At 52.4% G+C, this 140235-nt stretch overlaps 1 protein-coding gene and 1 pseudogene across 1 annotated transcript in view; one reads left to right on the forward strand and one right to left on the reverse strand.

Annotated features, from left to right (window-relative positions):
- Nucleotides 1-4204: 4204 nt before the first annotated feature.
- Nucleotides 4205-113282, forward strand: LOC130159639 (hydrocephalus-inducing protein homolog; annotated as a pseudogene).
- Nucleotides 113283-120941: 7659 nt separating this feature from the next.
- LOC130159860 (ankyrin repeat domain-containing protein 26-like) overlaps nucleotides 120942-140235 on the reverse strand; it is a 24722-nt gene continuing 5428 nt past the window's right edge. Inside the window, exons 4-5 of the mRNA XM_056361892.1 lie at nucleotides 139174-139263; nucleotides 120942-120986 (exon numbers count right to left, since the gene is read on the reverse strand). Of these exons, the coding sequence (XP_056217867.1) occupies nucleotides 120942-120986; nucleotides 139174-139263 (135 nt within the window). The remainder of the gene's footprint in view (nucleotides 120987-139173; nucleotides 139264-140235) is intronic.

A 140235-nucleotide genomic window follows, 5' to 3' on the forward strand; every position in this document is an offset into this window, starting at 1 on the left:
TCAGGAATTCCGTCCCATGGCATTCTGTGGGACGTGGCTAACAGATAGAGACGTCCAGCAGCTTCTCTGTGGAGAGCGCTAGATGCACAGACTGTACGTAGGTATTTTTCCCGTGCTCTGTGTGTGTGATACATCTTTCTTTTCTCTTTTGAAAGTGTGAGAGTGAATGAAAGGAAGTGAAGAAGCTGGTAGAGTTGAAACGCCCAGCTGAACTATGTCTGAACCAAGAAAAGAAAATAAACCTCCGCTGCAGAAAGACTGTAAGAGGTACGGCTTTTTAGCGTGGTGAAGAGGTATCCCTGCGTAGAAGTCATGTTTTATTAAACTTTAGTGTAAAAATAGGTGTACCTAACTGTGAGCAGATGCCAGCCTCGTGTTAGTTCTTGCAAGGTACTTCTGTACACCAGCCCCTAGTTTTCAATAGCTGCCAAAACAACTGCAGAGGCAGGTTGCCCTGCAGTTCTCCTGGGAAGAAGGGAGTCTTTCATTCCTCTTTTCAGGTGAAATCTGGACTCTCCAAGTGTATGTGGCACAGGAATACTGTTTTTTCCTGGTGATTCCTGGTGTGTCAAGTACATTAAAGATAAAGCAAGCGGTGTCTGTGCTGTTTACATGAGAGTATGTGAAAAAGTCCAGTTTTGTTCCTTTGCTTCATTGTTTTCATGACTAGTTTGCAGTGCAGGTTGAAGAGGCTGCTGAGCAGAGCTACGAAGGAACTAAGGGTGTATGAGGAGAGAGGGGGACTGTCCCAGCTTAATTTGCAGGGAGAAGTGAAGAACAGGTATTCTGAAATGGTCAATGAAATCGGCAGATTAAGAACAAAGGTGAGCTTTATTTTGTTTAGGTTATTGTGGTGGTTTTTCTTTTGTAACCTTTGTTCTTTCTTTATACTTCTTTTCATGTTGTTGATTTTGACTACTTTTTTCTTGGCTGTATTTCTGAAATTATTTGGCTGGTTTTTGATGTTCCTTCTATGGTCACAGTAGTAGGCGACTGTAATACTGATGTAGCTCTTAGGGGTAAAGATGGAAGTGTTACGTACACAGCAGTATCTGCGAGGGCACATCAGGGGTAGGCTGTCCTGCAGAGGAAGGGCAAAGCAAGAGCCACAGCAAGGCTGGCAGGGTCTGTGACCACACAGGCCAGGGATCAGCCCCACAGGCCCTCACCAAGAAGAGCAGAAGAGTTCTGGGGACAGTTCTGGGGACAGTAAGCAGAGTGCGCCAAGAGTGCAGATCACCAGGCCGGTCCATAGGGATGGGCAGGTCTGCAGTTCTACTGGGCCGTCACGTCCATGGGTGAGGGTCAGGGCTGAGAGCAGTGAAGGCCCAGCACAGGCCTGGCTGCAGCTTGAGGCCGTGGCAGCATCGTCGGGCTCCGACGGATGCATTCCCTCTCGGAAGAGAGGGGAGTAACGCCACCATCACTCGGAACAGCTCTGTGCAGTTGGCCTTGCCCAAGGTCACCCCCTGAAGCCTGTCTCAGGCACGAGTTGAGCAGGAGGCAGGTGGGGGTTTGCTTTTCGGAATGGTGTCTTTGCTTCCCAGGGCACAATGCAGTGTGAGGTGGTGCGGAAAAAACCCTGTAACTTGTTGCTTACTAGTAGCTGACTCAGTCGGTCTTTCCTGGTCTTAGAGACCCACAAATGGTTTTGAGGTTGCTCTGCGGCGAATGAAGAGACGGGACACAGCTTGATGCAAGCAAATGTCAATTTATTGTACAGAAGCACGCGTTTTTATACACTTTCAGAAGCTGCGCGTTTGAAACTAATTGGTTCTTGAAGCTAAGCATTGCATACTAGGCAATCCCTGATTGGTGGTTAACTACCAGCAATTAACCACAAGGTGTTACCTTTCCTTGGCGCCTTCCGTCTCCCACTCCCCTGTGCTCTGCAAACATGCCTCATCATGTTAATTGTTGTCTAGACAAGCCCCAGCACATTCCCCTCAGCTAACTGATTGCCACGCGTGGTCCTAGTTTCCAGCCCGCTCCTGCAGATCTGCAGGGGCTGCTTTTGCTGCTGGCTCTTCGGTTCATGAGAGCTCTTGGGACGTGTGAAGGGTGGGAAGAGGTTCAAAGGAAGAACCCGGGGAGCTCATTTCAGCAGTTCAGCTTCAACAGTCTCTATATGGAAAATGAAAACCTGCCCTTGTGCTGCCACTGCCAAAACGTGATGTGCTGGGAGTCAGCACGGAGACCTTGATCCCCTAAAAGCTGTAGAGTCTGACAGCGCCTCCGTGGCAGAGACCAGAGGCTCTTTTAAGGGATGCACTAGGTGCCCTGTTTAAAAATCAGAAAGCCCTGGCCCGGGTTCCAGCGCAGGGCAGCCTCTGCGTGGCTGCTCGTTAACAAAACTGTGTCTTTTTGGCAAAAGACTTTCCGCTACAAATGCAGTCAAATATTTGTCTAAGCAAAAGGTAACCCAGCAGTCCCTCCCTGAGCAAACCGGCAATTGCTTTGGGATTTTGCTTGAGTTCAAAGTGTGCCTTTGTGGTTGTGTTGGGCCTGTGAAGGCAACTGCCCAGAGCAGGTGAGGCCACATTCAGCTTTGCTTTTATTTCCTTGGTGCCTGCTTCAGGTTAACTTCCTTGCACAGCAGCGGTGGCGCCTGCCGAGTGCCCCAGCACCTCTTAGCGCAGCCCTGTGTGCTGCAGGGAGCTGCGCCAGCTGGCCCGGCAGCAGCCAGGAGATGAGCTTGTCCCTTCAGCGCTTCACAAGTGACAAATAAAAGAAGCTACTCCTTTCACAGCACCGCTTCTGAACACCCGATGGTGCTTTGTAGCTGCTGTGATGGTGCCAGGTGCTCCTGTGGGCTCAGGCTGAAACATGTGTCATGGGCTGGGATTGTCCCTTCCCTGTGTCCCACTGTGTTGTCTGATTTTTCCCTCTCGCTTGCTTCAGATCACAGAAGCAGATGCTGGTGTTTGAAAGTGCCTTGCAGGAGAGGTTAGGATCGGCTGGGGCTGTGGATGACCAGCTTGCTGTGAAGCCGAGGAGAGCAGTCCTACTGCAAATGGAACTGCCAAGTGGTGCCAGAAGCTGCAAATGCCAACCCAGCTGTTGTGGACTGGGTTAAGGCCGTGTGGGTTTTTTCTTGGCCTGGAGAAGTTGGAGGAAGGACCGTCTGTGGCGTTTAACGTGGTCTCTGGAGCCGACCGTGGGAGGATCTTGCTGGGCCGTGGGTGCTTGGGTATTGCCATGGTTTTAAATGCACGTGATGCCAAGCAGTAGAGAGCTGCCATGTGCTTAGGCTCTGAGGGAGGTCGGGTATGTCGGGTGGAGGAGAGGAGGGGCTGGTAGTCCCCAGCCTGTGGTGCCCCGCAGTATGGGGCGGGATGGGAGATGCCCTGGCAGGACCCTGCTAGCTGAGGAGAATTGCTGGGTGTGAGGGAGGAGGGACTGCTCCTGCTCTGCATCTGTGACAGACCACTAAGCCCCGCTCCTACAGCGTGGTGGTACTGCAGCATGGTTCTGTCCTCGGTGTCGTGGGGGCTTAGATGGCTCTTAGCTGCCAGAGGAAACAGGAGGCCAAGAGGGCTGGGGTTAAGGCAGCGTCAGCCCCAGAAACAACTACTTGACCGATCCTGTAACTGCATAGATATGGGTGTCCTTGACAGCTGTACCCTTTCTTGTCTAGGTTGAGATGTTGTGCCGATACCTTGCAGAGTCAGGTCTGAACCTCTATCCGGAATCTATCCATCCTTCTGTGGCACTGTCTTCTGGCAGTCGCAGCCTTGGATACTGCCTTGTTGACTTCCATGTCAGAGATTCCCCTTGAACTGTGATTAACTTCTTGAGGCTTGTAAATTTTCTTCTGCATGTACACAGAGACAGCTGTCTGCATTAAAGGGTATCATAGTATTAAGGAAAAAGAAAAGCTAGGAGGCATCACACTTGTTAGGGCCAAAGATTTTGCTTTGTTTTAAAAAAGCAATGGGAGGAGAACAACTTACTCTGCAAGTAACTGCACAGTTAATGTCTCAAAAATGCAGGCATTTGAAATGCTGTCTTGCTTCAGAGAAGAAGTAGAGAAGCAGTTCAGAGTTTGGAAGTGAGATGTAAACTAAACAAAGTGAGAAAACGAAATGGGTTCCCAGCATGGGTATAAAAAGGGGGACAGCAAAGCCAGGGTTGTGCGTTCAGGTCTGTGCTACCAAAACCAAAATGAAATCGTTGTTCTCCCCTACAGTGTGGGGCTGCATTGCTCAGAACGCGGCAGGGGAAACACGGACAAAAGGAGCCACCTTGATTTTCCTTCTTTCTCATCAGGAAACAAATACGAAGCCTGTTCTGGCTCAAGAAGACTGAGCTGCCTATTTGGGACTTCATCAGGTGTCAGTGGGTAAGTGATCTGACTGCAGTTATTTGTTAGAGGATGTTTTGGTAGCATCTAAAATGATTGAGTGTTGCAGTCAGTCCTTTCTTGAACCGAGCGCTGGAGTTCTTCCTCCATGGGTTAAAATGGGGGTAGTGAAGGCTCCTTCTGCACCCCCTCGTATAAGCTGCCTGTGGCAGCACTTCCCCCCCCTCCCTGGATCCTCACTGCAGCTCTTTGCCTTTGCTGCAGCTCTGTGTCCTCTGCAAGACAGCAGCCGTGTCCAGTTATTCTGTGGGTTTGATGGTGTGGGTGCAGCAATGATGACAGGAAAGGTGCTTCTGATGTGCCTGTTTCAGACCCTGTGCAGGGGTTTTGGTGTTCAGAAGCTGGAGAGTGCCTGTGCTGTCAGGGTTGACCTCGGAGCCCGCAGCAGGGCTTCTGGGGGGTGCTGGCTGACGGTGCTCTGTGTCCTTCTAACGCTGCAGCAAAGGAGAGGTTAATAATGCAAGGTGCCTGCTCTTGCCCGCGGCTGTAGGCTCCTTTGTTTCTGCAGGAGGAGAAGAGCTGTGTAAACAGTGTTTCCCCGGGGCTGGGGGGAAGGATTTTCAGCCTGGGTGGAGCAGCTCCCTGCATGAACCAAGTTCTCTGTGCCTCTAAAAGAGAGCAGGGCCACCAGCCTGGTTTGGTCAGACCCCGCTAGGATGGAGCAGGGTGGCTCGCTTGTGCGCTGCGCTGTGCACGAGTGTGATCCCCTGTCTGCTTCCTTGGGACTAGCTGCAGCCTGTGCTGCTGGGCATGTGTCTGTCAGGAGCGCAGGCAGCCAGCTGGGAGCCAAGTGTGAACCGGGAGGGATGGCTCCCAGCTGAACTGGATGGTGGCAGCTGGATGCTGTGAAGGAGAGCAGAGGTGAGCTGCTGGGGCGGGGGGGGGTGTTGGCAGGGGAGGAGGGGCTTGGTCCCTGCGGGAGCAGAGCTGGCTGTGTAGGACCCCAGGAACAGAACGGAGAGGGGGCAGTGATATAAACCCTGTACCCCCAAGTCCATGGTCGTGAGCTTGGATGGTGCTGTGATTTTCAGCCTCTGGGCTCTTCCTGAAAGTGTGCGTCTCCCCCAGGGGAGGTGGCTAAGCCCTGTCCCGGGGAAGAAGCCTGGAAGAGACTTGGTTGTCCTTCCCCTTCCCTGTCTCAGCTCCGCCTGTGTGTCTGGGTGTCCAGCTCTGTGACAGGGGTGGTCTGCCTTACATTTCCATCTCCAAGCATGGCGAAGCCCAGAACTGGGTCAGAAAGCGGTGGCTGCAGTCTTCTACATCCTGCAGGGCATCCTGAACCATGTGTGTAGGCTTGCCAAGTGTGGGCACCCATACCGACTGTAACTTCAGGTCCGTGGCTGCTCGAAAATGGCAGCTTGGCAGGGCTGTCTGGTGTCTGTAGCCATCAGGAGCCGTGGCTCTGGTGAAAAAGCTGCAAGACCAGCTGGCTGTGGCCTCCCTCTTGTCGTCTGCCAGCAGGCTGGCTGACAGCACACACCAGCCGTGCCATCTCCCCAGCCTGCTCTCTGGGAATGCAGTGTATTCCTATCCCTCAAAGTCCCCGTGAGCTAGAAAAAAAGAATAGTCTGCACTGTTCACCTTCCCTGCCCTCAGAAATGAAGCAGCTTTGGCAGAACGTGCGTGTTTTGCAAAATGCTGGAGCACCCCAAGGGCTTTGCGTGCAAAACATGAGCGAATCAAATCAAGCTGCCTTTAGCAGAGAGCGTGGGTCCCCTTCTGCTGGATCACCAGGGTCTCTGCAGCTCCCCTTGCACGGGGCTGCATCATCTCTTCCCTGCTGCCTGCCAGGGTTTTTGTCTGGGTGTTTAAAGGCCCTGGCAAAGGGAGTTTGCCTCCCGTGGGGCTGGGAGCGGGTTGTGCAAGGGGGACCCACGCTCTCCCTCCAGTGACAGGCACTGCAGGGAGGCTGAAGAGCCTGTCTGAGCTGGGGCCCTCTGGGTGCTGTGCTTCTCTAGCCTGGGTGGCTGGAAGTAGCTCCTGCAGACCATCTTGGCGTGCTCTTGCCGAGCGATGACCTCTTCAGTGCTGTAAGTTGGGATTTCCACAGCGACAAGCTGTGCTGCTGTGGGTGCGCTGGTGTAGTTGCCCTCCAGTTGATGGGCGTGGGTATGTCCAGCCCAGGGTCTGGCAACAGCAGATAGAGATTTGCCTCCATTACATGTGAGAGTTGGGATGTGGGAAGAGGAGCAAAGGAGAAAAAGGCTTTGAAGTCAAGGTGTATGCATTAAAAAAACAAACAAACAAAAAAAAAGCCCCCCAAAACTGAGCACGTTTCTCTCTGTCCAGCATGCTTGAACTCCCCTGTCCCAGGCTTCTCTTGTACTGTGAACTCTGCTTTACTTTAGGTTGAACCTGTCTAAGAAAAAAAAATAAACTGGCTAAACTTTGTGCAGAAAACTCTAAGATCCCGATGGGTCTTAACCTATACGAGAAAACAGAGTGAACTAACCCTATTGCAATGTCCACGTGGTAAAATGGGGGTGAGCAAGCTGACCTGTGATCGGAGGCTGACGAAGGAAGGCGCTGGCTGGGAAGAATGGTGGGTCCTGCCTTCCCTGCTTCCCTGCCCTGCGTTTGCCTCTGCCAAGTAATGACTGGCTCATCTCGGTGGCAGTGCAGGGAGCACAGGCTAAAAGTGAAGTGGCCCATGGGTAGCGTGTAACTCTGAGATCAAAGTCCGGAGGGAGGAGGGTGAGCCCTGGCTGTGCAAGGCACCGGAGGGTGATGTGCTGCACATCGGGGTGCCTTTTTATTGCATGCCTTCGTGTTTTGTTGCTCAGTCCTTGGAAAAGACTGTGCTGAGGATCAGACGTGGCCCCGTGTCCCTTTCCTGTGCCAGGCTGAGCCTTGCCTGAAGGGCTGCAGTTACCCAGGATTGCAATGCTCGTGTCCCCAGGTGCAGTGCGATAATGGCTGTGGGCCTTCTGAGGTCCAGTTACTTGGGCAGAAGCCTTTTTGAGAAGGAAGTATGGGGAAGACTAATATACAACACAAATTCTTTTTGGATGATTATTTCACACTCTGCGATCCCATGGCATATGCCCAAGGCTCAGGCTTTGAGGTGTCCTGCTTGGCTTCTTGATGAAATACCAGCGATGCTCACTCTGAAGTGGGAATAAGTCTCCAGCTGTCTGATTTGGAAGTGCTCTCGTTTGCCATCTTACGCAGCTCCATGTTTCCCCTGTGGTCTCACCAGCCAAAGAAGCAGTTCTGTCCTCCTAGCTGGAGGAGCCTCTGTGTCCTTGAAAGGAACGTGAGGGATTCAAACAACACTCAGCAAGCAGTGACCTCCCTCGAGCCCTGTGTCAGACCCTGCACAAGGGCAGGGCAGAGGCGCCCAGGTGAAGTGCATCTGTCTGAATGGACCACCGGTGTGCCTGGTGCCCGAGCTCCTCAGCGAGGGCGTAAGGGCACCTGTGGGCTCTGTCAAGAGTTGAGAGCTGTGTGTGATGCTGTGCTTAGCAGGGTTTGCTGGCTGCGGTGCTTCCCTGAGAAGGACAGGTCAGTTGTGCTGGTTTGTGCCCGGGTGTGAGCCTGCGCCGAGAGCCCTGCCGCAGGCAGGCTGCGAGGGGCGCGGTGGCAGCGCAGCAGGTGAGCTGCTTGAGCTGGGCTCCAAGTTATCCCAAAGTGAGCAGGCCAGAAGAGCAGCTGGTCCCTTCTGAGGGCAGTGCTGGCACCTCTGTGGGCTGTGTGGCTTGATTTTTAGGATCTGTTGTCATAGTGGGTGTTTCCAGATGGCGTGTGGCTCTTGGATGATGAGTCTGGAGTGCTGGCTTGCTTTCTTAGCCCCGGGGGAAACCCTGTGGGTCCTGCCATGAATTTCTCTAAGGGCTGCCGCCGTGTTTTGTGCTGAGACGGGCAGGGCTGTGGCTGTGCTGAAGCTGGGAGGCTGTGTTGGAGGCAGTGTGGCTGCATGCTTGCTGTGGGCGTTGCACGCGTTCCCTGAGCTGCTGTTGGTGCTTGGAGAGCAGGCTGTGCTAGCCAGGCACCTGCAGTGCCTGTGCCCAGCAAGTGCAGGGAAGCGCGGCTGGTTCCAGTTGCCCTGGGGCAGGGGTAAGTGGGAGCTCCCTGCTGAAGCCGTGAGCTGGTGTGGTAGCTGGGCACAGCTGGGCTCCTGTTTGTGGGTCCCCCTGGGCTGGCAGAGGCTGGGTGGGAGCCGGCTGGGTGCTGAGCATCCCTGCAGCCCTCTGCTGTGCCTCTCCGCGTCCCTGCCGTTGCCACGGTGGCATCGGCCACTGCCCCTGCCGTTGCCACGGTGGCATCGGCCACTGTCCCTGCCGTTGCCACGGTGGCATCGGCCACTGTCCCTGCCGTTGCCACGGTGGCATCGGCCACTGTCCCTGCCGTTGCCACGGTGGCATCGGCCACTGCCCCTGCATTAGCCACTGTCCCCGTTGAAGTGGCAGCCAGGACAAGGGGCTGGCTGTCAGCGCCGACCGGGAGTGCGCGGGTGTCCCTGCGGCCCCACCGGTGAGGTGGCGGGTGGCTTTCGGTGCCGGGGCCACCTGCGGGTGGGAGGGCTTGGGAGCGGGGCTGGGGGCAGCTCGGAGCGGGGACACAGAGGCAGGGCTGTGCCTGGGCCGGGGTGACACCGCTCCTGCCAAACGCCTCCCGGCAGGACGTTGTGCCCATCTTCCGGTGGGGTCTGTGTCCCTGCAAGGGGGGGAGGGTTTGGGGGATGTGGCTGCCTGTGGAGGGAGCGGGGGGGGTGCTCCTGAGGCACCTGGAGGCTGCAGACATCCCTTGTCAGGCACCGGCAGTTGGAGCCCCTTCTCCTCCCCTCCCGAGCCGGACAGGGAGCGAGCTTTGCTCCCCGAAAGAAAACTCGGTTCTTCCTTGCTTCCCATTCCCACGGGGTGTCGGTGTGCCTGCATCCGGACTGGGTTAACCGTGGAGGGGGTGGAAGCTGCCTGCTTAGCTGCTGCTGCTCTCGCCCTCCTCATCTTGCTTTCTCCCTGTGTTGCCCCGTCTGTAAATGAGGGGTGAGATGAGTTGTTCTTGCTCTGTCTACAAAATGCTGTGAAGGCTCGCGATGAAAAATCGGACAGATGGCCCAGGTAGAAGTGACTGCAAAGCTCACTGCTTTCCTTGCATTTTAAATCCATAGGTGACTTTCTGAGAAAAAGCAATTTGTGTATACATCTAGAGAAAATGCAGAGGCTAGAGCGCTCCAGGAGGGAGCAGATGATTCTTAACAGGCTGTCCAGCCTCACCCCTTCACTGAAGGATGAGCAGTAACTTGGTGGTGAAGCCAAAGCTTCCTCTGTAACACCTTGGGGTCGCAGCCAGTGCTGTAGTATTACAGCAGCAATCCAGAAAATGCAGAATATTTACTCTTCTGGCAGCCAGTAATGTGTGTGTGTGTGCTGGAGAAGCAGGCAGAAGGCTGGAGCCAGCCCAGGCCGGCTTGGGGGGTTGTGTTTCTGCTTTTGGTTGTTTCCCTGCCTCCACTCTGGTGTCTTCAAACTGAGTTAATGTTTATGCTCTGCCAGAGGTAGAAACTCCTGTGTGACAACTGGGCATGAATATACGTAACTTTTCACTGAGGAAGTTTTGAAGACTGAGGTTCTAACACTTTGGGTTGGATTAAGGCTCGTAGGAGCATTTTGGACAACTGGGCTGATGCCCGAGCTCTCAGGGTCCTGGCAGGTGAAGGCAGCTGGTGGGTATACGTGAACACCGTGCAGCCTGTGCTGTGCGCTGCGAGTTGATGGTGCAGAAACTAAGAGATGGTGCAGAAACAAGGGGAGTGAGTGGTGTTTAGGGCTGCTGGCAGTGTCCCTTGTTCCATCTTGGTGTGCACTTAAAGGGTGGATTAACAAATTCTTGCAGATCATCAGAATGGAGATTACTGGTCTTATGCTTTTTCATGCTGCCCAGGGAAGCGGTTGAGTCACTGTTCCTGGAAGTATTGAAAAGGCACATAGACGTGGTGCTTAGGGACATGGTTTAGTGGTGGACTTGGCAATGTTAGGTTTATAGTTGGGCTCAATCCGAAGGGTCTTTTCCAACCTAAATGATTCTATGAAATGCGATCCAGGTGCCAGGAAAAGAGTAAATAAAGAGGGAGTTGCAAATCTGCAAAGCTAGGGTAGCCGAGATCAAATGCTGGGTGAGGCAGCCTGGAAAGGGACAATAGTACTGTAAATACTTAGGCAGGAACCAGAGTTACTGTAAATGATGGTACGTGAGGCTAGGGAATCTCCAAGCAGACCCTTGGAAGTGAGCTTGGTTGCTGTCACTGTCAGCTGGCAGCTGAAGTTTATTGAAAGAAATTAACAGGAAGGTATAACATGAGGCTCCTATTAATTATCTCGGCTATGGTAGAGCTTTTGTAATAAATTGCAGGATGGCAGAATCAAAGTGATAAATTAGAGGTGGACTGGAATATAAAGGTGACAGGTGAGGCTTCCTGCGTAGCAAGGCTTGATTTAGAAAGCACTCAACCACTTAGCAGCGGGCTGGAGGGGCAAAAGAGTAGTCTTGGAAAATCTGCTTCTCCTTTCCTGGCTTCCTTGAGATGCTGTTGATATGGTAATTATAGGTAAGCAGGTGATTTCTAAGCAAGAGATGTGATGATGCTACTGAAGCCTGAACAGGGCAAGACGGTCTAACTGAACAAAATTGTTCAATAGCATCCTGATTCTCACTTTTAACGGATCTCCTTGTCTTGCTCTTCCAGCAAAGTGTAATAGAAAAGCAAATTAAGCAGTTGCTCCAGAGAGAGATGGTTTATCTTTGCGGAAGCAAGAAGAGGATTTATTGTGTATGCCAAAGCAAGACTGAGCCACCAGTCTGTGCTCCTACCAGAAAAGCTGGGTGTAGTGTGTTGCAGCGCAGTGTGCGGGTCCATCCCCAGCCTCTGCCTGGAGAGCAATCGGCTGGTGTCAGACCGGCTCAGAGGCTGGTGCTGGTGCTGCAGCACGAGTGACGTGGGGTCCTTCGAAACAGGAGCACTGGCACATGGCATGGTGACAGCTGCAGGATCTGTATGGACAGAGCTGTGCCTTTCCGTCAAACTGCCCTTTTTCTCCTAGTGGGCATTAAGGATTTTGCTGTTTGTTCTTAATTTCCTGTCTTGTTTGAGCACAGTACCATCAGAGAGCGGTTCAGTTTCATTTATAGAGGGAAGCTGTTGGACATGCACACAAAGGGATTTGGATGCTTTAGGGCCATATCTAAGTGCTCTCGTCAAAGTGTTCCTCAGCACAGCTTTTGCCAAGCTCACGGGTGCTGAAGGGCCACTCTGTGCCTGCGTTGGTTGAGCTTTCTGACTTTTCAAGACGTGAAGCCCTGCCTTGTGCCTGCAGACACTTCGGCTGTACGGCCCTAGCCCGTATCGTGAGCCAGGCAGTGTTCAGAGGTTAATACTGCTGCCCTAAGGAGAAGAGGTGCTTTTATTTATCCTTAATGTAGCTCATGGCCAAAACACTCGCCTGGGAGCAGGATGATCCTGTGCAGACCCTTCTTTTCTGCCTAACCTGACTCAAGGAATCTCTGTAGTAGCTGTGAGCCCACATCATGAAACGGATCCTTTTCTGTCACCTTGAAGATTGTCCTGATCTTTTTGATTTTTTTCTCCAGAGGCTCCTTATGTGCTGCACATGAGTCATTAGCTAAAAGACTTTGTAACCCAGGGAGCAGAGCCCCCCCAGCCAAGGGTTTTCCTTAGCTCTCAAGCATCCTAGCTGCTAGCCTGCAGATCAAGCTTTTCCTCACTTGCTTTCTGGAGGCAGCATTGCTAGGAGATCTGGAAGTGATCTTGTTACCGAAATCTCGGAATGAAGAACTTATCGACACCAATGTGATGTAGATAAGCAGACACTTCTTTATTGACGGCCGGGTGCGTGAGCGAGTCCTCTCACGATCAACGCACGCCAGGTCCCAAAATCAGATTCCATATATAGAACTTATTCATACATATTCATTAAATATTCATGCATAATCATAACATTTCCCGTAAATCATTAACATACTCTCCTCCCATATCCGATTCTGTGCAGTAGAGCTTAGAAAGGTCTAGAAATGGGTCTGGGGTGCAATTTGGGTAGGTGGTGTATGAGTCGGTGGTCGCGATCTCCCCCTGCCGGAATTACCTTTTACTGAAGTTCACAGTTTCTTGGCAGGTAACCACAAGCTGTTCCAGTCGACTCTCCCCAGTTCCCATTCATCTCATATTCTGACATTTCAGTACACCTCTGCATACAGAAGACTGGTTAAATACAAAGAAACCTTTCAACCCTAAAGTTATTACCTAAGTTTTAACAATGGTTCCAGCCCCTTCTTCTAGCCTTGGTACAGGACGTACGGAAGATCTCATAGCAGCTTTTACTGTGCAGCTATAAGTTTCTTATAAGATTTTTTTTCTTATCCTTCTATATTTTAATTTTATTAAATGATTTTATAAAATCAATTAATCAATCAAATAAAATCAATCAATCTTAACTTATTAACAAATCGATAACAATCTTGTCTGGGCTGACGAGCAGGGCTGAGGAATGGATTTGGCCCTCTCCATCTCCCTGGGAGGGCGGAAAGGTTTGGGCTGGAAAACCAGAGGAGTTCAATGGCAGGGACGCAGCTGAGTGTGGGAGCAGGGTGCTTGGGTTTGAGAGCAGGCTGAGATGCCAGCGTTGGATGCTGCGGTGCTTGCAGGCTTTGCACAGGTTCCATGTGGCTTCTGCCATGCAGCTCCATGAAGGCACTTTGCAGCTAGTGGTTTCCCTTGCTAAGCACCTGTGGCTGCTTTGTCAAGTCCTCTGAGTGTGAAGCCTGGCTCCAGCTGTGCTGCTTGCCTGCAGCAGGCAGGAGTCACTTCTGTGCCGAGCCGGGGAGGCTCTGGCATTGCTTCTGAGGTGGGGGAGCGGTGGGCAGGAGCACGTGGTGGCAGCCCGGTGAGTGCATCTGGGGCCAAGCATGAGAGCCCTGATGGGTCTCACCTTGACGTCTGTCTTGGAGTTCTGCCTTCTGAGGCAGGAAGCATCACCCAGCGTCCGGTTCCCTTTCTTTAGAGCGCTTCTGTCTTGGAGCCTGGAGCGCACCGGGGTGTCATATCTGAGCTCTGCAGTTCCTGCTCAGATTTGTGGCTGGACACCATGTGGGAGACGTGTTGGAGTGAGTTGCCGCAAGCTAGCTGGCTGGAGAGCCAGCTTTTATCTTCCCTGACCGGACTGTAAAGCCCCAGATAATGTATGCTGGTTTTCCAGCGGAGGGTTCCTGGTTCCCTGCTGAGCAGATGTGCTCATTTGGTTTGCTTGTGGACGTGAGTCTCATGGGAAGCGTTTGTTTATGTCGTATGCTGCGCTGAAAATGCGTGAAGCTCCCTGGCAGCTGAGATGGCCTTGTAAGTTGGATGTCCTCAGCTGGCGTGTGTGTAGATGTGTGCACGGTTAATTGGAACAAGCTCATTAGGTGGCTACTCACCAGGTGCAACAACAGAGGACACCCCAAAGGCATTGTTGGAGCTGTGGCAACACGGTGATTTGCCTGTTCTCTTTTGCGTTGATGTGCTTGGGGTCCTCCCCAGGCAAGCAAAATAGGAATTAAGTTCTTGCTTTGTAAGTCAGCGTGGAGGTTTTTCTGTACTCCTTAAAGAAATGAGTAGCTTGTCTGCAGTGTCTGGATGAATTTACCTGAAGCTGGGATCTGTGAGTTTTTGCTTAATTTCGGGATGTCAAAAAGTGTTAGGGTAGAGCTGGGTCTTTCAAGTCCCATAAAATAAGAAGTGGGCAAATCCATCCGTCCCTTGGTCCAGTTAGCCAGAAAGGGAGGGGAAATGATTTCTAGTCCAAAGTAGTGCTTAGTAAGTGCTGTACATACCTCTCTTTGATTTTTGTCGATGCTTGAGACCTGCTTTCTGGGGGTGTTTTCTCCTCTTTCCCTTTCTTGCACCCGCACTTTTTGAGATGCAGATGGAGAGGTCGTCAGCAGGCTGGTGGTAGAAAAAGAATGGCCCATGGACCTGTTGACCCATGTGGCCTGCAGGATGAGGATGCTGGAGAAGAGCTGCCGTGAGGATAGCCTTAAGTGGCCCTGCTTTCACTAACGTTGCGTTTATATTTGAGCTAATTGCTCATGCAGCTTGAATGGTTTCATGCTTTTCTTTCTGCTGTTACACCTTCGAACGCCTGTAGGGAGCCTTGAGTTTGGGTGTTAATAAGTGAAAAAAGGGGCCCTCGTTCTCCATGGAGAAAGGCTCTTGGTCACTGTGGCAATTTCATGCCTGGAAGGAGTCCTGTTTGCTGGATCATTTTTGCAAGTTAACCAAATTAGCTTTGAGAAACCATAGTTGATAATCAGAGTACTGAGCTCTGTGCTCCATTAGTTAAAACCATCACCAACCTCCTTGCACAAAGGGTGGGCATTCGGTTTGCAAAGTAGGAGAGCGGTCTGATTTTGATGCTCGGGGCAGCAGCGATCCCCGGCTTTAAGGTTGTTCCTAATACTCTGAGCACTTAGTAGGGTCAGGCGCAGAGTCGCATCGGGTCAGCTGCTTTTGCAAAATGAAGCAGTGAAGTGGCATTTCTCTTTTGTTCCCACCGAAAAACTTTTGAAGAGTAATAAAGGACAGTTTGGGTATTAATCGAGATTTGGATAAAAATTCCAGTAAATAGTTCCAAAATAGATGGAAGTTGGAGGGAGAAGGTGAGAAATGCCAGCAGGCTCTGATGTGTGCATGTGGCTTGTGAAAGGCTGTTTTGGCTCAGGGAATGTTTGTTGTGGGGTTTTACTTCTATCAATCTTCACTCTTCTGCTTCAACATGGTCTAATTATGAGACAGGGTGGGGAGGCCGCAGTTATGAAGGATGCCACAACCCGGAGACACAGCTGTCTCCTTTGGGTCTGCCATGAAGGGCATTCTGGATTTTCAAAGTCCTGTTGTTGTTCCTTGCAGGTCAACTGAGGCATGGCCACTGGAAAGCCCTGCTGGTTCACGGGGTCCTCCAGGATGGCTGGTGGATTCCCGAGCCAAGTGGTAGTGCCTCGTAATCCGAAGCTAGTCAGAGAGACGGAGAAGCCTGCAGCTGTAAGTACCTGCTGCGGCCAGGTAGGAGCTGTGTAAGGCTGGAAACTGCCCCCACGTCCTTCCTCTACCTGCCCCTCCTGTTGTCTGGCCGCACTGTGAAGCTGGACACCACCTCCCCGTCTCTCTGCTGCCGTGCTTCTGTCGGAGGTGGCGATCATGGTGCAGTAGGGGATGGACTGTGTGCTGCTTCAGGGCAAGCCCAGAGTCTGTCTGGATGTGCCACCGGAGCCAATTTAAATGGACGTACCGGGCATTGCACCGGAATAGCTGAAGCATGAGCGTGTGCTTCGTTCTGTCCCCTTTGTGTGGGCAGCAATGTTTTGTCACGTCGGGATGCTTGCCAGCGCTGCTCTGACCATACCTGCCCTCCAGGCAGCTGGGCGCGTGGTGGGCTGCTCAAACTCTGCCTGAAGGTTTCGAGAGGTATGGCTGGTCCCAGATGGAACAGGTTCCAAAACAGTTGTTCTGTCCCGTATCCCCTGTGGAGCACAGACCCAGCGCTGCAGACAGCAGCGGAGTCAGGGCAGTTCCTCCTTCCCATCCTCAGACGTCCTTTGCTGACCAGAGCTCACCTGACTGAAGGCGACCTGGCGCTGAGGCTCTGTCGAGGAGATCTCTCTGCATACTTCTGTGGAGAGGTCTCGGAGGCCAGAACAGAGAAAACAAGTGCTAATTCAAAAGAGATAACTAAAACCTGGAGCCATTCCTCTCCACCTCAGTTTTGGCACAACACTGCTTCTCTGCTTTCCTCTGACTCACCCAGCAGTGACGTCTCCACATGTGTGGTGGTTGTAAGCGTTGTGCAAGGATGGAGTTAGGGGGTTGCTGGTAACTCCTCCCGACCTTCTTCAAAGGTCACTGGCTCAATCCAGCAAATCTGAAGAGGAAACAAATGCCTGAAGAGCCAAATCCCCCAACATGTCACATCAAATCACAAAGGAGAAGCTACTGGGACAGAGCCACTTGGTTGGAGCGTGTGCATTCCGCTCTCTGTCATTAATTTACTGATGTTAAATATTTCAGCGGGTAATTATGGGACTTCCAGGACTATCCTAGTGGCTGTGATCACAAATTATTCATCAGTGGCTCTTGCACAAGAAAAGCCTTTCTGAATGAAGGCATTTCTGTAGCTCTTGCTGGTGTTTTGCATTTCAGCTGACTCCCTCTGCCTTCCTGAAGGAGATGACTCTTAGCACCAAGCAGAGGCTGGCCAGCACTCGGGAGATGCGGCGGCCCCAGATTACCCAGCTTCTCGACGTGAGCGAAGCCTCCCGTCATAAGGTAGCCTTTTCTTGCCCTTTTCCTTGCTGTTTGACGTGACATTTGAAGTGGGCCTATGCTTGTGACAGGCTTGCCTCCAGCTTATCTAAATACTTTGGTGGCAGTTTGTCGTTTCAAACTGCTGCTGGTGGTGGTGGCGTTCCTTCTGCTGGGGGAAAGGTGAAATGTTTTCCCCCAGTGAGCTGTTGAAGTCCTGGCCTGCACTAAGCCCATATAAATCACCTCTGCTGAAGTTGGTGGCTTTTGCTGGAGACGAGCTACTGTGGCTAAAGCATGATCCTGGAGAAAGGCTGGGGGGGGACACAAGAATGCAAGCTTGCAATTTCCCACCCTCCTGCTGAAATAGGCAGCCCTTGGTCTGGTGTAGTCTCTGTCAAACGCTTGGGGTCATCGGATGGCCTCAATGGTGGCAGCGTTGGTCTTTGAGGGCTGAGGGCCTACGGTAACTCTTCAAGGTGTAGCTCAAGCAATTGCATGAATGCTTTGGGTTGGAACGACGAGTGGGACCCTTACAGGGTGTTAGATTTTGCAGGCTGCCAGGTACACAGGGGAATGGCGCTGGGCAGAGGGGAGCGGGTGTGCTTTATCTGGATCAGTGTTTGCTTACATGTACGTTGAAAGCTGCTCTTCTTACACATCTGCTTAGTAGAACGCACGTTCCAAGTGGGTAGATGACTGAGGTAGGCTGTTGAGTGGAAAAGTGCCAGCAAGAGACCTGTAAAAAATTGGTTGGAGATTGCCTTAGACAGCACGTGAGGTTGGGAACGCCTCGGACGAGCGCACACAGAACTGGCCGTGTGCTGTGGCTGCTGGCTTCAGCACGACCCTGACTCCTGTGCAGAAGCAGGAGACGTGCCTGTGTCTTGTGAGTGCGAAGAGTTCAGCTGGAAGGGGGGAGACAAAGCAGGGAGGGATTTTCTCCAAGTAATGCCTCTGCGCCGTAAGCGTTTGCTGTTTCTGTGTGTCGTCAGGCGCGCTTCTGTAGTGGTATTAACTGACGTGGCAATAATGGACTGTAATGAAGCATCCGTTGAAAGCTCATGGGAAAAGGAGATGCCAAGTCCAGCCCTATTCAAGTTGCGCAGTAGTGCTGGGGAAGGAGCTGAACCTTATCACCTCATCTGTTGCTTTCTTAACGGCGGTGTTCCTTTTTGGCCTGTCTTCTCTTCCTCATGGTTTCTAGGCTGTGTATCAAAAAAGAGATTTGAGGATGGGTTGGACTTGGTGACTGTCTCAGGGTAAAGATAATCCCCAAACTGTTTCCCGTGGAGTCTCCTGTAAATGCTTGGCTTTCACTTGCTGCACGAGTGCTTACGGCTCTCGCAGTAAGTGCTCTGGAGCGGTGTGACCGTGTTAGCCCAGGGCTCTGCCGGAGGTAAGCGCTGCCTTGCCTTTTGGAGCAGGAAACCTGGAGAAACGGCCAGCAAAAGAGCTGCTCGCTTGAGCCTGCTCAGTGTGGCCCAGAAACATTTGATCTGCTCAGAGCACAGGTGGGTGAGCTGCCGTTCCCCTGGCGTGAGCTGGGCAGGCGTACTCACCGGGAGACTGTACTTCACTGGGGACCGATGTAGTATTCTCTGATTGATGAATCTTTCTCCCAGCGGCTGAAACTCTGTTTTGCATCTGCAGTTCTCGGCACCTTCCCCGAGACAGCGCTCGTTCCAGCCTTTCCCGTCAGAGGTGGTATTCCAGAGCTACGTCCCCTACGAGGTCTATGAAGTGCCACTGACTCTGAGGAACGAGGACAAGGTAAGTGCTGGGATGTGGAAGTTTAACCCTGTGCTGGAACTGGAGAGCAGTGTCATCCGCGCGGTGCACAGCACAGCCAGTCACCTGCTGCAGCACAGCACATCCGGAGTAAAATGTCTCGCCACCTTTATTTTGCAAGATGGTGGAAATCTTGCCATGCTGAGGTTTCTCGCCCTGGTTTTGGCTGTGTGTTGGTAGTCCCTAACCGAAAGGAGCTTTTCTAGTCAGCATCCTTCCCCCTGAAAGCCCTGGATGGCTGGGAATGTTGAGGGCTGTACAGTTCTTCCCTGCCCTCGTGCTTTCCCTCGAGTGTGCACCGCGTCCTGGTGGCTCCGTGGTTAATCTTGGTTTCCACAGGGCAGCTCTGCCTCTGGGTGAGCTGCACAGAGAGCTGAACGGGCTGTCAGAGCGCAGGGGTTGAGTCTTCTCCGCTTTATGCTGGAGTAAGTTATAATTAGTGGTAACAGCGCTTCAGGAAAGGTGGTTTGAAACAGCAGTGGAAACAGACTGATGTAGCAGAAGCAGTGGGAGGCCTTTAGGTGCCGCTTCAGGCTCCTGCTAAGCTTAATTGGGTTCTGCTCAGGTTTTTCTGAGGCAATGTGATGCTCTGCTTCCCCTTTGGAGAGCCACAGCACGTTCAGAGTCAAGTGCCCTCGGAGGTCTCCACCTTTGCTTGAAAAACCTGATCATTTTGAGATTTCCGAAGAAAGCTGCAAATGGAAAAGTTGGAAAATGTCAGCAGTTTTGTTCCACTGTAAAGAGGGAAATTGAGACCTTTTGAATTTCAGTTGGGGAAACATTTGCTGGAATGAGGCATGTGCCAAGAGCAAGCTGGTGGGAAAAGGCAGAGGGAGGAAAGGAGCTGAGCTCGGTGTTCTCTCACTGCGCACTTTCCTACACGCAAGGGTTTCTTTTGATCTGTAGCAGTAAGTGCACTGGCAGCAGAGAAAGGTCAGGAAGAGAGGTGTAATTAAGGATACTCTTTTGTAATGAGGAATAAGAGGTATGTGTGAGGGGAGGGTGGGATGGGAAGATGGAAGTGTGCGCAAGAGCCGGTGAATTCCGCCCAGATTTCCAGATTTACCTGCTGGGGGGGACAAACAGGTGGACAACAAAAAAAAAGCTGCCAAGGCAGCGAGTGGAAGGACAGCGGGAGAAGTCCAAGTATTTCCTGAGAGAACAGGTTTTGACAGGGATGTGGGTGAAAAGGGAAGACCCTTTGGCTGGGAAGGATGCGTGTGTGGTCCCTCAGTTATTCCTGGAGAGTACTGCACCATTCCTGGTCTGGCATTTAACTTGGGAACGTGGATAAGGTGTGGCATGGGTGCCTGCACCCAGGGAATGCCACTGGTGTGGTCTACGCTGGGGTTTGGGCACCCCTTGCTGTAGGTATCTTCTTCCCAATTAAAATGTGCCTCAGTTTCTCTCTTCCTACTCTCTGCTTCGTTCCCACTGAGTCTTTTGGCTTCAGCTGCTCCATTATCCATGCAGCACCTCAAAATGGTTATCTTTGCCAAGTACCAGCCAACAGGCAAACAGTTGATTTGCTCTGTTCATGCTTCCTCAGGTGGAAAAGAACATCTGCATAACATTTCTGCCCTTCCCAGTAAGGAATAATAAACTTGTCCAGCTGCACCTTGGGGTTTACGTGCCCTGTAAAGGGGGAGGCAGTGTGTGAATGTGGGATTTTTCCAAACCGAACTAGTTTTGAAGCCGGTAAGACCTCAGCCATTGGAGAGCGTGGGTGTAAAAGTAAGATTAGCTCTAAGGAAAATCCTTGGTATGTTCTAAATACAGAAAGGTAGAGATGATAATCCTGAGAGGGTGTTCTATTCTAATTTTGTTGGCTTTTGGCAACGTCCTGGAGAAGAGCAGTGTTGTGCTCTGTCTCAGAGTTTTCGCGCTGGTTTCCCAGATTCTTCTGAATCTTATACTGCATGGCAGCCTGAAGTTGTTTGCCCCCTAAAAATCCAGCTGACAGCAAAATGTATTCCAAATAGAGGCTCTGTAATGGTGCAACTACAGAAGTGCTTCGCTATATACTTACTGCTCTCACCAGTGTTGTACAATTGCTTTTCTGTCTTCAGGCTGTTCCTCAGCACCCTCAGGTGTTCTGGGTGGCTTTTGCTGAAGGTCTTAGCCACACGTGCTCCTCTCCTAAGGGACTTGGTGACCAAACTGCTTGTGTGCGCTGTGAAACTGGCTCCTGGAACCCGCTGCCCCAGGACATTGCTGGGTTCCAAGGGCGTTTGGAGAGTTCAGGACTGCCTGGGCCATGGGTTACCAGGCTCGGGTGGGTGGTGCAGAACAAGCCTCCATTTTTTCCAAGCCTCCTGTGGGGTTGTTGTTTGTCAGTGAAGCTGCCCGTGAGTCCAAATCACCTGCTTTAGACTTTGAGATTTGGTGCTCAGGGGTCGAGAAATGCCTGCGTGCTGTCTGTGTGCTGGTGGTGTCCCAGAGGGCAGAACCGTGCAGCAGGGTGCCTGCAGGGACTGCTGGGGGTGGGCAGGGATCCCCAGGGATCTGGCTTGCCTGCGCTGGCAGCTGCCTGGCTACGGTCACAGGCAGCAGGAGCCTCCGGAGAGCAGAGGTTGGCTTTTAAAACTGAGACTCCAGCGGCAGTCAGTGCCGGTCATGTATCTCGAGGCAGAAGATGCCTTTGGAGCCCATAGTTGATAGCCACAGCCTGGGGGGTCGCCTGGCTTTCCATCACTTTGCCAAGTTGCTGGCTCTCATCCTCTGCATCAGCCTTTCCTTGTAGCGTATTGTGCTTCTCCCTTGCTTCTTTACAGCTCCCTGTGAATTTTCCTAGCCATCCTCTGTTTGTGGGGTTGTCGCTTTGTCTTCCCATGTTCCTCCTTTTGCTCTTCAGGCTTGCTTTTATTCCCAGTGAGGCCACAGTATGTGTGGTCTCCTCCTCTTGCTGGTCTGCATGCATGACTCTAGCCCTGCTCAAACCTAGCATGTTAAAGTGCATTTCTTCCTTCCCCCAGGATTAACACGTACTGTTTGGCTTTCAGATAACACAGTTCCCTTCTAGGGGCATGACTGCCTGGGTGTGTACAGGCAGAAGCCGGCAGGTTCTTTGGGCCTGTTGAATACACGGGTGGCTTGATTCAGATATTATATCTCGGTGCTGCTGGTGTCTTCCCTGCTTGGCCCTTCCTTCATTGCCCTGCTGCCTCTGGCCTTGAGCTATTTTGCCCAGGCAGAAGGGATTAATGTTGACTCTTGTGTATTATGTGCACGTACCTCCAGAGCTAAAAGTGCTTTGGAAAGGTGGTTAAGGAAGGCTATTGGCAGGTCTCTTCTGCTCCTGTTTCCACAAGCTGCAAAATCATACTTTCTTACCTTTTCTGCAGGTTCCTCAGCTGCTGAAGGTCACCTTGGAGAGGTCACCTTATTTCAAGTTGATCAGCCACCATGCCGTGTGCCGCAAAGTACCGCCTGGCATGCTTGTGACTTTCCACATCGTTTTCACCCCCAATGAGAACAAGGTGAGACTGGAGGTCCCAAGAGACAGGTGCCTTCAGCGGGAGGCGAACCTGCGGGGCTGGGTTCAGAACAGGGTGTCTGCTGTGGGGTTTGCGGCACTGCTAATATCTGTCCGTTGCTGTATGGTTATGGGTTTGCTCTGATAATTATAAATACAAAAGCCTATTTAAAATTGACCTGTTGTTTGGAGGACGCGAAGTTGAGCCTGATCAGAGTGAGGACCACCACTTTTGAAAACTGGAGTCACTGGGATGTGTATCACGTTGGACACAGCAGTGAGACAGTGGAACGTTCTGTCTGAAGCCGGCACTTTCCTTGCGCACCGGTTATAGCCCGTGCCGTGCTGCAAGGTTTGCTCTAGGCTGTGGTCAGGCAGCCTGCGGCTGGTCACATCCTGGCTGGCAGCACCATGCGATGCCACCGCAGCAGGGACTGACGGGCTGTGCATTCCCTCCCCGTGCTTTCCTGGGCGTTTGCAGGGGAAGGTGCACGTGGGACAGTAGGAAGATGGCCGGGAGGAGTGTTGATGTTTAGCCATCCCACCTCTCTACTCAGTGTTAGGGGCTTAATTATGATAGAAAATACTAGAGGAGTGAATAGATGCAGAGAGCTTTCCTCTTTCCCATCTGGCAACCAGTTCCCTGCCTCACCCTGGGCTGGAGCGAAGGTGATGCTTTTTCATACCCTCTGTGTTCCAGCCTTGCCGCTGTGCTGCCCCTGAGGATACTTGCCTGCCTGTGCTCCAGCTGTGATTCTAGGGGAGAAGATGTGCTCGTGGCGGGGAGCCAGCCTGGCACAGCCGCACTGAGCTCTAGATGTCTTTAATCAGCAGGGGGCCGGTGTGCTGCAGATGACAGAGACATCTGGAGCACACCCAGGCATTGAAGGGGCAGGTAGAATCTGCAGGCAGACACTTACCCCGGAGCCTTTGGGCAGTCACGCTGGTGTGGCTGTGGCTGTGTGCATGTGGCTGTGGCTGCTGTGTCAGCTGGCACCTATTCCCTGCCCCATGTGCCATGCAAAAGCTTGGAGGTTGGAACATCGGTGCTGTGGCTCTGGCAAGCCTGGCACGGTGCCGTGATGTGAAGGGGTGACAGTGTTGTCTGGAGGCTTCTTAATGCAGAAGGGTTTAGCACACGGCATGGAAGGGAGGAAGCATCGCAGGGGCATACAGCCAGGCTGACTCTTTCCAGCAGCACTCTGCTGCCTCTTGGCAGGGTTCTTTGTGTGGCTGTGTGGGCGAGGCGAGGTTAGGGGATAGCTCTGAGCCAGCTGATGCTTCTGCGCCAGGCCAGAGGCGCAGGATCCCTTTGGGCACAGCTGTTCTCTCATCTTCTGTTTGCTGCTTAGATTTAGTTTAATGCCCTGTCCTATCCTCAAACAGCGTGGCTGTAGCAAACTAAAGAGGAAATGCCCTGCGGTCCCTGGCTCCCTGAGCTTGTGAAATGATCTGTTGCTTTGGGGAGGGACTGAGAAATGGTTTTACATCATTCGTATGGAAGGTTAAAATGACCTTGGCCTAGGGCAGTTCTCCATACTGCCCAAGTGACATAAGAGCTTAACCTCACCGAGGTAGGCTTTGCAGGGGACACTGCTTCCTTTAAAATGTGATTTATTAGTATTCATGAGCATTCATTTTTGGGGTGGAAGTAAATCGGTTCCCATGAAGGGCAAATTGCTGCTCTTCAGCTAGAGAGAAGCAGCAGAGCAACAGATGAACATCACCCCAAATAGAAGTAGGGTGAGAGAACCCCCAGGAGCACTCATGTCCAGTACTTTGTCCCTTGTCTTGCCCTTGAACTGGTGAGTGTGTGGCATTAGGGAGCTGTGCCAGCGAGGTCCTCCGCACAGCTTCAGCGACACCCTGGCGGTTTCTGCTGACCTGGGTTTTGTGCTCCTTGCAGGGCATTGGGGGAGGGATGTGGGCTGCTTGGTGAGGAGCACAAGGGGATTGTACAGCAGAACCAGAATGTTGTACAAACGGAATGTTTTGGCTCATACTTGATGGAGCGTGAGTCAGCGGAGTGCCAGAGTGCTGTAGCTGAGCTAGAAATGCATCAGTAGCATGGTCAGGATGTGCAGAGCACCTTGCAAAGCCCTTAGCCAAGAGGCAGGCTTTGGGAAATGGTTCCGTAAAGCCTCCTGCGCTGGGCTTGCAGTTGCTTGCCTGCAGAGTATCTGTGTGTTAATTGTGGAAGGCTCAGGAGTGCTGCCTTTGAACAACCTCTACATCCCTGATGCTGCACGATCCACAGGGACTGTGGGTAACCCAGTGAACTGGGATGCGGGTCTTCCTGATGGGGAGTTGGTTTGTATAATTCTCTTGCTTTGAATCTGTTCTTCCCTGGGGTAAGTCTGACTTCAGTGAAGTCACTCCTGAATCAAAGGAGTACAGTTGTGGCCAAGCCTTAAGTACTAGGGCCATGTGAGCTGTTGGTGGCTGAAATGCTGTGTGCCACGTAGCCCTTCCTTGGAAAATGAGCAGTTCCCTGCTGTCTGGCAGTCATTTGGGAATGTGCCACGTGATTGGACTGTCAGAAAATAAATAAACAGCTGGTGTGCCTCTTGGTTTATTGGCACTTGTGTTATAAATGAACTGCTAATTTTTCTGCTGGGCAACATTTCCAATTTGTTACTCTTGCTGCTTCTGATTTGCACGTTTCTGTTTTATGGCTCCAGTTGTACAGCGTGGGTGTTCTCGTGCCAGCCCCTGTTCCCACATGTTCTTGCGTTATGGTCTGACGGCCTCTGCTGAATTGGAAACCATTGTGGCACTGACTGGCAGATAAACAACAGACAGAAATACTTCCATTTGTGCGTCCTACAGGCTTATTAATAGTTTATTGTGGAGGAAGAAGGAAGTAAGAAGCACATAAAAACATAGCACAGCTTATTCCGTGTTGTCGTCTTGCTCTTTTCACTGTAGCAGTGCACTGTTTTCAGGCAATGCAAGTTCAGTCTGTGAGGTTTGTGAAATTCATTACTGATGCTCGGTGGAGACTGAATTAATGCACATTGATTACTATGAAATACGACAGGACAGCGAGTTACTGCATTACTGAAATGAAGTCCTTTACAATTCAGCGCAGCCCTGTTAGATGCTTTGTAGCGCCCAGAAGCTATTCCAAGTATACTTTCAAGATGGCTCGTGTGGGGAGGAAAGGGACAGAAGACCAAGGCAAATGGCCCGGTGATAAATGAACCTGGAGCTAAGCGACTCATTTCAGAGTGCTGCGACCCGGCAGCTGAGGGGGGCAGGTGCAGGGGCACCCCCTTCTCCTGTGACTGTATCTTCATCCTCCGGTCCCTCCTCTCTGGTCATGGCCCTTATTTTCCAGCCTTTGATATCAGGGTTTCAGCGGGAGCTTTCCCTGCTTGGCTTGCCGTGTGACCTCATGCTACAAGGATCTTTTCTGTGCAAGTCGTCTGCTGCAAGGAATTCAGTGCAGGATTTAGGATGGGTTATGCAGGAAATCTGACATCCGAGTGTGGTGTTGTGGGCAGCTAAGGTTGATATCACTGTGGCAGTATTACCGTTAGCCCCTGAGTTTGCAGAGAGCCTGAAACAGCATCAGAGATGAGCAGCTGCTTCAGTTCCAGCGGGTGCCAGTTCAGATGCCAGTGGCGATACCTGGAAGGCCAGAGCTTGTAATTTACTGCTTGTCAAAGGGGTGTGAGAGAAGGGGAACCATCGTACAACTGTCTGCCATCCTTGCAATGGAGAGGGGAGTTGTATGAAGGATGTAGTCATGTTTTCATGAAAATCTGTAGCCTGAAGCTGTGTCTAAACACAACAAACTTTAGAGCATAGATGGGATGCAACCCCTCTGTCATCCAGGCACGTTTATTTAGAAACGTGGTCTTAAACAGTCTGCTAAGGGTTTGTAGTTGCGAAGCAGAACAAGATTTTGAACTGGTCTCAACAGTTGCCCAGGCTGTAAGCAAGTGTGTAGCAGAGTTAGTGTCCAGGTAGCACGAGGCAGTGCTGCAGTGGAGACTGCAACCCGTTCCCCACCCAGGGGGGCAATTCAGCTTTCAAAAGCTTAAGGGACCGTGGGTCCACAGCGACACAAACAGCCAGCTTCTGCCTAGCACCCCTCCTGCCTTGGGTTTCGCCCTGTTTGGGCTGACGCTGCATTCAGCCTGGTGCAAGGTCCCACTTTGGTGGGGTGGTAGAGCGTGGCTGAAGGGTCAGCCTGCTCTGAAGTGCTGAGTCAAGCCTTGCATGGGATGCCATGTTCCACGGTGTCCCTGGAGAAGGGGCTTGGGACATGATGTGCATCTGCATGAATGGTGAGAGGCAGCTTTCTCTCCCAAGGTCGTGGTTGTCTCTGTGAAACCAAATCCTTGCTTCTTTAGCCTTGCCCTCAGGTCCCTGGAGAAAGAATTCCCTTTCCTTGTGCGTTGCTGTGCAGGTTGTCCCGGTGCCCCTCACCAGCAAAGGAGCTGGGAAGGTTGCCTGTGCTTGCTTTTGGGGGAGGGGGGGATTTATTTCTTGGGCTCTTAATTACCTTGCTGTCATCCATTTGCTCCTTAGCAATGACAACGACTTGACAATTACTTCCTTTTACTTCCCTCAAATACCTCCAGTTGTTTTAAGTTCCTTTTTTTTTATCTCCCTGCTGATCTGAACTTGCATCCTCCTCTGTCTACCTGGCATCTGGAAGAGAGAGATAAGTAAATATGGCATGCCAAGACTAAGGCAGGTAGCTTTCAATTGGATTTGCCTTTGTTACAGTAATGTGGCCGAAATAACAACAACAGCAAAAGCAAATGGCACTCTCCATTTGCTAATGCAGTTTCTGAGCATCTGAACAGTCTGGGAGGTGAAGTACCCAGGAGGTAATGGGTGCTTTAAAGTCATATGGGCTGCCCGTAGCTTTTATTTTAGAGGGCTTGGGCTGCAAGATTGAGTACAAACTTGCTAATTCAGAAAGACTTGCTGAAGATGAAACCCTTGCCTGGAATATGATGTTAAATCCTGCAGGTTGCTTGCTGCAGTTCCCTTGCTAGTATTTTACCTTCCAAATAGGAAGAGCAAAAGCCCTTGTGCAGTTTGTAGGGTGACTGTTTGAGATGTCTAGAAGAAGAGATCCTTCTTTATTCTTTGTGCCTTGGATGGGGCAGCATCTGTTTTGTCAACCTTAGTGGTGGGTGAGGCGCTGGGTGGTGGGTGAGGCGCTGGGTGTCAGCTGTTGTGTTGGAGCACTGGGTACGTGTCTGTGCCACGGCTGGCTGCCTTAGGGCCCTTCCAGGAGGGGATGGGGATGGGAGCAGGAAATCCCAACCGCGGAGGAATCCGGATCAGTTCTGCTGAAGGGAGTTTGCTGCTGTGTGCGGTTCCTAAATCAAATTGCTTGCTGCTTCAACAATTACAAGAATATCAAATGAATTAAAAGCACCGGGGCAAAAATCAGGGCAGCGAGTGACTGATGAGAAGCAGAGCTTTGATCAGCTCATCAACAAGAGCGCTGCTGGGGGTAATGGCTCCTGGCCCTATGGCAGCAGCTTTACCACTGATTTCAGTGGGGGCAAGGTGATAGTACCAGCGCAGCGACGCCATGCCATACATCTGGAGACTGCTCTGCTCATCCCTACAGTAAAATGCTTTTGGTAATTTGATTTGCCTTCCTGCTGCTAAACGCCAGGCAGCCGGGGCGCGGGGGGGATTGCCTGGCTCTGTTCTGAACGAGCCAGTGGCTGGGAATGCACAGCCGGCTTTGCTCTGGTGGGGTGTCTGAGTGTCCCCCGTGTGCAGCTCCCGATGCCGCCTGCCTGGGGTGGGTGTGCTAACCAGGCACCCCGTCACTTACTCCTCTAGAACAGACCTTACAGAGGGGTTCGATTACGGCATCAGCCAGAGCTGTCTCTGTGTCCCCTGGGGCTGGGTGAGATGTAAAGGGAAACTGAGATGAGGCAGAGGAAGAACTCTCTTGAATTGCAGTGCAGAGCTGGCGTAGGCTGCTGAGGGCAGGGGTGGAACTGTTAGTGCTTTGAAGTACCTGTGAAACCTCTTGCAAAAACAGTTTGGGTCTGGAGCTGAGCCGGCTCTGGTGTGGGGAGATGGGTCAGATGGCTTTTGAAGGGTGCGTGTCCCCAGCCTTGGCCCTGTAAGGCTGTGGGAGCGGGTGAGAAATACAGCTGTACCCTACACTCAGCTGGCATCGCAGCAATTACCGTGTCCAGCTTGTGAAGCATTTCCCCAGCGACTGACCGTTGATCACGTATGTGCTGAAGTCCTTTTGAAAACGTACCTGAGCATCCCCTGCCAAGCTTCAACAAGGTCTCCACGTTGCTGGCTTTGAAGTTAGTGCTGTGGCACAGCTGGGTTCTCAGTGGTGCTTCCAACAGTCTGCGGTGGCGATTGAAGCAGGTTCCATTAGTGCTGTGATCCCTTGCGTGAAGCGACTCTGTTTTGGTGCCTCGGAGTCAAAGCATCAGATAATTGTGGTGCTGCCAGCTTGCTGCGAAAGCGGGTGGATCAGTGGGCTTGTTTCTTCTTTGCAAGTTAACAACTGTGTGCAAGTCATGCTGGAATGAAAGGTCATGAAGGTAAAAGGTACTATTATTCCGTTATTGAACGCTACTGCAACAGTCCTAGAAAACAGCAGTTTTTCTTCTGCCGTGGGAATGGTGCTAAATGCATTGTGCTGAGATTGTTTCTTTCCCTGCAGGATTATTTCCACGAGCTCATCTGCATCACAGAAAGGGAGAAGTTTGTTGTGCCAATCCGAGCTATAGGTGCCCGAGCTATCCTGGACTTCCCCGACCAGGTGAACTTCTCAGCCTGTCCAGTCAAGTACAGCACCCAGAAAACGCTGCTGGTTCGCAATGTTGGTAACCGGGAGGCCCGCTACTGCATCAGCACGCAGAGGTAGGGAGCTCATCTTTTTTTGTGCAAAACACTGTGGCGTGATAATATAGTTGGGAAACAGCGACAAAAAGGAACCGGAGCACCTGAGCTGCCGTGCTGCTGCCGTGGCTGGAGATGGGCAGGGCACGTGGGTTTTGCTGTTGATTATAGTGTTTGAAGCATGGCGCAACCTCTGCTAAAACCCTGCAAGCTGCAGAGTGGAGTTTTATAGTGCAACGGTGTCTTCAGAGCACAGTCGTGCAAGACTGATTCTGTTAGACTGAAGGAGCAATTGTAAGAAGGCAGCTGGACTGCCCTCGGGCTGTGGAAGATCCTGCGGGGCAGACGACAGCTCTAGGAGCTCAGTTCCTGCAGACCAAGGGCAGTGTTAAGAAATGGGCAAGCTCTGAGCTGGTGGAAGAGACATTTAAGAATTTATCAGCAGCTTTGTCTAGAGTAGCAAGTGCAATTGGAGATTGTAGATCAAAGCAATTGGTATCGAGACCCTGAGAAAAACAGGGTGTGGTCCAGGACCTGGTTTTCCAGTAGGTTTGATCTGGTCCCTGGGATCCAATATTCTTCATTAGAATGAGCTTGTAAGTGGAGATGAGCTGGCAGTGGCTTCAAAGCTGCACTACAGCCCCAAAGAGGAATGCCTTACAGCGGGGGCACAGGCCAAAGATGCAGCAAATACCTGGTGCATGGGTTGGGAGCCTCTTGTAGAGCTTTGTCTCTCTCAGATCTCCTGGAAAGTGCTCTAGCATGCTGTAGTAGCCACCACCAACCTCCTTGATCCTCAGTACCTTCTGAAATGGTTATGTGGCCCTGTTGGACAAATATACGCGTTCCTTGGGAGGCCACAAGCACGTGGTATTTGGGCAGTCTCCTGGTCAAGTGCCTGATGTGTGCTGTGTCGTGGACAGCCTGTACTGTTCCTGTTGGTCTGAGAAGACAGTCACTGTTTTTCCAGTTTGCTGAACTGCACCTGCAAGGAAACCAGTTCAGCTGGCTGGTAGTTAGCTCCGAGTTGCTTGGTCCCAGAGGTCTTGGTGCAGGAGCTGAGGTCCAGAACACAGCAAAGACGTGCCGTCTGCCTTAGTGCACCTGAGTTGCTTCAGTTTCTTCCCCAGGAAAACAGGGGTCAAGAGAAGGCTCTTTGCTCTTTCTCCTGGGAAACATGAGGGTCCAAGAGGCTCCTACCAAAGCCTGGCAAGGCTATGGAAGCTTCCAGGATGCTATTCAAGCAGGCTGCTGCTTTTCACTGTGGAAATACATAGGCAGGACCTTGTAAATCCCTGTACAGCTTCCCTCTGGGATTTCCAGATCTAGTCGTCACCACCAAAACAGATACCCAGTCGTGTCTGGTATCTCTTGGCAATGTCCTTGCCAACTATTCTGTTGAGTGATCCAGCGTGTGTTGAATCCTGCTTGATACGGATTTTATGCTGAACTTCAGCAATTAAATTTTTCAGTCCTGATTTGCAACAGAGAGATGGGAAGTGTTACAAAAGCTTTATTTCATACGACACACAAAAAAGTACAATTCTGAATAACTGGATTGTGTGTGTGCAGAGATCAAAAGCTGGTAAGATTTCCCATGTCAGCTGAAGGCATCAGTCATCTCTTCCATTTCATTACGAATTTTTGAAAGCCAGTTTGAAATTTCAAACTGATGATTTAAATCTTTGAGTATAAGCAGCGTTTTATTCTAATGAAGTCGCCTCCACTTTCATTCAGATTTCTTTTTAAATACTCTGAAGTTCCTGTGTTTCTGCTGTTTTTATTTTTTTTGCTTTAAGTGTTCAGCAAAATGTCATAATGGATTCTTCATTGGGAACTTTCTTAGAGGTTGAGTTCCTCCAATGCCTGTCTGTCTACCATCTGCTTGGATATATGCACAAATGTATAGGAAATATGAGAAATTTGGGGGCTATATGTGAAATGGAATTGGGCTGATGGAGAAGAGAAACTCAGAATAACTTTGGAAGGGACCTCTGGAGATCATCTGACCAAACACGGCGCTCAAAGCAAGACCAGTGTCAAAGTTCAGTTGGGTGTGCACACAACATGAGAAGTAAGATCGGGTAATACCAGCCTTGCTCTGTCCTCCTCCAGGCTGTGCAAAGCCCTTTATCCCAGCATCTCCCTGTATGTCCTGTGCTGCAGCCTCTAAGCTCCCTTTCCGTAGAAAGGCTTTTGTGCCCTCCAGCCTGTACTGCCAGGGATTCTTCCACCCCAAATACAGGTGGCTGCATTTCCCATCCCTCGGCTGCATGCAGTTCTGCTGTGTCCCAGTGAATGGCAGCCCAGCCCTCCAGTATCTGGACCGTAGTGCCCCAAGCTTGTATCCCCCACTCAGAATCCAAGTGTTCCCCCCTCTTGACCAGGTCAGCACATCCCCTTGCAGCCCGAGAGCAGAACCCCCACGTTCTTTCTCCCTGTGCGATGAGGCCATGGTGTGCCAGGAGCGGTTCTTCCAGCCAGTGCTGGGGACTGCACTGTGTGACAGTGGGTTCCCTGCTGCTTGTGCTGTGAGAAGTTGCTCAGGTACCTGCCCCGAGGTCCCAGGTGAGCTCAGTGGCTCCAGCAACCCCAGCAGAAAAGAAGTGGCCTCCCAGCTGGCGTGACAAGCAGGCTGGAGAGTCAGAGCAGTACTAGTGTAAATATAGAAAGTCTCTTCCTGTCATTCTCGTTGTTAAGGCTGGATAACGAGTTTCTTCTCCATGGCATTCAGGGAGATAAATGTCATTCCAGTACGTTTCAGTTGAAAATGGCATCTGGAAGCAGATCTCAGCGCAGCACTGCCTTTTCCTGACGTTACAGACCTTGTGCTACGCTGTGCTATGGCGCCAGAGAGGATCCGTCTGAGAAGATACATTAAGGAATGGCCCATCAGGCTCTGAAAGCTCAGGAAATGATGCTACAAGGTGCAGTGCTAGGAGCCCCCTGTAGTACCCATATACGACATCGAGGTGTGGGATTGGAGAGTTACCACAGGATGTACAAGGACAGGACAACAGATGCCAGAACATATCCGTATGAAATTGCTTACTAGTCTGGTGTTGCTCCCTTTCTGCAGGGCAGTAACGGGCAAGATCTCAGCAGGTTCTGGCGGGAAGGTCTCCCTCAGGCTGGTGTGGCTAGAGGAGTTTATACAAGCTGGGGATTGCAAGGCACCGCTGGGAGATCTGGACCTGTGACAGTTTAGATGTTGTACAACAAAGCAAACGTACAAATGGACATAGTTAAAAAGGATGTCAGAAAAGAAGCTGTTAAAAAACCTCCAAACCTTATGTTTCCTGTTTTTTCAGGAGCAGTAGTGATTCACTAACAGGGTAGATCTAACAGGACAAGAATTATCCTAAAGAACAGCTCACAATTAATGGAGAGAAGGCCAGAGTTTAGCCTGCCAGCTTCATCTCTTGGCAGTGGCTTTCATGTGGCTATTAGTGTGTCAGGGACGTTTCCTTAGCATCTCTTATCTGTAGGCTGCAGGGAACAGCTTAGTGATGTGGACTGAAATTCAGAGTTCAGGTTAAGCATGGACCTTGCATCCCTCTGGGTCTTGGAGAACCAGGTCTACGTGAGGGGTACCAAGCTCCCGCGACAGCAGTAACAAAGTTGTCCCGTGGGTACAGCGTGGGGTGGGAGGCAGGAGGTGCGGTGTCTGACTTGTGCTCTGTTTCTCAGTCCTGAGAATGAGTCCTGACCTTGGTGGGATCCTCTTCTTCTGATAATTTGAAGATGGGAAGATACCTTCTTTCTCGGGCATCCCCTGAAGTCATCCTCAGGAGTGTTATGCCCATCCCAGCTATCTGAGGGCAGGGGTATGCAGACAAGGGGATGGGATGGGAGGTGGTGCTGAAGTGTGGCCCTTAACCAGCAGCTTTTCTGTTCTGGCCATGTTTCGGGGGGGGGAGGAAAAAAAAAAAAAAAAGTTGGGGGAATTTTTCTGTGCCTTTCCTCCAGCAGGCAGTGATGCTAGCCAAGCACCAGCAGAGCCCTGCCCAGTATAACCAGGCACAACCCCCAGTGCAGGTGCAGGGCCATGTAGAACAATCCAGTTCTGAGGCTGGCAGGGCCTTGGCTTTCCTCCTCCCTCCCAGGTGTCTCAGGTCCAGCACGTGAACATTGCAGGCCCAGTGCTTCCCCATTAGTCACTGCCAATGTTCTTGCTGTTGTCAGGGGAGCAGGTCAGGCCCCTAATTGCAGCAATATCTCCTTAATGAGCAGGAACTCCAGCAATGTCATCAGCTGTCACTACTTCCATGAATGAAGCTCAGCTCGTGCATGGCTCCAGATTTTCTCATTATTTTTGTGTGCTGCATTCCCTAATCACTGGGAAACTCTCTGGAAGGTGTTTTTGAGGTGACAAATTGACCACCAGCAAAGCACTAAAGCCAGTAACTTTTGCTTTCTAAGTGGGGCTGTACAGGAGCCACAAAGCCCAGCTGCTGTTGTGCAGGAGCATGTTGCACCTGACTTTTCCCTGAGCGTTAAAGAACTGAATTATGTGTCTGTCAGCCGAGAGCTGTTTACCTGGCCACAAATCATAATTGCTCGTGTTAAATCTAAAGTACACCAACACGTTTTCATAATTATTTCCAACACATTGCACAGAATTCCTCCAGCGGGCCAAGCAAAGTTACCAAGCTTGGATTACAACCCGGAGCCCCAGATTGCATTGCTTGTGAATACACCGAAAAGCTCCTGTTAAACTTGCCTCGATACGCTCCTGCTGATGGTGCTTCATTTAGCCAGAGATCTAATTGTTCAGGTTGTAAATGGGTACTCCTTTTGTGTCTTGTTCCCTTGTTATTGTATCACTCTAATGTGCCTTTGCACTCGTAGAGATTTTTCTTTGCTTAGAGCAGCTTTCACTGAAACACTGTTAAAATGTGCCCTTTCTTAGGCAAAACCAGGATGCTTTCAAGGTAAAAAAAAAAAAAAAAAAGAGTTGAATTCTGCAAATTAAACTCCAGTTATTCTCTGGTCTTCAAGAAGAAATTCTCTTCTCCCTGTCTGATTTCCAGGCTGCAATCTCACTGCCTTGACATTTGTATCTCTTGAGGTGTATAGGTGGCAGGAAAAGACAGATTCCTGAGGAAGTCTGTGTCAAGCTGTGCATGCAAATAACCCTCACCATCTCCGTGCTCTTCAAAAACCCTCCTCCGATCGTATTGCTAGCAGTCAGACTCTTGAGCCTTGCTGCAGAGAACTGGATGCAGGGTATGGGGGAGACGAGGTCGTTTTATAGCATAGGATGTTCTGAGGGCTGGAGCTCTTCAGGAGTCGAGTTGGTGGCTCAGTTTCTGATACTGTCTGTTCTCTTTTTCTTCTGCTGACTGTGGTTTGTTTGCTTCTTGCTTGCGCAGGTGAGCTGGAGTGAACGAGACAGCCACATAGTCCCCAAATGTCCCACAGTAATCCTGATGTGCCTCTCTGTGTTGCAGCCCTTTCTCTGTCGATCCCTCTGCTGGGACTCTTGGGATTGGTGATGCCGTGCAAGTAACAGTGGACTTCCACCCACAGAAGACTGGTGATTATTCCGGGTCCCTGACAGTACACTACGACACAGGTAAGTGCGGGACACTGCATGGTGCCCACGCTCTGCGTCCTTCAAAGCAGAAGACTGTTAAACTTGCTTTGCAGACTCCTCTAAACCCTTTTCTTTCTAAACCCTTTTCTTTCAAAACCTCTGCATGTTTTGGTGCTTCAAGTGAGCAGGTAAGGGGCAAAGGCTGAGTGTGCCCTTGTTCTGTGTGGCTGCGTGCTGGTCTCTCCCTGGGGGACGCTGGTGTCAGCCGGGAGCGTAAGTGTGTCTGTGTCCCCGGCTCCTCTCCAGGAGAGCAGCAGTAGGGGATGCTCAGCAAAGCGTGTAGAAGCAGGCAGTGCATGTGCTTTCTGCCTCGTGGGCCCTGGAGTTAGCATTTTTCTGTGCTAGAGGCTTTATTCTCATCTTTGTTTAATCACTTCTGATGGTTTTACCTTCCAAGCCTTTGTCCAGTTGCTTTGTGGGTTTGTAGCTATGAGCGTCTGTAGGCTCCCATGGCAGTACGTTCCAAAGGAAGGAATATTCCTTGGGAAAGTGCTGGTACTACACTTCTGTAATTTCTGACTAATACTATTTCAGGCCCTTGGGTTCCTGTTTTACGACAAATGGTGACAAATTTTTCCTCCTTCGGATTTTCCCAGGCCGTTTGTGCTCTTACAAACCTACCTATCTCTTCTGTGATTTCTAGGTTAAGGAATCCTGTTCAGTCTTCATATAGAAGCTGCTCTGTACTTTGGAGAAGGGCAGAAAGAATGATTACATTTCAAAGGCTTCAGCTTGGCTTTGAAGATCAAAACTATACCCATTATTTCGAGACCCACGTGGCCATGGGTTTAGACAGTGAGACCATGATAGTTTTCGTGGAGTTTATTTTGCAGTAGTTAGTTGTCTCGTAGAGCATGAGGTCATGTTTCCATGAACCGGAGTTGTGCATGCTCGAAGCACTGTGCATGTCTCCCAGTTCTTGGGTCCTGCTTCCTCTGCTTGCCAACGTATGCCGAGGATTCAGCGGAGGGGGAAGGCAAGCTTATAAAGCACGCCTGCCTCTGTAACGCTTCTGAACCTCGGTTATTTTTGTACGCTGAGTTGTCTGTTACAGAAAGCAGGCTGTCCAGTCACTGGAGACGTTGCTGTTTCTCGCAACATAACTCGTGTCTGGCCACGAATCCCTCCCACTCCTCCTCGGCTCCCTTAAGAGCAGAGAAGTCGAGGTTATACAGGCACGAAGGCTGAACTCTCCATGTGTGGAGATGAATGAATGGCTGCAGAGATCTGTTTGAAGGGTGAGTCGTTCTCCAACCTCCCTCCAAGAGAGGGGGGGCTCTTTTTGCCGGCACGACTGTGATACTGCCGCATTGTGTCTGGCTTAGGGTTTAAGGAGTCCATCCAGTGGGCAGCCAGCTCTCCCCTTGTGCTTTTGTGTGGCAGCCTTGGAAAGGCAGGTCCATCCCCTGGCTGCCTTGCTGTAACCCGTGCAGCGAGGGGAAGGCTCTGCCTCGGCAGAGGGATGCTCTCCAGGGATGGCCGGGTCGCTGCCCTTCTCAGCTGGGGCTGGCTCTGAGGCTTTAAACACGCTCCACAGAAGTGCCATTTCGATGGAGAATGTCTCGTGTTTGGGGTTTGCTTCTCACCTGGGAGGCCCTCACCTGCAACAGGCAGAGTAGGCTCGGTGCTCAAGTTTGTGCTTAGTTGACTCCTGGGAGTTGCTTGGTAGGAAGAATGAAGGTTTGGAAGCTCTGGCAGTGAGGGACGCTTTGGTGGGGGTCTCTTCTGGAGGGTGAAGTGCTGGCAGGTGCTCCAGCAAGACTCCAGGCGTTAATCGGCTGCTGTGCACAGCCAGGGACTCTCTCCTCTTCAGCTCGGTCTGAGGCGGAAAGCAAAGGTGTGCTCGCTCTGGTTGTGGGACAGCTTGGGAATACTCGGTGTAGACTTGCACGCTCAGGCATAGGCACCAGCAGGCTCCAGGCAGAAGAAATGGGCTTGCAGGGCTGTGATGGGCAGGTTGGTGTGGGCCGTGCCCCACCGGTCTCATTCTGACATATCTTCACAGACCCACAGCAAGTGAGGGCACTGCTGCTCCAACACGGTGAAGTTCTCATCTGCGTCCCATCCTGCCGTGGGCTGTCACTTTGCCTGTTTCTCTTCACCTCCCTCTTCTGCCTGCATGCCCCAGGCATCTTGTCATGTTGGCAACAAGGGATCAGGAGAGACACAACCCTGGTGGCGTGCTTGCAGGAGACTCTGGGCGAGCCGTGACCGAGGTGGGGCCTCCTCAGAGTCACCTGAATGACTTTGGATGCAGAATTCCCTGTGACCCAGGTGGGATGGCAACCCAAAGGCCACCTGGGCACACTGAAAACGTCTCCCTGTAGATAGTGTTGCCTTGGGGATAAATGTCTACAAGCCCACCCAGAAATAAGGTGCTTAAGGTGGTGCCCAGGACATCCTCATGCTGTACACCTGCAGCTCTTGGGGTGCAATAAATATATTGATCTGTGGAACTGCTCACACAGCTAAAAGCTGTGACACTTCTGTTCCCTGTGGTTTCCTCCGTTCCTTGTACTCCCATCAGCAAGGGCGATGAGCAATGTCTGCCTTTTGCTTTGTTCTAGGTGAAGATACGCACACAAGCCTTCATGGAGCCGCTGAAGATGTCAACATCAGGCTGGACAGAAACTCCTTGGCAGTTGGGAAGACCTACATCACGCTGTCAAATCACAGATGTGTGGTCATCCACAACCGGAGTAAAATCATAGCCCACTTCCAGTGGAAGGCTTTTCTTACTCAAGAGGAGGAGGATCAGGAGAAGCTGAGGTTCGTTGGAAAGATTCCTTTCAGTAAGACACACTGCCCAGGAGTGAAACTACCATACGGCCTCAGAGGGATGTTGGTGCTTTTTTGGATGGTGTAGGAGAAATAAAGCATCCACCGCATCCGGGTCTGTGTCCATGGGCTTCAGGGTAATGGAGCTCGGTGCTTCCCATTCTGGTTCCATCCATGTTCCAGCTGATGTTTTGGGAAGGAAAGGTTGATTGCAATGACTGCATTTCCTCGGAGAGCAAATTCCCGTCTATGGGAGCCCTAAATCAGTGAGGCCAGGTCCCTGGGCTCGCATGGGGTCTGTGAGGCTGAGGAAAGTGTCGGCCCTCCTTACCTGGGGCGGCGTTGAGCGGTAGCACCTAACAGCTGCAGGCAGCGTACCTGCTGTGATATTCACTGCAGTTTCTTCCCCTCCAGCTCTGGTAGGATGGCAACCTTCTTCAGCCTGCTTTTGCAGTAGTGCGCAGGGCAGGGTGCTTTGCTGGCCCCGAACGTTGAGGCCATCCGGCTGTAGGATGCTGAATTGCCTCGCGCTGTCCCGGCTTCCAGCACAGCGAGGTATCCCTGCCCCTTCTCCGGGGCTGGGGAGAGTTCGGAGGTGGAGGGTTCTGCGGGGAAGGCAGGGACAGGACTTGGAAGTGCCTTTGGGCGTCAGCACCTGTGTCTTCGTGGTGCTGAGAGGTGGGGCAGGCTCTCCAAAGGGTGTCTCTGAAGCTTTGAAATTCCGTTTGGGGCAGGAAGGAAACGCTTCTAGCCCAGGGGGAGGCACTGGAAGTGACACTTCAAAGCTGGGGTGATGTAGGGGGGTCCTTGTGTGACTTTTCAGACTTGGACGGCTGTAGGTGTATAGGAGTTAGTCTGAACCCAGAGCTGATCAGGAAACTGCCTTCAACTGGAGCACTTTTTAAGGGCTTCTGAGCAAATAAAGTTCAATGTAATTAGGTCAGAAAAGCCTTGAAGGCCAAAACTAGTTTTCCAGTGTTCTCTGTTTTTAATTACACAGTGTGTGACTTTGGTGCAAGCGCAGTGTGCTAAAGGAAAAAATCTCATGACCTTCTCTTGCTACTTCCCTGCACCATTCTTTTCGCATCTCTCCCCAGCTGCCCGTCACAGATGGGACCCTGAGCGATCCTCTCTCCCCTCAGAAGCGACCAGCTTTCGCCACAGTTAACGTGTTTCCCCAATTTTTTTGCAGTGACGCTTGATCTCGTGCCAGCCTGTGTTCTTTACTGTGACCAGGGCGCTTTGTTCTTCCTTACTTGCAGTCTTAGGGGTGGTCATGGCTCCGAGGCCACTGTGCTGCTGTCGGAGCAGCTTTTGAGATCTTTTGAGAGCAGAGAGGACTTTGACAATGGGAGGAGGCAGTGCAGCAGCCTGTGCTTGGCTGTCACCCAGAAAGACCTGGCTCTCACAAGGTCTACCCAGGGGTTTGCTCTGTCTCCCTCCTGCAGGACTTTCTGGGATGTAGCGGTGGGATTCTTGTCCGTTGCTGAAGGCTGAGTTGAGGGTTGCTCATGTCGGTGGCTGGAAGCCCTCCTCATGCACAGCGCTGTAGGTCAGCCATGGAGAAACATTTCCCACGACACTCCACTGGGAGCGAGCCAAAGAAAGTATTTTTGGCACCGGTGACAGCATCTGCCCGAGGCTCTGTCTATGTGCCGCTAGGAACGTCCGTGACTGTGTTTCCTTGCTGATTGTATTGGAATTCAGCTGGGTGGTGACTGCTGTCCTGTTTATAGCGTGTTGCCTCGATTTTCTGTGTACGGAGCCTTCCCCTCATCCCCCTCGAGTAGTCACCTGCTGGTTCTTGGTGGCCGGGGGACTGGAGCGTGAAGGGGGCACAGCAACGTGCCAGCTGGGAAGCAAGTGCTCTGCAGCAGTGCTCCCTTCTCACCTCTCGGTTGTGAGCTTTCAATGCTGCAATGATCGCTGCTACAACTACCAAGTAAGGGAGAGGTGACCTGTGTCAAAGCTCTGTGGAGAAGGCCCAAAAGAGGAAAAAGGTGAAGTGGTTCAAGGCTGGATGTAAGGGTTTGGATTCAGAGGTGCTGGTGCTGACTTCTTTATTGGCTAATGCTGATGCCAAAACGGCACAGAGTAACAGCTCAGAGACTAATTTTGTCTTTAAGCAGCAAAGGTATTTATTTCGTGCAACACTGGGGAGCTACCGATTTGCACCGGACAAACTAGCTCCGAAGTTTTCGGTGAAAAGTCGGGTAATTTATACAGTTTTTGTGAGAGGTTACAACATCTTTACATACATATTCATTTGATTTTGACATCTAATCATTCTATTCATAATAGGTGGGATCTAGGTGGAGTAAACCTTTCAACTTTCTTTGTTCAATGATCTTCTGACTCATGGTTTTCCTTTAACATCCTCAGTGGAACCTTTCCTAATTATTCAGAGTACATGCCTTTACCTTTTCTAATCATTCAGAGCACATTCCTCTACTTTAACGTGGTCAGTGGGAGGGAATAGGCCCTGCCATCTCTCTCTTACCTCAACACAAAGAGAGCATCACCCAGAGCACAGTACCAAACACATCCTGACTAATCTTTTTAAGACCTTGCTCTGTTTCAATGCCAGGCAAAGCTCTCAGGGCCTCTGTCTTCATGCACCTAAACCCATTAATTTCACTGAAGTGATGCGATGCCCGAATGCATTAGCTTGCTTTGCAAGTGCTCTGGGATCCTCTGCTGGATGGCAGTGTAGGCAACGGAGCAGCCAGTTTGCTTATCCCTGCCGGTGCAAAAGGGAAGATAAACAAGTGATGCTGGTAACCTGCAGCTGAAGCCCGGCTGCTTCTCCGCTTCCCAGCGAAGCACTGCAGTGGGTGCTCCTTCATCTCCATCCGTCTCCCCCGAGCACCTCTACGGGCAACAAAGCCATCTGAGGGTGTTGGTGGGGTTGTCCATTAGTTGTGGCTGTAGCTTTGAGCCAGGAGGCTCCCCTGAGGGCTGCTAGCTTTCAAACCCCTCTTCTTAGCTTGTGAGTGTGGCGTAAAAGTACCTGCCGTGCCAGTGCAGGAGTGATAACCTGATCTGCTTGGGACCCCGTGGCTTGGGGTCAGCCCCTTGCTGAGCTGCTGCTGCTCTTCCTCCCCCAGTGCGTTGCTGCTCCTGCACTTACATGACAGTCTCTGCAAATATGTTGTTTGTTAAATGATCTGCTTGGTTTGTGTCTCCCCATGGCTGCAGGCGCTGTCGCAAGCTGCAGAAGCAGGAGGAGAATGAGAGGAATTCTTTTCTCAAGCAGCGCGCGGTGGACCCCACGCTCCAAGAACGCCTTGCCCTTCTCTCCCGTGCCTTCCAGAACCAGAGGGCAAAGGTGCAGGAAGACTCTATGCTTTTCTCTGATGATATTTTTGCCATTGAGCCAGTGGTAAGTGATAGCTGGGAACCTCCCTTCCTCCTCCTCCTCCTCCTCCTCCTCTTCCTCCTCCCTGAATGAGGTTGCTTGGCAGATCCCCACATCAGTGTCTTGATGTGCCGAGAGGGAAGACATGAGGTTTGTAGTGAGGCTGGGAGAGATTGTTGCAAAAAGCATTTCTAAACTGCGAGCTCCGGGCAGGCGCTGAGAGCCTGCCTAAAGCTGAGCTCTGCTGCAAGGGCTGTAAATTAAGGGCACTTCCTAAGTGTCCTGACAGTGTTCCGAGGTATCGATGATTATATATAAGGGCACTCCTTACACGTAGCGTATGGGGATTAACCATGAGTATTAGTTCACATACTGAAGAATGAAAAGATCCTCTATGGAAAGGAGGGCAAGTTCAGCCCAAGTTTAATTGCGGCAAGACCAATCCCTTCATATAATCTGGACTTAGACCGTGCCTGAATCTCCCTCCCAGCATCGTCTGTGACCTGCACGCAAGGCTGGCGGGTTTAAACAGACTTTTTTGAGTTCTATTGCACGCTTAGAGAAAACTTTTTGCTTTTGTATTTATGCAAACAAAACCTCATGTCCTTCAATTAACTAGAGCCCTGATTCTGAGTATTTGTGTGGTCTGAGATGACGAGTGCCTGCTGTCTGAGCAGTGTAAAATCCCTTCTCATCTTGGAGCAAACCCTAGAACAATCTTAGCCTCTTCTTTCTTGTAAAATAGGTGAAACTATTGTTTTATTATTTATTTTTAAGGAAGGGGATCGTGTTCTCTTCTTGGTTGCTCCTATAGCCCGTACAAGGCTGAGAGCCCCCCATGTCAGCACAGCTGCAGTTTCACACCGCCGCAGCTGAGAGCAGCGTGATGTGACCAAGAGCCTGTGTCGGAGCAGCAGGGCTGTAGCAGGGAGTGGGAGCTGATCAGCTGAACATGAAGAGCATCCTGCAGTGTGTCAGCTGGTTTTGGAGCGTGTCCCAGGGCTCCTGCTGCGGTACAGCCGACTATACCTCCATAACGAGCTTAACCTGCTCTTGGGCTCCTGAAGTGCATTAGGGTGAGGTCCAGCAGCCTGGCTGCCCACTGAGTCCTGGTGCTCCCTGTAGCGCTGTACGGACCCAGAGTGTAGCCTGGCCTCACGCCTTGAGTGGAAACCTTTCCTAAATGGCTGTGTTGATGTTATAGTTTGCTCTAGGACTGAGCGTAAGTGGGCTGCTGCAGGAGCCTCTCCCCTTCTGTCCTGTCCAGCATTATCAATCTTGTGATTCCCATTAATTCCATGATCTATGGAACAATGAGTTTCACATTCAGAGTTTTGCTCGTGTCTGTCTTCCCCCCCGGCATATGGGTGTCTTCACATCAAATGTTAGTATTTTTTCCTCTTTATCAAGTGTAAAATCTAAGAATGCACTGCCGCCGACTTCCACAACCTTCTCCCCGGTGACAGCCCCGTAACTTTTAGCTTGGGCAGGCCCCTTCTGGCAGCGCCGTGTAAATCTGCTGGAGGGGCCCCGCCAGAGCCTGGACCTTGCTGCCTCGGACCTTCTGGCCAAAAGCGGCTGCTGCTCTTCCCACCTATCACCCTGGGAGCACCCTATAGAAAGAATCAAACCCTTGGAAGAAGCGGCTGGAGGTTCCCAGAGGTTAGGAGGCCGCTGGAGGGACGATAGCCTTGGAAAGGCTCTCTGGGCAGGGTGGCTTTGCAGGGTTTGTGCAGCAGCTTTGCTGTGTAAGCGGGCCGGTAGCTGCCAGGTGTTGCTCTCTGTGGAAGCTGCAGCGGGTTATTTCAGCCTGTATGGGGTTAACTTGTGGATGAAAATAATAACAAAAAAGGAGGCAGTGATTTTGGAATTAGCATGTGACCATGAACATTCTGAGCAGCCATCCAAGCCTGTGGGAGACAAGCTGTTGTGTAAGTCTGGCTTTCTGAGCGTGTCTCCGATTTGATTTATCGGAGATGTCGGCTGTATTTCTGTCACAGATGTGCTGGCCTTGGAGTTCATCGAATCCCAAAGTCAGCTAAACTCACTCAGCTGGAAAAGCGCGCTGTTGTTAGCAGATACATATTCACCAGGCCAACGGTTCTTTTTAATTTTCTTCCTTTCCCGCTTAGCTTCGTTTTTGCTTATGAATTGTGTTACACTTGCTTCCATTAACGGGAGATGTATTGCCTCTGTCAGCCTCTGAGTAATAACCAAACTGCCCCGAAGCGTCCACAGGGCCAATATATCTGATGGCGGCACATAAAATAGACCAGTGAGTACCACTGGCTTGTGATCCAGCAGAGACGAGCAGCAAAAGAGTACTTTGTTAGATAGTTGACCTGAAAGACTGATACTGCTGCCTTAGGCTGCCAGAAGCTTGTTTTCTGGCCTCAGTGGAAGGAGAGATTTGGTTTGAAGGCTCAGGATGCGCTCTCCTTCCCCGCTTGGTGCCCCTCTAAGATGAAGACCTCAAGCATCGTCACTACTCTCAGCATTTCATTAACGTCCTTCCTCAGCACAGCAGCAGCGATGGTTTGTGTGGCGGGTGGTGCTGGTAAGCCTGGCAAGGCACAGTTTGTCGCGCAGGAGCCGAGCGAGGGCTGTCAGCAGCTCTCTGGGCAGAGGGCCCCAGCAGCTGGAGGATCTAAGGGCACCACTGGGCAGCTCAGCCCACGCAGCGCCCTTTAAGGAGGAGCGCAGAACGCCGGTGAGCCGGGGTGTGTGTTCAGCCGCAGCTGTCAGGCTGGAAGCAAATGCAAGCAGCTGCCTAATGCACGCCCCCCCCCCCCCGCCCCCCCAGGGACTGCCTGCCCAGGGTGAGACCACTGAATTCAGTCTGTTAAACATACAGCGAGCAGCTGGGTGAGGAGCGCTGGTGAGTTATTAGACTCTAATTAGCCAAGCCAGGGAAATCCGTCATCTGAGTGTTTCTTCTCAGTGGCTCGGCTTAGGCAAGCTCCAGGTGTCGTAGCAGGGCTTATGTTGTTCGGAGCAGCACCCCAAAGGCTTTTATTCCTGTAAATTCAAGATTACTCTCTGGACGCTTTTGAGTCTGTGCAGCATCCCAGCAGGACCCGAGGGATCTGCTATCTCGTACGCTGACTGTGGGTTGCAGGCTGGTGTCCCCAGTTTGCTTCCTCAAGCGAGTGTGTTATCATCTAGTAATGCTTCATCTTCCTCCAGTTGCTTGCTGGGTAGAAACACAAAGTCCGTTTGATCTGGCAAAGTGTTTTCTCTAGGTTTTGAGAAAAATCCAGGTGACTTTATTGTTTCTTCTGTGTTCTTACGCTTGGTTTGTTGGAGTTGGAAACGGTTCTCTCTACCTGTTCTTCCCTCTGAGCAGGCTGTGCATTAGGGAATCATTGTAGCTGCAGCCCAGTAACTCAGCATGTCATAGCTCTTTAATTTTTGTGGGGGCTGGCCTCTGAGCTCTATGTGCTAAGTTGATGGGAAGTATTATAGTTGTTTAATATTTATGCTGTGGCAGTGCTGGAGGCTCCACTCAGTTCAAGATTCCCCTGGACAAAGCACGGAGAATACCCAGCAGCAAGCAGAATCAAGCTTTGTGCATAGAAAAATAACTGTTCTTTTTGTGGTCTTCCCGATTTTTTTCATTGCTTTAAAATATTATTACGGTTGTCAGAGATGCATATATTTATGCCAACAAATGGATGAAGAAGCATTTGTAGTGCTGGGGACTGAGGGGAATATCAGTGGTGCCTTTGTTGAAACCGGTCGCAAGAAGCAAGAGCCTTTAGAAGCCAGGGGTGTCTCTGAAAACACATGACGAGGCTCCCTGGGACTGAGCACCAGTGCCAGGACTCTGAGAGAGGGGGAGAGAATGAAGACCCTGAGGAAGCAGCGGTTGCGCACACACTGGTACCATGGGCCGGAGTTAAATCCCGGAGCAAGAGCCTGGCAAGGAAAAGAGCTTGCTGGTTGCAGTAGGTGTGGAGCTGTAAGCAAATGCCATCTCTTCTTGTTTGAGCCTGTGTTCAGGGAAACAGGGATGTACGCACCTTGCAGAGAGAACCGGGCTGCATGTGACTCTCAGCTCCCTTCTCGGGTCATCCATCAGCTGGAAGAGCCTGCGAGCTGGCTCAGTGCTGGCGGCACAGGGCAGGAGGAGCCTGGTCTTCACTGCTCCCCAGGAGGGCTTGTTCTGCTTGGTGCCGAGTGCCCTGACTCACCAGAATCCATTAAAGAGTTACATGCACGTACAGGTTGAGGGTATAAGAGGCAGCACGTTTGTAACGAAGAATGGAAAAATCCCTTTGACTTGCTGACTCTCTTCTGATCTGGGTAAAACATTCCCATGGCCATAGGGAGACAGGGATGCAAGGGAAGGGTTGGAGGAAAAAGGTGCCTTGTGCTTAGATCAGCTGGTACTTCTGAAGAAATGCTTGATTTGCTGAAGCCAGCCAGTTGGGTTCCTTTATTAGAACCCTAATTAAGAAAAAAAAAAAAAGCCTTTACCAGGTGCTAGTAAAGGTAAGGGACTGACATTTTTTGCAGCTGCTTCCAAAGTCTTACAAACCTGGATAAGTGCTGTTTGCTTCTTGCTCTTCATTGGTGCTCTAAATAAAGGCTTACAGGGCTGTGGTTGAAAACAAGAAATGTAGTGTTTGAGGATAAATGGTTTGTTGTCTGCTTCTGTTTTAGGAGGGAGATGTCTGGCCAAATTCTTCAATTGAAATTAAGGTGATCTTCAAACCCCGAGAAGCCCGAGTCTATCAACAAACAGCCTACTGCGACATCTCAGGTACGGCTCCTTTCTCCTCCTCCTGCCACCCACCGCAAAGGCAGGGCACAAATACTCTTCCAGCCCCCTTGGTCCCCGTGGACTTGCTAGGAAGGGCCGGTGGTCAGCAGGGCAGCGCCGGCACCTTCCTGCTGTCCCTGTGGCTTCCAGCTGGTCTGTGCAGAGCCAGGGCTTAGGATGCCTGGCTCTGACCACTGATGGCTCTAGAGCAGCCAAAGCAGCGAGGGGATAAGCCTTCCTACCAGGCATTTGCTCTGCTGCAAGGTGTTTGTAAAGGCCAGAGAGCTACACCGCAGAAGAGCTTTGGTGGACGAGCACTGAGCCCCTGTAGACCTGCAAGATGAGCCTTGGATCCATGGATGCACTGTCAGGCTCCTGAGGCGGTAGGAGCTGAGTGAAACGTGCCCCCTGCCCCTGGGTCACCTCCCGCTCTCCAGGCGCTGCCAGACCGTAGGTGGCTGAGCCCCGCTGAGCGCAGGGTGTCTGTGAAAGTACCAGGCGTGTGCCGCTCTCCCTGCGTGGGCCCAGTCACCTCGTGGCTCGAAGTCCGTGCTGCATCTGCGTAGTGTTGTACAGGGCTCGCTGCCCTCAGCAGGGTGAGCTCCCTGCCCAGGAAGCACAGTGCGAGCAGTCTGCTAGACAAGCTTTATGCTCCTCCTGGCTGACAGAAGTGCTGTCACGGCTTTTGCTGGGAGCGGTTATCACTGACCCACCGCGTTACGCTGCCTTTGCCCTTACAGAGGTGTGACGGCTTTGCTGTGCTGGCACGGGGCAGGGAATGCTTGCAGCAAGCTCCGTGGTTCAGGTTACCTTGTCCTTCCTCTCCGTCTGTGTGGTGCTGCTTGAGGTGGTTTTCAAGAGCGGGAGGTCCCTGTCAGATTTCCATCCAGGGAAATGATTTTCCCCATCTAAGAGGAAGGAGGTGCGAGGCCAGTGGTCCCCAGCAGCCAGGCTCCCGTTCTGGAGGGTGCTGAGATCACTAACCCAGCTGCTTTGATCCCGTCCTTACTGCTCCAAGCTGACGGATGCAAAGGCCATGAAACAGCTTTTTATTGATACGGTAACTGCGCAGGGTTCAGCAGGCTGCTGGGGTGCGGCTGTCAGCCGGCTGCTGGGCCTTGCTTGGGCTCTTCCTTCTCAGCTCCTGTGCGGTCATCTCTGATGGCAGCGATACAGACAGCAGGTTTTTATCTTTGGTTCTGTTTTGTGAGCTTTGTGCCTTCACTGAACGGATTTCAAAGCTTGTCTAAGTGCATGGGAAGGAATTCCAAAATTGTCTTTTATGCGCAGCATATCTTCTTCAGGGTGCAAAGTGATTGCTAAGTTATAAAGCAGCCCGAGGGCTCAGTTAGAAATGAGAAGCCAGCCCCGAAGTATATCTCCTGAGGGAAGAGAGGGGTCCTGTATCTTCTCGCGGAGCACCTAGTGCTGGTGCCACCCAGCCCGGAGTCAGGGACTGCTCCGAGGCTGCCTGGAAAATCCAGGCGAACCGAAGGAATTCTGTACTGACATGGCAATCTCTCCCCAGGCCGTGAGACCAGGCTGCCCCTGCGCATCAAAGGGAGCGGCATAGGGCCCCAGCTGCGCTTCAGCTTTGACCAGCTGGACATCGGGAAGGTTTTTGTTGGATCAGCCCAGAGCTATGAGGTGAGCAGTGGGGTTTTCTGGGGTTGGGGTGGATCCTGATGGCTCCTGGGGCAGCGGTGAGCTTTGTGGGCCTGCGGGATTTCTGGCAACGCTGGCAGTTGTGAGCACGGAATATTTGACGTGAGTGAAATGTGGGAGGTTTTGCAGAATCTGGATAGTTTTGATGGGGTCTGAAGGGTGTGTCTGTTGTTCCCAAAGCCCCGATCCCTGCTTTTTGGCAACCTCCCTTTGAGACCAGCTGGGAGGCTTCATGCAGAAAAACCAGCCCTTGACACATGAAAGCACCACCGGGTCAAAACGGTCAGGATCCAGAGGCTTTTGTTTCAGCCCTAGAATCACTGCACCCTGGTACCCTGGCGGTTAAAAAGCAGCTGGAACAAACGTGTTGTGTTCCAACTCGAGTCCGTTGCAAACACCTTTCAGTGAAGCGCATCCTCCTGGCTCCTGGCGCCGGAGGGAAGCCGGCCAGCCTCCCCGCACAGAGCTGCCCGCGCAGGCACCGGGAGCGCTTTCCCTGCTGACCAGCCTCCTGCCACCCTTCAGACCTGGTGCACCTCTGGCTCTGTGAACAGAGCAGAGCAGTTCTGGAAATGAAGCAGAGGAGCTTTCTACATGTTTCCCTCCCCCCACCCATGATGGCAAGTTTTCTGTCAAAAAAAACAAACCACCAAAACCCACACAAAGAAAAAAAACAACCCAAAAAACCCAAAAACCCCCCAAAAAACAAACCCCCAAAACCCCAAAAATCTAACCCCCCCAAAAAAATACAGCAACTGAAAGAGGTAGAAAATGAGGCAATACGTCGTGCCAGACGCTTTCAAAAGCTTGACTGTGGCAGGGAAGGACATGTTAAGGGGTTTTCTTACCAAAATCTTGTGCGCTCTATGCATTTTTAATGCTGATACTTTATGGAGTCTATTTATATAAATTATTTTTTTTCATTACTTGAGAAAATGTGAATAAGTAGATGATACTGTAGGTGCTGTATTGAGCAGCCAGACTGGAGGTGAACCTCAGCGCAGGATCCCTAAGTGCAATTTGTAACTAAGGTGTAAAACACATGAGTAGTTTTCCAGTTACCAGTGCAGAGTTGGAATAGGTGAATGTTTTCAACAGCAGCTGCAAAACTGGAAAATAAGGGCTGTATGTCTGCTTCTGTCTCAGTTTTTCTGACAGGTTTTGCGGGGACAGAAATTAGGGAAAAAACCTCCAGAGCCGGTAGTTGGGAGCGCAGAAATGGCAGGATGTCACCTGCAGCCATCGGAAACTGTAGAGCTTTGCTTTTGGGTAGGTCTGGTGACCAACAGCGTGCTGGTACTCACAGGCAGGTGTGGGCGCTCCTTGCTGAACGTGAAGAGAGCTGAATCTCACCAAGCGCCGCAGGATTGCGTCGCTTGTTGGAACAGTAAATAATGGTAAATTGGCAGATGATGGCTGTGAATATTTGTGAAAGAGAAATTCTTTAGACTAGGAGGAGCTGCTATGCACCTCACTCTCGCCCTTTCTTGACGTGTCTGGTTGAGCAAAGACAGAGAGACTCTCGGATGAAAGAAAAGAATAAAATGAGCCTCACTGACGTACCCTAGCAGAGTCGGGGAGTGCTGCTGAAGCTGGTTATAGGGCTGTCCCGAGGTATTTTCCACATCAGATGAGCTTGTTGGCGGCAATGGGAGCTGAATGTGTTTGCCCTTGGCGGGACTGGGCTCGTCTGGAGCAGAAGCAGTTAGGTGGCGATGTGCCAGTAATGCTGTGACCGCCCTTTGCTGCTCTTTGGGGCAGGTCTGCATCGCCTTGGTGATGCAAGTCCAAGCGGACTGCTCTGTGTCAGTGGAATAAGCCCAGGGTGACTCAGTTTCTGTGAAGTTATCGCTGTTCTGCATGCAAAAGCCCAAAGGCAGAACCTGTCCCGTTGTGTGTTCTTTAGCTTCAGCCAAGCAGCAACACGTGGCATCTTCTGCCTTTTATAGATGTCTAATTAGAGAAGAAATCAGCCTTCTGTAAGGAAGGAAGATTCCTCATGTATTTCCATTTTGATTTCTTGCTGCTGCAGGCGATCCTGTTTAACAAAGGAGTCATCGATGCCCCCTTCAGCTTGGTCCCTCCAGGGACGGCTCTGGGCTCCTGCTTCTCCTTCCACCCCCAGGAGGGCATCATTTCACCAGATGGCCTCCAAGTCCTCCGGATCTCCTTCAGTTCCACCATCCTGGGGCCATTCACAGAAGAATTCCGGTTCAGTGTGGGTGGGTCCCCTGAGCCTGTGACCTTGACTGTCAGGTGAGGAGGGTTCTAGGAGCCTGGTGGGCACATCTGTAGCCATCTCTGGGTAATCATCTCCCACCTACCTCATTTGGTGATGGAGCAGAGAAAAAAGGGTGTCGTCTAATGTCTTAGTCGAGCACGAGGGTGACGGGTTGGTTTGAAACCCACTGTGGTGCTGAGACCAGCTTTTCCCTGTCCCGGTGGTAACAAAAGCTGAATGCTTTGCAGTTCTTTTTAACCAAGCCAGTTCCTCCTCTGCCTTTGTCCTTACAGGGGCTGTGTCATTGGACCAACTCTCCATTTCAATGTACCTTCCCTCCACTTCGGTGATGTCTCCTTTGGTGAGTGTGCCCTGGGCTTGGACCGCAGGTCGGGAGGTCTGTGCCTTACTGAAATGAAGCACTTGAAGAGCGTCTGTCGCTTGTGTTCCTCCACAGCAGCCTTCAGGGTGTTAAAAGCAGGGCTGCCGCTTGCTCAGGTGGTGTTTTACTGTCGTGAGAGCAAATAGGGCCAAAGGAATAGCAAGCCAGTATTTTTCTGGTGCCCTCAGAGCCTGCTCAGCCCCAGCCTCCCATACCTTGGCGACAGAATGATGGTGAAAGCCTTTGTCCCAGAAGGGCCCAGGGGTTGGGGCTGCAGGAGAAGGGCGTTGGAGCCACACGCTAGCCTGTGGCTGCTCAGGGCGAACGCTCCTGCTGCAAGGCGAGGACACCACTTACCCACTTGACCTTTAGTGTGAGATGTTGATTTGTGCCGTGAGGGCTCCTGGTTATCTAAGCCCAGGCAGTAGCTCTGTGTTGGGCACTGATGTCCCCAGAGATGTGGGCTCCTTCTCCTTCCCCAGCTGAAGCGCTGACGGAGCGGGTGGCTGAGCCCCAGTGTCTCCATTGAAATGCAGATTCTGATTCTCCATCTCGAGTCTCACAAAAGGCTTTTTACTGAGATGATCTAAAGTTTAAATGTGAAATCAATTGCGGATTGATTGAAGGGCCGTTATCATTCTGCACCCTGGATGCCTCTGTGTTTTCATGATGTTTGTGGGCTTTTTAAAGTAAACTCATTACCTTCCCCGAGCCGCTTCCCCCTCTCCCTGCATCACCGCTCTGCCACTGCTGTGTTTCCTTTTGAATAAATAAACCCACAAGAAACGCACCAGGCAGGAAAACGGTTGTGTAATAGGAGATTCATCCTACTTAATCTGATTTCGTTAACAAGGCCTTTTCAGCTGAAGGCAGCTATTGTATTTTTGCTTCTTGTAACTGTGCTGCTGACTGTTGTCTGCCTCTGGCGACTTCGGTCCCATTTGGGGCTGTGCAGTCTGTGTGTGTCCTTTCTGTGCCCCCCCCACCCCCCGGCCAGAGTAATTGCTGGCGGTGGGCAATGCTCACTGCTGATGGGCACGGAGAAACATCTGCTGTGCCTGCAGGTGGTTTTCCTCCCTGTCTGTATGCAAATAGCGCTTGGTAAGCAGGGCATGGGAGGTGTCTCCTTCTGGCAGAGCTGGTGTCCGCTCCAGAGCAAGCTGCGGGCTGGTGTCCTGCCTCTGCAGCACATCCCCTGCCACCCAGTGTGGTTGTATCACTGGTTTTCCATTAGGGAAAGCAAGTGTCAGAGCTAAAGTGATGTCAGGTGTTGCGGGCAGTAATCAAAGGCAGCGAGGATGTGATGTCCCCATTTGTTAGGTAAGGCGAGACACGTTCCTGCTCGTTTCTAAGGAAGCGTCAGGTTTCCTGCAGTGGGGTGGGCTGAGTTGTCCTGTGCTCAGTCATCCTGTGCTCAGTCTGGTTGCCCCGAAACGGGAGCTGCCTTAGGGATCCTGCCTAGGGAAGCTGCATCAGAGTGCTGTGCATCATGTTGTAGTGCCCAGTTTCGTCCTTCCTTGTTATTGAAGAGAAGCTACAGCAAGGAAAATCTGCTACTTTCATATATTGAAAACCAGGGGAATGTTCATGGAGTTAATGGGGAATTTTACAGGCTGAATTTTCAGGATAAATGGTCTGTCTGGATGCACGCTCGTCAGTGAGAAAGAGTTGGGGCTGGTTTGGGGGCAGGTGAGAGGGCTCCTCACAGTTAGAGGGAGACTTCTGCTCTTCAGCACCAACACCGCTGCCCATTGCCAAGGAAGCAAGCTCGGCCGTCGAGAGAAAAGGCAACTTCAGTCACAACTCGCTCCTCCCTGAGCTTCTCAGTTACCTGCCGTGCACATTGACAAGAGCTCAACTCCAAGCAGGGTTTTATCCTAACAGGAGAGTCGCAGCAGGAATCGCAGCGTAACTGGGGACTTAACTGGTATTTGTCTCACCTTTCCAGGCTTTCCTCACACCCTGTCGTGTCGCCTCACTAACACCTCCTTGGTGCCTGTGACTTTCAACCTTCGCATTCCTGGCGATGGCTCAGGACAGCGCAGCATCACCAGTTTTACTCAGATTTCAGACAACGCTTGCCTGTCCTGGAGGAAGGGAGCCCAACATCACGTCGAGCCAATGGAATTTACCATAATGCCTTGCAAAGGCACCATCCGCTCCCAAGGAGCCCTGGATATCCAGGTATGGGATGAGCCCGGCCATATGTGCTTCAACAGGTGGAGCTGCAGCGCTGCTGGCTTTGGGCATAACCGAGTAAGAGATGGGCTTTTGTTAGCTGGGGGACTCTGGGATGGAGCAGCGTTTTGTTTCCAGAGTCGTAAGCCAAGGATCACGTATCGTGTGGTCAAGCACAGAAGCCGTGCGTGTGTTTCTGAGCTGCTTAGAGCGATTTGTTTGATTTGAAGGGGGCCGAGGAAGGGTGAGGACGGAAGGTGGCTGTTGAAAAGAGAGATGCCATTGCCTAAAGCAGTTTGCTTTTCTTCCCGGTCTTATTTTTCCTCTCCTGTTGAGCAGGATGAGTTGCATTCACTGCAGCGGGGGCTGAGAAAGCTCCAGCAGCCATGAACAAACTGCACAGCTTTTGCTGGGCCACGTTTTGCCCTCAGCTTCCCAGTGTAAAGCTGAACTCGTTCTGGGAAAGTCAACAGATCTCCCCTGGGTTCCCGCTATTGTAGTTGAGATGAAAAATTGGTCCCTTAATACAGTGGTGAGTAGACCATGAGTTGTGCTTTGATTTAGCTTACACGTGCCCTGGTGTGCAAGGTGTATTTCACAGGTGGGGTTTGTCAGCAGAGTTTTGTTACTGGGAAAGGCAGTGGTCCACACGTGGAGCAGCAGCAGAAGCAAGGCAAAACACTCCCTTTCCTTAGCGTGGAAGGAGAAGGGCAGGACACCACACGTGCGTGGCTGATGGCTTCTGGGAGTGCTGAAGTATTTGACGCCGCTCTTCTCCTCTACCAGGTCACCCTGTGTTCCAACACGGTGAGGCAATACGAGCTGGCGCTGGTGCTGGACGTGGATGGTGTTGGCCAGGAGGTGTTGGCGCTGCCTCTCACAGCCAGGTACCGGCGCTTTCCTTGCAGCTGGCCACCTTTCCCCGCGTAGCCAGGCCCAGCACGCTGCCTGGCGTGTGGTGTGCTGGCTGCCGCCCCAAAGGAGAAATGGTGCTTCATGAGCTGGTTCTGCCCAGCTCGCTGTGAGCACAGCCGTGCTTTGCCAGCGGCCCTGTTGAGAAGCACCTGTGCTCCGTGCTCAGGGCCATGCCTTTCTTGTTCTGTTTTGAAGGCAACAGTGCTTATATTCCTTGTTGGCCTGTCGTCTGGGACTTGAGGAGTAACGAATCTGCAAAGGGCTGCCCCTGCTTCTCCCTGCAAGCGGTGGGCTTGTGTTGGGTTGGCCCAAAATGCAGCATTTGTTTGGAAGGCGGCGAGCAGCCTGCTGAAAGCTGGGGTCTGGCTCAGTTAATGAAGGCGTGTGCAAATGGGAAAGGGGCTTACGGCAGGACTGGTGGGGGGAAACTAAAGGGGAAACTCGTCCTTGGTGTGGCAGGTGAGCTCAGCTCTCTCTGGTTCTCTTGAGCATGAACGTTCCCAGACTTAAGCCAAAAGCTGCTCTTGCTGCAGCCACGCTCAATGGCGTTGCGCTGCAGCGGGTGCCAGTTTAATGACGAGAGGGACACAGTTCGCTGGTGCTGTTCCCTCTCCCAGGCAGTCAGCCAGGCGGTGCCTGGGCTGCAATTTTGTAAAACGAGTGGGAATGGGAAAAGTCAGTGTGTGGGCTGGTGTGTGGAGGACCCAGGCAGCTGCAGGAGCTGGGAGAGGCTGGTCACCCACTGCGAGAGGCAGGCGGTGCTGGTGCCCTCCATCGCGGGGGCAAGCGGCTGAGGTTTCAGGCAGGGCGAGAGCGGTACGGGAGAGGAGGGAGTTGCTTTTACTGAGATGCTGGAGTCTTGTTTTTCTTGAGCTTTGGGGAGCGCTGGTCCTCAGCGGGAAGGCTCCCGCAGAGCTCGTGCCTTGCTGGGACTGTGGGAGGGTCCTTGCCGGCCTCCTGGGGCAAAGGAGGGGCAAAGCTTGATGAGAGAGCACTGGGGCAGGGCACTGGGCAGCCTCTGCCACGGGAGTCTGGGGCTGCCCCTCCTTTACGAGAGTCTGTTGATAAAAAAGAAGTTAGAGGTGAGTGATTGCTGTAGAGGTAGGAAACGTCTATCTGGCAGAGACAAATGCCTTGTGTCTATTTCATGCTGTTTGGGGAGTGAACAACTTCTACATTCTCTGTGTCTCTAATTCCTTTTGGTCATCTCTTCACCCAGATGTGTGGTTCCTCCGCTGCACGTGCTCAGCCCTGTTCTGAGATTCGGACGGTGCTTTCTGAAATTCCCTTACGAGCGGACACTGACCCTTGTGAATGACAGTGATCTTCCAGGCTGCTATGGAGTCCTTCCTCAGGTTTGGCATTGCGTTCGCCTCCTGCCCTCCAACGTCGTTATCGAGGGGTTTATTAGGAAAAAAGGGGGTTTGGGGAAGACCTTGCTGTTTAGTGTTCAAACCTAAAGTTTTGCAGAGAACGGGAAGCTACCTGAATATGAACTTCAGGAGCGGTTTGAACTCTTTAGGAAGCAGTTTTGGTTCTAGTCTTTGGGGTGCTTTCATGCAGGAGAACTTTGAGGGTTGTGAAAAGCAGCTGCAAGGAGGCCGCCGGCACCGGAGTGGGTGTTTGTGGGTGCAGCAGCTTTTGGACCCTGTGAGGATGCTACTTAGCCCCATATAAATCTTGCACCTTGCGTTGCGCTTCTCTGCTTTCTCCTAGGGATTTTTAAAAATGCGGGTGAATTTCCATTGTAGTAGATGTTAAGGAGCTTGAAGTTTCCTCAGATTCTGAGGTTCTGTCAAATTCTGACAATTGTCTTCTTTGATTCTGTCCCTTATAGGAGCACAAGGAGGATGCTGCTGTGTGGTACTCCAGCCCTGTGCCGTGTGGGATTATCCAGCCTCACAGCTCGGTGGAGATCCCGTTTACGCTGGAAGCCCAGGCGATGGGAAGGCAGGACACTATTGCTAGTGTCTCAGTGTTTGGGAATGAAAGATCCCCGCTGGTGAGTGCTAGGCGAGATGCGTGCCTTTGTGTGACTCATCTTGGTGGGGCATAAAGTGTACTGGGGTTCTGCCAGGGAAAAGGAGAAGGTCATAATATGTGGCTGGTGTGGACAAGGAAAGAAGGGATTCGTGGCATAAGTAACAGCTAATGCCTAGAGAAGGGTGGTGTCCTCGTAGGCGTCTGAGATGGTGTTTAATTATGGGCGTGTGAAGCGGGATAACAAGCCCAGCCTGAAACCCAGAACAATTCCTGGGTCTCTCGCGCTCCTGCATCATTAGATGAGCAGCAACTGCTGCTTCATTAGAACTTTTGTTCAGGAGCACACAGGGACATTGCTGCATGCCGCTAAAGCAAGGGCGGTGTAGGAGGCCGTGCTGAAATGATGATTTCTGTAAAGCTGGATTTAAGCTTTCGTGAAAGTCAGGTCCATCCCGCCTGAGAAATACCCATCATATCTCTTTGCCAAAAGCCCCATCCAAAGATGCATGAGACTCCACGCTGCTTGCATCTGGAGCACAGACTGTTGTGTGTTTGGTTTTTTTTTTCCCTACCAAGCTTGGAAAGGGGTGAGGCAAAGCATTCCTTGACTAAAGCCTCCTACAAGACATTGGCATTCAGGCATGTACAGCAGCAACAACAAAGTGTAGGCAAGAGAATGTTGTATGTGGTGTCCTGGCTTCCACTGGCTGAAACAGAGAACAAATTTAGTTAATAATTTAATTTTAGAACCTTTTTAATTTAAAAGGAGATTAACTTTTGAAGCAGCTGTTTTAAAATGTCTTGTCCTCTCTCTGAGCACAGAAGGGGATATCAGAGGATTCCTGAGAACCTGAAGCTTTCTGTAACGGAAAGGAAGGCTGGCATTTTGAAAGCAAATGCAGGGCTATAAACTTTTTATAAAATGAATTGAAACGATGATGCCAAATCCCCTGGATGCCACTGATCATCTCAACCCCGGCTGCTGGGGATGTGCATGTAAACCAGTCAACAGCAAGGCCAGGCAATGCAGGCTTTGCAGGGAAGTCTCACGTTTGACAAAACAGTTGCTTGCAAACAGAAGGCATGCTTCCCTGGAAGAGGAGGGTTTCTCCCCACTGGAATAGCCAGTTGTTTAAATGTCACCTGGTTTTTGAGCTGCAGGTCCCTTGAAAAGCTTTTACCCTTGGGCTAACAATTTATAAATTGAAAGTTGACCTTACCTTAATCTTTTCTATTTGGCCGTGAACGTGTCGATGTTTTGCCCAAAGGGCGAGCATTTCAGCTGGAGAATCGTAGCTGTCCCTAAAGAAAGGACTAGATGCATTGCGTTTTCTATAGGTCTGTCTTCTGGTTGCAGTGCAGTTCCAGTAGTTCCCTGGTAGCTGACGCACCCAAAGCTTTCTGGGCTGGCAGAAGAGCTGGCTGTCTTGTTACATGTCCTGCGCTGGTGGCAGATCCTACCCGTACGGCTGCAAGTCTGACCTTGGGAATCGCTGCAGCGTGTTCCAATAGAACTTCAAAGCTCGTTCTTGCCTTCGGCTGGGGTGCCCAGTGTCGATGCCTGGTCTTTACCGCCATTTCAGGCGGAACGTGGTACAGATCTTTCATCCAGGTTGTGCAGAGTCCCTCCACAGCTCTGTTGTCGGGTATTTTGTTTGCAGGTGACCGCGTGCCAGCTTCAGTCTGGTGTGTGTCATCTGCATGAAGGAGCTGGTAAATCCCAGCCCTGGCGTTACTGGTGGCAAGGCAGCCTCGTGTGCCGCGGGCAGGGGGGTTGGCAGCTGACCGCTGTCAGAATAAGCGGGCACTCGAGCACAGCTGTCCGCCAGGGTCAGATGCTCTTCGTTCCTAAGTGATCAAATGTGACATGACCTACCTGTTGACAAAGCCAGAGGTGCTGGGGGGTGGGGTGGGGTGGGGCGGTGGCTGGTGGCTGTTTCTGTAGCTGTGGCAATATTGCTGATGGCAGAGCTGCCATCTCTTCTTGCTGCCTTTCCCTGTGCCATGTTGCCTGTAACGCTGTTGCATGGCATTTTTCTTGTCCCTTTTAAGAACCCTGTAGACGAAGGGGTTGGGGTTTTTGAAGCCCTCTCCTTGGTGGTGAGGATGCGTCGTGTTAGTACACAGGCTGACAGAAGCCAGCTTGCCTGGGCATCCTCCAGATGTTGTTCTGCTCATTCCCAAAGAGCTCTGCCCTGCCTTTGCTGCTGCTGTCCTGCTGTCACCAGGAAGCTGAGCTGGCTGGCGAGGCGCAGCTCTTCCCTGCAGCTCCTCCTTCCTGGGAGCTTTGGGCAGCATCGCCCAGACATGCATCATCATGTGTGGCTTCAGTTCCTTATTTTTGAGGCCCCAGCCTTGGTAGGTGATTTTTTTTGGTGCTTAGTTGCATGCATCAGTGGCCTGTCAAGGGATGAGCATTTCTGGATGCTGCTGCTTCTGGCTGAGTTGGGCTGGTGATTCTGACAGCTGTCAATGCCACTTCCTTGAGCCAGACATCATTTAAGGTTGTACACGGTGGAGGCTGGTTTCTTTTTCGGTTAAATCGTACTCTGTGCCCTCCAGTGAATCATACAGCATCTGGTCAGCATTGGGAGTTTTATGCATTCAGATCCTGTTGAAGTGTTGAGGTGTTTGGAACCAGTAAAATCCACAGCAAGACTGGACAAATTCTCCTTGTTTTTAATGATGTGGGAAGGTGGTTTAGCAAAGGGATCCATGTTCCTCCTCCAGTAGTCTGTGCCAGTTCTGCAAGGAGAAAGCTTTTTGGGTCTGACTGTCAAGAGGAAAAACACCGCTTGAACGATGTAATGAATAATTAATGCCTGTTATTCATGTCATACCGGCAATGCACCTAGGCACACATCAGATGTGTGCAGTAACTTGCACGATCTCTGCTCTGAAGAGCCTGCTTCGCTTCTGGCTTGTGCTGGTTTTCAGAGGTGCATTTTTGGGAATGTCAGAGAAGTAACTGTCCAAGTGTCACTGTGCAGCAGCAGCGGTCAGGGAGGTTTGGGGCTCGGCTGAGCAGCAGAAGGAGCGGGAGCAGGCACAAGGCAGAGAAAGGAGAGCTAACTGTGGAGGAGGTCTGGAAAGGAGAGCGTGGGACCCAGGGTTTCTCTGTCCCCTGAGAACGGGAGCTTGTGGCTTTCAGATGGGATCGCTCCCGAGCCTGCACTTGCCCCAGTCCTTCTGTTTCAGCCTTGCAACACTGAAAACTTCCAACAGCCGTACTTATCGCCCCGTCGAGGAGGAACCTTAGAGCTGTCTCATATTTTTTAACTTCCCCTGCTTTTCTTTTTTCTTTCCTACCTGCTTCCTGGAGCAGAATGTGTCTTTAGTGAGCATTGGAGAAGAACCGGTTGTCTATGTGCATCCGAGGGAGATAAATTTTGGCAGTATTCAAGTTCTACAAGATGCGTCCAAAAGTCTCCACCTCTCCAATCAGGCTGTCATCCCTGCATCCTTCTGTGTAGAGATGGTAAGTATCTGTGGGGCTGTTTCCCAATGAAAATTGACTGGTCTGTAGCAGCCTGTGGCTTGATTTTTACATGCACCGTTTCCATATTGCTGTCTCGGAGAGAAAGCAAGGCATTCCGTCCCAACGCAGCGAGAGAAGCCTGGCTCTGGGGGCAGTTTTAGCTGGGGCACCCCTCAGTAAAGTAGACAGCTTGCATAGACGCTTGTGCAGAAAGGAGTCTGGATCATCTTTACAAGTTTTCCCTTTGTTTTCTGGAGGGTATTTAACGGAGAGTCGTGTCTTTGGAACTCTGAGATCAAGAGGCCCCTGTGGCCCTTTGCTCCTGGAAGGGCATGGATTTCCCGACACTTTCCCCATTAGGTCTGCGTTTGCTTTGTGTCAGACTGCTGTTTGTGACAGTCTGGGGTGTGAAGTTTGTCCTCAGCCTGCTTGTGGTGAGGTGAGTTTCACACCTGCTGGGGGCCCAACCAGCTGTGGTGTTGCACAAACATGTAACGGTAAGGGTTGTGTAGCTACAGAGCGTGTGGGCTCCGTCGCGTTGCAGGGCATCTCCGGGGGCCAGCCGCAGGGAAAGGCCGTTGAACTGATGGAGGCCGCAGCTGACAAGCTGCGTGGCAGGTGGCAGGAGGCGGTTGGGTTGCTGCCCTGGCGGGGGGGGCAGGGCTGGTGCAGCCAGGGAGGGCTCCGTGCGGAGGCTGGGTGGGATGTGCCGCTCACTGGAGGTGGGATCTGTGAGGGGCTTAAAAACAGGGTTGGGGGGAGGTTTGTTCTGCTCCATGCTAGGTGGGCTGGATTTGTGGAGCTGGTTCACCCAGGCCTGGCTCTGTGGGCTTGGTTGGGTCTGCGGGTAAAGCATCAGGCAGCGTGCGAGAGGCCAGGCTCAGCCTCCTGGGCCAAGGAGGAGGGGGACGAATTTCCTCCTTGCTGCTTTTCCAGCTGTTTGGGGGACAAAGGTAACCTCCAAGTGGGGGAGGGATTCCCAGGGCAGCTTTCTCTGAATCCACCATGAAAACCCACTTTCCATCTGTGGCGAGAGCAAGCCACCAGGGATGGCTGGTACTGGTGTTGAAATGATGGGTTTGCATGCCTGTCGCAGGCAGTGACCCGCAGAGCTGTTCGGGTCCTGCTGCCCCGGTGCAATGCCTCCCTCCTCCCCGGGCAGCTCGCGGTGTAGCCGGGGGGCTTGCAGGGTACATCTGCCCCTCCGTTGCCTCAGGGCCCTAACCCATGGGACTGGGCAATAAAGCCTGTCGTGCTTCACCGCCATCTCTGCCAGTCCTGGGGCTGATCAGTCACTAGAGCAGTAATACGAGGCGGCTCAGGGACGGTTTCTTTGCCTGCAATAAAGACGGGCTCTGCTTGAGCCGTGGCTTGGACCAGATGATCTCCAGAGGTCTCGCCAGCCCCAGCCGCTCTGTGACTCTGTGTGTGTGATGATCCCCCCTGCTGACTCCACGGGGCCGAGTTCCCCCATGGTGAGCATCTCTGCTTTTCAGGGCAGCTGCTGCTCTCATGGAGACGTGCCAGGAGGCAGGTCCTGGGAACCTGCTCCATCAGCCGCTTCACCAAGGGCTCTTCAGACAGACTCCGGGCACGGTGCTGCTGAGGCTGCCTGATGGGAGCAGCGCGGGCGTGGGCGAGATGTGCCCGAGCTGCGCCCTGGCCCTCAGCAGCTGCCTGCTCTGCTGCTCTTTTGCTGCCCCAGTTGAAGTTTTGCCCTTGGCTGCCTTACGCTGCCTGGCAGCTCCTTGACGGGAAGCAGAGGGGACTGAATAATTGTGGAGATAAAGCCTGGGATGCAGTCGGGCGTCAGGGTGATGCGCACGTGTCCACCTGAGAGCGGAGCAGGCTGGGCTGTGCCTTAGCCCAGCTGATGGGTGACACGGGCATCCTTCATTCCCCCGTGTCCCTGAACCCAAGCCTTGTGTCCTGTAAAGCGCCAAAGCCACTGCTTTGATTCCTGCTTGGAGGTTGCTGCAGGGGGGTGAGCCGTGATTTCCCTGTCTCCCATTTGTTGGCCAATCTGCAAACGGTGGCTGTGAGGCTCAGAGATCATGGTCTCCACTTGAAAGAGCAAGTTATTGACTGAAATTTTCACAGGAGCGTTGCATCGGGAATGTTATGCGCACTGACCGGCAGCTTGACGAACTGAATGAGGTTAATTTGAGGGGCAGCAACAGGGCAAACGAAAGGCTGGTGTCTTGTTTGAAACAGAAAAGGAAGATGCTGTAATGCAGATGGCCGTGCTGCCACCCCGATGGTACTCTTAACCGTCGAGTGAAAATTGCTCTTCCTGTTAAGGCAAGCTTGCTGCTCGCTTTGGGGGAGACAAGATCATTACCTGAGCAAGCCAGGATGATTTGTGGTGAACTTCACTTTGGGACAGTGACTTCAGGAATTACTTGCAGTTCCCCTCAGGCACCAGCTTCCCTGTACCCCTCTCCTCTCTGCTGGGTGAGTTGTGTCTGTTCTGTTCTCAGTTGCAGGGAGCAGCAGGGAGCATCTCTGCCACCAGAAGAAAATAAATAAAACCCTGCCAAATCTGTGTGTTGAGATGGGGCTTTTTGGGTGGGAAGAGGGTTGTAGGGACTGCATACCTGCGTCCTCGGTTGGCTTATCCCTGCTTGCCAGGGTGTCTGCAGATCTGCGACCCTTGGGACCAGTGTGTCATCCTGTGCTCACCCAGTGAATCCTGTGTCTGTCGGGTGTGCTTTTCCCTGTCAGATTGCTTTCCCAGCTGCCAGGCAGCCCAGCCTGCTAGGGAATCCTCTGGATCCAGCGAGGGGGGGATTTGTGTCTGCCTTGGGTAAAAAAAGACTGGAGCAATGGATCAACATGAAGGAGCTGTTGCAGCTTAGCTGGGGGCTGATGTAACCTGCTGATAAAAGTGGCTGTTTCTCCTCCTTGCTCCGCTGTCATCTTCTTTTCCTGCCTCCCTAAGTGCCTGATTTTTGCCATATTGACAAGTGCCAAAGGCTTGTTATGGATTGATGGAAGTGTTTGCTCTCCCTGCAGAAAGGAAAAAGCATCGTTCTTAGATCATTTCCTACTTGTTCTTTGTCATGCTGTCTTCTCAGGGATCTTTTGTGTGACTGCTAAGGTTGACATCTCTTGGCATCGCAGAAGGCAGCTGCGTATCGCGTCTCTGTGATCAGGAAAGAAAAGACAGGCCTAGGGTGTAATTTTTCTCAATCAGTGGCAGCTTTCTTCTGCCTGCATAACCCCCGTGCTGGGTCTGTTATGTGCTACCGCAGGGTGGCAAATGGTTTCCCAGTGCCTTGTAACGAGGAGGAGACAGAAAATCTTCCTTGGGGTTTCCTCTTCTCATGACAGTCGTAATGCGGGGTCCTGTCTCCTTCAGCCTGAGCCCTGAGCTCCCGGATCCAGAGCCCTGTGCTCCAGGTGAAGCTCGCTGCTGCCTGGTTTCCAGCAGTGCTTGTACAGCCAGCTGGGTTGTCTTCAGGAGGGTGCCTGGTGGCTCAGTGCAGATCCCCGTCTGCGTTCCCGGGGATGAGCTGCTGCCACATTCAACTGGAGCTGACCTTGCAGCATAGACCAAGATTTCGTTGGTTGGTTGTTGTTGGTTTTTTTTTAAAAAAAAAAAAAGCAAAAAAAAAAAAGCTGTACCTGGTTATCTTGTCACTGGGATTCGCTGTGGATAACTCCATGGATTTTTCAGGCAGCGTATAAAGGCTCTTCGTCAGGTGCGGTGTAAGCAAGGGCAGAACACGCAGTTCCCATACTCTCTGCTCCCCTGTAGTGCAGGATTTGTTTCATTTACTAATTTCATTGCTTATTCCCTCAAGCTTTTGATGACATTGCTTTTATTAATGAAATGGCCATATGGAAAGACCGCAAAACACGGAGATAAACTTCCAAACAGTGCTGATGCTGCTTTAGTGACTCTGTTTCTGGGTCTGGCTGACGGGCGATTCTGTTGCTCTCTGAGCAAACCGTGCAGGTTGCGGGCAGTGAAGGCTTTGAAGAGCACATCAGCATTGTCTGCAGTTCTCCCCAGCTACTCTCGCTGAAGTCGGAGCAGACTTCAATCAGCAAGAGGATGGTTTTCAAATCTACTGTAAATCACTCCCCCCGCCCCCAAAGCAGCTGAATAATTGGCCAGCCTGTCAGTGTTTGCTCATAGTGAGACAGAGGCAGACAGTGCTGCGCCCTTCTCATGATATCTGCAGTGCTGTTTAGAAATTAGGATTAAATTAACTTTCCAGGGCTGGAATGACCAGATGGCTTCAATTAACGGGCTCAAAGTAACTTGCAGAGGGCAGCGTGGTGGGTCCTCGGCCATCCCTTGGGGCAGCCATCCAGCCGTCCATCTCTGATGCGCGCTGATGCCCGCTAGAAGCAAACGTTGGCAGCTCTTATTCCCAATGAAATCTGTCCCAGGAGAAGCTAACGATCTCAGCGCTGAGCTTCTCGAAGCGGTTGATGCCAGCCCTTGCCTGGCACTCTGACTCTGGCGTCCAGTGGTGCAGGCTCCTGCAGGGACAGAAATAGCTGCTGTCTTTGTCTCCCCAGCACGTGCAGCTATTGCATCGTGTTCTGGAGCATTCACGCCTAAGCAAGGAGCAGGGATCTTGTCAGAAGTTAGATTTTGGCCTTCAGAGCAGGGGGATGGATGCTTTTAGCGTGTTCCCAAGGGATTTCTTGTCTCTGGGACACAACCTGGACCGGTGTAGGCAGAAGCTGACCTAAAAACCTGAGCGGAGCTGGTCCGGCAGAGCCTTTTGGTCCTGGCAGGTCTCCTGTTCAGCGGTGCACTGTGCTGCCCCTGGGACCCACACCAGATGCTAACGGAAAGGATGAGGATGCGATGCAAATCGTGCTCCTCCGGAGTGGGCTGTTGGCCTGGCAGGGCACGGTGGGTCTGCGCTGGGTCACCCTGGGACACTGCGAGTCTGGCTCCATCGAGACAGCCTGTCATTGTTCCTCAGTAATAGTTCCTTGGGTACAACTTACTGCGCGGCTTGTTGCCAAGCTGTGATAAATGAGCTTTGTCAGATAGCAGACTTGCAGATTCACCTCTGGAGCAGAGCTATCGGGTCTCCTTTTCAAGCAAGCTGCTCGGTGTCAGCGTGAATCGGAGGAGAAGTTGTACATTAACGTCAGTGAAAACCTAACGCCCACTGGCTCGGTGTGAATGAGCTGGCTGGGTAGCCCTTGGCTGGCGGCAGCGCAGCCGATGCCTCCGAGGCCGGCGAGCAGCTGCAGGGACCACAGGGGAGGGTTGGTGGGAATCCTCCGTGGTCAGTGAGGCCCCAGTGTTTACCCCGTGGCAGCCACCTGCCTCCATCCCAGTCTCGTCTTGCTTTTTTAAAAATTTTTTTCAAGACTCTTTTTTTGAAGCCCTAGAGGACAAATTAAATGGAGCTGAGTGTATAAATGTTGCTGGTGCCTGGAATCGTTTTGATGCCTTTGGCACGCTCCGTTATGGGATGCAGGCATGCAGCCCTGACCTGCTCTACGTGGAGGGCACAGCCAGCCTAAGGAGTTAGCGTAGCGGGAGCACCTACGCTTGCTGCTGGGACCCTGAATGCTCAGCAAGTTACCGCTTCCCTGGCCTCCAGCTAGCCTTCACCTTGTCAGCAGAGGTCATTTTGGGGTGTTATTTTAAATGTTTCTGTGACTTCAAAGTGCTGCTTGGTTTTCTGCTGCTCTTCTCCCTTGGGCTGGCTGGTGTCCTGTTAGAGCTCAGAGCTGCCAGACCGCCGGACGGAAACTCGAGCTAACTTCACCTGGATCGAGCACTTGCTTTTATCATGTCAGGCCTCTGAGCACACCGTTGTTTTCTATTTAAAGGAAAAAAAAAAAAAAAAGAAAAGGAAAGTAACCCTCTCCTCGACAATACTGTAGAGTTTTGGATGAGTGGTGCCTGTCATCCCAAACACAGCGCTGAACTGTGATGCATGTAGCACTGATGCTGTGACGGACACTTGAAAGCCACGTGTCTGCATCCCAGTGCATTTCCTGCTGGCCCGGGAGCACTGCGTGCATTTCTCTTCTGTGAGCTTGCTCCTTGTGAATGTGGCTTTAGGTGGGCTGGAGGGGTCCAGCGCCTCTGTTGCCCCATCCGTAGAGGGAGGCCCGTGAGGACCCAGAGGAAAAGAGTGCTTGGGAAGCCCAGGCCATGCCCACAGGGCACATGTCTTGTGGTTTTCTTTCTGCTTCTTGTTTCGCTGCCCTGCTATAAACACTTAAGAGCTGACTTTGCCAAAGCAGAGGGCCTTGGGGCACCTCACTGCAGGTGATGATCCGTGGGAACAGAGGGCTGCAGCCCTTGAGGGGCTGTTGAGAAGCCTGACTCTTGGGAAAGAAGACTTTGGGGTTTCATCAACCGCTTTTGCAAAGTTATTCTTTGGGGTCTCAGCAGTATCCCCCAGCCGTGTGGCTGCTGCGGGGGGACTGGAGCAGTCCTGGCTTCCTCTGGCCTGGAGCCTTTATGGCAGAGCTGGCCACCGTTGTCGGGAAGCCAGGAGATATCAAGTGGCTTCCCTGGGTGTGCCCTCCAAGAGGGAGGCTGGAGGGACAATAGCATTCTCCTGAGGGTGAGCATCCCTTGGGTCAGACAAAGCTGGGTTAACAAAGTGAGTCTGTTAAGGGAGGGTAAAACAGAGGTTGTATGAGCTCCTGCACGGGTGCTGTTTCCAGGCACTGTAGCTCAGAGTTGGGGAAACGAAGCCTTCATGGTTTTTACCCTCATGTCTTTAATCCTTTTCTGCATCCCGCAGGAGACCAGGGTCCATGGTTTCCATCCTAAGTTACTGTTTGGCTCATCTTACAGGCTGGCAAACGCTCGCGCTGGAGGATTGAACCCAGTAAAGGAGTGATCCCCCCCGAGAGCGAGGTGTCTGTGGCCATCATAGCAAACTTGGACGACACCGAGAGATTTGAGGATGAGGTGAAGGTGTCCATAGAGAACAGCCACACCTACGTCATCCCCGTCCAGGCTGTCGGCACGGGCACAACGATTGTCACCGACAAACCCATTGCTCCGGAGCTCAACTTGGGCCTCCGCTTCAGGTAGGGATCTCTCGGCTCCCACTTCCCACGTGGGCTCGGCAAGGAGTTTTGCTGTAGTCCTTCAGGCTAGTTGTTCTTCAGTGCTCGAGGTCCTGGCTCTGCTTCACCGAAGCCACAGGAACTCCTTTAGGAATGTTCTATGGCCATTTCAAAGTCGTTAGATACCCTCAGAAGCTACCAAAATGGAAACCAGTTGCTAGGTTGTCCCTGACTTGTCTTTAGTTGGAATATGTTTATTTTCATACTTTATCAAAGAATGAGCTGGAGGAAAACAGCAGGTCCCAGAAGCCTCCTGCTGGAAAATGCTACATTACAAGTATAAACATATTTCTGTTTGCAATAACGTTGCTTACCTTTCCAGTCGCTATGGTCTATTCTCTCGCAAGAGTGGAAAACCTTGGTGGTAGCTTGTTAGCAACTCCTCGACTGAATTAATGGTGCTGGTTTATTTCCCTTGTGCCTGGGAGTCCTGCAGGAGCTGCCGAGTTTCTTTGCCCTGTATCATCCATCAGTTTGCTCGTCTTCCCCGGTTCCCCGGCTGGGCCGCTCTTTAGAGGCGCTTGCTCTTCCCTCGTTTCCCCCGCCCGCTTTCCTTGCGGTCTGCCAGCACTGCGGCGGCGGCAGCCCGAGGCAGAAGCGAGCGAGGGTGCCTGCAGGAGCAGCTCTGAGCGGGAGAGGAGGAGAGGTTGGCTGAGGTTGGGTGGGATAAATTGCGTGTGCTACCTGAAAGAGCTTAGCTCGGGAGGGGGCATTCGCGGATCCTAGTGCGTGTGTCTGAAACTGGCTACATTCTTATAAATGGGAGAGAAAATAAGCCTTTTCAAAGCACTGTTGCTGTCGGAGTCCTCTTGGGACGAGAATAATACTCTTCTCCAAGTGCCTGTTCCTTTTGCTGGCTGCAAAGAGGCTCCACAGTGCTCTGATACCTAAATTTTGGGCTAGAAAGAGGAGGTTGATGCTGCCTTAAGCATTTAGGCTAGATTAGTGGGGTGGGGTGGGGTGTTGGGGTGTGTTAAATGTGCACCCACAAGCCCCCCAGGTAAGCAGGGACATTACAGGGAGATTGGCACTTGGCCAGCGTGCCCTGTGCTCTGTGCAGCCACAGATGGGCTGCACTGCGGAGGGGAGAGTGTGGGTGGGATTGCTGTCGTCGTCCTCTGCCCCCCTTTGTGTCTTTGCCTGCAAGCTAGTTGGGAGCCGCCGTTGGCAGCGGGTGCAGAGCTGCCACCAGGTGAGCTGGGGGGACCCAGGTGACATCCCAGATGAGGTGGGCTTTCCCAGAGCCACAAATCAGGCATCTACCCAGAGCTTCCCCTAGCCTTCATCTGCCGCTGTCCACAACAGAAAACCGGTTCATACTAAGCCTTGTACACATCATTTGTAAAGTGTGTTTCAAAGACTCGTTTGTTCTAATCTGTCACTTCTGTGTTGGTGTTTAGCTGCTTGTGGCAGACGTGCATTTTGCAAGCCACGTGTTCTGTACCTTTCAAAAACCCAATAACTGTTGTAGGAACAATTCTGTTCCTGGTGGTGCTCAGATTTATAGAGGGTAGAATAATTATTCCACGCTGGCCTGCAGTTAGTGTTTCTTTACATAATGGAACCAATTTCCATGGAATATTCGTTTTGGTTTATATCTAGCTGTAGTGGTCAATCTCTTGTTGTCACTCCATTCCCTCAGCTGGTAGACCGGGTCTTGTTGCTGTGTTTGTCTTGGGCGAAGCTTATGCTGATCCTGCGTTCTCACAGTGCGTTTACCTTCCGAAGACACAAAACCATCTGCCCTGTTCAGCTGATGCGTTGGGGGCAGGGAGAGTTGGATGCTCCCTAAGAGATGGGGGAGTGAGGGGGGTAAGATGGGCCCCGACGGTGGGATAACTGGTGCCCAGATCTCCAGATGAGTCTCTGCACCCTGCCAGCTCCCCAGTAGCATCTTCAGAGGAAGCCACCTGAGGCAGCAGCTCCCCAGGGGCAGGTGAAATGGCAGCAGAGCTGTTCGTCCACCCACCTGCAGCCAGGGCAGACCAGCTTCGTGCCTGGTGCAGGGAGACCTGCAGGACGCACCTTGGGAAAACCCTCTGAGTGCTGAGCACCAAAGGGTGATGCTCTGCTCGCGAGTACCTGAGGTGATGGATCTTTGCGAAGCTTTTCCTTGCTGTACACAAACTGACCAGCTGCTGGATGCTGAACTTCGGGCCAGCCGAGGTCTGGCTTTGGCTGAAGCTTTGAGCTAGGTCAGCCTTTTCAGAGGTGGTTTTGTTGCTGGGCGTGTGGTCAGATAACGCCATCGGGGTGCTGAAGCTGGGTGACCGCTGGGAAATAGCAGCTCCCATAACGTTTTCCATCTCTGCTTGTCTTCTAGCTTTGATCGCTGCTGTTACCGTTTCAAGATGACAAACAGAGGACGACGCACCCACCAGCTGTATTGGTCAACAGAAGGCTTCCCCACGTTCAGCCATCGTGACCGTCTCCGTGCCATCAGTAACACCAAGGGCACAGATTCCTCCCAGAGCCCCAAACCTGCCTGCCCTGTGTTTAAGCTTCAACCGCTGAGGACAGAGCTGATGCCGGGCAAGACTGTGGAGATGGTGCTGGAAGGCTCCTCCAGCACTCCCCAGGTGAGGTGCCCCACGAGGGCTGCGCCCTCCCCACCAGGTCACCTCCGCTGGGGCTTCTTCCGACCCCTTGACATTTGCCTTGGGAAGAGGAGCAAGCGCTTTCCAGAAACTGTTTTAATGCCACAAGTTGCCATGGCAGCACCGGCTGCTTTCCTTGCTGGCCACCATCAGTGTTTCCATAGCCACCATAAACCCAGCTCGCTGGTACCAAAATGCGGGCTGAAGGGAATGTTGCTGCTTCAGAAGCAGAGGGCAGGTTACAGGGTGTCGTGTGCTGAGGCAGAAAGGAAGGGCGGAGAAAATAAGTTACGCTTAGGCTAGGAGCAGAGGCTGTAAATAAATGAAAACATGTGAGGTCATAGATCTGGTGAAAAGAGTGAGTTAAAAAAACCCAAGCACCAAACCTGTGAAGAGAGGGAGAGTCTGAGAGCAGCATCATTTTTCCTCTGTAGACAAACATGGGCAGAGGCTTGTCTAGCGCTGAGTCCTGGAGGAGAAAAAACAGTGCGTGCCAGCCCTGATGGTCAGAGTGATGTTCATCCACGTGGGAAAGTGTTCCCAGGGACCGTTATAATTGACAGCTTGACTTGTTGTCGGTATTTCCATACCAGCTCACCCCAGACTCTCAGCCAGCCTTGGTGTCCCAAGGGCAGCCGGGTCTGGCAGCACCCTTGGGTGGCAGCTCAGCAGGGTCACAGGGTGTTCTCCCCCCCCGGGCCCTTCTTTCCAGGCCAGGGGAAATCCAACTCTGCAGAGGAGCTGCCAGCTAACCCTGGTGTACATTCCTTGGCTCTGGGACCGCTGGGCCCAGGTGTTTAAGCAAATGTGGAATGAATCTTCATGAAGCTCCTGCTGTTCCTAATGATCTGAAAGGTGCTTGCAAGGGTTGCCTCAGTGGCAGCTTGCAGAAGGCTTGATCGCTCGCCTAGCTGAGTGCCCTCATAAATAGGATGCAGCATAACAAGAGGAGGGGGCTATTGAGGAGAGCAGTGGCTGTAAGTTGCGGCAGGAATAGGGTCCGTGGTTGGGTGGCTAGCAACTGCAGCGTGTTTTGTGGATGCCCTGCCAGCACCTGCTTGGGTGACGCGTGACTCTTGCATGCAGGTGGTGAAGGAGCGGCTGCTGTGTCACGCCGTGGTGGGGAGCAAGGCGGGGAAGGCACAGATAATGCAGATGGACGTCACGTGTGAGTTCGTTGATCCCGTTCTGCAAGTGTCTACCAGAGAAATCGCATTCCGGGTGGAGAAGGTAAGTCTCAGGATTGCATCCTGGCATTGAAGAGCGTGGCTGATGGCCGAAAGCCTGCGGGGTGTGCGTGCCCGTTAAACACGGGGGGACGGGGATGGTTAAACCGCTTCCCCAAGTCCACGGGGCTTCGGCTATCGATTCGAGCCAGAGCAAGCTTTGGCCGTTACCACGAGATGGTTCTACCACAGAGATGGTGATTTTGCTGCCCTGGGGTCGGGGACAGTCACAGCTCTGCCCTTCTCGAGGTGGAGGCAGGATCGAGCTGCTGCGCCAAGGGCACAGGTGAGGCAGTGGGACCCGCGAGCGCAGCGTGGCCGTTGCACAGCTGCCTTGTGCGCTGGGGCTGCTGGGGGAAGAGCCGATCGCTGCAGCTGAGCGATGCTAAACCCCTCCTCACCCTTCCTGAGGTGCTTTGTGAAGTAAGTGAGGGTATTCTTAGTGACGAGATGGTTTTCTGACTTCAGCAAAGTAAAGCTGAGATTGCAGCTGCTGCGCTGAGGGGGGATCGTAGCCACTTGTAGAGAGACACGCATTTGTGTAGTCAGGATGAAGGGAGGTTTTTGAGGCTCCTCCAAGGCATGGGGATGTCTGAACACCGATCCTGCAGGGAAGCTGAGAAAAATGGAGCTTCCTGCCAATTCCTCAGGCTGGTGAAGGAAAACTGTCATCTTTTGTCTCTCTCTGCCTTCCCTGCTCTTGGCATGGATGCTCTTTGCGTTTCCCTCAGCCTCACCTCCTTCAAAGGACCTGCAGTCATCCCTCAGCTGCAGTGATGACAACACCGATGCAAAACAGGAGCCCTTTAGTCTCTGGGTCCTGACTCCTCCATCATCTTTCCCTCTCCAATGCGGTGTCTGAAACAGAGAAGATTGTCCATTATTTAGTTTCTGTATTTTCAGGCCTCTCCTCTGGTTCCCAGGCTTCCAGAGAAGCACAAAATCCTGTGAGCGGGCGGTTCACACTTAATGAGAAGCTTTTCAGCTGTTCCTGATGTCTGCCTGTGTTCTGCTTGATGCCCCGTGCTCTGGTTTATCGAGTGCTATGACACTGCAGCTGTTGGATATCGATACATCCAGAACTAGTTTCCCAACCGCTGCCTAGTTGATGTGAACCCTGCAGGAAGGCCAGAGCGATGCATAAGCAGGAAGAAATAGCTTAGGCTGAGCTTGACTGTGAGGCTACAGACACTTTGTCACTGGAGCAGGGACAGCAGGACACACGTTGCAACCAGAGCGTTGAGGTTTCTAGCTGGCTGTTTGTGCGTGTAAATGTTCCAAGCTAACCTTAGGCTACTGCAGGCTCTCTCCTCCAGGCCAAATCCTGCTTGCTTTTCTCTTCTGACTAGCCATCCCTGCTTTTATGAGGCTCCTGGAGCCACTAAGGCTGTACGAAATGACTGGGGGTGAAAATCGTCTTGTGCCATTCTGCCCAAGAGAGGGTAAACTGGAGACAAGCGCTCTGGGTTCACTTTCTGCTTTTGACCTTGGTCAAGCAGCTGCCTCCTCTCGAGGTGCTGTTCCCTCGTCTGTATGTGAGACTGTTTCCCGGCCCCCTGGGGGATGCTGTGGTTTCTAAACGTGAAAAGCACCTGACGTTCTGAAAGAAAAACCTTGTAGAAGGGTAGAAACTAATACAGACAGTGAATAAGAGATGTGTGCAATTTTGGGGTTGAAAACTCTGAAATGCGTCGGAAGGGAAGGGAGGTGCGTGGCCACTTCAGGTTGTTTTTTTCTTGTCTCCTCTTTCTGTAGCTACCCAGTGACGTCCTCAGCCTACAGCATAAGCCTCTTTCTTTAAAAAACATGTCCTCCCTGCCGCTGGGCGTCGTCCTGGCCTTAGACCAACCCTTCCGAGTCTGTGATGCGGCCCGGCAGCCCCTCCCTGCAGATGTCCAGGTGAGCAGGACCTTCCCGTGGTGGGCTTTGAGGAGGAGGGATGTGGCGGTGCGTTCCTGTTGGGAGGTCCTCTGGCAGGGTCTCCTGTAGAGTCAGCAGTAGCCTGGCCCCAACTCAATCAGATCTGAAGCGAGCTGCTGGAAGAAACAAAAATACCCGAGTTGGGAAGATACTTCGTGGCTCAAAGCCATGAGGAGAAGGGAGCAGGCACCTAGGGCTGGGCAAGCCATGGAGTAGAGGTATCTCCTGGGACTTGCAGCAGCCGTCCTCAGCCAACCTCAAGAGCAGCTTGCTCTCTGTGAGGGCAGCTCTGCCTTCGGGAAGGCTGAGGATGCTCCTCCCACTGTCGCCTGGCACCTGCCCTGTCGGTGGTGGAAGGCGCTGGACATGGGCTCTGCTGGACACGCGCTGGTGGAGGTGCGGGCACCGTTCCTGTGCCGCGCCGGTGACTGGCCCCTGCGAGGCTGAGGCTGCCGTGCCGGTGCACTTGTGCTGTGAGGATAAAGGAGTTTCTCTGGAGTCAGGGCAGCAGCCCTGGCTTGCCGGAGTGCTGGTTCGGCTGTGTGTTTAGCACAGAGCCTCTGTGGGTCCAGAATTCAGTAGGACAATATTTATTTCCCCCTGGTATCGATGCAAAGCGCAGAAACGTGAGCCTGCAATAGTCTGACGAGAGCGTGGTGCTTGCAGTCAGGCACTCGCTGTAAAGAACGTGCAGGGTGGGCTGAGAAGCCCACGCTGAGGTCATGCTTTAAGACATTGACGTGTTCCATGCTATCCAGCCTTGGACTTCATTACGCTGGTGTTTGATCTTTTTAATCTCCTTGCAGCCAACGAAGCTGGAGGTAGGGGAGGAACGTCATTTCTTCATCGGATTTAACCCTGCTCACGAGGAGCATCTGAATAGCTGGGTGGCAGAGAAGGCTCTGAAGATACAGCTGCTCGAGCATCCTCACGAGGAGCAGGTCACTGTTCGGGGAGAAGTCTTCTTCCCAAATCTCCAGTTCCAGACCATGGCCGTGGACTTTGGGTGCATCTTGAATGACACTGAGGTGGAGCGTTACATTGAGATGACCAACTGCAGCCCGCTTCTCGTCCAGTACCACTGGTCATTCCTGACGGGCGGCCACGCGAGCCAGCTGAGGTATGTGCACCGTTGCCCTCTCCTTGAAGCTCCTCTTCCTAGTGTCCTGTCTGTACCTGGCAAAGACCCAGGCTGTTTGCCTGGGATCTGGCAAGCAGCTTTCAACTCTCCCTGGTGGGAATAACACCTGCCAGCCGTGGTCAGGCTAGATGCTCAGGGAAAAGGTGATCTCTGCCGGTTGGACGCTGCAGGGGAGAGCATGTTCTCCAGCCAAGCTGGGGCTGTATGACACTACTAACGCTTTTTGCTTAGCCCATACCCTGGAGTCCTGCTGTGCCTCTGGAGCTACAAAGCCACGCTTAGGCACGTGGACGGTAACATCACCGGTTTTCCATCCCTGCCGACCCTGTACGTTGTCATTTCATCCTAAGAGCCTACATAGGCGCTGCCACCAGAAGGACCTGCTGCTGCCCCGGTCCCTTGCTGCTGCTTTGCTGTAGCCCCCGTACTGGTTCCCCGGGAAGGAAAGCTGCTGTGGAGAGCTGTGCTCGCAGACCCTGGTGGCCTGAGGCAAACACCACCCTGGAGAAGGGAGTTTTTATCTGTTAGCTGTTTTGTGAATGCGATGTGCAGTTGATTCAGCATTTTTCACCAAAACGGCAGGTTCTGCTGGGGCTGTAGGTCCAGCTGCAGGTGTCAGTGGGAGCGCTTGTCTGAGCATCCCTGGGAGGCAGGGCATCCAGCCCTGGTCAGTGGTTTCCAAGCCCAAGAGCACTCTTGCAGTGGTGCTGCAGCACGTCTATAAACACATTTCTAGCAGTTCCTCCCGCTGTGGCCTCTCTGCGTAGTACAGAAGTCTAGTCTGGGCGGTTTTAATGGCAGTAGCAACTGGTTTTTCCATAATGCCCTGGGAAACCAAGCAAAGTTAACCACTGCGCGTTGAAGTGCTGCTATTGCAAATAACAGAGATCAGTTTTGTTTAGGGAGTTGGAATTTGGCTTAGAGGAGACCGGGCACTGGCATTAGCTATGGCGGTGAGGAGGGCTTGGGGGAGAAGCTGTGGACACTGGGGTAGCCCGTTCACAGCGGGGTCTTACCAGGGAACGGCCAGTCTGGTGTGGCCCTTCATGCGCGGCACCTTCAAGAACAGACCCTAAAATGCAGGGGAAAGTCTGCAAAAGCAGGTGCAAGGAGGTGGACAGGGAAAGAGTAACAGGGCTGTAAGCTTTGCTCGGAAGCCCCTGTCATCTCCTGGTAAATTAGATTAGGGTTTAATTACAAGCTAAGGGAAAAATCTAATGTTGATGGTAGAACAATGCATATATTTTATGGTAACAGAGAAACACACACATTGGAGCAAAGCCTGTGTGGAATTAATTTCCTCTGGGGCCACTTATTGGCCAGTTGCCTGTTTGGGTGGTTTTTTTTTTTTTGTTTTTTTTTTAGGGTTTTGGAAATGTGACTGCTGAATCAGTTTTCAGCTTTTAATTCCCCCATCTCCACTTAAACTAGCTTTGCTGGACCTGAGCCTGCAGGTTCTTCCGGCAGACGCTGAGTTACCCAGCTCTGAGTTGGTAGCAGCTGAGGGTCCTGAGCATCTGGCAGGATAGCTGAGCATCTGGCAGGATAGCAGCCCCTGCTCCAGAGGGTTTGGCATAGCCCCTTTGCTGGCTCGTTAGTGCTGTGGACGTTAGGACAGCTCCCTTTTCTGCTCTGCATGTTAATTCAGCAGTAATGTGCTCGCTCTGGGTCCCTCAGCAGACACCATGTGACTCTCCATGTCAGGGCTGGAAATGAAGATGGTCTCCAGGCTATTAACACCTCAGATGGCTCATTAAGAGCCCAGCAGAAGGGCAGCATGTCAGATATTATTTCTGGTCTACATTAAGCACTGTTGCTATTCTAAATTATCAGATCAAACTAACTTGGTCTGACATCGAGGGAATCAAACATCAGGTCTCGTGAAGGCGAGATCGATAGAATTGAAGCGTCCACACTTCTAACCTTGCTGGAGCTGATCGCCAGAGACTCCCAGCATCAATCAGACACACACATTTATTTTGGCCAGGAGAGAAAAATGTTGTTTCTCTGCCTGGACAAGACTATTTGTGCTTAAAGTGGGTTTGGTTTTTTTGTTTCTTCTAATTGTTCAACCCATTTTTTCCTCCTTACTCTTTAGTCACTGCTGCTACTTTGAGCAATCATGTCAGCAACACAGTCCAGCCATTGCTGTGCGGTTAGTCATTTCCAGGGCGCGCACAGTGACAGTTGGAGCTGTCGGATCTCACTGTAGTGATGTTGCTTCTCTGTCTCCGCGCTGCCTGGTCTATATGTCAACGGGTGGCTCAGTAAATGCACAAATCTTAGCTCAGCAGAGGAATTTATCCTAGCAAAGAAATAGTCATCAGGGCATTGGGACAAAATGCAGTTTCTAGTTTTTGCTCTTGGCGAGGGCAGACCATCACCACCACCTTCCCCAGCTGCTGGCCATGTGGCCCAGCTCAAGCCGCGTGTTCCCACAGGGTGCACTGGGCAGGTTTTGAGTTTACTTCTGTATCACATTGTTTTGTTTTCAGTTGCAAACACCCTTGAGCTGTCTTGCTTGTTCCAAAGTCCCTTTTTAATCTGCGTCTGTTGGCCTGCAGGACAAATCAAAGTGCATCGTCGGGGTCCGTAAGCCTGTTTAGATGCCTCAGGGGCGCGTGGTCTCTGGTGCTTTGCCCTGTGACAGAGCTCGGGCTTTGTTGGGGGGCTTGTTTTCCCCCGGTGCTTTGGCTGTGCCGAAGGGATGCACCAGCGTGTGGTCCCTGGGGGCCTGGGCAAGGATGCTGGGCGTGTGGGTGCCACGCACCAGGGCAGCAGCCTCAGCGCTGTTAAAACTCCTGCATTTAATGCAAAGGGGTGGTGGCTCCTGGCACGTGTCCTTGGTGCTGGCAGGACCTGCAGGGACCTCGGGTCTTCAGATCACCGTTCTGGGGTGTCTGTCCTGCTGGTGGTGGCTCTCACACAGCCTGAGCTGGCAAGGTCACGTCATCCTGCCTGAATCTTCACGCGCAGTTTGCAGAAGCGTTGTGATTTCTAGCTCCTCTATTTTGGGAGGTGGGTGTGGGAAGTGGTGTGAAGCTGTGTCCTTAGGAGGCTCAGAAACCAAGAGACAGGCTGAGATGATTTTTTTCCTAATGTCTCAGCGGTTCGGATGGTGGGTGGCACAAGGCTGTCCTGGCCCTAGCAGGAAGGACTCTTCTCTCCCTGCTGTCAGTGTGCCTGTGCTGCCATTGAATCCCCCCTGTTAATACCTGGATCCATTTTGTCTCATCTGACGGGTGGTCAGGTTGGGTGAGATGGACACAGGGGGGTTAACACCTTGCTGTCAGCCCCTCCAGCCCCAGGCTGACCTGCTTATGTCAGGAGGCTCCTCATCTCTGCTCCAGCGTGCTGGTGGAGGCACTTCCGCAGCCCTTTGGCCCCTCTGCTTTGGGGCTGGTCCCTTCTGCAGGTGGAGGAGCCGCTCTCTGCTCCTTGCCTTCATCCCTGCGTTCACAGCCTTGCTCTGAAAGTGCTGGAGGCTGCCCAGAAGGTCCTGATTCTGAGAAAGGGTTACCTCAAGCCTGGGCTGATGCCAAACATCTCATCATCTTGCCCTTCTTTCCCAGGACCAACCCCCTTTCCTTCAGTGCCAGGAAGATGTCGTGTCATAGAGATCAGCTTTCTGTTGACACCTCGGGTTCCTCACTCCCTTCCTTTTCATGTGATGCTCATTGTTGTTCGTTTTGACTTTCCCCCACTGGAAAGAGTCCCTGGCTGTGCTGCTTCACGCTTCGCCGCAGCAGGACTTGCTAATCGCATCATCTCCCAGCGCTGGGTCCCAGAGGGCTTCTACTTTAGAGGGAAAAATACTGTTGTTGTCTAGGCACCACGGTCTGGTGAAGTTGCCTCAAACCGTTCTGTAGAACTAGAGGTACCTTAATAAATGATTATGGATTTTCCATCTCGGGGGTTTCCCTCTCCTCGGGAGCTGTTACTCAGCCGCAGTATTTATCACGAGCCACTCTAAGAGCTGCGGTTTCATTTCCTCACCATGTGCATCGTAGCGAGCGGTTCTGGGACAGCTGCCGTGTTGACGGCCGGACCCAGGCACCCAGCGGGTGCGTGGGCTGGTGCGTGGCTGGAGGGTGTTGAGGTGCTCCTCTTGGTGGCCTGACACTGCGGGCATCTCCCCTGCCACCAGGGAAAGGTAGCGTGCAGCTGCAGGCTGCCCAAAAGCACCACTGTCCCAGCTGAGCTGGATTTATCTCATCCTTACAGAGCTGCCCAAGTCAGCGGCCGCTGGAGGTGTCGGGCAGTTTGGTCGCCCATCAGGGCGCCCCAACATGCACCCGGGTGCCTGGGCTGAGAGGAGCAGAGGTTGCGTGGGTGGGACCGTAGGTGGGCGATGCGCTGCAGGGCTGAGCGAGCACCTTCATCCCCTCCAGCCCTGGTTTGTTCTTCCCCACGGATGGTGCCGAGCTGTTGCTCGGGGTCCCCGTGGCGTCCCAGCAGCAGGCGGAGGGAGGGCTGTCAGGGGCTCACCTGGGCCAAGCCGTGTTCTTGCATGTCGCTGTAGGGAGGGCAAGTCAGGCGGGATCTCTTCCGGGTTATGAAGAGCAGAGCCTGTAATCCAGAAATGAAAACCAGCCTTAGATACGAAAGACAAATCTTTGTTTGGAGCCCGTGGTTCAAGGCACTGAATTCCCAGCTGTAAAAAATGTGCCGTGTTTGACGGCGGGGGGAACGCTTACGACTAGGCACAGCGGCAGGTAGGCATGGCCTGAGCGCGTCCCTCCACGTGGCGTTGGAAATCCAAGCAGAGCTACTGTGAGCACCTGCTGCAATTTCATACAGGGACCATAGTCAGAGTCACTTGGGAATTCTGAAAACGTTAACTCATATGCTTTTTACTGGCTGCTGTTGCTCAAAGGATAAACTCGGCTCTGTTTGCAAAACGAGCGGTTGAACTGCTTTGCTGAACCATTTGCCAAATTTGTCCTCCAACAGTTTGTGTTTAGAAACTGCTGGGGAGGTAATGATGGCATCAGGACGTGCCACACCGGTTATAAGCTCGTTTCAGCAGAGCTGCAGCCTTTGTGGCGCGAGGTGCGGTTCGAGCTGCTGTTTTGCAGCCAAGGAGTACCTGTGGCACGGCAGGGAGCTGAATCTCGGTGTCGCGATTGGAATAGATTGATTAAAAATGACCAGCGTTTCCTTCCCCAAAGTACTAATCGCGGCTGCTTTGGTGCTCATCGGGGATCAATGGGCTGTTTAATTGCGAGTCTCTGCCTGGAGCCGCTTGACGTGTCTTCCCGTGTTCCTTGCGTGTGCGAAGGTGTCCCGTGCTGGGCTCGTGCCGGCTCTGTCGGGGTTCGGGCACAGCAGGCGGCGGGCTCCGTCCCTGCTCCTGCCATCGCCGCTGCTGGTCCTGACCCGCAGCTGTGCGTAACCGCCCAGGGGAGAATTCAGGGTAAATACCTAGAAGAGCTGAAAACCTCCTTGCGGCGCTGGGTCTGTGCTGGCGCATCGCCATCCAGATCTGCCCCTTTGTGTCTCAGTCCCACCTTTTTGTGCAGTTTGTCCTTTTGTCTCCCTGCAAGGTGTTCACCTCTGATATCTGCAGTTCCTCATGGCAAGCAGTTGCCACTGCTGGACCAGCGTTGTCCCTGGGCAGCCCCCAGCATTGACCTGCTGCATCCTGGTTCTGGAGCTGCCAGGTCGGATCCATTCCTGGGCTGGCGGCACCAGTGCCCACCCAGGGGCCACGTCCTGCCAAGGAGCTGCTTGTCCAGGTCTTCCTCCCTCCTACTGCAGCTTCATGATGGAAGTTACGGTTTCTTCCAGGTTCAGCCCTCCAGCACCTAAACTGTTCATCAAACCCCAGCCACCGAAGGAGGAGGGAGCCTGCTCGGAGCACTCGGCATCTGCAGAGAGCAGTGTCAGTGATGGATGCGTAGAGGAGCCAGCTGAAGCCCTGGGAGCAGTGGGGGATCCTGCCCAAGAGCCAGCAGATGCAGAGGACTCCCTGGAAGCAAAGGTAGATTTTCTTGTACGCTCACTGTTTTGCGTTGCCTCCCCCAGCTTGCCACCAAAAAGCCGTGCTGGTGCCAGCGTAGCGTCCCTTTTTTGCTGCCCTGCTGCCATGTGCCCTGAGAGTGGGCTGGGCAGCAGGGCCAGCAGCTGGACACGGGGCTTATGGGGAGGGACAAGTAGGGTAGTGTTGTTTGGAGAAGCCCATTCAGGTCCTCCTGACCTGTGGTGGGGTTGGGGTTTTTTGGCTGGGTTTTTTTTGCACTGTGAAAGGAGGGGTTTTACCTGCACCGTGATGTGGAGGCTTCCAGTTCCCTTCCTCTGTCAAGCCCTGCCCAGTACTGGTCTCCATGTACCACCTTCTCAGCCCCAGCTAGAGCCACCCGTTGTCACGTCTCTGCCTTCGCCCGAGCCCCGGTATTGCAGCGATGGCCACAGAGCTGCCTTTTTATAAATGGAGACTTGACAAAGTCGCTGTCTTTTCCTCTTAGTATGGGAAACAGCCTTTGGTCTGCTGACCTTCCTGGTGAGCCTCGGTGCTTTGGGGCTTGGCCTCGGTGCTAGTGGGAGCTGATGGCACCTTTTGCTTCGCGTGGGACAGAGGCTGCTCCTGGGGCAATAAAAAAGGATATAGGAGAGCACAGGAGGTTCTGAAAGTGCCGGAGTTGGTGTCAAGTTCAAGGAGGGGGGTCGCACCTGCTGACATCTAAATATCAGTGGTTTTAATGTTGTAGCTCTGCACGTGTTTTCTGAATCAGGAAAAAGGATACCTGGTAGGCATAAAGAATAGCGCGGCTGAATGTTTTCAGATAGAAGCATGAAATCATTTTTGTGCCCTGCTTTGTTGCCATGTATGCACAGATAAAGCAGGGAAATTCAAGGGGATATGGCTAGGTAGGATCCAAAATTGCTTCAAAGGATACATCTGGGTTGCAGTGTTGTCTTCTGCTTGTGTCACTGTATCAAGGCAATGTCCATGTAGCCTTCCTGGGGAGGTGGGAGACCATAAGCCTGGGAAAGATGTGGGTTAGCGTCTTTGGGCATATGCCCTTGGCAAAGCTTTGCAGGCTGGAAGATGTGGAGACAACAGAAAGAGCACTGAGATGTGAGAAGGCTCAGCCCTCCCCAGTGCTTTATCTCCTTGGAGAGATGTAGCCTCTGGTTAGGCCTGAGGATGTGCTGTACATACCCTGCCCATGTCAGAGCCCCAGCGCAAAGCCCTCCTTCATGTTACCGAAGCAGCAGGTATTCTTAAACTTCAAGAGCAATCACAAAGCCCTTGCTTATAAATAGGGGTCAGAAGCCCAGGGACGAGGTTCCATTTAAAGGATGGCACCTCTGAGGTTAAACACCAGCCCTCAGCTGCTGCAAGGCAGGAAAACATCTCAGCTGCCTTTTTCAGGATGGTGTTATTCAAGAGAAATGGCGATCCTCAGCCCTCCGGCACTGACGAGTGCACAAGGGGAAAGCTAAGCACCACCTGAAATGGGACAGCTGTGCCAAGGACTTCTGAAGTCCTTATTTCCCCTTTTTGACACTTCTCGCTTGCAGCTGCATTCCTATTGTTGTCATGGAGAGCCTGAGCTGTCCAGGGGTGGGGTGTTTGGTGCGTTTCTTGGGCAGGAGTGAGCAAAGCTGGGGTGTCATGAGGGTGCAACGTGCCCTCGAGGTCCCTGCCAGGACAGGGTGCTGGGAGCACCCCGCTTCCTCGTGCAAGCCGGTGGGTCCGAGCCCACCTGCCGGTGTGACACGGGCTCCACCTGCACCTCGTGTCTCATCCGCACGGGTCTTGGACCCACACTCGGCTAATGGCACAGGCGTCCCCGTACTTGGTGTGTGCCTGTGTCCCATCTTAGCTGCTCTTGGCTCGATGAGGCGGTGGAGCCTGCAGCACAGTGATCCCCCTCAGCCCAGCCAGCTGCCTCCTGTAGCCCATGGTGCTTGTTTTCCAGCTGCTGCCGTCCGCTGCTGTGGAGCTGGAAAGTCGGAGGCCGGTGAGGACCCAGGAAAGGATGCGGTTTGTGGAGGTGGAGCCCCTCCCCTCGGGAGCGGAGGAGGTAAGTGGGCATCTGTCTCACTTCCCCGTTCCCAGCGTGGCAAACAGTTACGTAGCCCCTGCTGCCACTGGTGGCCCTCGGTGCTGCTCACGGAGTGGCCTCGCATCCCTCCCAGCACGTTGCGCAGCGCTGCTGAAGCAACCGGCCATGTAGGGCTGACCGAGGGTCCTGCCTGTGCAGCGCCTGTGGAGGGTGTATTCATCTTGTTGCTCATCAGGTGCTCGGTAGGAAATTTTTGCAGTAGCTTTTGCAGTAGCTTTTGCGAGAGCAGTGTGTGGGTCGGAGAGAGAGTGAAAAGTGTCAGGAATCAGACGAGCTGGGCTGGAGTCCACCCCCAGCTCCAAGGGCTCTCATCTCCAAGTCTCGTGTGTTTCTGAAGGCAGTAAAAAGTGTTTTTAAAGGCAAGTTCTTCAGCTGAGAGAATGTCTTGCTGCCAGGAGACATCCCAAATTAATTTAGTGTATTAATACATTAATTAGTATGGGAGAAGATTTTTCCCAGGGTCTCTCCCACCGGTAAGTGGAATGGATGCAGAATGAGAGTAGGGTGATCTCGCCTGTGATGAAGAGGCCCCTCCAGCCACATCTGTACTTTGCTCCAAGCCACGGCTGCTCTTCTGCATCAATTTCCACGCTCGACATCTCTGTCTCTCCTCCCCTGCCTCCAGGTTTTTGATGTCCTGCCACTGTACGGCGTGCTGCCGCCGGGCAAGAGCCAGGGTGTCACATTCACCTTCGTTGGCCGCACAAACATTGCTGCCCGTGTCACGGCGCTGTGCAGTGTGGAGGGAGGCCCGACCTACGAGATTGCGCTGAGTGGGGAGGCTTCGCTCATCAACTACTTCCTTGACGTGACGGAGATCGACTGCGGGCTGCAGGTACCGCACGCTTCTCTTGGCAGAGGTCCTTGTCTTGGAACTGTCGCCGGCGCGTTGCTGCCCACCGAGGTCTAGGGCGCTCTTCCCTTCCCAGCTACTCTGTTGGCTCTGTCGCTTGGAAGTACTGCCTTTGGGTGATACATTCTGCATCAGAGTTGTTTTTTAATGGCCATCTCTACCCCCCCATATTTGGGATTTCCTCCTCTTCAAGGTAACGAGCGCTGCCTCCCGGGACAGGCAGGGACCCCGTGGTGATCTCCAAAGGGACATGTCCCCAGGACCCTCATCCGCCCATCCGTTCCTGAAGCCTGAGGTCCAAGGAGATGCTTTCTTTTAATGCTCTTGATTAATCAACAAAATAAACCAGGGAGGAAGTTAACTTGGGCTTCCAGTCACTGCAGCTGGCGAGAATGTCCCAGAACAGTTGGCACTCCTTTTCAGTTAAAATCCCTACAGACCCTTCCAGCTGTTGGCCCTGTTTGGCTGTTGCCCTGTCTGTCTCTACTTTTGCTTCTGTTTTGCCTGCAAATACTTGTATGCAGGTGCCTCTTGTTCTGAAATGCCTCGATGCCTCCTCTTTTGTTTCAGCTGGCTGTTAGGTGACACCTTAAAGAGCAGAGGGCTTGTATCCCCTGGTTTATTTATTACTGCACCTCTACGTGCTGCCGTCGATAGTGTTCCTGCGTAGGGCTAAGAGGTACCCTGTGGCTGGGGGTTGCCCAGGTTAACCCAGGACACCGCAGTGCCTGTACCTCCTCTGCGCTCCCTGCTTCTGCGCTGTGTTCATGTGCTTTCAAGCCAGGGAAAAGGGAAGGAGACTCCCAGCAGCAGACCTGCGTCTGTAACTTCCCGCTCCTCTGTCTTCTCTCCAGCTGTTTAACAAAGTCAGGGAAGCGGAGGTCACCCTGCAGAACAGAGGGAAGATGGGATTCACCTACGTGGTGCTCGGCTCCAGCGCAGCCGCTGCGGACAGCCCTCCGCTCGGCGTGCCCCTGGCCGTGCCCAGCACGGTGAGTAGCACGAGTGATTCACCCTGGCCAGGCTGCCCAGGAGAGGGTTATAGGGAAAAAAGGTGGTGGGGTGGGTGGAAAAAAAGAAAAGGAAGACAGAGCCACAAAACCAGCACGGAGAGCCAGGGCTGTAAGCAGCTGCTGCTGGGTGGCAGAGAAGGTCGAGCAAGCGCGGTCCTACTAGAGCCCCTTCATGGCCTTTGCTGGTGGGTGGCTCTGGCATCCTGCAGCAGCCGCCGGCGGGAGGCACGAGGGCTTCGGTAGCTCTTTGGACCCCGAGTGCTGAGCTCTGTGGTTGTGCCGACACTGGAGCCAGATGGTGCAGGCTCTTGTGAGGGTCACCTTCCCCAGGTTGTGTGGTCAAGCAGGGCGTACTCCCTGTCCCTGCCTGTAAGAAACCCCACCTGCCCGCTGCCAGCACTAAGCAGGACTGAAATACTGTCTTGCCTGGGCATGAAGCTGCTTTGCCAGAAATTTTAGCAGCCCCTGTATTGGTCCCTCCTCCAGCTTTGCTGCTTTGCAGCAGTTTTGTGGGGCAGCGAGGGGGTCAGGGAGGATCGGGGCTGGAACAGCCAGGAGAGGAGTTTGCAGCATCCCGGCGCCCCAGCTTCTTAGTCCCGCGTGGATGTCTTTGAGCTGAAGCAGCGTTCTTACCTTTGTCTCTTTTTGCAAGGGGAAGAGGAAGCCAAATGGCTTTCACATTGTTTTCGTGCCCGTCTCCTACAAGGGATGACACACTGATGCCCTCTTCCCGCGGGCTGCCGAAGACGCAGCTCTGCTTGGACCCGTGCAGCCAGCTGCTGCAGCAGCAGCGTGGGTGCTGGCAGCTTGGCAGGGCTCACCTTTGCTGCAGCTGTGCTGTGCGCTGGAGTACGGGCTCAGGGGACCAAGTGGCAGGAGCTGTCCCACTCAGCGGCTTCCCCTGCAGCGTGAAGGGGAGCCGAGGGTCCAGCCCAGCGTGCAGAGGGCGAGCCAAAGGCGTCTGCGTCTGTGCCCGGTCACCCAGAGCCATGCTGCTGTCTGCTTCCATTTGCTCTCGATGTGGCTGGCGTGAGCCCAGCCTGAGGCTTGGAGAGCCTTTCTGGAAGCCCAGAGAGGAGATGTCCTTCCCAGCAACACCTTCTTCCCTAGAATTTGTCCTAGTCTGCTCCTGCATTTCCAGAGATGTATGTTTGCAGGTCGCTGTGAGTCTGGATGGGCTCACGCACCCCTGGTGTAACCACGCAGGCAGGAGATGTTTGGTTGGGATGATGAATGAGTCAGGCCCTTCAGCAGCAGCCTGGGAACCACTGACGTGCAGTGTGAGGAGCTGCTGGCCCTGCTGAGGGCATGGGCTTTAGCTCGTCTTCCACAGCAGCTGGTAAAAGAGCTTTTCTTTATTCAGTCTGGCTCTTGCTAGCAGAGGGTAAGCGCTGTGAGCAGCAGAGCTGCGCTCCTGCTGAGCAAAGGGCGGTCTGTGCTGTGGGAATGCAGCCTTGCGAGCCCTCTGAAGGACGTACTGCACCCTGGTGTAGGAGACTCGAGCTTTTAGGATACGAGAAAGCCAGAAGGCCATGTTGTCTGACGTTTTCTTCCATAGGAGAAGCTGTTTTCTCTTCTCAGTGTGTCTGTCGCCTGAGCCGTCCCCCCACCAAACGCTCTTTGGTGCATTCCCTCTCTTGTCTCCCGTGCCCTGCAGGGTTACATTGGACCTGGCAAGGAGCAAGTGCTCAAAGTCTGTTACCTGCCAGGAGTGCCTGGAGTCTTCTGCAGGGCTTTGCAGATTCAAGTGGGTCACCTGGAACCAGCAAGCATCACCCTGAGAGGAGAAGGGACCCTTCCCAGGATCTGCTTGGACCTGCCCAGGAACATCAGCGGTGAGCACTGCCTCTCTGCTCCGCAGGAAGGTCCCCTGGCTTTTTCCCCATGTCATATGCCCACAGGGCAGCTCACCCCCACCCCCACTGAGCCTGGAGGTTTCAGGGCTGTCAGAGCAACACTCAACCCTCGGGTTGCTTCCTGAGTCTCTAGTAGGTGAGTCCATGTGGGCTTTGCCCCAGGAACCACCCTGCAGAGCTTGCCAGCATATCTGTCGGAGGCCTGGGAAGGTGGCGGCTGGGCAGAAAAGCTTGGGGAAGGTGTAACGCGGGCTGGCAGGGATGTTGGCAGGGTTGGATTTGCCATGGCGTTGCAGGGGATGGGATGCTCCTCTGTAGAGGGGAAGGTGGGTGGTAGTGAACGTCAGGATTCAGAGAGGAGCAGCAGCATCCACTTCCCATAGATTGCTCAAGGAGTTTGTTTCTGGGAGAGGCCAGCATCAGGGGAGTGGGGCTTCCCAGCTTAAGTGGGATTGGCACGGCGTCCACGCTTCTATTTGTGGATCTCTTCTTCCTCCAGGAAATGCAAAATATGAGAAGGTCCTCAAAGAGGCCAAAGAAAAGATGGCAAAGGACAGCCAGCGAGCTGAAGCAGTTGCTTTGGGGGAGGCTGCGGCCGCGGAGCCACCCAGGGACGATGCGGACACCGCGGTGAGAAGCCCCATTTGGCATGTGCCACCCTGCCCCTGTGTCACTCGAGCCCTGGGCACCCCGCAGCAGGCTTCCTGGGGCCCTGCTGGCACTTGGGACCTCCCTGCCCGCACCTGGCCACGACCATGTGTCAGCTCAGCGTTGCCCCAGGGGCTGCCCAGCTCTGGCTGTTGTCCCTCCAGCAGATGCACCAGCTCCCCGACTGCCTCAGGGAGAGCTCCTGAAGGCCGTGCTCAAGTGACTGAGTTCCTGGCACTTTGAAGGAGCTGCGGGTCGTGGCTGAGGGGTTTGTTGCTCACGACCCAGCTTACCAGCAGCAGCCTGACTGCGCCCTGGGGCTGTGCTGTCAGCGGTCATCTCCAAGAGGCGTCAGCTTTCTCGTGGTTCCCTTTCCAAGAGAGCTGCTGTCCAAGCTGCTCTGGCACTGGTTGGGGGCAGGCAAATACTCGGAGCTCTGGAAGGTTCCTGGCTTGTCTGGCTGTCTGTCTGGCCAGATCAGCTTTTGTGACAGTGACTGGGCAGGCGAAGGTGCTGGAGTTCGTTTCCCTTGAGATCAGGTCTTGCCTAAGGGAGCAGGAGGTGTCACAGACGCTGAGCAGCGAGGCAGAGGGACTCCATCGCCCCTCTCAACAAGATCAGGGTGGGATCCTCTCTCAGAGACAAGCCTGTGCCTTGGGCAGGACCTTTGCTAACCAGCCGCTCTCTTTCCTTTCCTCAGTGGGACACGCAGCTGCAGCTGCAGATGGAGCAGTTGCTGATAGAGGAACATGCCCTGGAGCAGCAGAAAGCTCTCAGCTCCGGTCCCCCAGAGGAAGTGGCCTTTGACCAGCGTGCTCGTCGGAGGCTTCTCAAGTTAGTAGAGACTCCAGGTGCCCCAAGGGTGACACCCAGCAGTGCACCCCTGCTCCCGAGAGCTCCTGGTGTCTGCAGAGCTGGCAGTAGCTGGGCACTGCAGAAAGGGTCTGACCCTGGTAGCTCTGACGTGCTCCCTGTGAGCAGCCGAGTGTCCTCACTTCATAGTGCCACCCTGGGGTGCTCAGCTCCCCACAGATGCTGGGTTCTGCTCTTAGTGCTGAGGGGGTGCAGTGCAGACCATCCAAGCCCCTCCAGACAGCACAGACACCGTCCCTGCTGACCAGCTCTGAAAGAGGCAGCTCAAAGCTGGCATCTTTGTTCCAACTGACAGGCCACGCTAAGCAAAGCCAGCAGGGAATCGCACGGGCTGAGAAACCCTAAAGCAGGGGGTGTAGATGCTGGTGGGACCGTAGGGCTTGCCTGGGTGCCTTGGTCCTTCCCTCTGCTCCTTCCTGATGAGGCAGGGGCACGGTAGGCTCCGGTTCAGGAAGAAAATGCTCTGCAAAACAGACCACTTATGCGCTTTCCCGAGTGGGATTGCTCTGGAAAAGGAGCTGCCCTTGAACGCTGTAGGTGTCGATTCCTGCCTTTCCCGGGGCTGCTCTGGGGACAGACCTGGCTGCAGAGCAGGGAAGATTGCCTGTGCAGGCAAATCTCATTGCAAGGTCCTGAAGCGATTTCAGGCTTGGGCTGTACACCAGGTTAGCAGTTCCACTGAGGCCAGTGGAGGTCTGGTGGACTTAGCCACAGTGGCTCTTTGTAGCCGAGGAGCTGCGACCAGTTAAACACAATTTTATGTTGAGGTCCCGTTGGTAGCTGATAAAACCTAGGACCTGCACCCTCCGTGACTTACCAAAGTGTTACTACCAGGTGGTCAGGCCTTGGCTTTCACAGGCTTGAGCTGGGTTTTTACAGCAGCAAATACCCACTTTATTTGTGTCTTCTGTCCACCTGGAAATGTAGCCGAGCTGTGGTTTAAGGAATGTCTCTATTCCTTTCAGAGTTCAGCTGCCTGAGTACATCCTGGACTTTGGCTGTGTCATTCCTGGTACCGTCCGCACACACCTTGTGAAGATCACCAACCCCGGGCGGTTGCCTGTGTCCTTCCTCGCCGATAGACGTGTCTTGTGTGGCACAGGTAACCAGTGCTGGAGGGACTTCCCGTGGGCTTGACAGATGAGCTTAAGTCACTGGGTGTGTGGGGGGGTTGAGTGCCTGTTTGTACAGCTTTTTTCTTCCTGACTGCCCCCTGCTCGGTGCTTTAGAGCCTGAATTCTCCTGGCCAGCAGTGCCCAGAGACCTGGTCTGCCTGGGACTGCCCTGACACCTCATTTCAGGGACTAGGTGGGCTGATCACCTTGGTCACCTCTCATCATCTTCTGCTCTTGGCTACCATGAGTGACAGCCGAGGTTTTGTGCTCTCTGTGGGCTCATGTTGCAAACGGACGGGACCCTTTGTGGTTTGGAAGTGCTTTGTTTAGACTTCATGATGTCATAGCCCTTCAGTTGAGCCTTTATTGAGAAAAGAGCCTGTGAGATCCTCTGGTGTATCAAAACAGGCTTCCACGACAGGCCCTGAGGCAAGGCTGTGTCCCATCAAACGGTGACTTGCTGTGTCTGAGGGGTGGTCAGGTGTCTTCTCTAAGTTGTTGTCCAGGGAACACCGCAGCATGGGGGAACCTTCGTTGGAAATTCTCCTTTGGGGAGGTCTGTGCCTCCTTCCCTGAGATGCCCAAGGAAGGAATTGCTGAAGCTCAGCTGATGGGTTTCATTTTTACCATGTGGACCTTGGATTCTGGCTGCAAAAACGCTTTCTCCTTGGGCGGTGACAAGGGAGAAAGAGCAGCAGGCTTCTCCGGGGATACAAGGGGGTCTTTCGCAGAGCTGCCAGCCAGGACACCCGCGTGGCCTTAACGTGCTTGTGACACACAAGCGGCATGAGATGTATCTCAGCTGCTTTATTTTCATCTGTTCAAGGTTTCAGCGTGGATCTGGACCATGTGAAGTGCCTGCCCTGCTGCAGGACTAAGACATTCAGAGTGCGCTTTGACCCACAAAGCGCCAACCTGCCACTGGGAGAGGCGGACGTGCTCCTGCCCATCAAGGTACCACCTTTTGGGGCAGGCAGCAGGCTGGACACAGCCGCAGATGTCACCTGGTCTCTCAGCTGGATGTTCTGTCCTTCACTAGGTAGCAGGTGGCCCCACGTTCCATGTCCGCCTCCGTGCCGACGTGACTGTGCCGTCCCTCTGCCTCTCCAGGGACAGGCTGGAGTTCTCCGCTGTCCAGTGTGGGCAGTGCCGGGAAGAAACTGTCCAGCTCCACAATCAGCTCCAGGTCCCCTGTCAATGGTTCGTCACCGTGCACGAGCCTGTTAAGGTAAAGCACAGACAACGTGTGACACGTAACTTCTTGGTTGGGTTTTCTTTGCCTCTCTTGCCCTTTCTGCCCCCGTGGCTGCCTGGGCGCTTGGACTACAGCTGGGCTGAGGAAGCTTCTGAGGGTACGGAGCAAGGCTGCTTCGCCTGGACCTGTTCGTTAGCTGATGCTTCACTTCTCTGCCATCTTCACCCATTCCTCCTCCTCTGAGGACAGTGCCTCCCCATCTGCCTGCCCTGCCTACACATCTTTGCTCCCATTTATGGTGCCACCAGGTTATGGTGGCCACGTCTGGTTTGGACGTGGGTGCTCTCTGCACCGTAACAGTATCTCAGAGCACGGCAGGAACCAAGAGTCTGTCCCCACAAAGGCCACCTCACACGCCTGGTTTCTGTGCCCAGGTGGACAAATGCTTGTCAGCGAGCATGCGTCGGAAGCTGCTGCAGGAGTTGGAAGCCAAGCCCCGTGTCTTTGAGGCACTGCCCTCGGCCGGAACCCTCGCTCCCGGACAGCGATGCAACATGCGAGTCAGGTTTTCACCCGTGGAAGAGGTGAGATTGGCAGGTGTCACCCCGCGGAGGTCTGGCAGGGCAGTGTGGAAATGAGAGCCCAGCGCAGGGGATGAGGTCTGGCCTCCGCATGGAGCTTTCTGCCAGCCCCGTACCCACTGTGCCCCAGTTTCCCCTGTAGCGCGCACTTCTGAGAAGCGCTTTGGAATCCCCACGGGGAGTTGCACAGGGAGCATCCAGGCTCGGCGGTGTGGCTCCCTCTCGGCACGTGGAGGAGATCCACCTGTTTCCCCTCATCTTCCACCTGGTGTGGGCATATCTGCAGGCTGCAACGCCCCGGCGCAGAGCAGCTGGCATGCTCGCAGGGGACAACCCTGGAAGGGCCAACCTGGGCTAATCCTGCTGCCGGTACCAGCAGACAAAACAGCCGCCAGACACCTTCCTGGGCACGGCGGGACTGTCACCTGTAGCGGTACGCTGCCAGCAGTCCCTGTGGCTCTGGCCCAACCTGCCTGCGTGTTCCCACGCGGTCTGGGAGTCAGCTTAAGCGATGGAGCATTCCCAAAGGCAGTTTGCATGTGGCCACAGTGACTTGGAAGCTGGCAGTGTGTGACAGCATGGACACAAGTGCTTCCATGCCTGGGAACAGTCCCAGGGACGGTAGAATTGCTAGTAGGGATGCAACCAGCTTGTGTTGGGCTTTGGCCAGAGCCAAACGCTGAGCAGAGAAGATGACCCTTATTTCTAGCCAGCGGGAGCTCATCTGCCTCTTGCGTGGCTGGTGTTTGCCTGATGCAGCAGTGCCGCAGCTGTGTCTGGGCAGCGTAACCCCGAGGACCTTTCTCACGAGCACTGCGCTCCCTCGTGACTGGGTGAAAACGTGTGACAGACTGTTTCAGATCTGACACCAAACAGCCAGTTACACCTCACCCAGGATCCATCCCAGTTACCCGGAGCCAGCATGCAGGTGCTGCAGCCTCTGCTATAATTAAATACCTGTTTTCCATTCACCTTAGAGGTACTGATGACACCGCTGACCTTGGGGCAAGGGTTGAATTCCAGGCCCTTGTCACCTGGGACTTAGTGCAGGACCTTTCTGTGCTTCTCTCTTTTCAGAAGTCCTACAGAAGGAGGCTGAAGATTAACATTTGCCAGAGCAGCCAGCACCTCCAGCTGCAGGTCTCGGGACAAGGTCTGGAGCCGCAGCTGGAGTTCAGCCCCCCAGTGCTTGAGCTGGGACCGGTGCTGCCATACAGCCGTGGGGCGGAGGGGACAGTGGTGGTGAAGAACCCGTGTGAGTTTCCCATCGAGTTTTACTCGCTGGAGTTTGACCAGCAGTACCTTGAGGAGGAGCAGGTGAGCGGGAAGGTCTGGTCCCCGTGTGCGTGCTGCCGTAGCTTCACAGCGCTGTGGTGGCATTCCCGGGCTTGCGCCAGGGAGATGGAGGCAGTCCCCAGGGCACAGCCTGGCGGCACTTGAGGGGCAGCCAGCTCTGCTGGCAGGCGGAGGGGGGTGCTTGGGTAGTCCGTGTTGGGAGGAAGGCATGAGGGAGAAGACTGGTTGGCTGGGCAGTGTGTTCGTGTGGTCAAGAAACCCCTCCTGTACGTGGTTTCTGTTCCCTCCGCGCACAGGTCCTGCGCATGCTGAAGGACTACGACAGCCGCAACACCTTGTTGCTGCCTCTGCGTGGCCCGGGTGAGAAGCTGCCCCCAGAGGTGCTGGAGTACTCTCAGGACCAGAAGAGGCTGCAGGATGATCAAGCAAAGCCCAAGACCGGGGACCCAGCGGACCAGGACAAGGGTGAGGGTTTGGCATGGTCTGTCCTGAGTGTGGACACAGCAGGGAGTCCAGGCTGCGTACCCTGAGTTCTCCATGACCTCATTCTCCACGGAAAGCCCGTGCTTTTAGCAGCCGCCTGTTCCCCAGCTTGGTGGAGGAATTGCCAGGTGAAAACCTGTGGCTTGTGAGACGCATCCTCTCGCAGCCCTGAGTGCAGCTAAAGCAAGCTCATATCTTACTGCCACACACTGGGGAAATCATCAGGGTGTCCCCTTGTGTCCCTCAGCCGCAAAGAGCAGGCTCAGATGAGTTCTTCAGCCTGTAGGACCAAGTCTAATCTAACGAGCTGGTTTAGATTTGTTCCTTCGCGGCAACACAAGCACAAGCTCAGAATACCCCTGGACAGGCTCCTCGGTGCCTTGGGAGTCTCCCTCCTTAGGAGATTTTTGCTTTTGCTTGTGGCCCTGCAAAGTGGGAATGGCCAAGAGCAGGTTGCCATTCCTTCCCCACGTCCTTCCTCCTCGGCCAGCTCTGAAGGTGCCTGGCACCTGTCAGATGGGGGCAGAAAGCACTCCGCTGGGGTTGTTTGCAGCACCTCACCCCGTAGCTCGGTCGTTCCCCCCTCCCTTTTCGATGAAAGCCAGTCCAACAGGGTGAATTCAGAATCCGAATGTGGGGAAGAGGAGGAGGAAGGTGTTAAGGAAAGACGCGGGACGGCTGGTAACCCGAAGCTCTTCACCTATTTTGTCCATTGTAGCAAAAGAGCCCCAGTGGTGGACTTCAGTGCCACCTCCATTGCTTCACTGCAGCCTGGTGCCATCTCCCTCGGGACTGTTCCCAATGCCCAGTTGCACCTGTCACCCCCCTTAGGCACCAGGACCCGGGACCAAACTCCCATGAGGACCGTGGGGAGGGTTCATGGAAGATGTGGCCTGGGCCTCTTGGGTGTTGCCAGATGCTCTTTCCTCCTCCTGCCACCCCACTTACTGTGCTCTGAACAGGCCCCTTCACCAGCAGCTGGATCTGCGCGAGCCTCGAGGACAGGCACGATGAGATCTGGGCTGTGACATTGGTTTCAGCAGTCTCCTCTCGCAGGATCTGAGGGGATGGGGAGGGCGATCAGGGTCACAGGGAGGCAGGAGGCTGACTTTTCTACCTGGTTCTACACAGCAGAGCACCAGCAGAGCACCAGCAGCAGCAAGGAGGCTGCGGGAGAGCTGGCCGACAGCCCTGTCCATAGGGCCATCGCCCGCCACCTGGGCATCGATATCCCTGCAGAAGGGCGCACAGGCGGAAACCGCAGAGGGATCGTCATCATCGTCCATGGGGCACCTCGGACAGGTACGTGAGCTGTTGGCTGCAAGGAGAGCGGGAAGCAGGAGAGACTTATCCTGGTGGGCCGTGGTGCTTGGTCGGCCAGTTGAAGCGAAGCGAGGCAAGCCACAGCTCTGCTGGTCCGTGAAACAGTCCCAGGCCTTTGCCTAGCTGGTGCCAGTGGTGTGGCTCATCTTGTGTCCGTATAGCTAGGCTCTTGTCCCCCCAGACGGGGTGGCCACGTCCCTCTTGCTGCATGGGACCACATTGCCTAGTGCCCGTGTTTCCTCATGGGAGCAGCCCCTAGCCCGTGCTGACCCCCAGACTGTGCCCAGCTGGCACCCACCAGCACAGGGTAGCGAACGGTGGTGGTGGGAACAGGGCTCGAAACAATGTCCTGGCCCAGGGCTGAGGTCACACCACAAGGGACAGAGTCCTGGGCTGAACCGGAGGTGGAGGCGATCCACCTGCCTCTGGAGTTCAGCGCTTCTGACCGTGCTGAAGCTGCCTCCCTCGTGGTGTCCCCTAAAGGGACATGTGCTTTCTGACTGTCCTTGAAACCTGCAAAGCCTCTGGGGGGGCTTTCCAGAGCCTGTCACTGAGAATGCTTCACCTGCAAATGTCACCAAGCCGCCTTCCTCTCTCTCTCAAGGAAAGACAGCGGCAGCGGTCGCCCTGTCCAAATATTACGGCGCTGCCTGCTTGTCCATCGACGCCGTGGTGACAGAAGCCATCTCTGACGGGAGCAGCGCGGCAGGGCTCCGTGCCCGGGAGCTGTGCGTCAGGGCTGCCGCTGAGCAGAGCCACAAGGAGACAGAGGATGAGGGTAAGGAGGAACACTGGGCGCAGAGCGGCGCTTTGGAAACCCACCACGGCCACCTGCTTCTGCTTGCTCCAGAGGAGTTTGGCAGCCCTTGGGTCTCTTGGGGAGCACGGGTGCAAGCGTGTAGAAATGCAGAGCCATTTCATAACACAGCTCGGGTGATTAAGCAGCTCTGTTTTGAGGGGTCAGACAAAGGCATTTTTACTGCCTCTGGGCTTCTTGACACACGTCCCTTTTTCTGGGAGTGGTGAAGCACACCCGTACCTTTCTCAGAGCTTTATAAAAACATTTTCTCAGAGCTGAATCCAGCTTGCTCCCTGTGGCCATCAGGCAGAACTGCTGCCCACTTGAACAAGGAATAACCCTCTGAAGTGGCTCATTAAGCTCTAGGTGACTGACTGTGAGTGTAGCTTCACAGACATGAGAGGAAGGGAAGAATAACCTCCTGGAGGAATTTTGGATGAGACTCACTGCAGATGAGCTCTTTTTCTCTGGAAATGTATTTTTTTTCCCCCTATACTGACACTGCCAGGTTGCGGAGCTGGCGCGTGCTGTGCTGTGCTCCATGTGAGACTGGAGACTTTGGGGAAACTTTCTTGGGCAGTTGTTGCCCTGAGCTCTGCAGGGTGAGGCCAGACGCTGGCCTTGGCGGGGGACGTTTTACATTGCTCAGCTTTGAACCTGGGTGGTTGGGAGCTGGTGGAAGGGAAAAGGCTCTGGGTGCCGGGTGGGGTTATCCCAGGCAGAGGGTTTAGCTTCCGTGGAGATGGGTGATGCCGCTGGGGCAGGGCTGCCCGTTACAGTCTCCACGGGAGAAGGCAGGATGGGTGCAAGGTAGGAAAATGATGGTGCTGGGGGACGAATCTTTGGCTTGATCCATAGGGGAGCTGCTGTGCAAAGTGTCACCTGTGTGCATGTTTATTAAGGAGGGACACGGGGCTGTGCACGACAAACTCTCTGGCTTTTCCGTCCTCTCTCAGCTTTATCGTGCTAGTAAGGGAAGCAGGGCAGGAGCTGCTTCTGGAGAGCAGCGCTGCTAGTGCCCAGCAGGCTGGGGGACAAGTGCTGTGTCCCTGCCAGGGGTGGAAGGTGCCCGCTTGCTCCCCGCAGCACCCATCGCCAGCCCCGCTGAGCCATCTGTCCCCTCTGCAGGTCACAATGCAGATGTCTCTCTCAGCGTGCAGTGCCACGCCAAGGCCGGGCACAGCTCAGTGCTGCGCCAGTCCAGCTCTGGGGAGGACGGCAGCCTGCAGTCCCCGAGTTCCCAAAGGCCGGTGAGCACTGCAGCAAGCAAGAGCAAGGCGGATGGCCGTGCATCCCAATCCCGGGAACAGCATCGAAGGGATTCGACAAGCTGCCAGGTGAAGCGTGATCTGCGCTGGTTAATGCCTGGGTCCTTTCTGTTGCCTCTGAGAAGCGAAGGGGCTGCTTAGAGTGGGGGCTGGTGTGTGGGTGTGTGGTGCAGAGCGCCAGCTGGGCATGCTTGGGGTGGGAACAAACCCCTGTGCTCTGGCAGAAATCTCGACTGGGCCTCAACAGTTTGTTGGCAAAGTGCAGTCCTGGCTAATGTGGCCGCAGGCAGTGGGCAAAGCTGCGGGATGCTGCGCTGGGGGCTTGCAAGCCACGGGATGTGTCCTCCAGGGTTGTCCCCTGGAGCTGCTGGCCTGCAGGGTTGGTTCGAGCCTCCCGCTAGTGGAAAACCCTGGCTGCAAGCCCAGCAGTTGGAACTGTTCAGGGGTTACCCAAGTGGTTTACTTTTCTTGTGGCGTTCAACATTGCAGGGCTCCTCCATTTCTCATCTCCACCCTCCCCTTCCCTGCGTCCCTGCGCAGCAACGGCTGAGCATCGGTGGCAGCACAGAGGGAGGGCTGGGCTGTCTGAGCTGCGTGCTGCCCGAGGACTTGCTGGTGGCCATCCTCTCCGAAAGGCTCCAGGTACGTGGGTGGGGTGGGGGCAGATGCTGCGTTCCTGCTCCAGAGAGACAGGCAGCGAGGCAGTTTGGAGAGGAGGTCTGTATCTGCTCTCAGAGGAGCCCCGAGCTGCACGCAGGGATCCTTGGGGGAAGCTGCAGATGCCCCAAGGTGGCAGAACGTGGGGAAAGATCAGAGCTCGTCTGGGCTGATGCGCTGGACACAACGATGGCTGGTGTCCTTTGACATCTGCTGACAGTGGACATTTACTGACTGGCTGAGAGCCCCGTGTGTGCCACAGCTGACTAGAAAAGCTGTTCCTTTTCAACTTTATTCGCAGCTGAGTGACTGCTACCAGGGCGTGGTGTTTGATGGCCTGGAAACCCTCTTTGCGCACAACATGGCATCTGCTCTCCTCTGCCTGCTCAAAGCTGTTGGAAATCGGCCTCACATCTACGTCGTGAACCTGTTCCAGGATTATGTGTCCTTTAAAGCCAGGGAGACAGCTGCAAAAGAGCAGGAAGGTGAGACTTTTCATCTCCGCACCTCTCAAATCTTCCCTGTCAAGCACTCAGCCTTATCTGTGTGTATCTGGGTTACCAGCAGAGCTTGTAAGAAGTGGTCTTATTAATCCTTCCACCTTCTGCCTGGGTGTAGCCAGCGCTCAGCTCACAGTTGCTTAAAATGCAGCAGAGCAGAGCTGAGGCTGGGAAGACTTCCCTTGGTCTCTACCGTGAAAGCCTGGGCACAAGTGCCAGCTGTTGTGGCTCAGTACCGAAGCAGCAGCAGCAGCTGCCTGCCACGCTGGTGCGCAGGAGCCAGGCAAGGCGCGGGAACTCGCCGTGAACTGTTGACAGTTCAGGGGCTGATCTGAATTTTGGAGCAGGGCTGTGAGCTCCCCAGCATCTCCTGGCAGGATGATCGGCTGGCTCGGGACACAGCTGTGAATCCTGGCAGCTCACCCCCAACAGCAAGCTCTGCTAATGGTTTCTCCTCTGGCCTTGGCTGAAGGACGGGAGCAGGAAGAAGCTGCCCGCAGGGAGAGAGAACGTCTCTGGGAGATGGACGAGGATGAGTATGATGCCCTCAGTGCGGAGCAGAAAATTCAGCTTCATAACAAGATACGCCAAGTCCAGCGCGAGAGGAGGCAGAGGTCTGTGCGCCTGTAACTCCCCAGGAGGGTGCCCCTGCAGGGTTTTCCTGCTCCGGAGACCTCGGTTGAGCTCAGAGGGGTCACGGGGCGAAGGCCCGAAAGTGTCTGTTCCAAGCGGGCAGTTCCACCCTCCAGGTTCCCAGCAGAGGAAGGCCCTTCCTCCCGGGAGAGAACATCTTCTCTCCAGCTGAGCGGAGAGCCCGCGGGTTTAGACGGTGGCTGCCGGGACCTGGGCTCTGGGCTTGCCTGACGGCTGCTCTTAGAAGTGTCTCTAAGTTAATTACGTTGGTTCTCATCTTCACCCCCCTTCTTCCCCACACCAGAGGGGTTGTGGTGTGGCTTGGTGTGAGGCGCAGCTGTGCTGGCTTGGTTTAGATGCCAGTCCTGCCGTAGGGGAAGTCCTTGCTGATCTCCTAGGTTTTTCCTTCCTGAGCGACACTGGCCATAGAAGCCGGTGGCTCTTGGGCTCACCCTCAGCTGCAGCAGCAGGTCAGCCTGGGAGAAGCTCTGATCCAGCAAAGCAGCCCAGGAGGGGAGGCCGCAGGGGTTGAGGAGGATGCACAGGCTAAGTCTGAAACTGGGAGGGGGACCTGTTTAAAGCGAGCGTGTGTTTCCGCACTTCGTTCAGCCCAGGCTGACCTTACGAAGCAAGGCTGAGGTTTGGCTGGCCCTGGAGGTCCCCTCCCACCTCTCCTCACATGGGATATTCCCAGCCTCCCCAGGCTGAGGGAGGTCCACAGAGATGGCCTAACGGTTCTGCCTGGCCTCAGGGTCAGGGAACGAAGTGCAGGACCAGCTGGGATGGCGGCAAGCCCAGGCTTCTGGTGGTGACTCTCGGGCATGTTTTCTGTTTGGCTTGCTGAAGGGAGATGGAGCAGCTAGCTCGAGAGCTGGAGGAAAAGCGTCGGCAGGAGCTGGAACGCTTGAAGGAGGAAGAGCTGAAGAATTCTGAGCAGGGGAAGAGAAAGGCTGGAAAAGACCAAGAGAATGCTTTGAGGAGGAAAAGCTGGCCTGGTGGCAAGCAGGTGCGTGGTTGTTTACAGAAATGACTGAAAGCCCTGGGGACCTTCCTACGGAGCTGCGCCGTGCCCCAGGGAGCCCCACGCAGTGCTGGGGACGAGCACCTGTCAGGAGCAACATGTGGGGCTGTGCTGGGAAACAACCACCGGGGTCTGATCGTGCTGCTGCTGCACCGGGGTGTCTTCCCATGGGTTTGCTGCTAGAGCTGCTCTACTAAGATCATGCCGCCTTTGAGTCCTGGCTTCATGTAACTCCACATACTGACTACTGAAGCCCTAGGTAGTTTTAGTCCAGCGTTTCTTCCCACTCTGCCTGTGACTTACACCTGTGAGCCATGATCTGTCTGGGATGTGGGGTCTTTTCCTACATGTCTGGCAGGAGATGCCCCCAGGCCTTAGGTATTCATTAGCAGGCAGACTTTGCAAAGGATCAGCCAGCCACAGGGATGCTCAGCGCACCAGAAATGAACCCAGAGGACTGCACGGGAGTAAGGAGGTGTCTTAAGTTCTCTGCTTGGGTTGGGAACCTGTTCTGTTCCTCAGCTGGTTTGCAGGACTCCTCATCAGTCTGACACTGAAGAGTTTGGTTTGTTGAGCTAAACTGGGTACCAGCTATGTTCTGAACTGGGATTTGTAGGGTGCCTAGCACAGGTCTCGAGCGAGGTTTGGGGTGCTATTGTAAAGATCATTGCTGCCCTACAGCACCTGAGTCAGTGCTTTGAAATGCTCACTGCTTTTTTTGCTCTTCCTGCCCAGGGCATGAACAGTCCCACCAGCAACACCAACACATCCAACAGCCGGAGGTCGGAGGTCGCCAAGGGGGTGGTCAAGACACGATCTGTAAGGAAGCACCCGGGCTCTGTTGCACGTTGCACAAAGGAAGATGAGCAAAAGCAGAGCAAGGTCACCCTGATGGATGCCCACCTGGCAGCGGCTGCACACCCCACAGACCTGGAAGAGGGGGAAACCAAAAATGAGGCCCAGAGTGACAGCGAGAACTTAGCCCTGAGGTTTAATATCTACGAGACGTCGCAGAAGGATGTTGCGCATATTTTGTCATCCTGGGACAGGGTTCAGGGTATCCTGCTGTTCCCCCTGAACCACGAGGACGCACGGCACCCAGCAGAAGAGCAGCCCCAGCACACATCCAGCCCCAGGAGCCGGAGGGACAGAGAGAAGGAGCATCAGGGGAGGCTGGAGAAAGAGCATCTGGCAGAAATGAAGGCTCTTGAGGATGCCAGAATACCTCAGCTGGAAGGGGAAGGTGCAAAAGGGTCAGCCAGAGGCCAGGGTGTCGGGGTGCCCTGCTTGGACATCCAGGTGCTGGGCTCAGAAGATGTGACTAGGAAGATCCTGGAGAGCAGCGAGCTGCCAGCGGCAGAGCAGGTAAAGCCCTGTGAGGCTCGGAGGCTGAGCCTGCCGTGCTCCTGGGCCCCGGTGCATCGTGTCCCACCAGGTGACAATGGCACAGAGCCTTGTCCGGGCCACCGATGATGTTCTACAATGGCTCCGCAGCAGCCCCATGGCTGCGGGAGGTTCTCACCATCCCTCAGGTGGGTGGGAAGCAGGAGTGCTCTCTGTACAAGCATCCCGTCTGTTGAGAGAATTTCCCAGCCTGGAAATCATTGCAAATGGTCCCAGGGCAGGGCAGCTCAGGTTTCCTTCAGCTGAGTCACTGCAGGGAGAGGTTTCTCTCTAGGTCCCACTTGTAGGTCCTGGCACTGCTCTGGAGCCTGCCCACTCCACTGGGCATGAAGAAGCACGGTGCCCGATATAAATAAACCCCCACCACATTGCCGAAAGCTCCGTGCCTTTAAGGAGTGAGTGTGAGGATGAAGGTGACAGGAGTACAAACAGGGTTTTCTCTTACGCTTTAGGTCCTGGATAGCCTTGGACTGGGTCCCTCCGGGCTTCCCATCCCCCCTACTGCTTTCTACTCCGTGATCCACTACCCGGCAGAGCGGATGGCCCCTGCAGCAGAAGCCCTCAAGCACTTTGTCTTTGTTGTGCCAGAAGGCGCCACTGCAGAAGAAGACAAGAATGCTGCCGTAAGTCTCGTGGATGCCCCCGTTGTGCCCGAAGTGAAGGTGCCAGGGCAGGGGGGTGGGTGGGGAAGGATCACTGTGATGTCTGTAAGATGAGAATAACGGTTTAAAAAAACACCTCAAACCCTCGCCTTGCCTTGAGGTCCTGGGCAAGGAGAGTGTTGTAGGCAAAACTAGACCTGATGAGGAAGACCAAGTCCCTGGGCAGATGTGGTTGTTTATTTAGTGCTTCCCCTAATTGTTAACAAACCCACAGCTTGCTTTCCAGGAGGGGGATGTCTCGGGGCAGGTCTCACCTCTCTGTTTTCTCCCTCCCCTTGTGGCTCAGACCCCAGAGGAGCAGGTCGCCCCTGTGAGGAGCCAGTCGAGTGAGGAGAAAGCTGCGGGCAGCTGGGAGGCTGCGAGGGAGAAGCAGAGCTCCGGTCAGGGCAGGAGATGTCTCCAGGGGCTGGACAGGGAAGCACCCGTATCTTCTCCTGGGGCGCACCAAAGCGGCGAGGACATGGTCCCATCCCCGCCGAGACATGTCAGGTGAGCTGAGGGCTGAGGAGATCGCTCTGCTCCATGGCCACCCTGTCAAGTGAGGTCTGTCATCCCCAGCTCCTCAGGGCCCCTCTGTTGGTGCCTCCGTGGGATGGCGAGTCCACAGCCCTCCTCCTCGTCTTGTTTGCTCATTAGCCGTGTCTGAAGCCCTCTCTTTAACTGCCAGGCTGAGCAGCTGCCGGTGGATAGTGCCTGCCCGCGGTGAGGTGGAACTGAAGGTCCACTTCAGCTCCACGGTGCTGGGCCAGTTTGAGCAGACGCTGCGTTTCGAGATCCTGGGGACAAAGCGACTGTACCAGCTGCCCTGCAGGGGCACCTGCCTGTACCCCACCATCAGCCAAGACCCACGGTAAGGCTTGCCCCTGGGAGCCTCCCACGCTGCTCCCCCCTGGGCTCAGAGCCAGGGCTGCCCCTTGTACCCCGGTGACCTTCTGGCTCGGGCAGAGCGTGCTGCCTGAGCCGCCCAGCATCTTGTCCCATGCCTGGAGCTGGGAGTACTGGTACCACAGCCACCAGTAAGGGTTACGGCTTTCTGACCAGGTTTTCTACTTGGAGCATCTCACAGCTCTTCATTCCCTGTTTTCTCTGCCCAGGCTGGTGTTTCCCCACCGAAGGAAGAGCAAGGCAGACGACGACATTGTCTTCAAGCAGTATGTCACGGAGACGGGTGTCTTCCACTTTGGACCGCTGCTGTGTGGGAAGTCAAGAAACTGGTACGTGCTTCCCGCCCTGAGCGAGCATCCTGATGCGCTGCCTGCGCAGCATGGGACGTTGGGATGGCACCTCCAGGGCCTCGTGCTGTCACGGACACGTCTGGGGACGAGCCGTCCCAGAGGCACAATTCAGGGCAGGCCCAGGTGGAGACCTGCCTGGGAGATGCAGGGGGCTGAAGGGCCACAGATGTGTGAACTTGAGCAGATGATGGGCAAGTGAGTCCTGGAGGAGCAGGGGAGAGACGGAGCTGATCTTCCTCCCCGGTGGGTGCCTTGGTGGCCAGAGCCATGTGCTGCTTCCAGCCTGAAGGTCACTTGGAGCAGCTTGTGTCTCCCCGCCACATCTCAGCTTCGCCACCTAAGAAATGAACTTTATGGTGTTTTTTAAAAGTGCTTTGAGCTCTACAGGTGGACTGAACAAGCAATTATTTTGCTGATGGTTTTATAAAACATTCATCCGTTTGTAATATTAGTAAGGCCTTATGATTCGACCTGCCGATATGGGGGCGTGGGGGATCTGCAGAGGAATGAAAATGGAAATTGTTTCCCCGTCCTCAATGCTGGACAAAGTCTGCCGGAAAAAGTTGCCATTGTAGCTGCTGGCGCATTTCTATTTTTAACATAGCTTTTTTTTTAAATATTAGAAATTAAGTTCTCCTCTTCATGGGAGCTCTGGAGAGCCAGTGGTATTTTGACAACCCAAGCAAATGAAATCAAAACAGTTCAAAACCCAAAAGAGGATCTTTAGCCAGGCTGCTGCATGGCCTTGGGTTTCTGTTTGTGCTTTTTAACCCTTTAACTCCCAAATCTGCTCCATACCCGAGGGAAGGGACGTTTTTTAAATTCAGCATTCCTCTTGGGAATGAATCCTCTCTATTTCCTTCCCTCAGACTTTGAGCTAACCTGTGAAATACAAGGCAATCTCGTGACTGTTTTGGAAGACAAAAGCTAAACTATTTTTAAAAGCTCTTTCCAAGAGCATTTCTTTGTACCCTGCAGGGAAGGAAACCCAACAAAGAAAGGGGGAGAACCCACGTGCCTGCAGTACCTCTGTTTTTCCAGGCATCTTTGAATTTCTAATTTGTAAAATGCTCTTTAAGTGGCCTGTGCATCATCACGCGTCTGGGCTGGAGGCACCAAGTACAGGGGTGGACATCAAAGTAACGCAAGGATGGACACACATAGCATCCAGTGTGCCCCTGAAAATGATGCTTTTTCTTGGCCTGCTTGTTGGTACATGGTCTTGCAGTGCAGCCTCCCGCTGCCAGGACATGGCGCTTTCCTTGGTGTGGGATGAAGGCGACGGTCTCCTCTGCAGCCTTTTCCCCTTTTGTGGACAGGTACAAGGCACTGGACTGTCCCAGCAACTGTGAGACGATAACCATCCTCAACGTCACCCCCTTGGAAGTAGAGGCGCGTTTCTCCTTTGAGCGCGATCTCAAGGCGGACACGTTCCTTGTAGAACCTCCCAGCCTGAGGCTGAAACCGAACGAGAAGCAGGTAGGGGACAGCAGGTAGGGCAGGCACTGGTGTAAGTGCCCAGGAGCCATTCCTCCTGCTCACTGAGTGCTCTTCTGTATTTCTTGTTTCGGGGACGGGGCTAGAAGCTGAGCATTTGGGCGTACCCCACTTCAGCTGGTCTGGTGGAAGACAAGCTCGTCTGCCGCGTTAAGGAGAACCCAGAGCCGGTGGTCTTCCCCCTGTGCTGCCAGGGGGTGAAGGTGGAGCTGAGGGTCAGCCCCAAGCACGTGCATTTCAACAGGCTGCTTCTGCACAGGTCAGTCATCCCACGGCCCCTCTGCTGGGGACGGGTGCTGTCGGTGAGCTCCCCTTCAGCCTCTCTGGCTGGCTGCATGGCCCTTCAGGCTGGATGTTGGGCTGGCGTCCCTCTTTCTGCCAGCAGTTCCCGGTCTCTTGCTCACCGTTCCTTGCTGGCTTGGTTCTCCCAGGACAGCCGCAAGCTCTGTAGCCCCCAGCAACGTGGTGCAATGGGCATCTTGATTCATTTGTATCTCGTCTGCTGGTTCGGAGAGCAGTGCAGTTGCTCCTCCTTATGTCCCTTCTGTTGGATACACCGTTAGCACCCAGCCCTTCCCCAGGACCTCACCTCTGAGACTTGTGACACAGAGAAAACATTTAACTAATGTTATGGATACTATAAATACTGGATGTGTATAGATAAAGATAGATATATAAACTAATGCATAGGGCTGCTCCAAGATGCATTCAGTTGCAAGGCCTATCCTGACCATCGAGCAGCTGGTGCAGGGTGTCTTTCTGCCTCTGCAGGGAGGACAGCAAGACCCTGGTCCTGCAAAACAGCACCCTGCTGCCTGTGGCCTGGCAGCTCTGTGGGCTGGAAAACCTGGGCGAGGACTTCTCCGTGTCACAACGCGAGGGCATCGTGGCTCCGCGCACGGAGTTTGACGTGCATCTGTATTTCAAGCCCACAAAGGCTCTCAACATTGAGAAGAAGATCCGACTGGAGGTGAGGGGGGGACTGTGCCCTCCCTGGCAGGGCAACGAGATCTTCGGGGTGGAGGCTGTGCTTGAAGGGTTCCCTGCAAAGAGGGGGACAAAGGATGAGCCTTCCTGAGGTTCCTTTCTACCCGCATCGCCGGGGGGGCAGGCCCTTAGCAGCAAGGAACTTGCTCTTATAGCTGAGCTTCAGGGGGCATGTGTGCTGCTGGGCCAGGAAGAGCTGCACCTGAGGGACACAAGGCTGCTGTGACCCCAACTTCTGCTGCCTCAGCCTGGGTTCACCAGAGCACATGGTGCATCCCTGAGCATCTGCGTCAGCCCAGACAACCAGGCGCTGTGTCCTGAGCGCACGTTACAGCCACCTTGCCGCTGTGCGTGGTTGAATGCTGCTGTTTGGTTGTCCAGACCTCGGCGTGCTCCCTGCGCCCATGCTGGAGCCTGTCCGGGGCTCTTAACGGAGAGCAACAAGCTGTCACCCTGGGGTTTTGTTCCCCGTGGTTTGGGGGCTGCACTTCAGTGAGGATGCTGGGTGATTGAAGAGGAGAGGGTTGACGGTCAATGCCACCTGCTCTGGGACACCTCACAATTCTTGAGGTTGTTTTTCCATCGCTGTGTCTCCCCGGGTGCTTCCGCGGCAGCACTCCCTGCTGAAGGAGTGCCGAGCTGGGCTGGTAGGGCTTCTTACTGCAGCAGCATCTCGCTGGGTCAGCCCGTGAGATGAGCAGGTTGGGAGAGTTTGGGAATCCACAAGTGCTTGTCAAGCAGGGGAGGCCATGGTGGAAGCAGCCAGCAGAGACAAGGACTCGTACGTTGTCTACCAAAAGAATTTAAGAGAACGGTCTAAGCAGTGTTCGTTTCTCGCTGCCTCAGGTTTCAGATGCAGAAAACATCCTGGGGATTGTCCAGACTGAAAATATCCTCATTTCTGCAGAGGGCTATGACGTTGCTCCAATCATCAGCATTCCTAAAGGTCAGTGGATGCCCCAAAACAAAGCAGTCTGGGTGTGTTGCCTTGCCTTGGCAGGTGAGCAACCAAAGCGCTTGGGATGGGGTAGCATGCAAGCGTGGCCCAGTCACATAAAGCGCGTATCCTGCAAGTTGAGTGGAGTGAAGGGCTGTCAGGGCACAGCCAGCCTCGAGTCTCTCGCCCCTGAGCTTTGCAGTGTGCAGGTTGGTCTGGGGGCTTAGAAACAACAGCGATGTGAGCGAGCAATTGGCAGCTCCTGAGGGCTCAGCAGGGCACACAAAGTTGTCGGATCAGTGCTTGGAAGCAAGAAGACAGAAACGCAGCTCCTCACCTGCTAAACCCTGCAGATACCCTCCGAGTAAGAAGAGCAAGGGCAGCAAAGTAGCTAAAGAAAATTTCCAAGAATGGAGACTTGCTGAGAAGGGTTTTGGGCTGCCTGAGAACTCCAAGTGTCATAGAACAGTTTGGGTTGGAAAGGACCTCAAAGATTGTCTTGTCCCAACCCCCCTGCCATGGGCAGGAACACCTTCCACTAGTCCAGGTTGCCCCAAGCCCCGTCCAACCTGGCCTTGAATGGGGCAGCCACAGCTGCTCGGGCAGCCTCTGCCAGTGCCTCGCCACCCTCACAGTGAAGAATTTCTTCCCAACAGCTAATGTAATTCTCCCCTCCAGTTCAAAGCCATTGCCCCCTGTCCTGTCACTACAGCCCCCCCGGAAACACCTGTCCCCACCTTTCTTATAAGCCCCATTTCAGTATTGAGAGGCCAATTGAAATTGGCCTGGAAGTGTTGAAATATCTGTCTTGTCACTTGGTGTGGTCTGTAGCAGCTCACTAATACTCCCCGTTTCTTGCCTGGCTCTGCGGGTTTTCTGCAGGTGCAGGTGGCACCGTGGATTTTGGAGTCCTGAAAGTCCTGGATGATGCAAAGCAAGTGCTGACTCTGAGGAACAAGGGGAAGTACGAGATTGCGTACAGGTGGGTCCAGCTGCCTGGTCTGTGAACGCGTGGTGCCACCATCTGCCCAGGCCTGCCTTCTCCTCCTGCCCATGGCTAGAACTGCTTCCCGTGCTGGCTGCCTCGTGGTCTGGTTAAATAAAAAGCCCGGGCTCCCTAATCTCAAAGACTTTAAGGGAGAATGCAGCCCCACACCAGCAGTCCTTCACAGCTGAGCAGGAACCAGAAGGAGAGGCCCTGAAATTGAAGCCACTCACTGCTGAGATCCATTGCCTTCCTCTGAGGGGCAGCTCCTTTCTCTTTATGACTCTTTAAAGGAGGGGATGAGAAAATTGGGTGTCGAGGTTAGTTTGCAACACTCATGATGGTCTGCACTCTGTCAAGATCTGAGATTCCCCAAGCAGAGCTGGACTCATTCCCTTTTAATTTTTTTATGGTCTTATGTCAAGTCCTGGCTGTGCTGGTGGCACTTGTACTTTTAACTGCAGAGGTCTTTGTTCCTTCCCTTTCTCCCCAGTTTCCAGCTGAAAGCTGCAGGCACCACCATACCAGACCTGGCAAGCCACTTCACTATCCAGCCGCAGAAGGGCCTGCTGGCTGCCTCCGGGCGCCCTGTGCAGGTCCAGGTGTTCTTCCACCCCAAGACGGAAGTGAATATCGAGGACAAACCCATCCTGCACTACCAGGTGAGCTGCCCCAGCCAGGCAGTGGTGGCACAGCACGTCTTGGGAGCGTGAGCAGGACAGGTGCCTTCTGGAAGGAGGGCTTTAGCTGGGTAATTCTCGTAGGTGACAGCAATGTCTCAGAAAACATTTGTGATGCTTCCTAAGCGGAGCTGAAAGTCTGGCTCCGGAGGAGGCGTTGAAACAGGGAGGATGAGCTGGTGGGGACCTGGGGTGGGATCAGGGAACAGAGTCAGAGGCTGGCCTCTTTGCTGGTTTTACCAAGCCCTCCTCTGGCTGCAGGTGATGGAGCCCAGCATCTGCGGAGGAGGCGAGACCGTCGCCGTCATCCCAGTGAGGGTGTCGGCGAAAGCTGTGTTCAGCAAGTACAGCATTCACCCCGCCTCGCTCATCAACTTCGGTGCCATGGTGAAGGGCAGCAGGAAAACCTGCACCTTCATGCTGGAGAACAAAGGCAGCCTTGACTTTAAATTCCTCATCTACCGAGCAGACCAGGACGCATCCCGATTGCAAGAGAAAAGGTGAGAGAAGACCTGCACCACCTGCCCTGCCTGAGGAGGCACGACAGCATGGCTGGTGTGTGACAGGCAGCCCAGACACCTGGGTTATTGTCCAGTTCACGTCACCTGCTTGTGAACAGGGAGTGGAAAAATGCCTCAGTGTCCCCGTGTGTCGGGCAAAGCTGGTGATACAGCTGAGCTGTCCGTAAGCTGCAGGAGGTGCCGCCGGGGGCTGCGAGGGGCAGGGAGGCTTTCCTCGGTGGGGAGGGGAAGGTCAGCTTTGGCTTCAGAGAAGACGGGGTGGGGGCTCAGCATGATGGATGTTTCTGCTTTCTCCTCTTAGTGGATGTCAAATGAAATCTGCCCACTCTGGCAAGAGTGAGAACTTACACCAAAGGACTTCCTCAGCCAAGAAAAGCAAGCGCTCGCTGCAGAAGGTTGCCAGCCCCTTCATGCAGGTGGGTGGCTCCCGCTCCCCAAGACACACTGCTGTGGGTGCTGTGGGAGGACGCTGATGGGGACTCATCACCGTGGGATGGGACATGGTCTGCACGATGGAGGTCCGTCATCTCCCAGCCACAAGCAGAGGCAGGAGCTGCTCAGTTGCACTGACAGTCCCGTGCTCCGGCTCAGACTTGGAGTTGTGGGGTCAAGAGAGAGGAGCAGGTCCCGTGTTTGGTGGCTGCTAGCCAAAATAGGTCTGTGAATACCACAGATGTGGGCACGTTCCTGTTTGAAGTCCCACTCCATAGATACCAGCTGACCTTGTGTTTTCGTCTTCCCAGTCCCCTCTCTTCCCTCCCGTCACTTCTCACAGTTATTTCTGCTCTCCTGTTTTACCCCTGAGGCTGGAGGATCCCAGCTAGCACCTTCACCTTTTACACCCAAACTCCTTCCTGTGTGCCAGCCAGGACAGGCCTGCAGCTCCTCCTGGCTTGTCCCTCTCCTCCTGGCTTGTCCCTCTCCTCCTGGCTTGCTTGTTCCTCTCCTCCTGGCTTGTCCCTCTCGTCCTGGGGCTGCCTCTGGGCCGTGCAGTCATCCCTCCCTGCCCTGGGACTGGGGGCTCGGCCTGGCTGGAGGTTGAGGAGTGGCGTACTCCTTGCTGGGGATGCTCAAGGCTGGGCTGCTGGACATCAGCCTTCTCCTGGGACTCTTTCTGCAGGCTCGCATCACTCTAGGCATGTTCACGGTGTACCCTGGCTTTGGTTCCATCCCTCCTGGGGGCCAGCAGATGATCACGGTGGATTGCTCTGCGGAATCACTGGGGACGTGCGAGGAGCACCTGCGCATCGATATCAGTGACAGAGACCCCCAGGACAATCCCCTCGGCATCCCCTATACCCTGCTGGCTGAGTCCTGCCTCCCAGGTACGCCCCGTCCACAGGTTCCCGCAGCCAGACCTGCTGCTGGTCAGCACCTGAACTTACTGCTTGGTTAGAGAGGCGCCCTGACCTTGAAGCTAAACCCTAAAATCCTCAGAGGTTCCAGTTCTTTTCAAGTCAGCCAGCGGGGAGAGGCTGGGAGGGATGCATGGAAGGATAAAAGGAAAGCAATACTCCTTGACTGGGACTGAGCTCCATCCTCGCAGCTGACTCCCTGCCCAAGGCTGGGTTTTGCAGTGACCTGGGCAAAAAGGGTTTATCAAGCCTTCCGAGAGGCCAGCAGGGTCCCGAGAAATTCATCAGGAATTCAGCATTCAGCCCTCCCTCTGCTCTGCTCGCAGCATTTGTGGTTGATGACATCGAGTCCATCTTTGAGGAGCACCGAATCTGCAGCAACATCAACCTCTGCCAGACCCCGCAGACGGTGCGAGACAAGGGTGTGTATGTCAGAGATGAGAACAAGTTTATCTTCACCGATGTTCGGGTTGGGCACCGGGCCACAGCTCGCTTCAAGATCCACAATGTCAACAAAGTCCCCTGCAATGTGGTCCTTTCCATCAAACCCATCGCCGGTGAGGTAAGAACAAGAGGCCAGGGTGACCGTTGCTCTTTACAGGCTGCGCTGCCTTGTTCTCCAGACTCGCTGCTTCCTCTTGCCCGCACTAGTCCAGCTCCGTGCAGGTCAGGCTGCAGGGGGGAGCAGCAGTGCCAGGGTGGCAGTTCTGAATTTGGCACGTCTCGAGCAAGGCTTTGGCTCGCCGCTCTGGGTCTTTGGTGGGAGACCCAAACCCTTCTGCACATCTCTTGGAAGCCCGCTCGGAGGGGGCCTTTACTGGCCTGACGTGCCTGGGCTCAAAGCAGACCATTCCCTCAGGCTCCCTGGCCTTTTCCTTCTCTTTAAAGGCCAGTTTGAGGTTAGTCGCGGGGTTTCCGTGCAGTGCCCCCCTCCCTTGTGTGCTGGGGTGGCTGCCCAGTGCTCAAAGCCAGCTTTTGCGCTCCTGGGCTCCCTGTGCAAGGTCAGCACCGCTTTGGAGTCACCCCCTGCGATGGAAGGAGCCTGCCCAGGGCAAGCAGGAAGGGAGACACGCTGTCTGGGGCTGTTCCCGCTGACGCATATAAGAATAAGACTGCGTAAGAAACACCGAAGGATGTTTCCTCCTAACAGGGCTCTGTGGGTTCCCCCAAGTTTCACAGCCCCATCAGGGACATTTTCAAGGTGGATCCCGTTCGGATGTGCGTGCCCAGCTGCTCCCACGCCTTTGCTACGGTGACCTTCACTCCACAGATGATGCGGAGCTACCAGTGCACTTTTGAGGCTTCCCTCGATGTCCTGGCGAGGTAACTCCCCCTGTGAAATCTGGGCGGGGGGACCTGCCTGATGGCTGCCCCTCCTCTGGGAGGACCCCGACCTCTTGTTAACCCTGATGCTCTCAGTAGCCTTAGGCAGAGTGCTTAGCATTAGAGAATAGAGGAGGCGGTAACTACTAGACAGAGTAGAAGGAGAAGGGGTTATAGCTTAGCCTCGAGTGACTGTGAAGACAGTGCAGCATTTGGCAGCCAACTGGGAGTTAGTGAATCCGAAAGAAATGGAGATGTGCAACAGTTGAGCTGGGGCTTTCCAAGGACAAAGGTTTAGATGAAGCCGTTTCTGTGCCAGCCAGCCAGCGTGCGTTATTTCCTCCTTGTTTCTGTTAAAATGAGATGATTGTATGTGATTACCTGGGGTATGTTAAGCTATTCTCTGTCAAAGGAGCGACTGGAGCCCTTCTAAAAGAGGAGCCCAGTTCCCCTGTCCTGGGACATGTGTACCAGGGCCCTGACCGGCTCTTCCCCAGCCGTTTAGTGGCTGAGTCAGGACAAGTCAGCTTTCTGCTCTAGTACGCAATTCCTTTTTTAGCGTCCTTGGAAATAATCATTACTGATGGTGCTATTTATTTTTCCCTTCTTGCTTTTATACTATTTCCATGCTGCGCTCGTGCTTTTTGCATGTGTCTCATATCATCGCAGCCAGTGAATTTGCCATGTCTCACCTGTCGCCTCATTATTTACCTGCTGTGCTGCACGATTCGATTCAGTGACATGTTCTTTAACTGCTACTCTGGAAGGCTCTGGCTCTTCAGAGCTCTTGTGAATGGCCCTGATCGGACTGGGAGGAGGGGGGTGGAGGAGACCTGTGTCGTGGGGTACAGGAGCACCAGCCAGGGGAAATGCAGTGGGTGGCCCCTGCTTTGTTGCTTGCCAGGTGGGAAATTGGTTAGTGCCAGCCGTCATGATTTCTCCTCTGCCTTTCCTGCAGCCCTGCAGCAATTAAAGCGCAAAGCCTGACCTTCCGTGTCAGTGGAGATGGGACTCTGCCTCGGGTGACAGTCCTGCGCCCGGTACTTCACAGTAAGAGAGGGAACCCTCTGCTGGTCTTTAAGAAGCTGTTGCTGGGTGATTCACAAAAACTCCCTCTGGTCCTTCGTAATGGTGGCACCCTACCTGTCCAGGTGAGGACCTGCTCAGGAAATGCTCTGGTCTGGGAACAAGTGCTTGTCTCGTGGAGAAAAGGTCCCAGGAAGCATGGCAGACCTGGAAACAGCTCTCAAATTCTTTTTAAGCAAATGAATGACTTGTAATTTCCAGGAAGAGAGTTCCTCTTGGAAATGCGATTTTTCTGACTAGCCTATCCTTTTCAGTTAAATACAACGCAAGAAAGTTGGTGGGGTGTTTTCCCCCCATCTCTCTTCTCACGCTTTGATTCTCGGGTGGGCACGTGTGATGTCCTAGTTGCATTAGATTGTATTTGATCCCATTTTACTACACTTTAATGAAAAATTCTGTTCATTACTTTTGTATCCCAGCGCCTCTGAACACTTCTTTTTTCTGTCTAGTTTTACTTGAACTTTGTAAGTTTAGCTACGAGCTGTGTTTGAAGCGGAGAAGCATGCTGGATGCCCCGTGCTGGACCAGCACCAGTACGGTGCCAACCCACGTGTCACCCTGTACCCACACCAGTGTGGTTGTGCTCTGTGTTCCTTTTTCTCAGTTGACGATAGACCTGTTGGATGAAGCGGGAGTTTTCTTCTTGAAAGCCAGGCCCACCACACAGTGCGTCTACCAAGCTGGGGGCGTGAAGGAGGACTCTCCTGCAGGACGTAAATCCAGTAAGCGTGAAGCGCGGTCATCCACACAGGGGAGAAATGTGTGCCCTGCTCTTGGCTTGGCCAAGCAGCCGCCAAATGTTAGATGTTGTTTCTTTGCTGGGGCTCTCTGTACCCCCAGCTTTTCATGTGGACTCTGCGCAGGGCTTCCTCCTAGAAAGTGGTTGGAAGTTTTTTCTGTTCCTCTGGACATGGTGGGTTGAGTTGCGGGGGCCTATCACCACTTCAGCGGACTATCTGAGGTCTTTGCTGCGTGTGAGAGTAGCAGCCTGAATGGAGGCAGCCCCTGAGCCCACAGCCAGCCAACAGAAGCCAAACCCATTCTTTGGCTCAGCTTTACGTGTGCCAGGAGCTGACTGACTGCAGTTTGAGTGAGCGCTGGGTGTTAACCTGTGTTTAAGACACTTCAGCAGTGATACGCGTGGTGCTGTCGTAGCCTTGTGAACATAGGAGGAGGGTCTGGCACCATTGGTGGGAGAACCTGTGCTTGGAGGCAGCTGGGTTTCAGCCCCTTACGCCCCACGGAAATATTTCAGCGGTACAGCTGTATCACTTGTCGCTGATTCCATTGCTGTGCAGAGAGAAAGCCTCACACCGCTCTCCTGGTCCTGCTCCGTGGTGAATTAGCAGAGTTTGACGTGCTTTTCAAACCCACCCTGGCCCAACGTGTGGAAGGCAGGATCCACCTGTCAGTGGTGAACAACCCGTATGAGGAGACCGACATTCAGCTGGTGGGCGAAGGCTACGAGGATGACTTCACGCTAGATAACATCCACGGACTGGTGGCAGACAGTGAGGAGGAGGAGAATGCTGAGGGCAATCTAGAGGAAGACGTAATTGAGGGTAAGAGAGGAAAGGCTGCCCAGGTGGATCAAGGAACAGGAAAACAGACGTTTCTGCTCACCCTGTGCCGCGCACCTGCGGTCCAGCTTCAGCAGCCAGATCCTGCTGCCTTTTGTAGCCTGCAGAGGCTTAAGAGGCAGCTTGAGAGCAGAAGAGAAGATCTTCTGTCAAGGGAGAAGCTTGCAGGCTAGCAGGGAAGGGTCAGAGATACCCACGTTCAGCTGGGTATCTCCAAAAGGAGGGCTGCCAGCCCATGGTATGCTATGGAGATGAAGCCTGTGCCTAATGATTTGTGCCCTCGATATACGCAGCCTGTGCTGTCACCCCCTGACCTGGCGGTCTGGGAGCGTGCTGGCTCTGTGCAGAGGGGCAGTGCATGCTGTGCTGCGTGGCTCTGCACAGCCACAGCCACGGGTTTAGGCATGTGGCAGGGCGCTTCCATGGAAGCGGGAGGATGGGGAACTGCGTCTCCCCAGGGAGGAAGGCTCGGAGCAAGGAAGAGTTGGCCACGCCTGTCTCTGTGGATGTGAGGGGGGTGGATGGACCTCAGGCACACTGAGACCTCCTGCTCTCATTCCTAGCAGCTGCCAGAGTGAATCACATCCCGTTTGGGGACTGTCACATTGGGAAACCCTACAGCGTGACCTTCACCATCACCAACCGCAGCAGGACGGAGGCGATGCGGTTTGAGTGGCTGGCAGACACCCCATTTCACTTCTCCCCCAAGGTGAGTTTGGATGGCTCTGCCTTTTCCCATTGCTCCAGCCCTGCCCGGCGGGTTCCCAGGAGCTGGCAGGGAGTCACCATGTACTGGTGAGAGCCTGTTTCAGTGCCACAAAGGAGCTGCAATCCCTGGCTTAGCTGGCGCGGGGCTGTCAACCCCACAGAAAAGGCTCAGTGTTACGGGAGGTGGCATCTTTTGTATTTTCCTCTGTCAAACCTCAGATGAATACACGGTAAGAGGCAGATTCCTGGCACAGCTGCTCACCACATCGATCTCTTTGCTGTCAGTCCTGCCCTTGCTAGTGATTCCAGTTTGGTCTTGGCTCTCTGGTTCTCCCTAGGTGGGACACCTCCATGCTGGCTGTGCTAAGGCCATCACAGTGACCTTGAAATCGGATGTCGCGGTCACCTTCAAAATGCACCCTGTGAAGTGCAAGGTGGCTAGGATCACCTTCGCGCTGCCGCCGGAGCAGATTAAAGACTGGGATGACTGCCTGCGCACCATCAAGTGGGTGGATACCACCATGAGGGGCCCAGGAGCCACGTGGCCTGTGAAGAAGAAGGTAAGAAACGCAAACAGGAAAAGCTAACGGAGCTGCTACAAAAAAACCCTGGCAGGCCACCATCTCTGCTGGCTGAGCAGCTCCTGCATCCTCCTGACATTTAATCCATCCGTGAGGTTCACCCGCAGTGCGTTTTGGGGGAGAGGCAGATGCAGTGACCTGTGACACCAACACAAAATGGGGAGGTCTTTTGACAAGACACGTTTAGCCACATGCAAACTACCGGTCTCTGCCAAAAGCTGAAGTGTTGCAACCTGTTTGAACGGGAGGGCACATTTTACGATTTTATCACGTTTTGTGGTGTTAAAATTTCTTCATCAAATTCAGTGCCTTGTCACCAACAGGGAGTTTAAGACGCTGCACTCTGACTCTTGTTTTGGAGTGGAGAGCCACACTAGTGCTCTTGTGTGTGCGCTGGCCAGCCCACCGGCACATGGTGGGTGAGCTGTCAGCTCTGCCTACACCGATAGCAGAGATTTTGGTGGTGGTGCCCATGTTGTGTGGGATGTCTCATTGTGGAGCAGCCCGGGCGCTGCGTGGCAGTCGTGCAGCAGTCTGGAGAAGCATCGCTCCAGAAACTGCCACACACACATACCTGGAGTGACGGTTCCTCCCTAGTTTCTGAGCCTTTTTAAGACCTGTAAACCACACTTCTTCCCCGTCAGCAGCAGCACTCGGAGGCTTTCCTAGTGAGTTCGTCCCCATTCCAAAATGCCCATCCCCAGCCCTCACCAGCGTGGCTGTTGCCCCACACATGGTGTCTGGAAAGCACCTCCCGCTAAGACAAGAGGGAAAAGGTGCTTTCTGGTTTTGTTCAGTCTTGGGGTTCTCCATCCACAGACCTCCCACAGGGGAACTTAATCCTAATTTAGAGGCCTGCTGGATCTGTAGCGGGCCATGAAAAAGGTCTGACACTCTACAGGGTTGAAACACAGGGACAGGTACCTATGACCCGGTCATTGTCCCCATGGGTGTACTCTCAGTCGTGGTGGTGATTATGGTGTTCAGTCGGTAGAAACAAACACTGTAATGGAAGGGTTAAATTTTATCACCTTCCCGGGGAAATAAATGGGAATGGTCCTTTCTAGCCCCTGTACGTGGCTGATCTTGGAGGCCAAAAGCCTCCTCTTGCTCAGCCGGGCTTTCTAGGCTCTGCTCAGTGATTCTTCCCTTTCCTGTTTGGAGGTGATCGAGACAGACCCAGAACCAGCTCACACTGTCCTGGAGGAGAGCAGCCGTGAGGTGGAGCTTTGCCTCAGTGCTGTTGTCGACTACGCTGAGCTCAAGCTGGATACGGACACGATTCAAGGAAGTTCAAGGAGACCTTGCTCTTCCAGATGAGGACATTCACGTGAGAGCCAGAGGCCAGGCAGGGACCCGTGCGTGGGAGCTGCCTTTGCCCAGGGCTGACCTGGTGCCTGCTTCGCCGGAGCCGTGCCGTGCTCTCTGGTGGCCTCTGCTTCTCCTTCTACTCGTGGTCTGGCGAAAATAAAGGCAATAAAGTGCCAATAAAGGCAAAAAAACCCCACTGACGTGTTTATTGCTTGGCCACTTAATAAACCTCTTCTAATTTCTAACTGGGTGATTAGGCCTGGCGGGGGGTGGGGGCAGGGGGGTGTGTGCTGCTGCCTGCTGGTTCTGAGGTTTCAGCTTCCACACATCCTGGGCGCCTGGAGATGCCTCACATGTGGACTCGAGTCCCTTCTAGGGCTTTGTGTTCAGTCTCACCTGCTGTTCTTCTCTTTAAACAAGTCATGTATTGTTTCATCCTGTCCAAGTCCTGGCAGGGTGCTGGGGCCTGCGTATCTGCACGTAAAGCCAAGCAGGAGATGGTGGCCACCATCCTGCCAAGACGTGCCAGGAAAGGTTCGATTCTGCCATGCCTTTCTGCTGACAACAACCATGGGTTTGCTTCCATTGCGTGTTGCCTGTCCTCATCTGCTCGAGGGCAAGTTTGCAGTCAAAATAATGTCAAACTGAATAAGACCCTTGGATTAAGTCTCCTGGGCACCATGCCTGCCCTTTCCTCTTTAACCTCCAAACTTTGAAACACTTTGTCTCGGGGCAGCCCAGGGCAGTGGTCTAGACGTGGCAGAGTTGCCTGGGGACAAAGATACTCCTGAGCATCAAGGAAGGGGTACCAGAAGCTCACCATACAGTGTTACTTTTCTACTTGCTTTGTATTTATTGGTCATTGTCTTTTCACTCCTCCTTCTTGCTTTTCAGTTCCATACTGTCCAACACGGGCAATGTGGCCCTGGAATACAACCAGATGGCGGCTGTGGAGGACGAAAGGGCACTGAGCCACACTGGGGAGCTGCTTCCACCCAGTCTGGATGGTAAGGTGCTGCAGCAAATGAAGAGACGGGACACAGCTTGATGCAAGCAAGTTGTCCATTTATTAGTGATTTTCTTACAATTACATATGTTTCTACCTTCTACATATTACACACTGATTGGTTAAATCTTAGTGTAAAAAACACGGATTGGTTGATATTTAAGGCACACCGTTAGAACAATAGGAACTTATTAGTTTACCTTGACATAGCAACAATTTCTATACCCAAATTAGGGGGTTTCTTTCTACGCGGCTTTCTTGATTAACAAAGTTACATATCGGCGCCATCCGTTCCCTTCTCTGGCTACTTGTTTCTCTGTCCGTCTGGTTGCCTCCTCAACTGTGACGGCTCAAGGGTCTGCAGTTAGCTTGTTCCTTGGTTCCCAGGGCTTGTGCCCTACAAGTTCTAACAAGTCTCTACTCATCAGGCTATCAGTACTTGGACTCTTGTCCTTGAGGCCTTGTCCTACATCTCCCCCTTCCTGTTGCACAAAAAGAACCCTGAAATCGAATGAGTTATTAATTTTTGTAAGCATTGTAAAAGACAAGGTGTAAGTAATAAAACAAACAAAAACGCAACTAAAGCATATATAATCATCTTCACTAAACTTAACCATTCTGAAATGCCCCAACCACTAATATCTAACCAATCCCAAGTATCACTTTGTTGAAGATGAGAAACTCCATCCTTCAATCTTTGGATGCTAGCATGAATTGATTCCGAATGATCTGAAAGGTTCATGCAACACATCCCTTCAAACTCTTCACAACCGTGACCTTGTGCCAGAAGCAAAAAATCTGTTGTTGCAGCTCTATTTTGTAATGTCGCGTGGCGAACACTATCAACATCTAATAAAAGACCAGACAGGGCACTGCTTGTGGCATTAGTTTGTTTGGCAAGCCAACAGCCAAGCTTATCTAATGTCGCTAGAGCCTTTCCTGCAGCAGCTCCAGGCAACAGAAGAGATGCAATAAAGCGTTGGCCAAAGGACCAAAATTGCATGTTATCATCACAATCGGAGGCAAATGCATGAACGCCACGCTTTGTCCTTCGAGAGTAGCGATGTTGTAAAATCATAGATGTGTTAGGAGTCAGGACGGAAAGTCACCCTAAGCTACACGGACCTCCTTTTATATGAGAAGGAATGACAGGCCATGCTCGATCACCACAAGTAAAAAATACTCCAGTAGGTAGTAAGAGTGGAGCATTGCTAGATTTAGACAAGTTGTTAGCAGTGTAATTACACCAGATACTTGCATTTCTAAAAACAGGATGAATAGGGGAAACGTCCCATTCCCTAGATTGATTCTTTCCCATGTAGTTAAATTTTATGCAAAAATCCATTTTTACAGAACCAAGGAGTTCAATTTCTTGTGGTTCCAAAGTGGCCAGTGGGAGATGGGGTATCCATACATCCTAATTGTCTGTCACATTTTTTGATACGTTTTTGGGTGGAAAAAGACTTTGAAGGTCCCTAGTATAGGCCATTCATCTAATGGTAAGCCCACAAGACAGGTGGAAAAAGGCTGATCCGGAGAGGCCATAGCAAGACACAGAGTATCCTGTCCAGTCAAGTTCGCCAATGTGACCCAAACATTTACCTTTGGTAGAAAAGGGGGATAAGAGCTACCTTCAATAGGCCAAGGTCCAGGTATGAACATCATTATCCATATTACTGACAATGCTTGTTTCTCTTTTTCTTTTTCCATTGTCGTTTTACAACCAGCCATTCTTCTGGTCGTACTGTCCACGACCGAGGCACTGCAATTGATTGTCCACACTCTAATCCTACAATAATGTTCTTGTTAATAATATAAATTCTGCTTGTTAATGCAATATATTGAAACAACAACCGTGCAATAGCCCGTACTTCTAGGCTTTCAATCAATGATAAAAAATTTGCAAAAACTAAGTTTGGCAAAATCTCAGAACCTAACCCTGTAACTCCCTCTAATTCCAAAAGAGGTTTTCCCATAAAACATTCAGCCCACTGTATCTGATTAAACCTTAATATTTGATTATTACACTCAGAACACATCCAATGACCCCATCTGTCCCTTAGTCTTACAACTCGCCAGCGATCGTGATCACAGAGTTCACAATGGATCTTGATCCACGGTCGACAAGATGGTCCGTGTTCATAGCAACATAACTGTAGAAATCGAGACGCTGTCCAATCTGGTTCATGACGGTGTCGTTGAAAGTCGATGTAAGGGAAGATAATATCTGCTAGTGGTGCCGTCAGTGCGCTGGGGATCTGGTCTGGTCCAAACGTATTACCTTTGTTAAGTGGTTTAATCCAGGGTGATATTGTCCGTTCCAAGCGCTGTAAAAAGCGAAACCTAGATGCTATATCCTGAATTTGTTTACCTGACATTAATGCAAAACAGAAATCCTCACGCAGTTTTTATTTCATTCTGTAGGGTCGGTGTCGGTATCAGTTGTCTGCGGTAAAGGTTCACGGAAAGGTCGTACATTCTTTGCTGGGATCCATCTGGGTCCTTTTTCTGTGGAGACACAAGCATAACCTTTTCCCCATGTAACAAGAGGATATGGTCCCATAATTTTACCTGTTTCTGGATCTCGGACCAACACTGGGGCTTTAACCTGTGCCTCAAAAGATGTATTTGCAGTGAAATGTCGAACTATCGGTGGGTTGTTATCTATTAAAGAACAATTTAAAAAATTAAAAACATACAACGCTTTCTGTAACCGTTCCTCTGGAATAGCCATTCCCATTCCCCCTTTTTGTTGTTGTAATAGACGTTTTAGAGACTGATGAGACCCTTCAATGAGAGATTGACCGGTGGGGGAATGAGGAATGCCAGTAATATGAGTTATACCCCATAGGGCAAAAAAGGTTTTTATAGTTGTTGAAACATAAGCTGGACCATTATCTGTCTTGATCTCTGAGGGAATACCCAAAGTAGCAAAAGCACGCATTAAATGTCTACGAACAGCTCGTGCCTTTTCTCCTGTGTGACACGAGGCAAACAAGGCACCTGAAAATGTATCAATGGAGGAGTGGATATATTTAAGGTTACCAAATTCAGAATACTGTGTGACATCTGTTTGCCATAACGGTAGGCTTTGTAATCCTCTAGGATTAACTCCTGCAGCAACTGATGGGAAAGAATGTTTTTGACAATCAGGACAGACAGCAATAATATTTGATGCTTGTTGAGAAGGAAGGTCAAACTGTCGTTTAAGAGCTCCAGCATTTTGATGGAAAAAAGAGTGACTTCGTTTAGCTTGTGCAATACGGTCTGGCAGTACTTGAACTGGTAACGGCAATAGATCAGCTCGTCGATTGCCTTCTGCAAGAAAACCAGGTAGTGAGGTGTGAGACCTAATATGCATAACAAGGTGCAGATCGAGCGTCCAAAAGGAAAACAAGTTCCTGTAACAGGGTAAAGAGTTGTGAATGTGAAACATTCCGCAGCACAGAAGCTCCAGCTCGTCTAACAATACCTGCAACATAAGCGGAATCAGTAACAAGGTTGAGTGGTACGTTCCATTTTCGGAAAACACGAACAACTGCATTCAGTTCTCCTGTTTGAGGTGAACCGGAGACTGTCTCTATGTCCGAGTCCCATCGTCTCCGTTGATCATCCCACCATAGGAGAACAGATTTATGTGATTTGCCTGATCCATCTGTAAACACAGTAAGTGCCTGTAGGGGTTGCTCGCTTCTTCTGGGTTTTAACATCAGACGAAAGTCAATGTTAAACAGTTTGTGTGAAGGTGGATGGGAAGTTATTTGGCCTGTATAGTCGGCAAGTGCCATAACAAAGGTGTCTGATTGCTGATAAAGCCATTGTAAGTATACTGTTGTTATTGGTAGACAAATACAGACAAAATCCTTCCCTGATAAGGTTAACAGGCGTGATCTAGCTTTAACAATCAGGGAGGCAAGCATTTCATGTTGTGTCAAAATAGTTTTTGTAGGCTGGTTAGGTAAAAAGATCCATTCAATAATTAACAAGGGGTCTGAGTTCTGAAGGTCCCATTGAAATATCAGGGCATGAGGCTGTCGAGCAGGGTTTAAAATAATCAAGTAAAAAGGTAGTTCAGGAGCCCATCGGTGGGCCTGTCGAGAAGCGATAGCTGAGGCAACCTTTTGTAAAGATGTATCTGCTTCAGGGTTAAGATTACGTGGAGAACAAAGATTAGTGTCCCCTTTTAGTAGTTCAAACAGAGGACCCAAGTCTGTATTAGAAATTCCCAATAGTGGTCGAACCCAATTTATTGTTCCCAGTAATTTTTGTGCATCATGCAGGTTTCTTACATTGGTATTGATCTGCAATGGTTGAGGAACAATAGTTTGTGCTCTTATTCGCCAGCCCAGATATTTCCAAGGGGGAAACTTCTGGACCTTTTCTGTTGCTATACAGAGACCTGCCGAATTCACGGCATCTGTGACAAGGGCTACAGCTTTCTCCATGACTTCGTGATGTTGTGCTGCCACTAAAAGGTCATCCATATAATGATACAATAACACAGTAGGCATAGCATTTTGGACAGGACTGAGTATTTTTGCAACGTACCATTGACACATTGTAGGGCTATTTTTCATACCTTGTGGCAGTACAACCCACTGATATCTCTGCAACGGAGCTTGCATGGTGAGGCTTGGAAATGAAAAGGCAAATTTCGGGGCATCATCTGGATGTAACGGGATACTGAAAAAGCAATCTTTAAGATCTATGACAGTCAGATGCCAATGTCGAGGGATCATAGCTGGGGACGGGAGCCCGGGTTGGAGGGCTCCCATATCTTCCATAGCATCATTAATTTTTCTGAGATCATGGAGCAAGCGCCACTTGCCAGTTTGTTTTTTAATAACAAAAACAGGTCAATTCCATGGGCTAGTAGAAGGTACAATGTGTCCTTGGGACAGTTGTTCTGAGACTAAGTTTTGAAGTGCGCGAAGTTTTTCCAAAGGAAGGGGCCATTGATCCACCCAAATAGGAACATCAGATTTCCAGGTTATTTTTAGGGTGTCGTGCACTTCAGTGACCCCATCTAAAAATGTGTGCGGATAGACATTCCCCATTGTGACAATACATCACGTCCCCACAAAACCATAGGGACAGGCAGCACAAAAGGTTTAACAGAAGCCACATGTCCCTCTGGTCCTTGAATTCAAATTAGTTCCAAACTCTGACGACTGTTACCGGTCCCCCCTATCCCAGCCAGTGCCTGAGAGACATTAGTCAGCGGCCATTGCGGAGGCCATTTGGCTTGAGAAATTACGGTGACATCAGCTCCAGTGTCAATGATCCCATTTAGTGCTATTTGTTGGTCATTGTAAATAAGGGTACACTGATACATAGGTCGCTGTGGAGAAATGGATTGTACCCACAAAATGTGAGGTAACCCTGTAGATCCAAAACCTCCCCTCCTCTGCGGAGGATGATCAGTGATAAGAGAGTTTACCGTTGCTGGAATCAGAATCAATTGCGCTATTCTACTACCCTGAGCTATCGTACAAGGTGGAAATGGAGTCCGTGCCATAATTTTGCTTTCGTCCACACTGTCATAGTCAATAACACCTGGTAAAACAAATAGACCAAAAAATGTTGTGGAAGATCTACCAATTAACAGAGCTTGTGTATCAGGGGGTAATGGTCCTTTGACATTTGTTGATAATAAATGAACCGAGGAATCGAGCAGTGTTACTGTGTGTGAGGTTGCCAGGTCCAATCCGGCGCTGCCTGAGGTTGCTGGACAGGGACTTGAGGTGTCGGTGCTTCTCTCCGAGCTTGTTGAAATGTCAGCTGTGGCACTTGTGTCTGCGCGCATCGCTGCCCCGCGCTCCGCGGTCGGTTTCCCTGTGTTGGTTGTCCCTGGAAGTCATACTTAGATCGACATCGATTAGCATAATGACGCCCTTTCTGACATTTCGGACAAAATCCAGGACCAGGAGGTTGTTGTTTATTCCCCACAGCCCGAGCAAGACAATTTCTTTTTAGATGACCAGGCTTACCACAACCATAGCAATTCCCCACACCATGCATCGTTGCAAAAGCAGCAGCCATAGCTTCAAACTTGTGGTCAACCGTACCGATTCGGTTACATGCTTCCACCATTTCCACCAGAGTGGGGTTCGGGTTGGGAAGAGACTTCAGTAGCCTTTTACAATCGGCATTAGCATTTTCAACAGCTAGTTTTGTTAGCAATATATCCCAATCTTCCGCATTATCTACTTGATGTTCCAAAGCCTGTTTTAGTCTATCAATAAACTGCATATAAGGTTCTCGAGACTCCTGAGTGATGTTAGTAAAAGCTTTTTGTGGCTTTTGTACATCAGGAACCTGGAAAAAAGCCTTTTTCGCCTCTTCTCTAATTGCCTCGAGAGCCGCACGGGGGCAGTGTTGAGCCCGCGCTACCGGATCAGCACGTGCCCCGGTGCCCGTACGGTGCTCTATTGTCAGTGCAGCTAATGCAGCATCATTACGGTTAACGTACGTGAGCAGGAGTGCTTGCAGTCCCCCTCTCCAGTGCGACTCCCACAACGTATACTGAGTCGGGGTTAGCAGCAATCGTGCTAAAGGTTTCAAATCATGAGGAGCATGATATAAGTATCAAACACAGAAGATAACAGGCTTATAAAATAGGGAGAAGAAATGCCACGTTCCGTAACAGTGCGGCGCAGTTCTTTAACAACCAAAAAGGAAAGAGCCTCCCATCGTGCTCCCCCTGCCCGACCCTGAGAATACAAGACCGGAGCAACTATAGTTTTAGCCATTTCTAGATCCCCCTCCTTTAAGGCTTGTTTCTTTATTTTTGCCCACACATCACGCAGATCAGGAGGGTATAAATCAGGCTCTTGTTCAGGGTCTACCGGTCCCGGGTCAAAGGGGTCTTCTTCTGGCGGATACCCCACTGCATTGACACCCAGGGGTTTAGAGCACTGTGATTTAGAGGCTGATAAGGACAGGGCTATATGAGCTTGCGACTCCTCCTCTCCTTCCTCTGCCTTTTCTTTTTGTGCTTTCATAGTCTCAAAAATAACTCTCCACGAAGAGAGCAGATGGTGGGACTCAGTATCGCCTTTTGTCGCAGAATCCCACAATTTCACCCCTGTGTCGTCCCAAAGTTCCCGCGTGAAAATTGTAGTTGCAGTCACTGCAGGCATATTTACTTGCACCCACTTAAGCATTGCTTTAAGGTCATGCCCAGAAATACTTTTCTCATGTTTGTTAGGGAGACCTTTCATAAGCTCATAAACGTCTCCTTCTGGGGACGAAGCCTGATTCCCCATTACGGATTTCCCACAGCTCACCTCTCAACTCCGGAGGGATTTCTGGTCGGCTCCCGCTTCCTTTCAGCAGATCATTCAAAGTTCTGTGGGATTCGCTGCATGTCGCTCAGTTAGGCAATTCGAGAGCCCTTCACGTCAGATCCTTCACTGGATCACGTCAGGGTCACCAATTTGCGGCGAATGAAGAGACGGGACACAGCTTGATGCAAGCAAGTTGTTGGTTTATTAGTGATTTTCTTACAATTATACGTTTCTACCTTCTACATATTACACACTGATTGGTTAAATCTTAAGCGTAAAAACACTGATCGGTTGATACTTAAGGCACACCGTTAGAACAATAGGAACTTATTAGTTTACCTTGACATAGCAACAATTTCTATTCCCAAATTAGGGGGTTTCTTTCTACGCGGCTTTCTTGATTAACAAAGTTACATATCGGCGCCATCCGTTCCCTTCTCTGGCTACTTGTTTCTCTGTCCGTCTGGTTGCCTCCTCAACTGTGACGGCTCAGGGGTCTGCAGTTAGCTTGTTCCTTGGTTCCCAGGGCTTGTGCCCTGCAAGTTCTAACAAGTGTCTATTCATCAGGCGATCAGTACTTGGACTCTTGTCCTTGAGGCCTTGTCCTACAGGGGAACACAGACAGACAGGCTGATTCTTTGCACCAGCACTCTGCTGCCTCTTGGCAGGGTTCTTTGTGTGGCTGTGTGGGCGAGGCGAGGTTAGGGGATAGCTCTGAGCCAGCTGATGCTTCTGCGCCAGGCCAGAGGCGCAGGATCCCTTTGGGCACAGCTGTTCTCTCATCTTCTGTTTGCTGCTTAGATTTAGTTTAATGCCCTGTCCTATCCTCAAACAGCGTGGCTGTAGCAAACTAAAGAGGAAATGCCCTGCGGTCCCTGGCTCCCTGAGCTTGTGAAATGATCTGTTGCTTTGGGGAGGGACTGAGAAATGGTTTTACATCATTCGTATGGAAGGTTAAAATGACCTTGGCCTAGGGCAGTTCTCCATACTGCCCAAGTGACATAAGAGCTTAACCTCACCGAGGTAGGCTTTGCAGAGGACGCTGCTTCCTTTAAAATGTGATTTATTAGTATTCATGAGCATTCATTTTTGGGGTGGAAGTAAATCGGTTCCCATGAAGGGCAAATTGCTGCTCTTCAGCTAGAGAGAAGCAGCAGAGCAACACATGAACATCACCCCAAATAGAAGTAGGGTGAGAGAACCCCCAGGAGCACTCATGTCCAGTACTTTGTCCCTTGTCTTGCCCTTGAACTGGTGAGTGTGTGGCATTAGGGAGCTGTGCCAGCGAGGTCCTCTGCACAGCTTCAGCGACACCCTGGCGGTTTCTGCTGACCTGGGTTTTGTGCTCCTTGCAGGGCATTGGGGGAGGGATGTGGGCTGCTTGGTGAGGAGCACAAGGGGATTGTACAGCAGAACCAGAATGTTGTACAAACGGAATGTTTTGGCTCATACTTGATGGAGCGTGAGTCAGCGGAGTGCCAGAGTGCTGTAGCTGAGCTAGAAATGCATCAGTAGCATGGTCAGGAGGTGCAGAGCACCTTGCAAAGCCCTTAGCCAAGAGGCAGGCTTTGGGAAATGGTTCCGTAAAGCCACCTGTGCTGGACTTGCAGTTGCTTGCCTGCAGAGTATCTGTGTGTTAATTGTGGAAGGCTCAGGAGTGCTGCCTTTGAACAACCTCTACATCCCTGATGCTGCACGATCCACAGGGACTGTGGGTAACCCAGTGAACTGGGATGCGGGTCTTCCTGATGGGGAGTTGGTTTGTATAATTCTCTTGCTTTGAATCTGTTCTTCCCTGGGGTAAGTCTGACTTCAGTGAAGTCACTCCTGAATCAAAGGAGTACAGTTGTGGCCAAGCCTTAAGTACTAGGGCCATGTGAGCTGTTGGTGGCTGAAATGCTGTGTGCCACGTAGCCCTTTCTTGGAAAATGAGCAGTTCCCTGCTGTCTGGCAGTCATTTGGGAATGTGCCATGTGATTGGACTGTCAGAAAATAAATAAACAGCTGGTGTGCCTCTTGGTTTATTGACACTTGTGTTATAAATGAACTGCTAATTTTTCTGCTGGGCAACATTTCCAATTTGTTACTCTTGCTGCTTCTGATTTGCACGTTTTCTGTTTTATGGCTCCAGTTGTACAGCGTGGGTGTTCTTGTGCCAGCCCCTGTTCCCACGTGTTCTTGCATTACGGTCTGACGGCCTCTGCTGAACTGGAAACCATTGTGGCACTGACTGGCAGATAAACAACAGACAGAAATACTTCCATTTGTGCGTCCTACAGGCTTATTAATAGTTTATTGTAAAGGAAGAAGGAAGTAAGAAGCACATAAAAACATAGCACAGCTTATTCCGTGTTGTCGTCTTGCTCTTTTCACTGTAGCAGTGCACTGTTTTCAGGCAATGCAAGTTCAGTCTGTGAGGTTTGTGAAATTCATTACTGATGCTCAGTGGAGACTGAATTAATGCACATTGATTACTATGAAATACGACAGGACAGCGAGTTACTGCATTACTGAAATGAAGTCCTTTACAATTCAGCGCAGCCCTGTTAGATGCTTTGTAGCGCCCAGAAGCTATTCCAAGTATACTTTCAAGATGACTCGTGTGGGGAGGAAAGGGGCAGAAGACCAAGGCAAATGGCCCAGCACCACATGAACGTGAAGCCAAGTGACTCATTTCAAAGACTCCTGCGAACCGGCGGCTGAGGGGGGCAGGCGCAGGGGCACCCCCTCTGCTGCGAACGGATCTTCATCCTCCGGTCTCTCCTCTGTTGTCACGGCCCTTATTTTCCAGACTTTCTGGTATCAGGGTTTCAGCGGGAGCTTTCCCTGCTTGGCTTGCCGTGTGACCTCATGCTACAAGGATCTTTTCTGTGCAAGTCGTCTGCTGCAAGGAATTCAGTGCAGGATTTGGGATAGGTTATGCAGGGAAACTGACATCTGAGTTTGGGGTTCTGGGCAGTTAGGGTTAATATTGCTGTGACAGTAATTACTGTTAGCCTGAGTTTACAAAGAGCCTGAAACAACACCCAAGATGAGCAGCTGCTTCAGTCTCAGTGGGTGCCAGTTCAGCTGCCAGTGGTGAAACCTGGAAGGCCAGAGCTTGTAATTTACTGCTTGTCACAGGGGAGCACGAGAAGGGGAACCATCGTACAACTGTCTGTATCTTCCTTGAAACTGAGAGGGGAGTTGTATGCAGGATGAAGTCATATTTGCATGAAAACCTATAGCCTGAAGCTGTGTCTAAACACAACAAACTTTAGAGCATAGATGGGATGCAACCCCTCTGTCATCCAGGCACGTTTATTTAGAAACCTGGTCTTAAACAGTCTGCTAAGGGTTTGCAGTTGCGAAGCAGAACAACATTTTGCACTGGTCCCAACTGTGCCCCTAGGCTGCAAGCAAGTGTGTAGCAGGGTTAGTGCCCTCGCAGCACGAGGCAGTGCTGCAGTAGAGACTTTGCAACCTGTTGCCCCCAAGGGAGGGCAATTCAGCTTTCAAAAGCTTAAGGGACCATGGGTCCACAGCGACACAAACAGCCAGCTTCTGCCTAGCACCCCTCCTGCCTTGGGTTTCGCCCTGTTTGGGCTGACGCTGCATTCAGCCTGGTGCAAGGTCCCACTTTGGTGGGGTGGTAGAGCGTGGCTGAAGGGTCAGCCTGCTCTGAAGTGCTGAGTCAAGCCTTGCACGGGATGCCATGTTCCACGGTGTCCCTGGAGAGGGGGCTTGGGACATGATGTGCATCTGCATGAATGGTGAGAGGCAGCTTTCTCTCCCAAGGTCGTGGTTGTCTCTGTGAAACCAAATCCTTGCTGCTTTAGCCTTGCCCTCAGGTCCCTGGAGAAATCCCTTGTGCATTGCTGTGCAGGTGGTCCCAGTGCCCCTCACCAGCAATGGAGCTGGGAAGGCTGCCTGTGCTTGCTTTTGGGGGAGGGGGGGATTTATTTCTTGGGCTCTTAATTGCATTGCTGTTGATCCGTTTGCTCCTTAGCAATGACAACGACTTGACAATTACTTCCTTTTACTTCCTTCAAGTAGCTCCAGTTGTTGAAGTTCCTTTTTTCTTTATCCTCCTGCTGATCTGAACTTGCATCCTCCCCTGCCTACCTGGCACCTGGAAGAGGGAGCTAAGTAAATATGGCATGCCAAGACTTAATAAGGCAGGTAGCTTTCAATTGGCTTTGCAATGCCTTTGTTACAGTAATGTGGCCGAAATAACAACAACAACAAAAGCAAATAACATTCTTCATTTGCTAATGAGTTTCTGAGGATCTAAACAGTGCAGGACGTGAAGTACCCAGATAACAGGTGCTTTAAATTCATATGGGCTGCCCATAGCTTTTATTTTAGAGGGCTTAGCTGCAAGATTGAGTACAAACTTGCTAATTCAGAACGACTTGCTGAAGATGAAACGCTTTCCTGAAATGCGGTATTAAATCATGCAGGTTGCTTGCTGCAGTTCCCTTCCTAGTATTTTACCTTCCAAATAGGAAAAGCAAAAGCCCTTCTGCAGTTTCTAGGGTGAATATTTGAGATGTCTAGAAAAAGAGATTATTCTTTTTGTCTTGGATGGGGCAGCATCTGTGTTGACAACCTTAAACCCCAGCTGAGCAGGTGGTAGGCAAGGTGCTGGGTGGTGGGTGAGGCGCTGGCTGTCAGCGCTTACGTTAGAGCAATAGGTACGTGTCTGTGCCTGGGCTGGCTGCCTTAGGGCCCTTCCAGGAGGGGATGGGGATGGGAGCGGAAATCCCAGCCGTGGAGGAGTCTGGACCAGTTCTGCTGAAGGGAGTTTGCTGCTGTATGCAATTCCTAAATCAAAGCACCTGCTGCTTCAACAATGATGAAAATATCAAATTAATTAAAAGCACTGAGGAAAAAACCAGGGCAGCCAGTGAGTGATGAGAAGCAGAGCTTTGATCAGCTCATCAACAAGAGCGCTGCTGGGGGTAATGGCTCCTGGCCCTGTGGCAGCAGCTTTACCACTGATTTCAGTGGGGGCAAGGTGATAGTTCCAGCGCAGCGACGCCATGCCATACATCTGGAGACTGCTCTGCTCATCCCTACAGTAAAATGCTTTTGGTAATTTGATTTGCCTTCCTGCTGCTAAACGCCAGGCAGCCGGGGCGCGGGGGGGATTGCCTGGCTCTGTTCTGAACGAGCCAGTGGCTGGGACTGCACAGCCGGCTTTGCTCTGGTGGGGTGTCTGAGTGTCCCCCGTGTGCAGCTCCCGATGCCGCCTGCCTGGGGTGGGTGTGCTAACCAGGCACCCCGTCACTTACTCCTCTAGGACAGACCTTACAGAGGGGTTCGATTAAGGCATCAGCCAGAGCTGTCTCTGTGTCCCCTGGGGCTGGGTGAGATGTCAAGGGAAACTGAGTTCAGACACAGCTAACACCCTTTAACTCTAGCGCAGAGCTGGCGTAGGCTGCTGAGGGCAGGGGTGGAACTGTTAGTGCTTTGAAGTACCTGTGAAACCTCTTGCAAAAACAGTTTGGGTCTGGAGCTGAGCCGGCTCTGGTGTGGGGAGATAGATCAGGTGGCTTTTGAAGGGTGCATGTCCCCAGCCTTGGCCCTATAACGCTGTGAGAAGGGGCAGGAAATACAGCCGTACCCTGCACTGCCCTGACGCTGCCGCAATTACCGTGTCCAGCTTGTGAAGCATTTCCCCAGCGACTGACCGTTGATCACGTATGTGCTGAAGTCCTTTTGAAAGTGTACCTGAGCATCCCCTGCCAAGCTTCAACGAGGTCGCCGCGTTGCTGGCATTGGAGTTAGTGCTGTGGCACAGCTGGGTTCTCAGTGGTGCTTCCAACAGTCTGCGGTGGCGATCGAAGCAGGTTCCATTAGTGCTGTGATCCCTTGCGTGAAGCGACTCTGTTTTGGTGCCTCGGAATCAAAGCATCAGATAATTGTGGTGCTGCCAGCTTGCTGCGAAAGCGGGTGAATCAGTGGGCTTGTTTCTTCTTTGCAAGTTAACAACCCTGTGCAAGTCATGCTACTGGAATGAAAGGTCATGAAGGTAAAAAGTACTGTTGCGTTACTGAATGATACTGCTACAGTCCTAGAAAACAGCAGTTTTTCTTCTGCCGTGGGAATGGTGCTAAATGCATTGTGCTGAGATTGTTTCTTTCCCTGCAGGATTATTTGCACGAGCTCATCTGCATCACAGAAAGGGGAGAAGTTTGTTGTGCCTCTCCGAGCTATAGGTGCCCGAGCTATCCTGGACTTCCCCGACCAGGTGAACTTCTCAGCCTGTCCAGTCAAGTACAGCACCCAGAAAACGCTGCTGGTTCGCAATGTTGGTAACCGGGAGGCCCGCTACTGCATCAGCACGCAGAGGTAGGGAGCTCATCTTTTTTTGTGCAAAACACTGTGGCGTGATAATATAGTTGGGAAACAGCGACAAAAAGGAACCGGAGCACCTGAGCTGCCGTGCTGCTGCCATGGCTGGAAATGGGCAGGGCACGTGGGTTTTGCTGTTGATTATAGTGTTTGAAGCATGGCGCAACCTCTGCTAAAACCCTGCAAGCTGCAGAGTGGAGTTTTATAGTGCAACGGTGTCTTCAGAGCACAGTCGTGCAAGACTGATTCTGTTAGACTGAAGGAGCAATTGTAAGAAGGCAGCTGGACTGCCCTCGGGCTGTGGAAGATCCTGCGGGGCAGACGACAGCTCTAGGAGCTCAGTTCCTGCAGACCAAGGGCAGTGTTAAGAAATGGGCAAGCTCTGAGCTGGTGGAAGAGACATTTAAGAATTTATCAGCAGCTTTATCAGCAGTTTGTCTAGAGTAGCAAGTGCAATCAGAGATTGTAGATCAAAGCAATTGGTATCGAGACCCTGAGAAAAACAGGGTGTGGTCCAGGACCTGGTTCTCCAGTAGGTTTGATCTGGTCCCTGGGATCAAATATTCTTCATTAGAATGAGCTCTTAAGTGGAGATGAGCTGGCAGCGGCTTCAAAACTACACTTTAGCCCCAAACCAGAATGCCAATGGGCGCACCGGCAAAAGATGTAGCAAATACCTGGTGCGTGGGTTGGGAGCCTTTTCTAGAGCTTTGTCTCTCTCAGATCTCCTGGAAAGTGCTCTAGCATGCTGTAGTAGCTACCAGCAACCTCCTTAATCCTCAGCACCTTCTGAAATGGTTATGTGGCCCTGTTGGCCAAATATACCCATTCCCTGGGAGGCCACAAGCACGTGGTATTTGGGCAGTCTCCTGGTCAAGCGCCCGATGTGTGCTGTGTCGTGGACAGCCTGTACTGTTCCTGTTGGTCTGAGAAGACAGTCACTGTTTTTCCAGTTTGCTGAACTGGAGAAGGTAATGCATTTTGGACACTGCACCTGCAAGGAAACCAGTTCAGCTGGCTGGTAGTTAGCTCGGAGTTGCTTGGTCCCAGAGGTCTTGGTGCAGGAGCTGAGGTCCAGAACGCAGCAAAGACCTGCCATCTGCCTTAGTGCACCTGAGTTGCTTCAGTTTCTTCCCCAGGAAAACAGGGGTCAAGAGAAGGCTCTTTGCTCTTTCTCCTGGGAAGCGTGAAGGTCCAAGAGGCTCCTACCAAAGCCTGGCAAGGCTATGGAAGCTTCCAGGATGCTATTCAAGCAGGCTGCTGCTTTTCACTGTGGAAATACGTAGGCAGGACCTTGTAAATCCCTGTACAGCTTCCCTCTGGGATTTCCAGATCTAGTCGTCACCACCAAAACAGATACCCAGTCGTGTCTGGCATCTCTTGGCAATGTCCTTGCCAACTCTTCTGTTGAGTGATCCAGCGTGTGTTGAATCCTGCTTGATACGATTTTTATGCTGAACTTCAGCAATTGAATGTTCGGGCGCCATTTGTCGCGACGGAGGGAAGACACAGTCACTCAATATGAGTGATCAGCAGACTTCGTTTATTGTTTCTCACAGTCACCTTTTATACCTTGCTATAATTAGCTTATACATATTACAAAAGTTAAGCTCATTATTGGTTAGTTGCCTAAATACCAAGCCCGCCCCTTGTTTCTCTTCTGTAGTTTTCTGTTCCCACCTGCAACATTCTTTTCCCACCGCAATCTTCCTGTTATTGTGTAACAAGAACAGCCAAGGACAGTGTATTTTGCTTTACTTCAGGTAAGCTGAGAGCCATGTGCATTTTTGTCCAGCCAGCTGGACTATGTCTATGTGACCCTTTTCAGCTAGCCAGTTATCCACATTCCAGCTGATGTTTTGGGGAGGAAAGGTTGATTGCAATGACTGCATTTCCTCGGAGAGCAAATTCCCGTCTGTGGGAGCCCTAAATCAGTGAGGCCAGGTCCCTGGGCTCGCAGGGGGTCTGTGAGGCTGAGGAAAGTGTCGGCACTCCTTACCTGGGACGGCGTTGAGCGGTAGCACCTAACAGCTGCAGGCAGCGTACCTGCTGTGATATTCACTGCAGTTTCTTCCCCTCCAGCTCTGGTAGGATGGCAACCTTCTTCAGCCTGCTTTTGCAGTAGTGCGCAGGGCAGGGTGCTTTGCTGGCCCCGAACGTTGAGGCCATCCGGCTGTAGGATGCTGAATTGCCTCGCGCTGTCCCGGCTTCCAGCACAGCGAGGTATCCCTGCCCCTTCTCCGGGGCTGGGGAGAGTTCGGAGGTGGAGGGTTCTGCGGGGAAGGCAGGGACAGGACTTGGAAGTGCCTTTGGGCGTCAGCACCTGTGTCTTCGTGGTGCTGAGAGGTGGGGCAGGCTCTCCAAAGGGTGTCTCTGAAGCTTTGAAATTCCGTTTGGGGCAGCAAGGAAATGCTTCTAGCCCAGGGGGAGGCACTGGAAGTGACACTTCAAAGCTGGGGTGATGTAGGGGGGTCCTTGTGTGACTTTTCAGAGTTGGACGGCTGTAGGTGTATAGGAGTTAGTCTGAACCCAGAGCTGATCAGGAAACTGCCTTCAACTGGAGCACTTTTTAAGGGCTTCTGAGCAAATAAAGTTCAATGTAATTAGGTCAGAAATGCCTTGAAGGCCAAAACTAGTTTCGCACTGTTCTCTGTTTTTAATTGCACAGTGCATGACTTCTCTGCAAGATCAGTGTGTTAACAGAAAAAGTCTGTAGTTACAGAAAAAGTCTGTAGTCCCTGCATGCACAGGCTATCTGCCCTGGCTGAAACCTGACAGGATAACAAACGGTGATTGCTTCAGGCAGCTTCCCTATGCAGATGTCCCAGGAACCCCTTTGGAAGAGTAACCCAGAGAGGGTGCTTCAGGGAAACCGCAGGCATGTCCAAGGCGCGGAACCAATGTGCAGGACATGCACGGGAGAGTCTGTGTTCAGTAGCCACCTTATAGCTTGAAGTGAGCTTTCCAAATCCATTTTCCTCCTGCCTAACCCAATTGGAAGAGTGAGTTCCACCGCATTTTTTTGTGATGTACTGAATGTATTCTTTTTAAAATCAGGTGCCACCTTCTTGGCTCTGCTTCACGCTTTGTGCTGTCCCCTTTTTCTATGTACAAGAAACTGCACTGAAGACAGAGCGTTGATGGTTCTACTCAGCTGCAGGGGAACTGCCATGGAGGCTGTAAGAGAGGGGCAGGGCCGGGCGCAGGCCGGGGGGTTTATCCGTTCTGAGCCCCTCGACCCCTGCTGTGCATATCTGACAGCCCTGCCTCGCTCACAGCCGCTGTCCCAGAGGGAACAAAGCCCAGGAGAGAAAGTTCTCTGTCGGCTCAGGGGAAGCACACATGCATGGGTGCAGCACGCTCGTGTTGCAGCCAAAGTGATAAACCAGCCTTGCTTAGCGCAGCTCTCCGTGCAAAAACCTCCGTGGCTGCAAGGATCTCAAGCCTCGACTCTGAGCGCTCGATGGAGCTCCCTCCCAGCCAGCCGAGATTGCCGACCGTCCTGACGTGGCGCTTTCCCTCCCAGCAGCGCCCATGCCCATTGAGTGCCTTTCGCTTGCAGCCGGCTGTAATGCCGGCATCACCCCTGCACTCCAGTTTTTGGCCTCTCTGAGTGTTGCTCACTAGAATAGCCCCGAGAGTGACACACCCCCCCCCCCCGCCCCGTGCCGGCTGCCCCCATTGTGTCCGTAGGGATAGCGGTTTGCCTGCGGGCATGGCGGGATGGTGTTTCTTCCAGGAACCACATGGATGGCAGGGTGAGCCCTGGGGGGGCTTGCGCCGCCCGGGCTCAAAGCTGGGGAGGCGGATTCCCCGCTCGCAGGGACTGGGGGCGAGGGGAAGTGTTTTAGGGATGGATCGTGGGGGCCGGAGGGAGGGATTTGAGGGACGGACGCCGAGGAAGGCCTCCTGCCTGCAGCGATGGCTCAGGCCCAGGGCAGGGCCCTTCTCTGGGTGCCACGGGGTCGATTGCAAAGGACCAGGCCGCCCCACGCAGGGAGCAGGTGCGTGCCGGGGTGCCAGGGGCCCTGCCTGGCTGTTCCCAGCCCAGCCCCGGCTGGGGCCAGCCCTGCGCTGCAGCCCTGGGGCCGAGGCGCAAGGAGCCGGGCATTGCTGAGGGTGCTGCACCCTGACGGGCCCCGCCGCCGGCTGCCGGCTGCCCTGGGCTGCCCCTCGCTCCCCCAGCTCTGCCTGCTGCCAGCGCCGGGGGCACCGCCACGGGGCTTGCCCCCTGCCCACAGCTGCCCTGACCCACAGCTGCAGCTGCACGTGGTGCCCACATCGCACAGCTGGGGCGGGGGTGGCAGGTCTCTCTGGTGGCAGCCTGGGACTGGGGGCAAAGCCAAGCCCACCCCTCGCTTGTGATCTTTGTCCCCAGGGAGAGCCAGTGCAGACGTGTGCTGCGCTGGGGAGTGTCCCGCGGGGAGGTGACGGCCGACTGCAGAGCAGCACTGAGACCTGCGTGACAGCAACGGCAGCCGGTGGCCGCAGAGCAGCCCAGGGGAGCTGGTTCCCTCGACGGGCCCCAAAGCAGCCTTCCTCAGCCCCTGCTTTTGGTGACGTGTGGAGCAGCGCAGGGATGTCTCTCAGGCTTCCAGGCCTGAGGAGGCTTTCCTCCTCAGGGGCACTGTTACAAATCCTGCTCCCAGGATTAAAGCACCCCTCCCCCCATGGATCCGAGGCTGTGTGTCCAGCCCCCTGGAGCTGGGTACAGGTGCCCTGAGCGGTCTCTCTGGGAGGATGGGGCCACCTGCCTGGTGGCTCTGACACAGAAATGATGAGCTCAAGCCCTGTGACTGTGGCCAGCCGGTTCAAAGCCTCCGAGTGCCTCAGTCTTTCTGCCCAGGAGCGTTTATCCCAGGCACTGTTTCAGGGTGTGAAGATGGGTGCCGGTGATGTTCTGGTGCCTCCACCTGGCTCCCACTTCAAGGTTGCGATGCCTGAGGTCAGGGTCCACCTGAAGGCCCTGACAGAGATCTCCAGGGACTTTGTGTTCCATTTTGTGTTGCCTTAGGGCTACAGCGTGTTGGGGTTTGGGGGCGACAAGGTTGTGGTATGCCAGAAGTTAAGCGAGTGAAGCGTTAAAGCGTGTTATTGTTATGGACAGAATCTGGGTTTGTTGGCTCTGAGTTCCTGGGGTTATGGTAGTGTGATCTTATTATGTGTTCTTTGTGTGGTTTTGGTTTGGTTTTTTTATGTGGAGAGTGCCTTTTTTCATGTTTTTGGCCTTTGCAGGGTTTGGATGGGGGCCTTTGGTTTGTATACAATGTTTCTTCTGGTTGTTTTTCTGCTGTCTGGTGGATGGTGGTGTTTTTTCTGTCTTGTCGACCAGTAATGATGGTTTCTATATCTCCTGCAGGTCAGGCAGTGTCACTTCTGGTGTGGTCTGACTCATTTCTGGTGAGTTGGTAGGTAGGTGTGGAGGACTTGTGGTCCCTCCATGGAGGATGACTGCTAGAGGACTAAGAGGCAGATCTGTGGAGGGGTGAGAGGACTGCTGGCCCATAAGTAGTGACTGTCAGAGGACTAAGTGTACTTGAATTTACGTGGGCTTCCAAATTCATGGTTGTTTCTCCTGCCTTGAGGAATAGCCATGGGAAGTCACCAGCCACGCAGAAGAACAAGAGGATTCCCAAGCCTGTGTGGCTTTCTGGTTTTGCTTTCGAGTAAGAAAAGTCTTGTCTCTGCATGAGTACAACTAAACCGGTCAATTTCATTCACCACAGAAAGCAGGGAGCAGAATTTTTGTGCTGTGCCTCACATGGCTGCCAGGGCATGGTGAGAAGCAGCAAGAGAATTCCTGCCTGGCACCTTCTCCAGGGGAGCAGTGCTGCACTTTCACCGGGTGAGCTCTGGTTCTGCATGAGTGCAAAAGGTTCGAGTCAATTTTCTCACCACAGAAAGCAGGGAGAAGAACTTTTGTGCTTCTCCCCACATGGTTGCAAGGGCAGGGAGAGAAACAGCAAGAGGATTCCTTCCTGGCACCTTCTCCAGGGAGCACTGCTGCACTTTGTCAAGGTGAGTTTCTTTGGGCTGTGCATGATTGCCAATGAAAAGAGGCCAATTTTGCTCACCACAGAAATCAGGGAGCAGAATTTATGCTCTGTGCCTGACAGGGCTACCAGGGCAGGGTGAAAAGCAGCAGGAGAATTCCTTCCTGGCACCTTCTCCAGGGGAGCAGCGCTGCACGTTCCCAAGGTGGCTTCTTTTGGAATGTGAATGATTCCAGGTATGAGAGGTCAATTTTCTTTTTCTCAGAGCAGAAAGCAGGGAGCAGCACTTTTGTGCTGTTCCTTACATGGCTGCAAGGGGAGGGTGAGAAACAGCAAGAGAACTCCTTCCTTGCACCTTCTCCAGGGGAGCAGTGTTGCGCTTTTACTTTTCCAAGGTGACTTCTTGGGTCTGTGTATTATTGCAAATGTGCCGTGTCAATTTTGCTCACCACAGAAATCAGGGAGCAGAACTTTTGTGCTGTGCCTCACACGTCTGCCAGGGCAGGTTGAGAAGCAGCAAGAGAATTCCTTCCTGGCACCTTCTCCAGGGGAGCTGTGCTGCACTTTCCCAAGATGATTTTTTGGGGCTCTTAATGATTGCAACTCTAAAGGGTCAATTTTGCTCACCACAGAAATCAGGGAGCAGAATTTTTGTGCTGTGCTGTTCCTCACATGGGTGCCAGGGCAGGGTGAGAAGCAGCAAGAGAATTCCTTCCTGCCACCTTCTCCAGGGGAGCAGTGCTGCCCTTTCCTAAAATGTATCTTTTTGGCTCTGCATGAGCGCAAAAGGTTTTGGTCAATTTTTCACCACAGAAAGCAGGGAGCAGAACTTTTATGATGTGCGTCATATGTCTGCCAGGGCAGATTGAGAAGCAGCAAGAGGATTCCTTTCTGGCACCTTCTCCAGGGGAAGTTCCCAGGTCCCGAGAGACTGCTGGTGCCGGCTGCAAGGGCGCTCCCAGATAAAGGGTGGTCCTGTGTGATGTTGGGGTTGGAATTGGCGATGTCTCCTTTTCCTTAGTCACGTTAAGGCTTTGCAGTGACAATTTGGTGCTTCGCTCCTATTGCTCTTTTATCATATCGCTCACAGTAACTGCCACTGGTTCCTTTTATCATATTGCATGCTATTTTCCTGTATTATAATACAAGAAACTGCCTTGGATATGTTTCAATGATTGATATGTTTGATCGATTTGATGTGGAGTTCATCTTTGCTGGGTATCCAGTCAGTCAGCAAGACATAATTTGGCATAGTGGGCAGCATATGAAGCAAAAATGTCTTTATTTAGGAAAAAAAAAATGTTCCTCGACTGGCTATTGGCAGGTGGGAACCATTGCCTTATGGTGTTTGGGCCAGAGTGGTCTGGCGGTGCTGGGCAGTTGGGCCATGCCAGGGACAGAGGGACGGGAGTAGGGGAGGGGGCGGGGGAAGGGGTTTAGGGAGGGACGGGTGGGGATGGACCAGGGTGTGTGGGGGTGGGGGGTGGGGCAAGGATGTGTGTTTGTGGGAGTGGGTGTATGGGGGGTGGGGGAGGTGGAGGCAGGTGGGGGGGTGTGTATTGATAAATCGGGGTGGGGTAGGGTGGGGGTGTGTGTGTTATTTAGAGAACAGAGTGGGGAGTCTGGGGGAAGGGTTTTAGGGATGGTTTGATGGAGGCCTTTAGGGAAGGACCGGGGGGTTGGGGGAAGGACTTTAGGGCTGGACGGAGGTTGGGGGAGGGACTTTAGGGCTGGACCAGGGTCTGGGGGAAATGTTTTAGGGCCAGGGCGGGGAGGTGGAGGTGGGGGATGATTTCAGGAACAGCCTGGGGTGGAGGAGGGGGTCAAGGGAAGTCTTTCAGGGTTGTTTGGGGGGAAGGATTTTAGGGACGGATGTGGTGTCTGGCGGGACGTTTGATGCCACTGTATAGATTCCACCGTATATACATTTATGTCCAGGGATTCTGTTAAGGGAAGGCTGCTGGCTCGGCAAAGGGACAAGATGTCTGAGCTCCCCGGTTACCACGCTCTGATTTGCTGTGTAGCTCTACGTTAAACACACCTGCGCACAAAGGTTAGGCCAAGCTGACTCTCTAAAGCTGTTAAAAGTGACGAATTAAGGGACCTCTCATGCAGGGAGTCAGCCTTGGGAAGGATGGGGAACAAAGAATGGGTGGGGGAAAAAAGAGCCTCCGGGTGAGGACGTTGTGGTCGCAGGAGGAGACAAGCCGATAAGAGTGCTGCGATCCGCAGAATGTTGGTTGGAATTCGGACAAAGGTAATTGTTGGGGGGGGAGATCGTGACCTCTGACTCAGATACCCCCCGAGAGAGGGCAAGGCCCCGCTTGGGGAGCACGGGGAGCTAGTAAAAAACCTCAGCAGTGCTGTCTGAGGGTGTGTGCTCGTTTGCATTAAAGCAAGCAACTTGTAACCCATCCCGTGCCTGACTGAAAATGCATGTGTAATGCGCTATGAGTGTGCAAGTGCTCTGCTGTCCATAGTGCGTACGCTCGAGGAACTGGGTGAGCACGCTCAGAGGAAACATTCCCCCGTGCTCCCAGCACTGCCATAAAGAATGCCGGCCTTCTGAAACTTGCAAGCAAGGCTTAGAGGGTTTTTCTCCCTGACCGACTTTATGGCATCATTCCCACCATACTGGAGAAAGCAAATCTTTTTTTGTTTGGTGGTGAAAGCAGCTTGGGGAGTGTCACTGAAATGGAGCACTTTTTTAACCTCAGGTCACTCGTTTGAGTGATCTTACCATGCCCCGGCAAGCAGAAGCTATCACTCCACTTTAGGCCTTGGTCTAATAGTCATGCAAAGCAATAAAGTCATTCTGAGATCTGGAACAGGCCCCAATATAAATTTTATAAAAGTGCTTCTTGGCTGCTGTTTATCTTTGTACGGGTGTTTTTCCCCGTTTCTCCAGACTGTTGAAGCTCTGAAAGGCGCCAGTGAGCTGCTCTCCCTCAGTTTGCTCCTTTGCCTTTGGGGAGTGCGGTTCATGTTTTCTTCATGGCTCTGCAGAGGAGAAGATCCATGAATACACAACCTTGCTTGAATTGATCTTGCTGGAAAGTGGTTGAAAGCTTATGGCTGCCCCATCTTGCAAATGGCATACGTTCTGGTTCTCATTTGATGGGCAGCGTGTCGGCTTGTCGGATAACTGAAGAACAATTCAGTTGCTCAAAGCAGCAATGCTGATAGGCAGAGTTTACATACTTCCTTGCACAAAGCAGTTCTGGGCTTTTTTTTTTTAATCGAGGGCACTGCTCCTGCTGCAGTTGTCCAAACATGCCCTAACGAAACAGTTAAATTAGCATGAAGAAAGTTCTAAGAACATGAAATACGCCTTTAACTTATTTTGTTATACAATTAGACCTGTCTAGATTGAACCCAAAAGTATGAAATTTTGCCTGCCACCAGCAGGCATCTGCACAGATGATGACCTCTCATCATCTTTCTCAGCTGAGCACCTTTGACTATCAGCAGCTGTTCATGAGGATTTCTGTTTCCTAACACATAAAAAAGGCTCAGGTATTGTTCTTCCTTGAACAATACACAGGAACACACTGCAATCGGGTATTTTTTCCTAACAAAACCCAAAGAAATCTGTTGTGATCCAAGAGCCACAGTTTGACTGCAAATATTACTCCGGTGACTGAAGGCAGGACTTTGTGTTAGATTGTTCTTTGTTCTGTTTCTTCACTATACAAATACAATTAAATGAATACAAATATCTGAAAGCTCCTTTGAGATACACTTTAAGGGTATGTTGAATCACATCCTCTTGTAGTCTTCTTACTCAGCTCGTTTTAGAAATACTGATAGATTAGGTTTACAAAAATCTGGATAGCTCATATATATATATAGCTATATACATATACACACACACACTCTCTCACATGATCTTCAAAAGGAAACCCATTATTTGGTAGTAAGAATACAAAGCAAGTCACAGTTCACAATGATTGACAGTACTGCTGGAGTGTGGCTACACATCATAAAAGAGAAAGCTTAAGGTCACCGTCTGACATGAACTTTGAGGAACAGGCAGGCCCCTCAGAACCCTCAAAACACATACAGAAATCAACAGCTGGACATTACTAATACTCTTCAGTCTTGATAGCAGCTTACAGAGAACCTATTTTTTTCCCCCTCTATAGAAGCTTCATATAAATCTATCCCCCAACCACTTCACTTCTCTGTATCTTCATTTCTCAGCCCTCGTGTATTGGATGGTTCCTCCTTTTATACCACTCTCATTCATGTCATCAGTGCAATACTTACATCAAAACCATCCAATACTTAAGACTATTCTATAGGGCATAACATGGACTAAGGAAAATAGATGGAAAAAAGTTCTAGAGAAGAATCACCTTTCTTGATCAAAGCTTAGACTTGGATACCTTTTTTCTGTTCTCTGCTTAGATCTGAGGACTAATATCCCCGCTGCCAAAACTTTCCGCAATTCCGAGGGAAACATAACAAACCAGAACAAATCAGTATTCTTTGGTCCCATGCATGTAACTTGCACCGGATACATTGTAGGAACAAACTGATTTCAAGAACGGACAAACTTTAAATTGTTCTTTCTACGCATATACTTTACCTGTCTTTCTACTACGTCAGTCTCATATTTAAAGACTTGTTCCCTTAAATCAGTACACTTGGCATTTAAATCCTTGTTTCACTCTTCTATTAGATAAACTTGCTTTTCTGTATCAGCTCTAAGTTTGTTGAAAATGTCATTAAAACGGTCCTGCCCATAATCCACTATTTTTTTCTTTCATGATCCTCTTGTTCTGCATCTCTTCCCATTGCTGATGGAGTAAAAGGTTTTCACTCTGGAGCTGGGCCAATCGCTCCTGCAAGGACTCCTGTTTTATTACAGGTTCGCTTACTGGATCTTTCTCAAGTTGTCGAGCATGATCACATTCCTGTGCCCGACACTGGCCTTGACTTATTCTTTTTTGTCATTTCTAAAAGCAAAGCTTTTTCTCTGAGCATTTGCTTCAACTGGTGAAGCTCATTTTCTAGCCTGTTAGCTTTGCTTTTAGCTTTACACAGCTGCAGAGACAAGCTCTTGTTGGTTTCTTGCACGTCAGAGAGGTCACGATGGAGCTCGACTTGCAAGCAAAGGCATTCATCACGTTCTCTGGGAAATCTTCGTTCAGCATTTGCTTTTTGATGACAAATGAAGTTCAAGTTCTTGAACTGCAGCGTTCAGGGAGGAACGAAATGATTCAATTTCTGTCTCTAGTCTGTCTTTGCTTTTGTTTGTCTGCTCAAGTTTGGAAGTCAGCACTGCAGATTCTGTCTTTACTAAGTCCAGCTCCGCGTTGAACTGAAAAAACATTTGTCTTAATGCTTCCTTGTTCAGTTTAAGTTCCTTTTTGAGAGCTTCATTTTTTTCTTTCAAGGTCTCATTTTCCTTTAAATATTTTCCTTGTTCCTCCTGGTGCCTAAGTCTTACTTGAGTGAGTTCTAGCCTTAGCACAGCAATCTCATCTTGTAGTAACTGATTCTTGTACAACAGATCCTGTTCTCTATCAGTGCTGGATTCCTGAATGACAGGGAAAATGAATAAAGAGCCAATTGGGAAATGAATCTACAAAAAACCTGCAGCAATAAACTGCATTTTAACATTTCTAGTACTGAAGCATGACTTCAAAGATGAAGTTTCAGGCAATAAGCTACTCTGTGAACCCATGCACATGTACAATGTACGTACACAACGGAAGTGCAACATATCCTTAAAACCTAAATGAACATCCCAAATACACAGTTTCGTTTTTTTCCCCCCTTAAACCAGCAACCAAAGCTTTTAAAATGACAGCGCTTTCTTGTATGTGCATGCCTTTATAATACTGCCTTTAAGGTTGAATTAGTTGTGCTACAGATCTGGTAAAAACAAGGCTAGAAAGGGTAATTTCCTTCTCAAATGTCTTCTGAACACTTATCCTTTTGTATTACTGAAAGTTAGCTATAAGACTCAATCACCCCCGGAATGCATAGTCCTGTATATTTCCTCTTTATTGTATGTATAACTTTCTTCCACTTGAACACATTCACCCTACATTTATTGGGCAGCACAGCCAAGAACAAAAAGGCTTCAAGGCACTGCACATTCTTTAGGAAATTCAGTAAACTCTTTTCAAGATCTTTTTTAATACAGTGTTTATGATTGCTTTTTCTCCTCCAGTTACTCTGACTCTTACAGAGAGTTGAATTCATTGCTGATAGTCGATCATAAAATTTTAGTTATGTGGAGGTGGCAAAGAAAGGCATACTTGAAGTAAGTTCAATAAGGGAATAACTAATTTAAAAAAAAAAAGCAATGGAAACACAAACACTGTCAAACAACTTTCTTCCTGGTCAACCTTGCCATAGGTAGCTAGGTGTTTCACTGCTAGAAAGCCTAAAAAGCGATGACAAAATGTCTATGAAATGGAAAATAACAGATAGGTTAAGAAACGGGGTAAATAGTGTCTTCTATTAGTTTCCTACTTGCACAAGTAATTCAGGTACATACAGG

Source organism: Falco biarmicus, chromosome 16 (assembly GCF_023638135.1).
Source record: "Falco biarmicus isolate bFalBia1 chromosome 16, bFalBia1.pri, whole genome shotgun sequence".
Classification (NCBI taxonomy): Eukaryota; Metazoa; Chordata; class Aves; order Falconiformes; family Falconidae; genus Falco; species Falco biarmicus.